The 144,179-nt window shown below is 42.0% G+C and overlaps 5 protein-coding genes across 8 annotated transcripts; 2 read left to right on the top strand and 3 right to left on the bottom strand.

Moving 5' to 3' along the window:
- Nucleotides 1–28,036: 28,036 nt before the first annotated feature.
- zdhhc3a (zDHHC palmitoyltransferase 3a) lies at nt 28,037–45,827 on the top strand. Of its 3 annotated transcripts, none has more exons than XM_085422085.1 (7): nt 28,037–28,122; nt 30,015–30,438; nt 30,633–30,757; nt 35,010–35,106; nt 35,308–35,389; nt 36,751–36,881; nt 44,249–45,827. In XM_085422085.1, exons 2-7 carry the CDS (start codon nt 30,097–30,099, stop codon nt 44,453–44,455), a joined length of 984 nt encoding a protein of 327 aa, XP_085278211.1. In that variant the 5' UTR covers nt 28,037–28,122; nt 30,015–30,096; the 3' UTR covers nt 44,456–45,827. The 3 variants fall into 3 exon arrangements, with proteins under 3 accessions (XP_085278211.1, XP_085278214.1, XP_085278213.1); XM_085422088.1 differs by lacking the exon at nt 44,249–45,827 and adding an exon at nt 38,203–38,683; XM_085422087.1 differs by having other exon boundaries at nt 28,058–28,122; nt 29,977–30,438.
- Nucleotides 45,828–46,196: 369 nt separating this feature from the next.
- LOC146658470 (transmembrane protein 42-like) lies at nt 46,197–48,006 on the bottom strand. Its single transcript, XM_085422090.1, has 3 exons — nt 47,769–48,006; nt 46,832–46,978; nt 46,197–46,698 (listed from the first exon to the last, which is right to left on the bottom strand). The coding sequence occupies exons 1-3, from the start codon at nt 47,961–47,963 to the stop codon at nt 46,555–46,557; spliced, it is 486 nt and encodes a 161-aa protein (XP_085278216.1). The 5' UTR covers nt 47,964–48,006; the 3' UTR covers nt 46,197–46,554.
- A 252-nt stretch (nt 48,007–48,258) lies between these two features.
- On the bottom strand, nt 48,259–52,611 carry LOC146658469 (uncharacterized). Of its 2 annotated transcripts, XM_085422083.1 has the most exons (10): nt 52,270–52,611; nt 51,954–52,138; nt 51,172–51,282; nt 50,860–51,000; nt 50,546–50,782; nt 50,079–50,454; nt 49,722–49,957; nt 49,448–49,623; nt 48,935–49,374; nt 48,259–48,809 (listed from the first exon to the last, which is right to left on the bottom strand). In XM_085422083.1, the coding sequence occupies exons 1-10, from the start codon at nt 52,379–52,381 to the stop codon at nt 48,556–48,558; spliced, it is 2,268 nt and encodes a 755-aa protein (XP_085278209.1). In that variant the 5' UTR covers nt 52,382–52,611; the 3' UTR covers nt 48,259–48,555. The 2 variants fall into 2 exon arrangements, with proteins under 2 accessions (XP_085278209.1, XP_085278210.1); XM_085422084.1 differs by lacking the exon at nt 51,954–52,138 and having other exon boundaries at nt 52,270–52,610.
- A 55-nt stretch (nt 52,612–52,666) lies between these two features.
- On the top strand, nt 52,667–55,789 carry kiaa1143 (KIAA1143 ortholog). Its single transcript, XM_085422089.1, has 3 exons — nt 52,667–52,867; nt 53,420–53,570; nt 53,706–55,789. The coding sequence occupies exons 1-3, from the start codon at nt 52,754–52,756 to the stop codon at nt 53,927–53,929; spliced, it is 489 nt and encodes a 162-aa protein (XP_085278215.1). The 5' UTR covers nt 52,667–52,753; the 3' UTR covers nt 53,930–55,789.
- Nucleotides 55,790–62,374: 6,585 nt separating this feature from the next.
- Nucleotides 62,375–138,248, bottom strand: LOC146658467 (dolichyl-diphosphooligosaccharide--protein glycosyltransferase subunit STT3B-like). Its single transcript, XM_085422082.1, has 16 exons — nt 137,652–138,248; nt 95,921–96,029; nt 94,731–95,018; nt 92,210–92,275; nt 90,139–90,238; nt 84,565–84,663; nt 83,994–84,140; nt 80,860–80,908; nt 79,883–80,037; nt 71,130–71,341; nt 69,664–69,851; nt 68,349–68,520; nt 65,727–65,900; nt 65,512–65,625; nt 65,219–65,428; nt 62,375–65,113 (listed from the first exon to the last, which is right to left on the bottom strand). The coding sequence occupies exons 1-16, from the start codon at nt 137,921–137,923 to the stop codon at nt 65,033–65,035; spliced, it is 2,436 nt and encodes an 811-aa protein (XP_085278208.1). The 5' UTR covers nt 137,924–138,248; the 3' UTR covers nt 62,375–65,032.
- Nucleotides 138,249–144,179: the final 5,931 nt, after the last annotated feature.

Here is a 144,179-nt window from a genome sequence, read left to right as displayed (position 1 = left end):
CCGCTTCACTCTGCACGCAAGCCTTGTGCTTTACGCTGGGCAGAGGGGGGAGGGGCGGTAGTTACACTCAGTAGCACACGAACAGAGCCAGAAGGGGAGAGAGAGAAAGAGAGCCAGGGACAACAACGTCACATTAGAACGGTATAGTAATCATCCACAACTATTTTCAGTTGCAGATGATAAAGGATTCAGAAAGTTTATTCACGCAGGCCCATATGACAGAGAATATGCATGTTCTTTTTGTTTTCATATTATAATTTATATTTAATTGTATTGTGGATTGCAGTGTTTTGTGTTGTTTTCACTTTAAATTTGTAAAAGGAAAAAGCTGAAAATTTAAATAGTTAAAAGTTGAAATGTGAATAGTTGATTTTTGTATTATATGATTTATTTATTTATTACATTTTATGTGGAGTGAATAAATAAAAGTATATTTACGGTGGCCCCTAGAGACAAAGCACATACAAACTCCAAAACACGTAAAAACTCCAAAACACGTAAAAACACGTACAAACTCCGAAGCACGTAAAAACTCAGAAGCACATAAAAACTCAAAACGTCCAAAAGACAACAGAAGTGCTCCAGGATGCTGGGCGCAGTGTTGAGCTTTTGTTATCTTGTGGCTACACAAGCCACAAGATAACAGTGGTAGTAACAGGTAAATGAACTTTTTTTTTTTTAATGATTTGAATATATATGAGTGCCTGTGTATAAATACACAAACAATACACACATGCTTTCAATTGTGTAATTTAAGTGATCTAGTAGCTCTGCTTTGGAAGTTCAGTTCATGCTAGAAATGTGTTTTGGAATTTGTACGTGTTTTGTCTCTAGGGCCCACCACATATATTTATATATAAACATATACAAATAAAACCACTTTTTTTTTTTTACGTTAGTAATTCCTTTTGTGCATAATTTTATATTATTGTTATTAATAAATTAATTAAAGCAACAAAACAACCTGAAGAGCCGGTTCGGAGCCGAAAGAGCCGGCTCTTTTTAGTGAGCCGAACCGAAAGAGCCGGATCTCTAAAAAGAGCCGGAAATCCCATCACTATCAACAACAGCATGACGAGTGACTTTCCGAATGCTGTTTGACAAATAAGAACTACAACATAGAATCATTTATATATCTGCCATGGTTACAGAATACAGTAAGAACAGTAAATACCTGTGACCTGTGGTGTGTGTGTGTGTGTGTGTGTGTGTGTGTGTGTGTGTGTGTGTGTGTGTGTGTGTGTGTGTGTGTGAGCTGACTGGGGATGAAAATATGGCTCAACTCCATCAAGTTTTTACTACTTTTACGCCTTCAGTTAACATTAATCTGGTTCCTGGACTATACATGAGATCACAATAAATTCACTGGGCAACAGGCAGGGAGCAAAAATACACTCTAAGGTTACATTTTCTCTCATTTATCGTTATATATGCTTTCTATTAGTGAAGCAACGGATCAAAAGTCTCACGGTTCGGATCGGATCAAGTTTTTTTCGTCTCGGATCGGATCAATTTTCGAAACAGCAGAAAAAAAAGAAGACAAAAATTTAACTCGCCATTTACTTATTTAAGTATTTTTTGCCTATTAAAAAACATTCAACTCAAGACTCATTCCACGCAATTATATAAAAACAAATTAAGATGCAATATAGGGCAGTACAGCGCTTTCTATCTACCACTCCGCTGTGATATAATGAGCGGTCACGGTCACGTAGCTTTCCGTTGCCCTGGAGGTCCACCCATGTGTAGTTAGGGCAACAGAAGATGCCTGGGACAGTTCAGCCATAACTTTGAACTTCTCCTGCTCATACATGCTTGGAACGATCTTGTCACTGAAGTGGACGCGCGACGGGATATCATAGCGTGGCTCTAGCATGTTCATCATAGTTTAAACTAGTGCTGCCAGCGTAACTCTTGTTAAAATGACGTTAATGCCATAAATGGCCTGTATTTATATAGCGCTTTACTAGTCCCTAAGGACCCCAAAGCGCTTTACATATCCAGTCATCCACCCATTCACACACACATTCACACACTGGTGATGGCAAGCTACATTGTAGCCACAGCCACCCTGGGGCGCACTGACAGAGGCGAGGCTGCCGGACACTGGCGCCACCGGGCCCTCTGACCACCACCAGTAGGCAACGGGTGAAGTGTCTTGCCCAAGGACACAACGACCGAGACTGTCCAAGCCGGGGCTCGAACCGGCAACCTTCCGATTACAAGGCGAACTCCCAACTCTTGAGCCACAATCGCCCCGTTTGCATTAACGCGGCAAATGTCCGTTAACTAGTTACCGCGGATCGCCCCGTGCATGGGGCTGCACGGCGTCAATGCGTCAACTAACGCGTTGACTGGTTTAAACCCCTTGTTTTGCACAACGGAATACGGCCTCCTGTCTGTAGCTAAACTCCCCAGTAGCTTCTGTAATAGCTTTAGCCCGGTCGGATTGGGCAGCAAAGGGCTGCTTAAATACTGCAAACTCCTCTGCTCCTCCACTTGGACCGCTAGCGCTGACCATAGCTATCGCTTGACAGACTGACCACGTGCATCATACAGATACTTTTTTCTTCTTTTTCAAATCTTCGGATCACGTGCGTACCGAACCATGGAGTGAGATCGGTTCGGATTACGGATCAACCGTGATCCGTTGCACCACTACTTTGTATTAAAACAGTTTTTTGCCTTCTCCTTGGGTTCTAAGGTTATTCCCAATGTAATGGCATGCTGTCTAACCTTACAGGCTGTTATGGCCTCCCTGTACACCGTACTGTTATTGTCATCCCACTTATGATGTTGTCTACAAATGTCTTGCGTAGGATATTTACCTTGACTTGAACTGAACTGGTCAACTATAAATAAACTCACCGTTTTCACCTAGTGAACTATAAACAGATGATCAATAAATTATAACAATGTTATTTCATCAGTATTTTTAAGTTGGTCCAGCATTTACGTAGCATGGAGATTTCATTCTCAACCGCAATGATGATTCAGATGAAAAGTCAACATTTTTTCAATGTAGACTTGCTATCTGGGATTAGTGCCAAGTAACAGAAAATACTATAATGTCACTCACCAAAACTGGAGCAGAGTTTCTCGTGTAAGCTGTACCTTAAGAGGCCATTTTACTCGTCAGTTAAGTACAAGTACAATGACAGTAGAGCGGTCTAGGTAAGTGACTGAAGTTAGCAAAGGTGAGACGTAACAGACAGTCAAACTATTTTGACAGTTCCATGAAATATTTCACCCTGAAATTGTTTACATAAGTGGGTAAAATATTAAACAGTTTTATGAAAGTGAAAATTGATCACAAGAAGTACAACGAAATTTCACTCCTAATGTGAAATGAGTGAGATTATTGGAGGGAACCTGCCAGGATCTGCAGGCAGCAGATCATGTGGAGTCGATAATGAGGACCCAAATGCAGACAAAGTAGGCAAGAACAAATTTTAACAAAAGGAGAGCCGTTGTCAAAACAGAACGGATAAGAAAACCAAAACAACCAAGGAACTAATCATGAAAACCAAAACCTGGACCACTAGGAACATGGAAACACAAGGGTAGGCAAACAGACACTTAAACAAAGCGCAGAGGAAAACAGAGAAAATATATGCACATGAGATCAGGGACTGTCAAAATAAAACAGGAAGTGGGACACACGCCGAGACTCAAACAAAGACACATGAGTTTGACACTAAGATGGGGATAAACAAGCATGGGAAACAGACACAGGAGGCATGACTAAGACACAGAGAGGGAGAGCGAGAGACACTAAGGGAGAGGGAGCAAGACAGCGAGGGGGAGAGACAAGACGGGCTTGGGAGAATAAGAGGACACTGAAGGCAGGACAGAAAAGAAGACTATAGGGGTGTCCAAATTCATAGGCTGCATCCTCCTGAGGACCCATCCTTCGCGGTCTACATGGGCCGGGTCCTCAGAAGGTCAGGTAGTAAACAGCTGTGAAATTGGACGGTCTAGCCTTCAAACTTGCATCTCCGCTGTCTCGGTGGAGTTTAATAAACCCGGCCGTCTGGTCCTTGCAATCTAAAATATAACAGGACACTGGTGTAAATTCTCGAAGATCTCACAATTCTGTTTAATCAGTTTGTCTGTGTGACATTTATTCAGTTGTGTGAAAACCAAGGAGGAACCCACCCGAGGGATTAATAAAGTTTGATTTTATCTAATCTAATCTAATAACTTTAATCTCAGCCAAACTGATTTACTCACGAACAAATAAAACACTGAAAAAAGCCAAACAATAACATTTTTAGGTTATTTAAGTGACTTTTATATCACGTTTAACCTGAGTAGAGAAAGACCGCGGTGATCTGAAAATGATGCGCCGGGAGTTTGACGTTCTCGCCGGCTCTAGTGACCCTCGAGCTCCCAGCTCCCAGGTGGGTGTGACCCACCATCAAGCTGGTGGGTCACAGACGTCTCCAAAAACTTCAGAGCACTTTTGCAAATATGTGATGTCTTAATAAACCGAGCAGATATTTGAAGTTTACGCAGCTACATTCTAACCTGAAAATATCTTAAAAGTTTATTTTCTGACCCAGAAAGAATAATAAGAGTAATATTAAAACTTAATAGCGGCAGCCATTGTTGGAAACTGGAACTGGCTGGGGTGCACTATGAATTCTGGGATATGGTGGGCCACAAAGGATACACCCGACCCATCCTTCAAATTCGGGTAAAGGAGGAGGCATTTGTCGGCTGCATTCGGAGGAGTCTACGAATTTGGACAGCCTTTGTTGCGTCGCTGTGACGTAAGGAGGATGCAGCCCATGATTTTTGACACCCCCTATGACAGATGGGACATGACAGCAAGACTGACATACAAGAGACACTGAGGATCAAACACGGGGAAAAGGAAACACTAAAGGGAACTAAACCAGAACCAGAAGAGATCATCACAATAATCCGAAAACTCACAAGTGCAAGAAAATAAACTAGGAAACATAAGTCATTCTAAGAACACAACAATACTAATTAACCAAGATTCAAAAGTCCACAAACACAAAACACTGGGTCAAAGACCCAGAATCATGGCAGGAACCGCTTAGATATACAGTGGAAGAAAAATGTGTAAATTTTGTAAATCTGTTTGTAAGTTTGCTCACTTACAAAGAAATTGCCTTTTTTTCAAGGTTGTTTCATTTTAATGGAAATAAATCGATTTGCACGTCACTGAGTGAAATAACCACTTCACTTATATAAACAGGACTTAGTACTTGGTGGAAATCCTTATTGGCAAACACAGCAATAAGACTTTCTTGTAGCTGCTCAACACATTTGCACACATCTCTGGAGGAGTTTTGTCCCACTTCTCTTTACAGAAACTCTTTAAATCATTTAGGTTTCTTGGCTGCAACTTGGCAACTCAAAGCTTTAGCTCCCTCCACAGATTTCCTACAGGACTGGGAATTGGAGACTGGATTGGACACCCCATGATGCTAATATGCTTCTTCTTTAACCATTTGTTTGTTACCCTGATGGTATGTTTTGGGTCATTTTCATGCTGGAGGATCAAACCAAAACCAGCTTTTGGTGTTTTGGCTGAAAGAAGGTGGCTTTGTGGTGATGGTGATCTTTGGGTTCTGCTCAGCAGCGGGTCAAGTTAATGCCAAAGAGCTTGATTTTAGTTTAATGTAACCACAGCACTTTCTCCCAAGCAGTCTCTGAATCATTTGTTTATTAGCAAAACTAAAAGGGCCCTGAATGTAGCTTTTTTAGAAGGAAGACCTAAAAGGTGCCACCAGGTGTCAATCCATTATAATAGAATGTTACCAATATTGAAAATTCAAGGTTTTAGCCCCCATAAGCAGGAAATTCTGGCTTCGCTTTTGCACAGTGAGAGGAAATGAAACCCATCTTTTGAACAGTCATTGGTATTTAAAATAGAAATGTTAGGAATCCTAAACAATCCTTACTGTGTATTGATATTAAAAATAGATAATATACCCAGTAAAGTAATATTGTCCGCATTCCTTATCCAACCACCTAATCCTTCAGACATCCCAATGCCTGCTTAAGTGACATTTTTCAAGGTGGGTTTTAGCATTCAGCTGCTGGCTGTCAATTGTCAGTTTTTCATCTTACCTACACATGACAATGAAGGGGTCATCTCTCAGAGGACCTTGTACTGACCTGTGGACTCTCTTCAGTTTTCAAGGAATGGCAATGCCCTCAGCTTTCAATAATCATGGACCTTCCCTGAAGAGTCAGTATGAATACAGATAAACTTCCCCTGGTAATCAAATGAGCCTTGTACTAGTACTGAGTGAGAGGACTTTCTGCTGAAAGAGTCCTCTCCCCTTGAATGGAGGGGGGGCTTTGAATCTTAATGTGGCAACCACTAATGTCTATAATGATGCCATCAATGGCACATACTCTGTTGAATACTGCTGCATGAGTCCAGTTATCACAGTCTTATAGGCATCTGATAAATGAGAAAATATTCAGACAGGTTTGATCCAGATCTTGGCTCAGACATTTCCATCATGCTACCATTATTGTTCCAAGTCAGCACTTTCCACTTCAAAACAATGAAATTAATGAAAAGGCCTGCTCTAAAATTTACTGTTTGTATCTTGTCTGTCATAAGTGCCTGTTAATATTTTAAACTTTAATAACTGAAGTGTGCTTTGAATTGTGTCATACCTTATCTGATTAGTTCCTTTGTTCTTTCTTGTCTATCAAAATGTATCAAAACAGCTTTGAAATCTAAGCATTAAAATATGAGTCCTCATCTTCCTGGGATCCATGTTGTTTCTACACGAAAGGAAAAAAAAAGCTTACAGACAAAGCACCCTCTCTTGAGCATTAGAATTAAGCTATAATTTATGGGTTGAGTGTAACGTATTATAATTCCCAGCAATAAAGTCTATGTCTGGTGTTATATCTGATTTTCAGGCATTTTATGTGATTTAGGTCTCATTTCAGATAAAATAATTAGAGTGGGTAATGCTGAAAATGACAGCCTTAACACTGCATTTAGTCTGTTACCAGACTCAATTTGCTTCTCTCCAAATGTAAAAGAGCCCACCCACCACATTAATCACACTCTGGATCTTGTTCTAACATATGGCAGAGAAACTGAACATTTAACAGTATTTCCTGAAAACCCTCTTTTGTCAGATTATTTCTTAATCACATTTAATTCACAACAGATTAAACAGCAGTGAGAAATAATTTTCATTATAGCAGATGTCTCCTCCACTGTTATCTAGAGCAGCTACCTAAACTCTACTCACATGGACATTGATTACTCCATTAACAGTGTTACGTCCTCACTGTCTGCGATCTTGTTATTGTGACAAAAAGAGGGCTTCAAAATCAGAAGTGCGTGACTCTCTGGTATAATTCACAAATGCATGTCGTAAAGCAGATAACCCGGATAAGTCGGAGAGGAAAAGCATCTTACTAATCTAGAAAATGACCATTTAGCCTGGAAAAATATTTTTTTGCTCTATAAAAAGGCTTCTACAAAGTTATGTTCAAGGTGGTGGTAATTAAACCATTACTTAAAAAGTGAAGGTTACAAATAATCTTTTTAATGCCTCTGACAGTGGACTCATCCCTGTGCTAGAAATGAGATATTCTTCAATGGCTAAGTCAGCCCCAGAAGAGCATGCTTTTAATCATTTTTATCTGCCTTCAGATAAAACTGAAAGATATTCATGCAGGATCTGAAGTCAGATGCAGTAAAGGCCTGGCAGACCATCTCAAGGGAGGAAACACACGATTTGGCAACACTTATTGCAATGCTTTTGTTAAAAGCAAAATCAGAACTTTAGTCAAAAATATATTTTCTGATGCATTTTAGTGACTTGATTTGAATAAAGAATGGTTTACAGAGACAACACAACATAATAATGAAGTTGCTCATTAAAACTAGTGCAAGAATTAAATAACAACATACTCTATAAATGCAGATTTACTCCATACATTTCACCAAAACCTAAACAGGTATCAGTGATGTGTGTTTAGCTGATTTTTTTAAAGTGTTTCAAGGCGCATACTGTGGATGGACAGTAAATGTATGGCTGGTTGAGCCAGTGAAGGGACATCAGTAATGAGACCATCTGTTTGACCTTGTAAACAGCAGCATTGGCGCTCTGAACAGTCTGCTCAAGTGAGGAGAAAAGTGTATTGCAGTACTTGACTTAAAAAGAAATATGATAAATCTGAGAAGGTGCATCTAGCAGAATGGCAGTGTTTGATTGCCTGGGATCAGAGTGCATCGACTGTCCAGCACACGAAATGACTTTTCGCTTGCTAAACATCTTTTACCAGTTAATAGAGAGTGGATCACTCCATCTAGACAGTCATAGACCTTCATAGACCATCCATCTGCACCACAACCAATCTGTGATGAAAAGAGATTTGTTTTGTATGCTTTTTTTTTTAACCCTGTAACATCAGGTGTATCATAAATGACATGTGAGTTTTTGAGACCTCTAATAACATTTAGAGGTGATTTTAATTGTTCCCGACAACAGCTGACCAAATTGGGGTTAACTCGCTGATTAGTTTAATTTCTACTGGTGTTTTTAACTTTCACTCTAGAATTAGAAACAAAAAAAACTACTTGATTTGCTTTAGGAATAGATTGTAAATCATACTTAAATTTGTCCCTTTACAGTATTACACCACACACTGAGATGTTCTGCTAACCCAGTGCACTTAAAGGTCATCACAAGGAATCCACTTGTTGGTGGTGACTCATCTGTTAAAGCTTCTCAATGCATAATTCAAACAGAGTCAGAACTTTAGGAAGTCCATCTTGCAGTTTAACTGCTGCTGTAACCTGCGTCTACTATCAGCACAGATTGTGAAATGGAATTGCATCAGACAGGATGGAGTACCAAAGCGGCACAACGTGGCTTACAATAATATTTTATATTTGCAAAGATCTCACAGTCTGTAGCCCATTTAGGCTCTAACCAGGTGATGTCTAATTATTTTTAATATCAGCTAGATTATGTTTTCAGTTGTTTTGTAGAGAGGCTCCCTCTTTTTTACTCCTTTTTAAATTTTGGGTTCCTGCTCTGCTGTTGTTAGGGCTTTTGAAATGTAATAAGTCAGTTATTCCAATTATTATTGCTTTAGTTATTTTTGCCAATGCATAATAAGTTATTTAATTATTTCAATTTCTTTATTAAATTGTTGTTGGGTCATTTAAAAGATGTCATGAAAAAGATATCCTTTTATAACCTACACTGGGCTGAAGAGTGGCAGGAAACTTTTAGATTAGTATTTTGAAGTCTTTTAACAAATCTAATCAAAGGAAAAATCATTCAGTGGGTAAATGTGAATTGGTGAGTGGTTAAAAATAGGCTGAATTCAAGTCTATGTAATAGCTACCTTTCACTTTTCAGCCAAAATTGGATGTCAAAGAACTGGTGGTTGATCCAAGAAAACATCATCAATGGACATCGGGTACTTTGAACATCTTGGATTTGAGTAGTTTTATCACATATGTTTTCTTTTATCTAAACAATATCACAGAATGTTCCACTACAGGCTGTCGATGTTTCACTCTGTTTGACATCAAACATTGTGATAATGTCAGCATTTTTAATGGCTGGTAAACAAGCTTCACTGCAGTTATTTCTATGTCCTTTTCTGAAGTTTTAACAGCCTCTCTGCAGTCCTGTGAAAAACTAAGTGTGTCCTTACTGTTTCCATCAGGACTAAGAAGGTAAGTAGCAGCCAAGTGTTACTACTCAAATACAAGTGATAAACTAATCATGAGTAAATGTATCCAATTTTATGTTTTGGCAGTTTGCTATTCTGAAGCATTCAGGTGCATCAACACAATGCCACAATCTTACCAGGAGTTAGTGACACAGCAAATTCACCCCTAGGTCAGACTGTTTAATGCTCAGAGAAAGGACAGAAAATACAAGGACTACATCTCAGACTCCACAGGTTTCAATTAGCATGTTAAATATTTAAGTTAGAAAAAGACTTCACAAGTATGACTTGTTGTATCTGAGACAACCACAAGACTCATCCAAGAAGAGGAATGTCCTTATGATAGGTGAGAGCAAAGTGGAGATATTTGGTTTTAATGCACAACACGATGTTTGGTGGAAAAGCAAAGAGAACATGTCAGTACAATCATCTCATATGACCTACCAAGGATGGTGGTGGAGAGGTGCTGATTTGGGCTCGTTTTATAGTCAAAGGACCTCGGGGCCTTGCAGTCATTGAATTGACCACGAACTCTATGTATCAAAGTAGAGTCAAATGTTTGGTCATTTATCTGACAGCTAAAGCTTGGCTGAAATAAAGTCATGACAAAGCGCAGCAGCAAATCTACAGCAGAATGACTGATAAAGAAATTAATTTATGCTGTTCAATTCCACCATCAGGCCGGGGTCTTTCTGTGTGGAGTTTGCATGTTCTCCCCGTGTTTGCGTGGGTTCTCTCCGGGTACTCCGGCTTCCTCCCACCGTCCAAAGACATGCAGCTTGTGGGGATAGGTTAATTGGAAAATCCAAATTGCCACTAGGTGTGAATGTGTGAGTGAATGTGAGTGCGAATGGTTGTCTGTCCCTATGTGTTAGCCCTGCGACAGACTAGCGACCTGTCCAGGGTGTACCCCGCCTTTCGCCCTATGACAGCTGGGATAGGCTCCAGCGCCCCCCGCGACCCTGAAAAGGATAAGCAGAAGCGAATGGATGGATGGATGGATGGATAAATGAATGCCTGCAAACCTCAATGACCTGAAGCAATGTTGTAAAGAAGCCAAATTATAAATTTTAAATGTAAAGGCCAAAATATCTCCATAACTATGTGAGAGACCAATATACCGAAAAGTGGCCTGAGCTAATTAGAGTCCATTGAAAACTCTCTTTTTCAATGGCTGTAGGAATACCTCCTTGTAAGGAATTGTACAGCAGATGATATTCCAATTATATTTGTCCAAAAAGCACAAAAAACTATAAAACTAAACTTGAAAACTAGGAAAAGAACACTGAGAAACTAGAAAGATGGAACTAACACTGAAATCAGGACCACAGGGAGACTTATGAGGAGGTACAACATGACAAAGGGCAATGGAAAAACACAGAGCTTAAATATATAAAGGAGTAACAAGGGAATAGGAAACAAGAGAGAAACACAGCTGGGACTAATTAGACATAATGAGACAAGGGAAAGCAAAACTCACAGCAAAAATCACAAAGACACAGACAAGACACTGAGACATAAGACACGACTGGCAGGGGAGATAGAGGGAACACGGAGACGAGAACACGGGGAAGGCAAAGTAACAGAAACCTAAATTCTAGAAACTAAGAATATAAGATAAGCAGAAAACAATGAAAATCCAAAACCATGAATAACAATAATCAAGGACTATAAATTCACCAATAAACACCCAAAACGCATGTTCTACATGTAGACTTTTTGGGGATGGTTATATTCAGGTGGAACCCCTTTGTGATTGCCAACAAATTCTAAACTGAAATTTCAGATTTCTTTTGTAATTTAATTACACAAATCTTACATTTAACAAGTTGTTTCCTAGTAATTTGAATGCATATGTTACACTTTTAAGTGCAATAGTTTAGTGACTAACAGGCCATTTGTGCCACAAAATGAAAAACTTATAAAAACCTATTAGGCCTTAGTGACACATTAAAGTCTCTACTGAAACATTCAGAAGTAATATCTTTTTGTGATTGCTTTGCATGGCTGCTGGGCAGACCCCATTTGAGAGGTCATTGAGTTGCACTACAGACAATCTGTAGTGCCTCCTAGAGAATACTGATTAGTGAAAGAACAACTCCATTAATCTGTACTCTGCTCTTAACGGGGTCAGCAGTAATTCTCAGAAGGAAACTATTTTGACAGAAGGAAATAAGCAGAGGAGAAGCAGCCAGTGCTGGAAAACAAAAAGATGCTTACAGCCATCCAGTAGAATTTAAAGGATTTCACTTTAGGCACCAGGCTTTTTCATTTCCTGCTGCAAAGTACATCCTTTGTTTTTTCAAACAAAGTTACAGTCAGTCCAACTCACTGCAGAAATAATACAGTTGTCCATCCATCGAGCTAGCTTCCACTTATCCTTTTCAGGGTTGCGGGGGGCGCTGGAGCCTATCCCAGCTGTCATAGGGCGAGGGGCAGGGTACACCCTGGAACGGTTACCAATCTGTCGCAGGGCTAACATATAGAGACAGACAACCATTCGTGCTCACATTCACACCTATGGGAAATTTGGATTAATCAATTAACCTATCCCCACAAACTACATGTCTTTGGAGGGTGGGAGGAAAGACCCCGGCCTGATGGTGGAATTGAACTCAGGACCTTCTTACTGTGCGGCAGCTGTGCTAACCACTGTTCCACCTTGCTGCCGCGTGATATAATACAGTTGTATTAGTTGTGAATTTACGGACTTTTACCATGTTATAAAATGAAACAAATTCACAAAGAAACTCTCTAAGATCCTGCTCCTCTGTTTAACTTATGTAACACAAAGCTGTTGTGGCTGCTGTTTGAAAATTCCCTCGTGGGGCTGGCATCAGAACACTGTGACAAAAAAGCTTCTTTTTTTTAATGGAAGCTGACTATTAGATTCCTCGTTTTGATGAGGGAGAGTTGTGCTCCCAAACATCATTAGTGACCAATGCTGAGAGAGAAAACACCTACCTGTAGCTCTTTTTGTCTGTGTGAGTCTCGATAAATCAGAATGTTTTTGACTTGGACCCCGGAGTGCTGGTGCATCAAAAGCATCTTATTTTCTGTGAAACCTCGGAACAGCCATTGTTCTTCCTTCACACAAACACCAGCTCGACCTAACATTTCATTTGCAAATACGACATTGGCTCGCATACACAGGACGGATGATGTTATTTGATGTCTCTATGGTATAGGAGCCTGTCTATATATGGCTTAGGTTCTTTCTCTGTGGCTGACACTATCCATATGAATAAGTGAACATTTGTTTTAAAGTTTTACAGTAACACGTCAGCACTGTGCTCACAGGCACCACCGGATGACTGATGTGAAAGTAGGCGAAAGTTTACTCCACAAATGCTCCACTCAATGCGCATCAAAGCATCCAAATATCCCCTTCTCTGCTCGGCAGCTCATAGTATTGTGACGCCCGCTCCAGCGTGTTCGGCCATTTTGTTAGTAACCTTTGACCTCCCGCGTAAAAATGATAATTATAGTTTCTCCCCGAGCGGTCGATTGAAAAAAAAATAAAACATTTGTATTAAAATGAATGTGTGTGCGTTCATAATCTAAATACCGTAAAGTCTAATTTAATTAAACAATACAAATATTCACGTCACGTGAGGGGCGGAGACTGCGTGTCTGCGAAGAAGGACGGTCTAGCCTTCAGATTTGCGTCACCGCTGTGTAGGTGGAGTTTAATAAACTCGGCCGTCTGCTCCTTGCTATCTAAAATATAACAGGACACTGGCGAAAATTCTCACCGTCTCACACTTTTGTTTAATCAGTTTTCTGTTTAACGTTTATTCAGCTGTGTGAAAATCCCGGAGGAACCCACCCACAGTTTATGGGTTTGTTTTGGAAGTTCAGTTAATGCTAGAAATGTGTTTTGGAGTTTGTACGTGTTTTGTCTTTAGGGGCCACCGCATATATTTGTATAAATGTGTGTGTGAATGGGTGGATGACTGGATATGTAAAGCGCTATATAAATACACACACACACACACACATATATATATATATGTATATATATATGTGTGTGTGTATATATATATATTAGGGGTGCAACGATATTCGTATCGATATTGAACCGTTCGATACAGTGCTTTCGGTTCGGTATGCATATGTATCGAACAATACAACATTTGTAATTTATTTTATCAACTTTCCTTCTGACGATGCTGTCTGTGTTGAGCGCTCAGTGAATCTGTGTTCGACTACTCCGCCTAGGCTGCACTGTCCAGCGCAGATCCACTGAGCGCTCAACACAGACAGCATAGTCAGAAGGAAGAGCGCAGGGCAAGCTAGCGAGACAGAAGTTAAGCTCTCCTTGCAACATGGACCTCCCCCACCCTCATTCAGATCTGGCGTTTGGAATTATTTTGGTTTTCATGTGACATATGACCCTGAAGGCAAGCGAGTCATGGACTAAAGTAAAACAGTATGTTGGATGTGCCATGCAATGCTCAATTACATGGGTGGGAACTAGTGTGTTAGCGCAGTTAGCTCGTTAACGTGTTGGCCGTCTAGCCCCATGCACGGGGCGATCGGCGGTAGCTCGTTAACGGAGATTTGCCGTGTTGTGGCGTTAAGGTCATTTCAACGAGATTAACCTGAAAGCACTAGTGGGAACACAACGAATATGACTGCACATTTACGCCGACATCATCCTAGTGCAAAGACAAGTGGAAGCAGACAAAAAAAAGCAAGCATGCTACTAACTTTAGCCGAGTCATTTAGACAGCTGTTAGCACATGATTCTCCTTATATGTTTAATATGCTGCTGAGAATATAGCCCAGAAGAAGCGGATAGTATAGCTTTTATTTTGGAAAGAGACATTTCTCTGTAATAAACTCTCTTTTCCAAAGATGAGTGATTCCTCAATCAGATACAGGGCTCGCAATATCGCTAGCCCGACGTCCCGGTGCTAGCGATTTTTCCAGTCGGGCTACCAAAATCTATCTCTGCCCTGCCCGTCGGGCTATTGTAGGAAGGAAAAATATATGTCAATGCTTTTGCATTCTTTCGGAAATGTAGCTGGGTAATTATGTCATTGGCATCGGTGAGCCACTGTCAATATGTGACATATTGAAATCGCGTTTGAATTTGCTTTCACTTTGCAATCGTGTGAACTGTGTATAGAGAGCGACAGCACTGATCTGAGAGTGATGATAATTTGTGCACCAATTCCTCTGACATCGTCTTATTAATCGTTAGCTTACTACGCAAACATGACAAGTGAAATCTCCCGCAGCAAGCTTAAACGTGTGAGAGGTTGATCGCGCAGAGAATCACTGAGCTTATGTGAGTGCCTGTGTAAAAGCAGCCGGATATATATTTTAGTTCTGCTGAGCCAAATAAGACAGGTCAGGGTGAAGAAGTGACAGCCAAAGAAAAGCTTACCACAAAACGGAAAAGTTATGACAAATCAGACTATAAGGCAAAAAGAAAGTGCAGCTTTATGGTTTCATGGACAAAAGAATTTCTGTGGCTGCAATATGACGAGCTAAATAACCAGGGCTGCACATAAGTGGTCCGCAGGTGCGCATTCGCTGTCAAAATAAAAAACACGCACAAGGGTTAGGGTTAAATTTAAAAACTGTACTTTTGAGTTAAAATATATATTTATAATCTTAATAAATGACAAATTAAAAAGGCATGAACATTTTTTTTGTATCGAAAAAATATCGAACCGTGACACCAAAGTATCGAACCGAACCGTGAATTTTGTGTATCGTTGCACCCCTAATAGCAAACACTTCACCTTGTACAAAAGTCAAGACAGCTTAACATAAATTGTATTGCACCATCAGTATTATGAAAATACATCTTCTGTAGAAATTTACAAACCTTGTTGGGAGGAATAAAATCAAAATGTTCCCACACAGGGGAGGACATCCTCCTCTTCTTAGCTGGCTCCATTCTCTCCTGACTTTCTCTCCTCACTCTCATAAACCTCCAAACACTCACTAACTGCAGCTCTCCATCAAACACCCACATTTTGAATGAAGTCTGAGGGCTTTATATCGCTGTCATAGCTCGCGGCAAAGTTTGAACCACTTAATGAACCAGTCACGTGGTACAGCCGGGCAGCGAGGCTTCGGACGTCACCATTTTCAGCTCCTCCCATAAATGAAGCAAGCCTCGATACGCGCATCGCGGAAACGCCCCCTCAATTACTCGACACAAGCTTCGAAGCCTCGATACAGAACGTCACATCACTAATTAAAACATTGCTGTTGGCCACATGCCGGCAAAGTTATGTGACATTAGTGATGTTTGTACTTTCAGCATTTACTTTGTTTTAAACCCTTTACTTTATACGCCGTTAGATAGTCGACCTTAATCTTACAGAGAATGTGATGATTTTGTGGATAATTAAAGTCAGTCATATATCCACAAACACAACAGGCTGAAAGTCAGTGATGCTGCTCGGTTTGCAGTCCTGAACATCACGGCACAAGTAGGATTCACTGCACTGTTAATGTTAGCTATGTTATATTGCTGCCTCTGTTCGGTGGTGTCGAGCCAAACGGACTTTAACGTGTGTTTGAACGAGCTGACGGTTCACTCGTTAAGCTGAAAGAAAGATGCTTTAATCAAGGGGGTCACACATGTGTCCACTGTACCATCTGGAACTCTTCTTGTTTACACCCGTAATAACACAAACACTAAATCCTCCTGTTTGTAGCAGTGTGTACACCTGAGACTGTCACCTGTCTGTCCTGCTCTCTCTCTCTGTTTCTTTCTCTCTGATTGTGGAATAAAAGTATGAACATGTGTTTATAAGTTACACTTGTGTTTGAATCCTGCAGCTTATCACACATTTGATTTCCATGTGTGACGACTGCAAGTGTCCAGAGTGAGGACAGACTGAGGGACCCACTGCTGCACATCATCTGTGAGGCTTTGCACCCCTGATGATCCACCAGGACAAACTCAGCGGTGTGTGAGGAAGAGGAGGAGGAAGAGCCAACAGCAGCTGACAGATGGAGAGAATAGACAGACTGTTCCCTGTTTGTGAAGGACTGCTAGGAAAGTTTAACATAACTGTCTGTGCTGAATCAGTCTTATTAGGTAATGTTCAAATAATGTTATCATCCCAGTGTTTTCAGTGTGGGAGAAAGTACTCAGGGCCTTCAAGCTACACACTATGAAAGGCAGCAACAAATTTAATGTTCAGAAACCTAAAGTCTGTATCAGCAGCAGAATGGAGCTAAAAATGTATTTTTAGCTGATCCAAAATACTCAAAGCTTCATAGAACTGAAACCAATGTTGGTTTCAGTTCTATGAAGCTTTGAGTATTTTGGATCAGTAGCTGCTGTGTTTGTTGCATCATATTGCTGTAACTGTTTATATGCTTTATATATTCTGAGCTAAGTTGATCTATAGTGTTACATCATATTCTAGGATGTTATGTGTTTGTAGACTTTCTGCCCAGTTTGACCCATTTAGCAGAAGTCAGCCTGTTTAAGGCTCTGATATCTATTCTGTGTGACTTACAGCAGTTATGACATGGTCTGATTTTCTCACCCAATAAAGGAATATTTCATATATCATTCTACTCTTCATTCTATCAGACACAGTTTTCACAGCTCGTACGTTTTCCTTTTTACACATGTATGTAAACATTGAGCCAAATGTAATAATGCCAACGTATTAAACAAACAATATTTGTCTCTTATATATAATACATCTGTATATACACTGTCAAAGATACTCGACTTTGAGTGAAGATGTAAGGTGACAGGAAATAGCTGCAACTTTTGCAACTCTTTACTAAAGCTCAGAGTTCAAGTTCACTGCTGTAATAACTAATAACGATTAATATGGTAAATAACTTTGGTATTGGCCATATTATATTTACATTACCACAGAGAGATGATTTTAGTCTCATGAACAACATTAGCTAATTGTTATTTACTAACTAATCTTAAATGACTGTTCAGCACAGAAATGAGGCCCAACAATCATGTTTACAGTCCCGTGGTCTCAGCCTCAGATACTCAGCTAATCAAAGTGATGTCATGACAAAAATGAATGACCAACAAAACATTTTTCTCCTTCATTTCTGTCACACAAAGCTGTATGTAACGTGTCTCGCGGTTAGTATCATGGTTGCTAGGCAACCTGAACAGCGCGACAAAGGCCCATTTCACGAGCCTCTCACGTCCGCACTTCTCGTACTTGCAGTACTCACCGTACTATAAGTACCGTGCTCGTACTCCGAAGCATGCGGTCGCTGGATTGGGACACAGCCTGAGAGCTCCTCGATCCCGGATCGTGAGACTGCCCTTCAGTTCTCCAGCTTGCTACAGTGAAGTTAATTGTACCAACGGCTGCCTCTGTTATTTCCCGGCAGGAGTACGGAAGAAGACACGGCACGGGAGTCAGGGGCGCGCACGGAGATTTATTGCATAATATTTACATCACTGTAAATAAACGCAACTGCATTCATCGCACACAGTCCTGCGTTTTGGGCCCTATTTTCCCCACATCGCCACGGTCTGCCAGCGCAACCGTGACAGATAACTTCAAAGTCCTGCAAATGTAAAACTTGAAAAAGATCACAGCAGCTGAGGACACGTCGCTGTTGTATCGGGATTGTTTAACATTATTTAAAAGTAGGAATTTAAAAAATATCAACAAAGGGAAATTTTCAAACGTACACAGATGTGGACTGCCAGTCAAGCAGTTTATCTTCCTAACCAGAGACCTTCTTAAGCTCTTAACCGCTGCTCCGGATCAAAGCATTACGCTCTGTTGCGTCACTCGGTGACATCACAGTGAGCGAACGCTGCCATTGATCCAAAAGGTATAAATAGCCTGCTACACCCGCCTACTGACAGAACCTGCCAGCTTCATATTGCGGTCACATTGTTTTGCCCAGGTGTAAAACTTTAGACATATTTGTGAAAAAATGGTTTCGGATTCGTCTTCGTCGTTTTATGACAGTGATGAGGGTTTACAAACGAACGCCCTCATTCAAAGTAAAACATGTAAATACATGGTATATAAGCTCCTCGGACAAGGAAGCTTTGGGAGAGTGGTGGAATGTGTAAAATTAGACACTTTTGAAAGGGTAGCAGTCAAGGCAGCTAAAAGGGAATACAACAAGTTTGCTTGGAAAGAGGCCGCTGCTGTAAAAGAACTGAGTGTTCTGGATAGGGATCGGTGCAATTTGGTAAAGTACTACGAAGTTTTCGAGTACAAACATCGCACCTTCATTTCAATGGAAATGCTAGACATTAGTCTGCATGATTTCGTGATTAAAAGGTCTCGCGGTCCACTGGCTCTCTGTGATATTCGGGTCATTTTAAAGCAGATGTTTGTGGCTCTTACCGCTCTGAAGAGCAGAGGTATGATGCATGCAGACATCAAACCTGATAATATCATGCTTGTAAATCAGTCTCAACAGCCATATAAAGTTAAACTTATTGATTTTGGTTTTGCCACAAGTCCTGCAAAAATTCCACCTGGCACTATTATTCAGGCCCTTAGTTACAGGGCCCCTGAGGTCATGTTGGGCATACCGGTGACTGAAGCGGCAGACATGTGGACTCTCGGTTGTGTCGCAGCTTTTCTATACTTGGGCCACCACCTGTTTTTCAGCAGGTGTGAATATCAAATGATGCAAACTTTTGTTCACATGCTTGGTCAGCCTAATAAACGCATGTTACAGGAAGGGAAGTACAGTACGAAATATTTCTGGATGAGGAAAGGGATAATAGAACGCACATGGGTACTGAAGACACCAGCTCAGTATTCAGCATCTACAGGCACTGTGATCAAACAAAGTAATACAATCACAGAAAAATATGCATGCATAGATGATTTAGCCAAACACCACCCACAGCCAAACACAGAATCCGAAGTGGAAGACACAGCGGCATTTTTAAGCCTGCTCAAATGGATGCTGTGTGTGGATCCTGTAAAAAGAATCACACCTGTTGAGGGTCTGGGACATCGTTTCATTACAATGAAACATCTTCCTGAGGACCCTGCAGTAGATTGCTACACGAAGTCATCCTGCACGAGCATGGAAGTGTGCCCACTCCTCAGTCTAGAAAATGAAATCGACAGCTTTGTTACCACCAGTGAAATCAAAAGGAACAGCGAACAGAGCGGTGGGAGATCTAGACGGGCTTCCACTTTTAACAACTGTGTGAATACAGCTAAAATCCAAAGAAACCGACAGAGAAGAGCAGCTGCACGCAAAAAGAATCAGCCTGCATTTCGCAGGTGGGCATGGCAAGAAGAAGATGACATGTCTTGTAGGCTGGGTGTCAAACAAAAGCTTGTTATCCAAATACCGCTGGTAGGATCTTACTCTGAATCCAGTGATTTAGATTCTAGCACAGAAAATACAGACAGCAGAGAAGGAATAATCACACCAAAGCCTCCGAAAGCTCAGCTTTCATTAGGGAAAAGGATCAAAAACTTTTTCGTAAAGTCCAGTGAAATCAAAAGGAACAGCGAACAGAGCGGTGGGAGATCTAGACCGTGTTCCACTTTTAACAACTGTGTGAATGCAGCTAAAATCCAAAGAAACCGACAGAGACCAGCAGCTGCATGCAAAAAGAATCAGCCTGCATTTCGCAGGTTGGCATGGCAAGAAGAAGATGACATGTCTTGTAGGCTGGGTGTCAAACAAAAGCCTGGTACCCAAATACCGCTGGTAGGATCTTCTGAATCCAGTGATTTAGATTCTAGCACAGAAAGTACAGACAGCAGTGAAGGAATAATCACACCAAAGCCTCCGAAAGGTCGGCTTTCATTAGGGAAAAGGATCAAAAACTTTTTCTTAAGGCTGTTTTGCTTTTCTTCATATGATGAAGAATCTTAAGATCAACCCTCCCCAACCGGTCGTGGCAGATGGCCGCCCCTCCCTGAGCCTGGTTCTGTCACAGGTTTCTTCCTGTTAAAAGGGAGTTTTTCCTGTCCACCGTTGCCAAAGTGCTTGCTCACAGGGGGTCATATGATTGTTGGGGTTTCTTTCTTATATTGTAGGGTCTTTACTCTACAGTATAAAATGCCTTGAGGCAACTTTTTTTTGTTAATGTTTTTAATGTACAAAATAAAATGTAATCAACTTGAATCAACTCTTACTCTCAAGTGTTTTTGTTTTGTCGCTGGTGTCACTGCCTCTCGGTCCGCCACTTTTTGATAAGTGTTAACCTGATCTGCTTCAGATTGAATTGATCGGGGCCCTGGTTGCTCCACAGTTCAACTTGAGGTGACTGGATGAGGGCTGGTCTCAGCACTGCGGTTCTTTGTTGTGTGGTGTGAAAATAAATGGCCAGCTCTTGTTCCCACTGATGCAAATTACGATTTCATGCAGTGAAGTCATAACAACAACCGGTTTAAACTGGTTTGTTGTCTGGATTTTGAATGTCTACCTTTTTCTGTTTATTTAGGTTAACAGTCTGATCATATTCTGATTCTTGACAATAATCTGCTTTTCTTGTCACATAATAAAAAGGCATATAACTCTGTATTTACACAACGTTAGACAGTTCAAATGAAGGTGTAATACACTGATTACAAATCATTTTGCTCATTAGTGACTGTAGCTTTTGTATGTTCCTCATCTTCTCCTAGACAAGTGGATATAGTATATATGTTATATGTAGTTTATATGGTTTTGGTTTTATATATGTATTTTTAGAAAATGAATTAGTTCACTTACAGGCTGCCACGGCTTACGCTGAAGGCTCTTTGAAATTACCTCTCATATGTTGTTGACTTATTCATTGTGACTTGTATTATACTGTGCCCATTTTTCATAATGGTTTTCAGTGTCAGTGCTGCCATAAAAGACATCTACAGGAAGCGGTGTCTGAAAAGGGCTGGGAAAATCATCAAAGACCCCAGTCACCCATCACATGGACTCTTCACCCTCCTGCCCTCTGGGAGGCGCCACAGGAGCCTCCGGACTAAGACCACCAGGTACCGGAACAGCTTCTTCCCCACAGCTGTCAGACTCCTGAACTCTGCCTCCTGACATCTGACCCACGTTAAACTCATGGACTGAACATACACACACCCACAATGGACAACTGTACCCTCAAACACACAATAATAACATGGACTGAACCACCACTCACAACCACAAGCACTTTATATAGCCTCTGTAGAAACTATCTACACCCTCACTTATCTTAACTGCACTACTGTATAGCTCTGTGTAAATAATCATTCTGTACATTCAATAATCTTTAATCCTACAACTGTTTACAACTTGCATAGTTCCCATTTCTGTATAGCTGTATATCTCAGATTCTGTAAAGTTATTTATTTCATATTCTGTATAGTTTTTTATATTTATATCCTGTCCATATCCTGTACATAGCTTGTACTCACTACAGCCTGTACATACTTATAGTTATAGAATATTTACAACATACTTCATACCGTGTACATTACAACATACCATAATAGACCCATTTCTGTAATATACTTACATATCTATACTATTGCTAATATATATTGTAATATACCTATATCACTAAAGCACTTCTGGATGGATGCAAACTGCATTTCGTTGCCCTGTACCTGTGCATGTGCAATGACAATAAAGTTGAATTCTATTCTATTCTAACTGTCATTCATCAGTCCAAGAAAGAAAGAAATGAATTAATTGACAAATTGGTTAATGAGTCAGTCATAAGCTACACTTCATGTTATTTAGAAAGAATTATATCGAGGGGTGGGCAAGCGTTGGCGCTCCAACACTCCACCCTCCACCACCAACACCATTGGATGAGAGTGTGGTTAGTGCAGTGGAACTGATATTTACTGAAGCACATTGATGAAGACAGTTTTCATTTACTTTAGTTATCTCTATGTTATGCCCCTTTCTATCTATACTCTGGTGTTCCTTAGTGTTCTTTTGGCTATGTCTTATTTTGCATATATACTATTTCTAAAATCTTCTTTTTCTTTTAGCTGCTCCCTTTAAGGGTCACTACAGCGGACTGTCTGCTTCCATCTCACCCTATCCATAGCTTTTTTTTTCAGTCACACCAACCCTCTGCATGTCATCCTTCACTAAATCCATGACTCTTCTCTGAGGTCTTTCTCTTTTCCTAGTGTTTGCCCATCTCAACCTTGCCTTTCTGCATCTCCAAACCAATCAACCTGAGCTTTCACTCTCATGTACTCAAAGCTAATACTGTCCAAATCCCAACAAAAATCTTGCCATCTTCAGCGCTGCCACTCTGCCACTCCCCCTCCTGTCTTTTTTCAGTGCCTCTTTATGCTTTATGCCATATTATAGTTACCTGGCAGTATATAGTACCCACAGTGTTTTTTACTCCAAATTTATTTGCTGTGTTGCTTCTGATCAAGTAGCCTGATTTCCTGTGTCCTGCTGCCTTGTTCTTGGTTTTTTATGTTTCACTCCATTTGATGAAATTGTGGAAACAAGCCCTATAACAGCACAGCAACAGCAAAGACTCAAAGCAACAGAAGCCTTAAGACACACTGGCTGCAAACCATACTGCATTTGGCCAAAAGACAAGACCAATGAGCCACATACAGCAAGCGTTGTCTGTACAGTGCTGCCCTCAAGTGATGGCAGTGATGTATAAATCATTGCCATCACATAGCTGTTCAAGTACAGAGCCATGGCATGTCTGCTCAGAGCTATGTAAGCTTCTATTACAACAATAAACAAGTAAAACTAAAGATCTTTGATGGTTTAAGATAAATGCAAACATATGTTATGTCTTATTTTGTCACCTGACTCAATGGAGCCTGTAAAAATTTTTTATATCAACCTCGGTGAGGTCTATTTGTGTGATATCACAGACCTGTTTCAAAAAGTTTGAGTCAATAAAAAGCTAATCAGAACTGGCTCTGAGTATGTTCACCCTGAGTGTGTGTTTGGATAGTTTCAGTAAACAGAAGAATATGAGCAGAAGACGCTATATAAATGCAATCCATTAAGACAACAGAGTCATTTTAATCACTTCCATCAACCCACTCTTGACATTTCAGAATAGATAAAGCTGAGACCAAATTCAGGTTACAAAGATCAAAGAAAAAGACCGGATTCTTGTAGTATTGCCTCTTTACAATACCACAGTGACTTTAATTAGATGATTGGCTGACAAACAATTTCAAAGGGCAGCTAAAGGTTGATGAGTAACAAAAAAAATGAGCAAAGAAGATACAGTGGATGATCACAGAATTCTTTCCTTGTTTAAGGAAAATAAAATGGATGGATGTGAGTTCCATCCACTCAAATGAAAAAATGGTGTCCTGAACTTTTCCATGAAATGAAATATTGATGAAGCTGTTTTGTTAAACATCAGGGTATCCCGTAGGTGCAGATTTTTAGGTAATAATAGTAATGATAATGGATTGCATTTATATAGCGCTTTTCGGGGCCCTCAAAGCGCTTTACAATTCCACTTTTCATTCACTCTCACATTCACACACTGGTGGAGGCAAACTACAGTTGTAGCCACAGCTGCCCTGGGGCAGACTGACAGAAGCCAGGCTGCCATATCGCACCATCGGCCCCTCTGGCCAACACCAGTAGGTGATAGGGTAAAGTGTCTTGCCGGCCAGCAGAGAGAGAACAGGGGGATCAAACCAGCAACCTTCCGGTTACAGATGAGCTTCCCAGTCCCCTGAGCCACGGTCGCCCCCCAGGTGGATGGATATTTCCTCCCAGACAACAGAACAGCTCTATTGTCTTCACCAGTGGGTGTCATTTACTCCTAAAATATGAATATAATTCATCCATGAGTTCACAGAATCACTAGATACTTTGTGATGAATATACAGTGTTGGGGAGTAACGGAATACATGTACCGCTGTTACATATTTAAAATACAAAATATGAGTAACTGTATTTAGTTACAGTTACCATTTAAAAAGGTGGTATTTAGAATACAGTTACTTTGTTGAAATAAATGGATTACATGGCGGTATTTTCCTGTTTCATATTGTCGCGGGTCAGGACTGTTTGGGTTTTGTTTGACAGCTACGTTCTGTTGTTCCAGGCGGCAGCATTACGGTTACCATGGTTACAGGGTGACTGTGTGTTTCCTGGGTGAGAGAGCGCCTTTTTGTTGTTGTTGTTGTGCTAAGCTAATAGGCAGAATGCTACAGGCATAGCCCTAAAGAATGTAGCCTAACAGCATGATAATATATTAGGTAATCCAAAGTATTCAGAATACGTTACTCTCATTGAGTAACGTAACGGAATACATTACAAAATACATTTTGGGGCATGTATTCTGTAATCTGTAGTGGAATACATTTTAAAAGTAATCTTCCCAACACTGTGAATATAATACAGGGTGGGCCATTTATATGGATACACCGTAATAACATGGGAATGGTTGGTGAAATTAAAGTCCTGTTTGTGGCACATTGTTTTTCTTGTGACATTACCAATAAGTTTGATGTGTCACATGGCCCTCTTCCTATTGAAAAAAACAAAAGTTGTATTCAAGATGGCCGACTTCTAAATGGCCACCATGGTCACCACCCATCTTGAGGAGTTTGCCCCCTCACATATACTAATGCGCCACAAACAGGACTTTAATATCACCAACCATTCCCATTTTATTGCGGTGTATCCATATAAATGGCCCACCCTGTACATGCAGGTGTTCTTTATGCTCATCCAACCTACCTCCCCTTCTCACTCAAGCAGGTTTGCTAGTTTCTAGCTAATCTCAGGATGACATTTTTAATAGGCCCTTTTACAGTTTATAAACAGTGATGACGTAGTCGGTAAAAGGGACTATTACTTTATGAGTAGGCAACACATGCACATTTGCTTCACCTCAATAAAAACAGAAAAGCTCTCGGATAACAGACAGAATCAAGAACTCATTGCACTCTGACTGTCAGTCTGAACCCAAGCAAACACAGAAGAGGACGAATAAGTCTTACATCACTCATACATCAGGGTACTTTTTGTTGATTACAGCTCCGCATTCAATACTGTCATCCCACACAAACTCACTCACAAGCTGGTAACACTCGGCCTGCACCTAACCCTATGTGACTGGCTACAGGACTTTTTGACTGGCAGGCCCCAGTCCGTCAGGATCGGCAACAGGACTTCAGCCAGCATTATTACAAACACTGGCGTTCCACAAGGTTGCGTCCTCAGTCCCATCCTCTACACCTTGTACACCCACGACTGTGTCACCTCCAACAAAGATAACATCATTTTGAAGTTGTGGACGACACTGCAGTGATCGGTCACATCACTGGAGGGGACGAAGCGGCTTACAGGAGGGAGTTGGCAGGTCTGGTGTCATGGTGTGAGGACAACAACCTCACCCTCAACACTGACAAGACAAAGGAGATGATAGTGGACACGAGGAAGAAGAGGACGCCTCACCAGCCGCTGTTTATCTGGGGCCTAGAAGTGGAGAGGGTGAGCAGCTTTAGGTACTTGGGCGTCTACATCTCTGAGGACCTCACCTGGACACTGAACACCACACAGCTGGTGTATTTCCTGAGGAGGCTGAGGAAGGTTCTACAGCTGCACACTGAGCAGCTGCATTACTTCATGGTACAGCAGCACTACTGGCATGGACCACAAACGCCTGCAGAGAGTGATAACAACTGCAGAGAAGATCATCCAGACTCTGCTGCCCTCTCTGCAGAGCATCTACCATCGCAGAGTCCAGAGGAGAGCTGCCTCCATCCTCAAATACCCCACACACCCCCAACACGGACTGTTCACGCTTCTGCCCTCAGGACGGAGGTTCAGAAGTGTGAAATCCAGAAAATCCAGACTCAACAACTCCTTCTTCCACACTGCAAACAGACTCTTGATCAGCTGACCTGTTTTTGAACAGTAATAATAATAATTTTTTTTGCACATCAGGTCATTCTGCATATTAAGCCAGCATATTAAGCTATAGCTCTTTTGCATACATCTCTGTTTCACATCTCCATATTTTGTCTCCTTTTCTGTCTTTGTTTATTTATTTATTTGTACTATTGTATTTATATGTTCTATTTCTATTGTATATATTAATCGGCGTCTGTGGGTGGACAGCAAAGAAAGAATTTCATTGCACAGAGAAATGCCTTTTTCTCTTATGACATATGACAATACACACTTTGAATCTTGAATCAAAATCAATTAGATAGAAAAGTTAATAAAAAAATTAGAATAAGAATGTATTTAAAAGTTATGCAGGATGTTCAACAACCTTATTGCCAAACATTGTGCTTGAGTGAAACTTGCACCCATAGAGCCACCAAACTACAGGTGGTGAGAGCAATTACAAAGACGTGTTCTCATATCTTACCTACATGGAATAGTTTTTCTTTTCTTTTATTAACTGTAATTTGTAATGGAGCATGAAAAACTTTAAGCAGGATTTCTCTGACTCACAGTCACCTTTGGCAAACCCATTATTCCTGGCCGGTGTAAAACGTGTTACTAGCAGCCACAACAGCAGATTTAAAACTTTGGTGGACTGCAAAATTCCAGGAGATTTGTCTTCTTCTGATGAGCTTAATCAGCATTATGTGAACTTGCTGTTTTATAACTTGATTGTAACACATGTTCATATGTAGTCCAGCTTTAACAGAAGTGTGTTGCTTAGTCATAACCTTACCATTACCTTAAATGTTTTTTTTAAAAAGGTAAGTGATAGGATTTCTGGCTTTATTTTTACAGCCTTGAGACCATCAGTTTTTATGTGTTTGCACTGCCATAAATCAAATGACTCTATTCACTACTGGATATTCAATATGTTCTCCCATATTAGCTTGTCTTCATTGACACACTGTTAAACTCAGAATTAAGTTTAAAATCCAAGAACTACAAAGTTATGAATGATCAGACCTCATAGTATAATTATCCTATTGGAGCATTTCACTCTCAAAGTAAAGGCTTCCTTGTGATTCCTTAAGTTTCTAAAAGTAAAATGCCAGCCAGATTCCTCTGTTATCAAGCTCCTCTTCTGTTGAAACAGCTCTAAGTTTGGGTTTAGGAGAGAGACACTCTCTCCACTTTTAAGACTATGCTTAAACCTTCATTTTGTCTGGATCCAGCACATAGTTGGAACTGAATCAGATAAACCTGCAACGTCCCTCAATTAACATTCCTTCGTGCATTTAAATGCCACTACAGAATGTCATTAGCCTTTGTGTGCTGTTTCCTGTAGACTGTGTTTCGTCCTTCTTGTTGTGCTACACTCTCCGCTTTTCTTATCTAAAACTGATTTAATAAATACTCGGCCTTGGTACTGAGGCAGATACCAGAAATAGGTGCGTCTTGGACGCGTCCTCTGACGCGTAAAACTTAATCGTGGTTCCATTCGCTGCCTTCTACGCCACGACGTCATCATGAAGGGGCGGGAGCACGGCGTCGAGTGGGTAACCAAACAGCAGCAGGGGAGAAAGCCACCGGCGGATGCGCATCGTTCAGGTGAGATTCAGTGGAATATAATGATAATTACAATGAGGTGAAGGCATTGACGCGCTCTTTGATTCCTCCTGGTTTGCAGGTAAACGGAAGGATTGTTTTATAAATATGAGAAAACTTAGACGCTTACGCTGATATGGTAGCTACGTAGCTAGTATTAGCTAGCAGTGGGCTGACGGTAATGTGTCGCTCGCTGTTAAACCCGCTTTCCATGTTTCACCACCTTATTGATTTGAATTAGAACAGGCAGTAGAGTAGTCTTCAATAGATTTTAATAATGTTACATTATTAGCCCGGTATTATTGCTCTTACGTGGCTGAAGGTAAAGCTGCTACACACATGGCAACGAAATCGTAACTCCTTCGCCCATGAAAACAGGATAATCAGGGAACCATCGAGCCACATTTTTAAGGCGACTGCTCGATATGTACTTTGACAGCTATACTACTGTCTTTCACTCAGGTCATATACATCATCCCGTTATCCAGCTGTAACTTACACGAGGATTGGGTCTTGAATAGAGAAGTGTTGCATTAGGTCACGATAACAGTTTACTACCTTTCAGTGACCTCTCACTGACCAGACATTTCGTGTGTTTGGTGGAGCTCCAGGTTGTGTAAAGCTGAGTGCAGAGACAAAGCTCGGTCATGCAGCTGGCCAGCTTTCACTTCTGAGGAGACGGCTGAAGAATCCTGTGGTGTCCGTAGAAAAAGATCCACCATGTAGAGGATTCCTGAGTGCCGTCTGAATGTTTGATTAAAAACTCTTATGCCTCTTTTCCTCTAGTAATGTTGCAAACACGCTCAAAAGAACTGCGTTGATAGTTTTTGTGACAATTTATTTGCCCACATACCCAGTCACAGCAAACAAGAAAGTTCGGTTCAACCGACATTTCTTGTAACACAAGGGTTTGTCAAAAATCTGCAGTGTCATTCCAGGTGTAACACTGCACATGTGCAAAGCTCACATTTCATTGTTCAGTGATTAGTTGATAACACCAAATTGCGCATACACTAGGTTTTAATGGTTAGAAATGTAAAGGAAAATATCAAGGCTCCGGTAGTGATCTGATTTTTGGAGAAATAGAATTTTTAGTATATGTGTAATATTTTCTAATTGTTAGAGCTCAAAAAAGTTAATAACAAGCTGACATTGGCTATTTGCTGAGTTATCACTATTGGCATTTATGTAAGCTGATACATCAAATTTCATAAAGTAAAGAAGAGGAGATAGATACTAGGGTTCTCACAATATTAGAATTTGAAACTTGATACTGATATCCAGGAAAATACTCAATATCAGTTTTGTAATGCATCCTGCAGCAGTAGAAGTCATGGTGAAGAAATCATAGTTTGAAAAAGTTAACTTGTAATTTTCCCAAATACAAGTTAATTTAACAAAATACGTATTTAAGATGATGTTTAGAGGTTCTGTTCATTCCACAAATTGTTTAGATCATGTCATGACGGATTGTGGGGGGAAAAAAGTATTTCAGAGCTAAACAAAAGGGTAGAACCACCACAGTGCCTAGACATCTGAGATCATTTAATCATTGTAGCATTTTGGAAAACTTACAAATTAACTTTAAATAAGATGTGGTGTTAGTTTTATATCGTTAGCTTCATAGCATAAGTGCCTAAGTCATTTGACTAAGTCAATGACTTAGGCACTTATGCTATGAAGCTAACGATATAATAGCGAAATAAAAAAAACGAAGAAGATAAAAAAAACAAAAACAGTCACTGTGAAAGACTGAACCAGTCACTGCCTGCACTATAAAACTGACCTGACAGCTGGCGGCTAAATTTTTTGAGTTTTTGTTCTTTTTGTGTTTGTTTGTTTTTTTTAAACCTTCAGCTCGTGTACCTAATCTTTGAACCATCCTCACTTCTTAGCATGCGGTGACTAAGGCGGAGGCCTGAAGGCGCTGTGGGTCCATTGGTGGCAGTGGGAGCAGGAATCCAGCTTAGATGAAGGATGAAGAGCCCGGTGCACAGATGTAGGGATGTGGAGCATAACCGTGGACAGTCTGGGGCTGGGGGAGGAACCAGCTGCCTACAGGAGGAACAGCGCATCCCCATCTCCAAAGACGTCATCACTTCCTCCTCTGCCTCGGCCATGTGGTTCATCAGGGATGCCTGCGGCATTGTGTGTGCCATCATCACCTGGCTGCTGGTCTTGTACGCTGAGTTTGTGGTGTTGTTTGTGATGCTGTTGCCCTCCAAGAACCTGATGTACAGTATTGTGAACGGGACTCTGTTCAACACTCTGGCCTTCCTTGCCCTCGCCTCTCACCTCAGGGCCATGTGCACTGACCCTGTAAGTCAGGTTGCATTGGATTATTCATGCATACGAATTGTTTTAATTCTCAATGTCATGCTGACACTTAATGCTCTTTAGCTTTATGAAGTTCTGATTAATGTAGCAGACATTTAATAAAATGACCATTATGGTGATTAATGAGCTGCACATATAACTGAGGTCATCTACTTTATGTACATGTTTCCTGCTAGGGGGCCGTGCCAAAAGGAAACGCCACCAAGGAATACATAGAAAGCCTTCAACTGAAACCAGGACAGGTGGTCTACAAATGTCCCAAGTGCTGCAGCATCAAGCCTGACCGAGCACACCACTGCAGGTAGGGCAAAAAGGATGCGAAATTCCCACTGCCGCATTTGACATTCACAAACTTAGTCCTATGCATCGCTTTAGTGCAGTAACGTCCCCAATTGTAACCTTTCATAAATCCTGAAACTGGTGCAATTCCCATTCTCGGAGGGAGTGACCGAGGTTACTTATTTCTAGCTGCAGCTTACAGATAGAGCCCAACCGATACAGGATTTTTGAGACAAATACCATTATTTGTTCATTTAAACATCTGATATCGGGTGATATTTTTTTCTTTCTTACCTATTAAGTATAAACAGATTTCCAGAACATTTGTTGTGTGTAGCTACTTATGATTCCTTACTAAGATAATATGACAGCGGATTCTAAAAATAGGTTTTATTGTCACATCAAGTTGGGGATTACTTGTTTACACTGTGCCACACTCTCCTCGGATCAGAGTCCCTCTGGTGGTCAAAGTATGCAACATCAGCCCTCTAACACAGATGAAGGGTGTTTTCCCTTCTATTGCTTACTTCTCATTTACTGGCTGCTATAAACACATACAAATGCAGACACTAAAATATTTGCCTATAATAAAAGTAGTGATATATTGGTCAGGCTCTATTTACATTTACCCTACATTTGGCCTGCAGGCCACATGCAGGCAAGTTTGAAAAGAGAACTAGTTGTAGAATACACTGTTGAATGTGTTTGGGTGTGATTGCTTTTAAAAAGCAGATGTTGTGGTTTGTTTGTTTTTTAGAACCAATCCATAAAGCAACATGAGTGACTAAATAAAGTGACAGACAGTTACAATAAAAGCATATAAAAAACAGGGTGCTACCTTTGTGAGATTCTGTTGTAGTTTCAGAATGATGACATTTTCAGCCTGTTTGAAGGTTAAGAGTTTGTTTTTGGATTAAATTTAGAATTAGGTTTAGGTTCAGACGAAGGTTTGGCTTAACCTGAAGGTTACAGTTAGGGAGCAGAGGTTACATTGTGAATGAATACGCTCACAAAGATAGCCAAATAAACATTTGTGTGTGTGTGTCCCTACCAGTCAAAAGTTTGCACACACCTTCTCATTTAATGGTTTTTCCTTATTTTTACTACTTTCTACATTGTAGATACAAACTGAAGATATCGACTTTAAGAAGCAAGATATCGCAGTTATGTAGCAAATAAAAATAATGTCTTATATTTTAGATTACTCAAAAGTAGCCACCTTTAGCTTTGTTGAGAGCGCTGCAAACCCCTGGCCTTCTCTCAGTGAGCTTCATGATGTAGTCACCTGAAATGGTTTTCACGTCACAGGTGTGCCTTAGCAGGCGTCATCTGTGGCGTTTCTTTCCTTCTTAATGGGGTTGGGACCATCAGTTTTGTTGTGCAGAAGTCAGGTTTGTACACAGCTGACAGCCCCATTTGACAGCTGTTAGAATTCATATTATGGCAAGAACCAATCGGCTAAGTAAAGAGAAGTAAGAATCTAACATTACTTTAAGAACTGAAGGTCAGTCAGTCCAGAAAACTGCTAAATCTTTGAATGTGTACCCAAAAACCATCAAGCGCCCCAGGAAGAGTGAGCTCTGCTGCTAAGTATAAATTCATCCGAGTCACCAGCCTCAGAAACCGCAAGTTAACAGCACCTCAGATTAGAGCCCAGATACATGCCACTCCGTTCTGGTTTGTGTTTAGTTGGACCATCATTTCTTTTTCAACAGTACAATGACCCCAAACACACATGGCCTGGCCTCCACAGTCACCTGACCTAAACCCAATCAAGATGGTTTGGGATGAGATGGACTGTAGAGTGAAGGCAAAAAAGACAAGTGCTCAATAACTCTGGGAACTCCTTCAAGACTGTTGGAAAACCATTTCAGGTGACTGCCTCATGAAACTCATCAAGAGAATGGCAAGAGTGTGCAAAGCAGTAATCAAAGCATAGGGTAGCTATTTTGAAAAATATAAAACATATTTTGAGTTATTTCACACTTTTTGTTTATTACATACTTCCATATGTGTTCATTTATAGTTTTGATGCCTTCAGTGAGAATCTACAATGTAAATAGTCATGAAAACAAAGAAAAACAATTAAAACAATTATTTAAAAAATAAAAAACACTTTATCACATACCTAAAACAAAATCGTATTGAATGAAATATGACTTTGTATAAAGTACTTTTGCTATTGTGTTTGTAGTTGAATTCCCCTGCAATTTCAATTCTTCTTGTTCAATGAGAGAAATATAGGCTGTTTTGTGCTTGAACAAGTCTGTTGAAGTCAGGTTCAGTGTTTGGAAATGTGAAGGATAGTGGACAGGTGATGATCACTGAGAGAAGCTCTGTATTTGCATTTGTTAAACCTCTTCACTGAGTTTGTTCACATATCAAAGTAGATCCAAAGAGAACCAACATCTTCTCTGTTTGCATATGAGCAAGAATGTTGCTCTCCAGTTGGCTTGAAAGAAACTGCAACTTTCAAATGAAGGCCTTTACCAGGCTTTATATTTTATGTGCATGTAGGCCCTTGCTTTTCGATTTGGTGTTTAGATCATGCATTAGTGTAGTGTAGTTCAGGATTTCTCTTCTATCTGCATCTCAGACCTCTAAAATATCTTTACCTTTCTTTCTCCAAAACTCTTAAATTTCTGCTCCCATGCTCTTTGTGGCGGAGGTGTGGTCCCTGGCTCAGCTGCAGGGGAGGGGTGGTGCAGTGAGATCACGGGGCAATGCCGTGGTGGTTTGTGACATAGGTGTGTGACGTTTTTAGTTAACGATCTCTCTCTCTCTCTCGGTGTGTGAATTTTAGTGAAACCGGGGCAGAGAGTGGAGAGGTCAGAATGCGGCTGAAAGCTGCACCTGTGGGTGCCGAGCCGAGGAAACAGACAGAGAGACTGTCAGTAGTGCGTGTCAGCAATAAAAGAGGAAATAAACCCAAACAGTGTGTCTACGTGTGGTCATTCTTCACACTCTTCATCACTTTGCCCTGTATGAGTCACTTGACAGCTCTGTGGTAGCCTATGTCACCATTTTCAATCAAACAGTGTGCAACTAATTGTGATTCAGTGTTCTCTCCCTGATTACATCATTAACAGGGTTAATTTTTAGCCCTGACTTTCACAGTATCTTCTGGTATATAATACACTGCAAAAATAACAATTTCAGTCACTTTGTCTTACATCTGCTTAAAAGCGCCCACATTTTTTTCTCTGTCAGATTTGGATAGTAATCACTTGTAACACCTGTTAGTTGGTAACATTTTAGTCCAGGCTTGATCAGGCTTGGCATGTCTTGAGCCACCCTCACATCTCTCCATCTTCTGATTTCCTCATACGGTTCCACAGTTCCTCTCTTGGCACCCTATCTTCTGCTTTCTCTAGTTTCACAAAGACACAGTGGAGGTCCTTCTGACTCTTTCTATACTTCTCCATCAGCACTCTCAAAGCAAACGTCACATCTGTAGTGCTCTTTTTCTTCATGAAGCCACACTGCCCCTCACTGATCCTCACCTCTCTTTTATCCTAGTTTCAACAACTGCTTTCACATAAGTTAATGGTTTGGTTCATTGTTGTACATGCATTTAAAATAAAAACAGCATTTCCCTTCAAAATAAAACCAATAAATTTATATTGTGTTTTCCCACAAAACTGCTAAAACCTAAGTCATTCTCAAATGGGAATCTTACCCGACAGCATTTGGTTGCTAGAATGCATCAAACTGCATGATATATACTTATTTAGGTTTGCATCCTAATTTCCCATTTACCTCATGTGAGCTGCATGTAGCCTTGGGGGTGTATATAGAAGGAATATACTAGTAAGAGAGAACAACCTTAGCTCAACTTCAAATTCAGTACTGCTCTTACTCAGTTTCCTGTCAGTACCAACTACTGAAGTGGATTCAGTGAATTCTTGTTGCGATAGGTGATGAACAAACACACATAGAATAGTATAGCTTATCGGGCCTTTATATTGTAATTGTGTTCATAGGCATGATTGTAGTCACAAAGCAGTAAAGCAACATATTAAATCTTCTCAGGAAATCCAGTAATGATTTCCAAACACTCGCTGTTTGCACAGAACACCCAGCTTTAGCACTAGCCTTACCACCAGCTTCCTGTTTGCTCAAATGCAGAGAATGTAAATCCTTAAACTTTAGTATTTGCATTAAAAACCTTCATTTTTTTCAGTTTATCCCATATTTCATGTTGTCTTTTAGTTTCTTTGTATATTGACAAAACGTTTTGATCCTGGTTTTCAGTTGAATTTCTTCTCTTACAGTGTTTGCAAACGCTGCATACGGAAGATGGACCACCACTGTCCCTGGGTCAACAACTGTGTTGGAGAGAACAACCAAAAGTACTTTGTGCTTTTCACAGTAAGTCCACTGTTAGTCTGTAAATTGACGAAAAAACACCCTGAAGGTTACACCTGTCACATGATTTTCAATCATAAAGTCACCAGTTGTTGCTATAGAAATGGAGCCGTTTCTTGGTAAATGCCACTCTGTTTGTGGTTAGCCTGTGTTGTCAGTTCCTGCTCATTGTATCCACTTTCTCATTTTTCTTTTTTAACCCAGATGTACATTGCACTCACTTCTCTCCACGCTTTGGTCATGGTGGTCTTCCATTTCCTCTACTGCTTTGAAGATGATTGGACGAGTAAGTGCTTTTTCCTTTTTTTACAGTTCTCTTTAGCCTGCAAACACATAAAGAACAGAGCTCTAGATGTAAATAGACATCTTCCCTCAAACATGACAGTAAAGTAATTTGCTTGATTTTATATTTTGTATTTACATACATAACCATCTTACAATATTCTTCACATTAGTTTCCATTTCTTAAAGGACCATATATCTGTTCTTGTGTTTATCCCATCCTGTTTACATAAATGGGGGACAAACAAACAGAAACGCCTTCTACAGCCACGAAAATCATTGCAATTCAATTAAGGGGGGCACAGGCTGGCTCGTGTGGTCAGTAGATGAGCTACGCCAAATTCCCCTGATCTCAAACCAATCGAGCATCTGTGGGATGTGCTTGAGAAACAAGTCTGATTCATGGAGGCCCCACCTCACATCTTGCAGAACAGATACCACAGCACATCTGTCGAGGGAACCTACACAATATTAGGCAGATGCTCATAATGTTGTGCCTGATCGGTATACATATATGATCTTCATCCACTTTCTATCGGTTATTCTATTCAGCGGTGCTGGGAGTCTGTAGCCTATCCTAGCCCACTGCATCTACATACAACACAAAATCAAAGTTGCACATTCTCCCTCTGGTCTATAGTGGTGTTTGTCCAGCTACATTTTTTTCCATGTGAATTGCCCAGTTTTGAAAATGTTGGCTTTTTTTAGTTTCCAAAGTTATGACCCAGGCACTGCAAAAAAAAAAAATCCACAACTTCTTATCCATAATCAAGGATTCTTATCTATAAACAAGGTTTATGGAATAACCGCGTCATGAGGAAAGAGGTCTTGTTGCTGAGCTTTCAAATGATTTTTTTGGTGGGCTTTTAGTTTGTCAATGCAATTGCTATTTAGGTCCATAATATTAAAGAGAATGCAGGCATTTCTATTGGTGATAAAACCAAGCAACTGAAACCTAAACAATCTGGACATACATCAGACCACAGGCTAGAGGAAAGGATCATTTTGGGCCATCAGACAGATATTTATGTCCTGCCACTATAAGTGTCATTATATGGCAATGCTTGCAACTCCTTAGGACAAATGAAAATATGAAATATTGTTGACATGAGTACATCTTGTCTCTACTTCTTTGTTGTGACATTTATTTTCCTTCCAGTTACTGATGCCGTAACTTCCTGATCCCGTACAATAGTCTTTAAGAAGTTGACCTAAGCTCATACTCGCTGGCTTCAAAGCTTTGCATCGTCACTGTAGAGCTGCAGTTGGATGCAGTAGTTTTTTGATAGAAGTGCAGCAGTTCCTCTATGAATCTCTTCTTTGCCCTTTCACTTCCCTGTGTCCACCTCCCTCCCATTCCCCCAGAGTGCAGTACCTTCTCTCCTCCAGCAACAGTCATCCTCCTCATACTCCTGTGCTTTGAGGGCCTCCTCTTCCTCATCTTCACCTCTGTGATGTTCGGCACCCAAGTCCACTCCATCTGTACCGACGAGACCGTAAGTGACCCAGTTTACCATCCTGTTAACCACCTCCTTTTAACTCCTCTGTGCTTCAGGACTTCTCCCTGCTGCTGCAACTCTCAACTTCTTTTAACATGAATATCTTTAACATCTCAAAACATCAGCTGACGTCTCTTACTCTGCAGCAGAACTTCAACCTTAAGTGCCTTAAAAGCAAATAATTTGAGTTACACCTACCATCATATCAGAAATTGCAGAGGTGGATCATAGACTTCTGTAGAGCCTGATTTGTTTTTGCAACCAAAGGAAGTCACCTTCTACTGGCTGTTTTTCCATCTTTTTTATGGCAGAGTGACAATAACAATGCCTCAACTCCAACCTGCCAATGTTTAATTCATACTGTCTTTTAAAGTATGAGGCAACTGTGGCTGTGACTGTTGCAGTATCAATCTGTAAATAGGACCTTTCCTCACACGAGACATTTAGACTCAGCAGGAAAAGTGCAGGTGTAACTCATAACAGCAATAATAGTAACATCTCAGTCCTTTCCAGACTTTTGGATTAATGTGATACAAAATCAAGCAATTCTGTACTCCTGTGCTTCTTTCTGTTGTGGAGATGTCTCATGTAACAAAAGGTTCATTAGCCTGATTTATCTATACATCCATCCTCATCCTTCTCCCAGTGTTACTACCCCAACTATATATAAGCTCTCTCTCTCTCACTCACTTTGTCTTTGGTGAGCTAGTTAAACTGAATAAAGTCACAACTTTTCACAGGCAAATAGTGCACGCAGCTTTGTGTGCATTGGCTAGCTTTAATAAAGGAGACTAAAACACAAAGTTTACCAGTTAAACTGCTGAGCAGAGTCCAGATTTTACACCTGCTCATTACCAGTAGTCTGCCCCCTGGTGGTGAGTCTAATGTGCTGTTCATGAAGGGCAGGCCTGTATGCAATTTTATAATAAAGGTCCGTTTGTCAGTGTATCAGCGAAAGAAGGAATCTCTGTCTTCTCAAATTTGGAGCTGAAATAATCAAGCACACGGCGCCTGTGTGCATGGGAAGCATAGCTCACCAAACCAAACTCTCCCTGTTTTCAACTTCTTTTTGTCTGCAACTCCAGACCTTATTTATTATGAAGAGAGGGCTTTAGCATACACAGGGCTGTGCAACACACAAGGGAAGGGCACAACATCGGCTCTCCACTGTCCTAATTCAGCAGCGCCTGACGTGCAGCCCCCGATGATCTTATTTTTATCTTTCTAATACAGAAATGGGTATTTGGAGTTTGTGATTACTGTGATCGCTGGGCCGCAAAAGCACACCAACTGAAGTTTGGTTGTCTCTCGTTTTCAGGGCATAGAGCAATTGAAAAAGGAAGAGAGAAGATGGGCTAAAAAAACTAAGTGGATGAACATGAGGGCGGTATTCGGACACCCTTTCTCCATATTGTGGTTTAGCCCTTTCTCCACCCCCGACCACGGGAAGGCTGAGACCTACCAATATGTGGTGTGAAGGCTCAGCACAGGGAGTGATCAAAACCAAAGTGGGAAGGCCTGCACCCCCCCCCCCCCCCCCCCACCCCCCCCCACACACACACACACACACACACACACAGCTCAACGCGATTTACACTGTATATCCCACATTAGCAATGGACAGCTTTTCATGTGCTTTTTTTGTGTTGCCAACTAAGTGCTCTATACGTTTTATTTTTGTGTTGCCTTGAGTGAGTCGAGTTGCAGAGAAAAAGAAACACTTTACAGTCGTGTTTGCAAACACTGTGATGGATCTGTTTGTTTCTGACCTGCTTTCTTTCTCCTCTATCAGAAGCCCCTCTCTCTTCTTACTGTTTCCTTTTTGCTTCTCCCTAAAGGGTTAGTTCAGCTAAATTATAAAGAAAAAGCAGGTATTATGTATTTCCTGTAATTGCCAGCTAATTTCATTACAGTGAAAATAGGAAATGATGTATAAGGTAAACAAAAATGCTTCATAAACTGGCGAAGCACCGAGTTTTAGGACATTTTAAGGACTATTTTAGGGTAAAACTGGCTGGAAACTGCAGGTCTCCAGATTATATTAAAATCACACATCAGGGTTAGAGTTACTGTAATTCCACATTAGCTATTCTGATGCCAGTAGAGAGCTTGGTGGATTTTTTTAGATGAACTGACCCTTTAAATATTACTCAATGTCAGTGTGTTCCAGACATGGACTGGATAAAGCTTTTAAATGGGTCTACTCAGGAATGGATTGTCTGAACCATTCAGTAATCAGACCCACGCTCAGGCCGACCCTCTGTTATAGTGCTGTACATAGCACATCAACATCTTGCCTTTGTTACAGTGGGATTTTTCATAGTTACTGAAAAAAATCTCTCAAGAATCAAATGCAAAGAAAGTGAAAGCAAAACACAACAATTCTAAAAAAGAATTTACATTAGAATTGCATAGAGTGCTCCATTTGGTTATGATAATCTTCACCTTTGTTTCTGGGTTCAGACTTTTCCTCTTTGGTCTTTTTTTCAGCCCCAGTTCTGACACAAAGCTCTCGTGTGGGCTAGTTACACTTAGATGAACATGTCAGTGGACTGAAAGTAAAACTCCATTAATTAGAGAATGGGCTATCCCTCAGTCTGTCCTAACTGAGATGTTATTATGACTGCTGTTGACATTAGAAGGTATTACCGCTTGTTGAATCTGTGCATCACTGACTGTTGTCTAAAAGTAGCTGACCAATGGGGACGCAGCACTGTAAGGCCAGCCATGAGAACTTCACAACGGTGGCGCTCTTGTAGTTTCTATGTATGTTCTACCTTTGAGTGTTTTTGCTCTTCTTTGATTCACTTTTTTCATTCTTGGGAGATTTTTTTAAAATTTCATTAATAGGACAAAAGTTAATCCAAAGACTTTTGGTCTGTTATGTTTGTGATGAGAGTTCTAATTTTCCAAATGGATCCCTTTTCTTCCCTATTAGCAGTGACTTTCAGATTGTCTCATTCTTACATTCAGGGTGGAGTTGAAAGCAGTTTTGAAAACAGAGCTCTGTTATCTCATCATGTAAAAACCTGCACATTACACTGCATTTAACCGTTTGAGTTCTCATTAATGTAAGACTACACGAGGCAAGGGATCGCAGTGGTACCAAAAAGCAGAGCTGATAGCCTGCTGTGACTAAAGGATAGCAGATGTACTGAATATTTAAAGTGGGCTTGTTATGCTCATTCCCAGCTCCACAGTTCCATTCTTGGTCTCTGTTTTCTTTAAACTGTGAATCATGCAAAGCTAAGCTAGTAATCTTTATTTATCCTGTGAGGGACCTTTGTGCTCATCTGAAACGAGGTGGTGTAGTTCCCTACCTTTGAGGCAGCCCTTTATCAAAACCAACTATATTCTGATTGGCTGCCTCTTGTAAAAAGAATGTTTGAGTTGGATGGAGCTTCTGTGTCCACAGTCAGAGCCAGAGAGCCATGTTAGAGAGATCCTCTGTCTTTGACATCAAACAGAGGAAAGAGTAGAACAAACTGTTTGAAACTGAGTTTAGAGCAGTCTGAAGTCTCACCTCATTATTTGAAACTTATTTAATATAAGCACCCAGCATAATAACACAAAGTATGGCTCAAAATAAGGAAAAGCAAAACAAATTAGGTCTGATTTAGTAGCTGACCCTTGATCAGCTATTGAAAGTCCATTTTGGAGGATCTCTGTGATTAAACAAAAAAGACCAAAAAGTCACGCTGCAGCCTAATCATGTTTTCAGTGATTTTTAGCACCTACAACATTGTCCCTGTTTCCTCTCTGATACATGCTCAAGAAAAACAAAGCCTCTTGGAAGACAGAAATGCATCTTATTTTTGGCTAAAACAAACCAGGAGGTTTCTGTTTGTTCCAGCAAACAGATCCAGATTCTCAGTGTTTAAGCTGGCAGTCTGAGTTCTGCTAAAGGAAGGAAAGGGAAAGCCTTTCAAAGGTGACTGATGTCGACCTCAGCCTGTCTTTAAGCAGGAAAAACATGTGGGTTAGAATGATGCTGACAGTCTGTCAACATATGTTCATTCTGGATTTTGTTTTTTATGTTGTTGGGGGTTTTTTTTGTGTTATTTTTTTTTTATAAGAAAGGTTTAGCCTCCTACAGTAGCCTCCCACTAACACTCTGTTTGCATGAATACGTGCCAGTGAATCACAGCTCTAAGCCCATGTGGTGTTTTGATGTTGTGAGCGTGTGCCAAATTCAATAAAACCCACAATTCTGCGATTATTTGGGAACCCTTTGATATGAATTTGCTCTGAAGGGACACTGGCTTCAGTTTAAAATCCTCTTCGCTGCCGGAAATGTATAAAATCGTGTTCGGAGTTAAAGAGAAGACGTGGATTTAGAATATTCATTTCTGCACCATGCCAGCCTACAAAGCATTTAACCGAGGTATTAACATTCACTATCCAATTTAAAGTTGTTAAAAAAGAAGATTTAATTTCACTTTGTATTTCTTTGTATTTATCATTTGAGATTTTCTCCTGGGTGAACTGCTTTGTTCCAAAGTGTGCGGTTTTATTCTTCTATTCTTTGTTTACATGATATTGTGTGTATCCTTTGTTTTTGAATGCATGGTACAGCTGAAGGCTAGTTTAATTGTGTATGTGAAACACTGCTGGTATGATGAAGCAGCTGAGTGACGGCAGAGATTATTATTATTATTATTGTTTTGTTTTGTTATTTTTACAGAAATTTTAATTCTTTCTAAATATTCTGAAGAGATTTCAGCACGTGCACAGAGAATAAAATCTTCTCAGATGCAATGCAACAACTGTGTTTGCTTCCTTTGTGGAGGTGCATTTATTTACTTTTGCCTGTCCCTTTATTTTATATTCAAATAGTAATACCGGAGCAGATGTGGGTTTTTTGTTGGGTTTTTTTCCTCCTTCTCCCCGTGCACACAGTTCTTATATGGCCCTCACATCCTGCATTTTCCCTCCGTCCTTGTCTTCCATTCTGCTCCCACGTCTGGGATCCTCCTCCCCCCGATACTGTGTCCTCTCCTCACTCATGCATTTTTGCTTTGGTTGATAACTCACTCTGCCGAAAGCTTTCCGAAGCAGACAGCCCTTTGTAATCTTGACTGAGGTAAGCTTGCGAACAGCAGTCACATTGGCCGTCCCCATCAAGCTTGACATGTCACATGTATGCACGCTTCAATCAGAAGGCCGACGTGTGCTTTCAGTTCCTCCTTTGCTGTTTTACTTCAACCAAACGGTTTGAATGAATGAGTGAGTTCTGTCTGTGATGCATGTGCCATCTGTTTATTTTTGAAGTGCATGCCAGTCTTTTTGGACAGCAGCATGAAATGTTGGGCATGTTTCTTTAAAAACAAATTGAATAACATGGAACCTAAAGCATTTAGAGGACACTGTTAAAACTCATCAGAAGTCAAGTCATCTAACTTCTCAGTTAGTGTTAACTGTAACTTGTGGCCATGAAGCAACCTTTACACCAGTACACTAGAAGATGGCTGTAAAATCCACTGTTTGCACTGCATAAATATAAGTCCCAAAGTTGAAACTAATATTAGATTCAGCCGTCTGAGTTACCCAAATGGATCTTTGACTGTCACTAAAAATACTCTGTCAAGACTCAGGTTGTTTTTTTTTTACATTTACATTTAAAACACAAAATTCCCGAAAACTACCTTCAGTGGCATGTACTTGAGTTTCTTAACTAAGCATAAAGACTATAAACAGGGCACCTGCTAGCCTAACCCCGTAAGCACTCTAAAGCTCACAGAACTACATGTTGCCCCAAAAAGTTGATTCTGTTCATTTGGACGGAGCGTTTTCAGTGGGAGAAACGCTTTGTCACTCATCCAAGTGACTTCTTTAATGTCAGCTGATTGCAGGTTTACTTCACCTTATAAAACAGTACCTTTGCACAATGACTGAAACCTCCACCGGCAGGAGTCAAGGAGGCAATTTACGACCATCTATGAATCGAGGAGGGGGCTTAACGGTACCTCCTGCCATGTTACAATGCTGTGATTGCAGCCATTCCCCAACTCTCTGTGAATGGTACTCATGACCATTGATCAATGGTTTTTGATCAGTGCTGATAACAAATTTGCATATTAATGATCAAAAAACTCAACTGCCCATTGTTCGCCATTCAGTCATTATGCACATGTACTAGGATGAAGCGTTTTCAGTGGGAGAAACGTTTCGTCCAGATGAACAGAAGCAACTTTTAAGGATTTCCTAACCTGGATGATTGAGCATGCATCCAGATGAGTACATGTTGCTTTAGGTTAATATCTTGGAACACAGTCCTTCTAAAATAACTTCTTACATTAGTTCTAGAAGTATCTGTCAGCGTTACTTTTTGCCATTATACATTAGAAATCAGAACTGTTGGCCATCTTGAAATGAACCCCAAAACTAACAAACTGGAGGGAAAAACAATCCTATCCCACCTTCTCAAAGTTCAGGGTGACCTCTTCAAGTGCCTTCTGTTTGGACAGCAGTCGTGAACCCCAAATATTGAGTCTACTTTAATGAATGGCAAACATTTTTGAAGCTGGAGCGTGCCTACTATCAGTCAACACCCACACATTGGACATCAAAGCCAGAATCGCATCCAAAAACTCAGACATTGCGTATTTATCAAGCAGGGCTTTAAAGACTCCTTAAAAATGACTGATTTAGCACTTCTAGAGAGGCTGACATGTTTTGAGTGGGAGCCAGGTGAAAGCATCATTACTGTTACTGGTGTTGTATTATAAGCTGCTTCCTGCATTAGCCTAAGCCTCAAGTTTGTGGTAGCTGGCACTTGGTTTGGATTAGGAAGTAACATTCAAAGGTCTGAGGATAAAAATAAACGGACAAATTATTACCAAGAGGGCATCCACTGAAGCCTCATTTACTTCAGCTGGACTTAAATGTGCTTTGAGACAGTCAGCCAGTCCAAATATGTCTCTGGTGCTTTGTTGTAGGAACAAAGACCTGTAAAAGTAATCACATTCCCATCAGCCTCAGCTGCAGTTCAGTTTAGGTGTTAATTAGCAACCATTAGAGCAGCTGGCTCCACTGCCAGTCCCGTTCTCTTTGCTTCCTGGCCAGTACACACAGGATAAATGGCAGCAATGACAAGTAAATGATTAAACCCTCAACCTGAAGACTTTTTATTTTATTTTTTTAAATAAGCTGGACATGTTTAAGTGTCTGAGGGACTAGCACAAAAAAGCAAAACCATCACATAGTAACATACTATCACCAGTTTTGTGTTGTGGATGTCATTGATGGTGCATGCAGGTGATCCCATGCAGTGCTTCTTTTTTTTTTTTTTTTTTTTTTTTTTTTTGCGCTTTGTTTGTCTCTCTGCCCCTTCACCTCAGAACCTCACTGTTTTTTGTCTCCAGGGGATCGAGCGGCTGAAGGGGGAGACGGGGAAGTGGGGGAAAGTTCCGTGTTGGGAGGCCATGCAGATTGCATTCGGAGGCCCCTTCTCACTGTCCTGGTGCAGCCCTTTTTCAGGCTTGAGCTGCAAGAAGAGCCCTGAGCACCACGTCGCCATCCCCCAGGGAGAGATCATCGAGGAGGATGTCATCGAGATACCACTCAACTAGCGCCACCTGCTGGGGAAAGCATAAATTGCAGACAGGCAGGATTTCTTGACAAGCACAAAGATATTTTTGAAACTGGACTTTCTAAATGTTGAAAAACTGCCCAGAATTTATTTTAATTATGTATGCATTTCTTTATGTACAGGACTTTTTTCTGGATATATTTTACAGTTTCTGTTCCTACCTTCAGTGTAGCCATTTGATAGGTGTGCAGAGCACCCATTATCAAACTTTTGTATCTTAGCTTAATACTTGCACACATAACTGAAGGTCTAATGTGCATTTTAAGGATCTCATATTTCTCTACTAAATCTGCCAAACCTGCAGCATTTTCCTGAATTTGTCTCTAGGAAAACGCTGTGAGGACTCAAAGCTCAGTCAGCTCAGTGTTTGGAGAAGAGAATACTGTAAAGTGCCTCCCTGAGCTGCCTCAGAACACCACTAACAGCAGCTCTGCTCCAGCACTGTAGCACAAATGGTTCCTTTCAACCTTCTTGCCTTCCCCCCCAGATTTGAACAGCCAGTTTCACAGATAACGGTTAAGCCTAGAAATACAAACTCTCCATTTGGAAAAGGTTTTTAGTCTAAGATTAGGCTTGACCCATGTCTGAGAAACTAGTTCGAGCTCACCTCGTGCCTTATCTATCTTTACTGAGCAAATGTTTGAAACACTACATTGTTTTATTACTCATCTTGATTCCAGACTGTCTCAAGTTGCCATTTTCATATTTCTCGCTCCATTGCACATGTGGGAAAAGGGCAGTAGATGACTTCATATAGAGGATTTTTATTGTGTGTGTATGTAAGCTGGAGGATAAGGGCTTCTAACTGCTAAATGGCTGCTGGACATTATGGGATCACTTATGTTTAATCATGTTTACATTGCTTTAATAATCTACTCATTGTGTGGGTTCCTTCCTTATATGAATGGTCATTCTTTTTTGTTTGTTTGTTTTAAATCTAGTGACAGATTATTTGTTTGTTTTTAGCAAATACATCTGCAGTGTTTGAATTGTACACCAAAAGCTACTGACAGTCCAGTTCAAAACTTAATAGGAACATTTTTTCATACAGCCTTATCATCTCATCTAATCGACTGCGAGAAAGGAAAAAAACATATTTATCAACGTGTCAGAGCACTCCTTACGTTGTGGTACATCTTATCTCCTGTTGTGTTTTTCTGCACTGATTCCATTCTGTTCCACTGTGACCACTTTCAGCTCTTCTGCTTCGATGCCTTTGATGATAGCCAACCACAGAAGACAAATACAGCTGTTGTGGTAGAAGTGTGTATCATAATTGGAGAAAACATTACACCTCATTTGCAGCTGAGGCACAGCTAAGTGGTCTGGAATAAATGGGTGTTCAGACAGAACAGCAGGCATGTTGTTTGTATCGTCCTGGGGGAAACACGGTGCCCTCCAAATTTTCATTCAATTTAATTTGAACAAAACACATCTGCACACCGGAGCTTGGCTTTATCGTTCAGTAGTTGTCACTGACCCATGTGGAGAGGGTTTATTTTAAATGTTTACCTCCAGCCTTTAATCATTACGCTTCTGCCGACTACTGCAGCTGGTCATTTGCATATCTTTGTGTGAGCTTTCTAGCTTTTGTGGGCATTGTAAGGTAACATATTCAACTGCAACTAGTTTGAACTAGTCGACAAAAAACGCTTCCTCAATTTTCTGGGCGTGCAGATGGCTGTTCTTCTGCACAAAATATGTGGTATTTAAGTGCCCTCATTTGTTCGACTTCCATTTTATTTATAAAAATATTCATTTCCACTCAGTATTCCAATGCAGAGCAAGTCACAGTGTGGTTTGTAATACATGCATCACACATTAAAAAAATCAACTTCCACACAGGTACAAAAAAAATAATAATATGAGGGTTTTTTGATTTTGTGCAAGTCCCAGGGAACCCCTCATAAAGAATCAGAATTCAGGTGAAAGTCCATAAAAAGGCAGTTGTTGTTCGTCTTATAGGAAGAACTCTTAAAAAGTATACATCAGTCAATTCTGCAGGCGGAGAACCTGACAGAACTGCTCTTTGCAGTCAACAGTTTTGAGGCTGCGCACTTGGAACAACTCCAACATGCATTACTTGTCCTTCTTGTCTGCTTCCTGTGGGTGTGTCTGAGGTGCTGAACCATGAAGCATCAGCAGTCCACACAGAGTGAGAGCGATGCCTGCCCACCACAGAGTTGCATGGCTCTCTCCAAAGAAGAGCCTCCCTAGCAGTCCCTGGACAGAAGAACACATTCACTATAAATATAAAACAGTAATCTGAATGTTGAATGCAAAGTCAAAATGTTTCCCTTTTGTTGTTATAGTGTTGTGAAAAATCAAATTAGTTCAGCATATGTAGAGAGCTTACAGAGGAAATGAAGTTGGATGCAGTGGTCGTGACAGTGGCCCTGGCTGTAGAGGTGGAATGGCGGAGTGCCTTGGAGAAGGTGGTCCACATGACTGCATTACAGGCGAATAGCAGGCCGCCGCACAGCAGCCGCAGGGGGATGTGGAGCTGTAGGCCAAGGTATAGCAAGACACACACGAAAACATAACTTTACCCTCTGCAGCAAAAATGTCACGGCTTGGCTAAATACCAGAACTGAGTGCAGATCCTTAGTTCAGATTCCTAAACAGTGTTTCTCCATTTCCAATTAAGCATGCCCAGGAAGAACATATACTTTTTACCTCACAGCCTAAACTTTGACAAACGTGCCTGGTTAATGACCAAAAACCTTAAACCACCACCACAGTTAGATACAGAAAAACAATCATACAGCTGTTACTAATCACATTAATTTTGACTATGTACCGGCACACGCCCTAATTAATGACAATACTAACACCTGTTTGGCTTATGTTTTACAGCTAGATGCTGTACATGTTACTGAGAACAAAACTATCAGCTTGCATCATTAATGAATTAATTTATTATTCATATTAATCGGCAACAGTTTGTGCTCGTCTCACATTCATTTAAGTCAGAGCTAACCTTTAAGTACACAGTAATTAAATGTTTTAAGGTATTTTATGGAGGCTTTAAGAGGCTTCTGATCACTTGCATGAATATTACTCCTCCAAGTTGTTACTGTTTTCTACCGGTGTCACACCGGCTGGCTGCCATCTTTGTTGTAGCAGTAGTCGGAAACGAGAAAACTCTTTAATAAATTCAGTGGAAGAGGCATTATGATCAAGGGTGTGTGTGTGTGTGTGTGTGTGTGTGTGTGTGAGTGTGAGAGACCATGCCAAGGAAATTAGGTATTTGTAGAAATACAAAAACAAAGATGTCAGAGAGTCAGTGTCACCCAGTCACAGGCTGCGCTTCCACCAGGTGTTTGATTCCAGTCGCTCAGCCGCGTCTCACACATCTCTCTCAGGTAGCTCGCACCGAGCGACAGCTTAGCTGACAGAGAGGCAGTAGCTGCCAAAAAGCCCGCTAATAACGCATAAAAGGACGCTGAAAACATTCCCGAACTCGGCTGGTTGTTAGAGGGCTCCATGTTAATCCTTTCAGACCGCAGTCAAGCCTGAGTTAAAGGATGCGAACAGGCAGACGAAAATTTTCACAATAAAAGCTTGTATGGCAGCTTCCTCCATTCGTCACTACACAACAGGACACACAATACAAAGGCCTGGTTTTTCACTAATTTATTTATACAGTAAAGTACACTCTGTCGCTGTCATCCGAAAATCTTACATTTCTTGCAGGTATAGATTACGCATTAACATCATAATGGCTCCTCATATAAATGCTTGTCAGTTGTTACTTTGCTCAGTGGTGACCAAACAGCTTCAGTGGTGATGTCATCGGACTCCGCTAGGATTTATTTTAAATAGGTAAAGAAACTACTCTTCATGGATAATGTCATTATTCATGGAGACACAATTTTTGATTAAAACTACTTTGGTTTTATTGTGAAGCTTAAGTGCTTTTTCCATATCATGCCTTCGCCCTCTTGACTGTAGCTGCTTTGTTGTAATTGGTTGTTTCCTTTCCGGGAATCTGATGACGTAGTTAGCGTTCGAAAAAAATCGCGCGGCTCCGGGAGGGTTCTGATGATTTCGAGGCCAGCCACTTTGTGGGTTCCACCCTCAGTCTGTGCAGCTGGAAACTCGGACCCGCTTTGCTTCCAGATGAAGCATACCATCCTCACTGCCAAACGCAGGTGTGAGCCCCTTCACCAGCCTGCCTAACGTCTCAGAAAGTTCCTGAAGTGTGTCTTGGCTTTCAGTGGTACATATTCTGTCCATGAGTTGTTTGGTGAGGTTGACACATTTCTTCCTCAGATATGACTTGCTCACTCGCTTGCGTGGTGGACTGTCACAGTCAGAGGTCACTTGTGTGTCTGCAAAGAAAGTTACACTAAGACAAATTTGCACTCCCTAAAATTTGAGGTAACAGGTTAATGATTGTGCGGGTAAGACAGTAACTTTTATGAAGTTCTTCTCTCATGTTGCAGATAAACCTTACCCTTGCAGGTTACTGGCTCACTGACTACCTCCGTGCCCCACTCGTCCACTGAGTCTGGGGTCATGGAGCAACACGTGGCATCCAGGTTAAGAAGCGGGTGTTCCCTGTATTTCAGGGATAACTGCTGCCACGTCCAGCCAGGGACCTTCTGGAAGACTGCACAGAAATGTTTGCATGGCAACTTGTACCGCCTCCAGTCATCGCACTGACAGGAGGGCAAGCTGTCGTCTGACCCAAATGCCAGTTCATAAGACTGGTCCTCCTGTGTCTCGCTCTTCACTCTGAACACACCGTCGCCCAGCTTGACCACGTGTCCCTCAGAGAGAGAGCTGTCCATGCAGCTCGTGATGTGTTGAATGACGTCTGCGGGTCTGTCCCACAGGAAAGGAGGGACACTGGAGTCACACTGTCCGTATGACCTCACATTAGCTTCAATGTACCTGAAAGAGAAACATTATTTTTGCTGACATGACGTGCACACTGAAGACAAGCTTGTGCAAATGGAAAACTTACGTCCTCCGCAGTTCAGGGATGTACACATGTGTCACGATGTCCAGCATTTCAGATAAAGTCCGGTCCCTGTAGTCCTCCAGGTATTTGTGCTTGAACAATTTATTCTGGTGTTCAGTCTCATGGTTTGTGATGATAGCTATATTCAGTGTCTCTTCTTTGAAGGCAGACACCCATCTCTTAAACAAAGCAAGATATAGCGAGGGTTTGTTGTGGCGATAGAATTTCAGCTTTCAAATGTCTCTGTGCAGGAGCTGCTTTTTTCTCAGATGCTTACCTTTGCTTTGGACAACCACGTGTCTGAAAACCAGCTCTGAAACGCAGGATTTTGTTCCCAGGTGTGGCTGGCCATCAGGGCCTTCACTGCCTCCTCGTACTGCTCTGTAGTGAGTGAGCTGGCTATCGCTTTCAGCTTTGTAAGAGCATCTCCTTTGTCAGCCACTCGATGCTCCTTCTGTATCCATTCGTCCCATGCCTTCTCCCTGTGAAAGTCACTGAGCAGCGCTTTGGTGCCTGCACAGAGGTAGAAAGAGACTGAATAGAGAGCACACTGATATATAATCATAACACCAACATGTATAAAAAGAGTAAAGATCCACAGTGATCACTTTGTTTTCATTTTAGCTCACCGTACCTTCAAACACAGACTCAACAGCTTGGATTTCGGCAGCGTTGCAATCGACCATAAAGCTTGCTGGCCTCCAGTCTGCGTTCCAACACTTGAACACTTCCAGACCCTCTTTGATGGCTTCTGTTGTTTCTTCTTGGAGTACCATCACTCCCACAACGGAGTAGCACATGTTAGTGCGGACACACAAGAAGCACAGGGGCAGAGGGTAGCGGATTGTTCTGTAGGCGGCATCGAACACGCAGACATCTGCCCCATACAGGCGCAGCAGCCTCATCTGCCACAACGTTTGATGGCAGAAGAGGAAGGAGGCGTCCTCTGTACGGAGGCGCAGATGGAACTTGTCCTCAGGTGTAGCAGCACACCATTCTTCAAACAAGCCCTGCAACAAATACAATCTTTTTTTCTTTTTTATACGGACTAGTCACATGCTGGTGTTTTACCCAAACAGGAATGATAAAGGCGCCGCTCACCTCCAGGTTCACCTGATCGATTCTGTGCCGAGCCTGGTCCTTCACCTTAGCCATTATATTTCGGAGGTCCTTCTCTGAGGGGTAGTACCGGCGCCTGGACGCAGGGGGTGGGCTAGCTCCCTTAAAAAGCTCGGCTGTTACAAACTGAGCAAGATGACGCTTCAGCTCGCTGACCTTCCTCACGCCCTGCTTTCTGAGCTCCACCACCTGCTGCTCCACTCTTGCGTCCACGGGCTCCTTTAAATATAGCACACTTGTAGTTTCACATGGAAACACAGATTTTTGTCCTTTGTGAGGAGACTGTTGTTCGTTACCATTTCTCCCATTGCGTGCCCAGCATGCGCACTTGGCTGTGTAACAACATAGCATGTTCCCCACACAACTGGATCTCTCTCCAAAGCCTCTTTCAGCATCTTGGAGGCTGCCTTCTTACTCCTCTCCCTGTCTTCTTCCAACTAACATGCATGCAGATAGAAATCAGAGTGGTGATCATGGAGAGAAACATGTGCCGAAACAAAATGATTTAGTCTGAGTCCTAAACTCGTACTCCATGCCTTTCTCCTTTAAATTCAGCTGTCTTTGCTTAAAGGTCACATTCCTGTAGGAGAGCCAACATTTCCACTTACCTTGAATTTAGGGAATGTTGCGATCTTGCTGATTGATATGGCTGCTGGGCATCCCACCTTTTTACTAGACTGCGAGTTTGATTTGTTCCTAACTAAAGTGTGGTCAATCATCTGTGGATTATGGGAAAGAAATCAGTTAAATAATGCATTCAATAATTCATGTCAAGATTAGCTAACTTGAGCAGAACATCTAAGCATACTCAAATCAAACACTGAGAAACAGGTGGAGTCGTGCGCCTTTCTTAGTAGCTGTGGTTCACTGCTGTCCATTAGAAGTGAGCAGATTGATCCTAATATTGATAATATCCATGCCATCCAAGCCTATAGCACCTTAAAATGACAGTAGTTGATCCAAAGTGCTTTAGAGACAGGCACATCCAAGGTCTCCAGAAAGCCCCAATTTCAAAATAAATGAAAAACTAAAAGGTGTGTTTTGTTGTGGAAAAGTAAAAACCACACTGACTTATAGGCCATTAAATCGTGTTCAGAAATTGGACATTAATGATGATTCGTCTGATAAATCATGACGCAATGCTCTCCACTACATAAGCTGCCTTTTCTAGGTTTAAAGTGTTGTCACTATTGGTCCTGTATTTACTTAATATTGCATTGATACACAAATTTCAGTATCCCACAGCACTACTCCCAACTCGTCTACTCTGCGCGCTTTTTTCTCCAAGGCTGCAGCGTCATCGGTTGCCTAGCAGCGAAACAACCAATCCCTCGGCTCCTCGCATCACCAGCCAGCCTCTGTGTGTGTGTTGAACGCGCAGTGAAATCACCGTCTTTTTTGCCCTTTCCTCGGCATATCTCTGCTTCTGAGCTACGGCGAGGTCCTTGCCCTGATGGCAGACGAGCCTTTTAGAGCCCACAAACATAAATGGGACTCCGGTGAATTCAATGGCTGGCATCCCAGAGCCCCCAGCCCACTGCCAGTAGACGCGGTTTCCGGGCAAAGGATGCCAATCTGTGTGACAAATACAAGCACACGACCTGATAAGACCCCGGCGTTAACCGACACACTCACTACTGGACCATAGCAGGGAGCAGTGTTTACAGCTCTGCTGTCCAGCTAGCAGTCACTCTCCATTTCGTTACCTTTGTCATTATAATGGCGGCCCACGGAAAAGGTGATAAACTTAGTCTGAGACTCTTCCTCCAGTTCTTTAATAAAAGAGTCCAGATCGGCAGAGTTCTCAAACTGTCTCATGCTAATGCTTAACTTTTCATGCTCATACGGCTAACGGCGCTACGAGCAGTCACAGCGGAGAGTTTCCTTCTTCAAGTTAAATAGGGCGAGTTGCTGCTTTATGTGGAGGACATTCATCGGCTTAGTTTTTCTGCGATGTTTCGCTTTGAATCATCATTTAGCTTATCGTCCCTTGTGCAGATCCAATGTAGCACCAAGCAGCGCTATGGCATCAACGTTCCCAAATCCATCAATGACAGTAGCTCCTGAAGTCACGTGACGCGGCGCGTTTTAGTGACGGTTTCTCTGTTTTGACGAGTCCGTGCTAGCCGGAAGTTGCTCGGATCTGCAGTCTGCATTCGTTGGCTGCTTGTCTTGTTTTGCTTCTTTGCCATGAATAAAAATAAGGGCCGCGGAGTAGCATGGGTGAAGCCGGCGGAGCCGTCGTTTCTCAAGAAGTTTAAGAACGATGTGGGGTACAAAGAGGGACCGAATGTCGACACTAAGGTAACTACGCGGTTGGGTTAGCCGTGCCAGTTAGCTGCACCGGGCCTACCAAACCATTATCTCTTTCAGTTGTGTGACAGCTACACTTTGCGACGTTTGTTTCTGAGCGCAGGCGCATGGTGTTCATATAAGGAAGAATAAATGCTCTGAATCATAATTCAACGGAGGGTCCCATTCACTGAATTGAGCAGTGAGGCCGCACGAGCTACAGCTGTTCCTCCGGACCATCAGAGCAGTCTCGAACTGCGCTGCAGCGTTCAGCTGTGACTGCGCAGGCGTTCTACAACTGAATTTATGTACTCTACAACAGAAAGCCATGGCTTTTCATGAATGGGTTTGTTTTTTGTTTTATGAAGTTGTATTTTAAAAAAAAAAAACCCACCACGACTTGAATCATGACTCTGAAGTACAGGTTCCTGATTTTAGTTTGAGTGTCGGGCTGCTGATGAAATGATTATCACTGAAATAAGAAACCTCGGTATCGTCATTCACAGTGAATGCAGGATTTCAAAACACTTCTCACACAGGCTAACGGTCTGTTTGCTATCCTAGCGTCAGGTGATGCCAACACTGGATGACGACAGCGGCAGCGATCGAGAGGACGAGTTGCCCCAGGTCGTGGTCCTTAAAAGTGGAGACCTGACTGCAGAGGAGGTGAAGAAGATGAAGGATGAAATACAGGCTGGAGGCAGCTCAGAGAAAGGTGAGAGTCCAGTTCAATGATTTAATTACACCAGGAGTAAGAAAATATTTACATATGCATGCACTGTATACAGCATGTTAACATAAAACCCTGTGTTTGCAACCCTGCACATACATACCTCCGTCTGCTCCGCAGATGGTCAGCCTCCTGACGGTAAAATCCTTTTCAAGAAACCAGCCAAGCGCTCTTCCTCAGATAAATTCCAGGGCATCGGTGCTAGCTCCAGCAAAAAGAAGAAGAGCAGTGGAGGGGACAAGGAAAAGGAGGAAGAGGAGGAGGAGAAAAAGGAGGCATCTGGAAAGAAAGTTAAAAATAACAGCCTCCTGTCATTTGGAGGGGATGAGGAGGAGGAGGACTGAATGGAAGTGGTGAGAGTAGGCTGTCAGGAAACAGGAACATTGTACTGAGTATAAGACATGGTTCAACCTGTCCATTCTTTTTAAAGGACAGTGCTACTGTTTTTGCATGTCATTCATGACATATAGATTCATACATTTTTAGTAAAGCATAAAAATCAGCTGGCACAAACTGAATTTATTCCGAGTCGTCTCCGTCTGACTACAGGGATGATTCCGATTCATTTAACAGTCTGAGCAGAAACAGTGAAGCTGAGGGGGAAAATGAACATGCATCAAAGACGATGAGGTTATACTTCTGTTAGTGTAACTTTATCCTGCATCCATGTCAGGGTCACAAACTACACAAGGACATTTATACAGTACTGTGTTACTGATAAGAGGGGAGTTGGTTCAGCTGCTGTGTGAAAGCCCACTCTGACATGTTAGCAGGACGTTTCCCTGGTTACAGCTACCAGACTGTGTTGACTCGTGTCACTTTGTAGAACTTGGGGTTTGCTCTTTTCCAGCCCCGTGACTTTGTTTTAACATTTTAGTTTGCATGTTCTCGTGTGTGTTCTGTGAGGACAAATATGAACTGTTAAGGTGGTTTAGTTCTCAGGGGACTAAAGTCATGGCTGTGGGACAAGAATTCATATTTTCACACCTCAAAGTTTATAAATGTCTCAAACACAAGCAGAGAGATGTAAACCAGCTTCTGCTTGATTCTGGAGTTGATGAGTGAAGACACACATCACCGTATGGCTTTACCTCAGTGTAGCTCTTTCACACACCACAGGCAGGTAGTTGAAGCAGTGTCTCTGAACTGCACGGATTCTGAAACCAGCTCATCTACATGTTTTCAGGTGTAAATTTCTCCCGCGTTTGCGTCCATAAATAACCTGAACTGTGTGCTGTGCTATAGATCCAATCACTATTGTATAGCTGTGGTCATAGGACCAGGACTAATTAGTGGAAAATCAGTTGTACAGTGTGCCCCGCACCCCACCCTTCAAGCCCAGTGTAAATAATTGAAGCAGCAGCACGCAGAGAGCTTTTCTGTATCAAAGAATCAGTGCTAATGAATTCCAGCAGATTCGGTTTTCCTGAAATTTATTTGATGCAGCTTTCCTTAATTATTTTTTGTTATACTTCTAATCAAAGTCACAGCGGGAGCTGCTTGTGAATTTTAATTTAGAAAAACCAATTAATTCAGCTGCAGGAGCCGCTCGGCAGTGCTCTCCACAAAGCAAATCCCAAAGAAAAATTTAAGATCATCGGAAGCGGGTCTGCTCTCGCATTTAAAACACTGAGAGCTGCAGGAAGCTAAATTTGTCCAGCTTCAGTTTAGTGTACTGGAAGCAGTGGGGGTCTTTTTGTTTTTAAAGTATTACATGTAATGCGTCCCTTCATCAGACACAAACGAACATCAGCAGCTGATAAATGGATGTCATTAAATTCCAGGAGCAGCTAGTTTAATGGAAATTAAATTAACTTTGTGTGATTACAAATTAAATTGTCCCCATATGACAGCATTGTGAGTTCTTTCTTCAGGTTCCAAAGTGCTGCGGATCACTGTGTCACACTCTGAATCAGCCTGGATCTTTGTTGCTGTGTTTGAATCTTGTGTTGTGTGTGTGCGTGTCTGGCAGCCGTACGCAGGGGCTCATTGTAGAATCTTAAATACAGTCAGTCAAGCACTGAATGTATGAATATTTTCTAGCTTCGACTGCGGAGCTGAACAGTTCATGTAGAAACGATGCATTTGTGTCAATGCAGTTGTGATGTATCCTTTTTTTTTTGGTGTGTGCATCAGTTTTCATTGTGTATTTTTTGACAGTGCTACAACTCCTGTGAACTTTTGATATAAAAATATTAAGAAATCTTTGTTGGTTGTTTTTACTGTCATGCGTTGCCTCATCAGTGCCACCTGTGTTCATGTCATGAATGAACAGATCTACACCTTCACTATTCTTCAGATGCCGATTGCCTAATTCTTCTTCCTCTCACGCCACCTGTCAAGCTCTGCACATGCATAGTTTCACTCCAGGACTGTCTAAGAGCAGCTTTGCACGATTACAGTTCAAAATATTTTTTAAAGTTTCCATTGTGTCTTAAAGCAGATTTGGTTCTTCCCCCCCGATTGGCTGCTTCTTGCAAAGAGGTTTTAACTGGTGGGTTAAAGTTTCGAGTTTCTGGAGAGAGCTCCATAAGACATGTCCCTTCATTGGTCTCCAGCAGAGCCAAGAGAATCTAAAAAACAAACAGTCAAGTCTAAACTGGACATAAATGCAGCTAATAAAATCGATGCTTACAACCTGTGAATTTTATACCTGCAAAAAAATTCTAAAGATTAACATTTTTGTTCATTTAAAGAAAAAAAGTAAAGATGAGTTATTTCAACCTCTTTATTCAAAAAGGCATGTTTCATTCTCACACCTGCATCCAGATCATTACAATTGATGGAAGAACCTTTGACTTGGAAAAAAAATCAAATAAAATCATTGCATCACATGATAGGACGCTGCGCTCGTGTGAGGCAGCAGCCTCCATCGTCCATGTAATAAATACACCCGCTGACATGCAGCTTTGGAAACACCTTTTTTTTTATTAAACTTTAAGGCCTGTGCTGTCCCTCTCCACACGGACTCTTGGAGCAGTGTTCTAACAAAACCTCATAAAAAAAAAGTCAACTTGTTATATCAACTTTAAAAGTATCAACATCAGCTTTTCTCTAACAGCATGGTGGGAGTTTCTAAAAATAACGGAGTCTTCATTAATCCCATACAAACGTACACCTATCTGGAATAACCCTGACATATTACAAAACAATAATATGATTAATTTCCCAGAATGGAGTTGTAAAGGAATTAAATACTTAGAACATATATTAGAGGGAACAGAATTTATTCCATTTGACAGACTAGTTGAACAATATGGGATCAACAAGACAAGGTTTTTAGAATATCAACAAATTAAATCCATAGTAAAAAAGAAATTTAACCTCAGTCAAGTTGAATTACAAACACCACTAAGTGCGGCACATTTTCTTACTCTTAAATCCCCCAAATTATTATCTAAAATATACAGAACACTTTCTAATTTAGATGAATCAATATCCCTTCCTACTGCAAAGTGGGAAGCAGATTTATCAGTCAACCTAGACCAAAACTTCTGGTTTCAGATTTGCTTAAAAACTTTTAAATTAATTAAAAATCCCAGTCTGCAATTAATACAATACAAAATACTTCATAGAGTGCACTATACAGGTCATCGGATGTTCAAGATGGGCTTTACATCTTCCAACAACTGCTCACACTGTCAAGGCAATACACCAGACAATTACATCCACGCTCTTTGGTTCTGTCCACCAGTGCAAAAGTTTTGGCGCGAGATATGTGAAGACTTATCAAAATGTCTGAAATGTAACATTCCAACTTCCCCCTTAGTGTGTTTGTTGGGCAGCTTAGATAATGTCACTTCAGAAAAGAATATAGCCCATATGATCTTCACTGCCCTATGCATAGCCAAGAAAACAGTCCTCATGAACTGGAAAAATAAAAATAATCTTAATTCTAACCAATATAGAAATTATCTATTAGATTACATTAGTCTTGACACAGCCTCTGCCACCACATTAGATCAATTGCTCTGGGCTCCTTTTATCAGCTCCATCACCTAGTGGGGGTGGGGGGTCATAGTTTGGTCCCGCCTTCACTGTTGTGATTGGTGAGGGGGTAGGGACAGGCTTAGGGCGTCGGGGGGTTCCCCGGAGGCATCTTCCTTGGGGGGCTCAACCCGGGGTAGCGGTCACGTCCGGTTGGGGGCTCTGTTGGCTCTCAGGTGACTGTTTCCTCGCGGCTGCGTGCAGCGGGGCTAGGGGAGGGTCTGTGCTGACGGACGTGGGTTACTGACCTGGCAACCTGGCTGCCCCTGGGTGGGTCCGGGATGGGCGTGAGGTTCTGGGGGCGCTCCGTCTCTGGGCTGGGGCCCGGGCCGGGCCTCGGGGGCTTGGGTCCTGGTTGGTGTGTTGCCGGGGTTGTGGGCGGGTGGGTGCATGGGGGCCCGGCCCTGGAACAGGGTGCCGCCGGTGCGTCGAGCCGCCTGGGGGGCTCTTCAACTGGTGGGGGGGATGGTCACATCTTGCAGGAGCTTTCTTCTCTTCAGGAACTCTCTGCAGGAGGGGGAGATACAGGAGAGGTGGAGGAAGATCTCAGCCTGGGCGTTTACCGTCTTATGTAGTCTGGAAGATGTGTGGATGGTGGGGTGGGTGCAGTTTTCTCTGTGGTGGGGTTGGGTGGACTGTCCAGGGCTCTGTGGAGCCGGAGGGCGCTACTGCACTGGGCCCCGGTCTGATGGGCCTGGGCCCCCCTTCCCTGGCGGGTCGCGAAGGGTGGGAGTGCCTACTGGGGTCAGCGGGGGAGCTGGCCCCAGGGAGGGGTTACCTGCCCCTCCCTTCCTTCCCTCCCCATCTCCAGCTGCCTCCCTCTTCCCGCTCCTCCACAACCACCCACACATGCAGGGCCTTGGAGTGGGGGTATGTCACCAGGGTGCAGAGGAGGCTACCCCCCCCGTCCCCTTCTGGCTGCCTCTGCCTCAATTTTATCCCACAACTTAGACATTCACATTATTCACACTCTCATTACACATACATATAGGATCTTGGGGGTGGGCACAATCACGGAGTCCAAATTACCATCAGGGTGTATACCTCACCCCTGACGTCGTTGCCCACCTCTCAATTTTAAATACACTTAGTCATTGAGGGCTAGCAGGAGGGACTATGCGCTTACCTGCTGCTCCTTGGCAGGTAGCTCCATGCCCTCCTGGGTTTTAATTGCACCTTAGAACACATATGCATCAACACTACAATGAGCAGGTGGAGGGAGGTTTGGAGTCTTCTCCCACCCCCATTCTCTGCGGCCTGCTGGAGCGGGAGGGCTAGTAGGAGGAGTTGGCCGTCCGACTGCGGTCTGGGGTGTGGGGCCTCCCTGCTGCTGCGGAGTCGGGGTGGTCTGCCTCTCCCCACCGCAGGGAAAAGGGTAACACCACCTGGGTCTGGGTGCAATTCCCCCCTCCAGGGGCAAGGGTACCTAGACCCGGTTTGTAGAGTACGCTTGGGGAGTGTGATTGTGTGTACAGCGTCTCTTTATGTCTGTCTCCACGTTGGTTGAGTGTGGAGTGAGTGCATATGAGAGCATGAGGGTGGGAATGGATGTTTGTGTCTGTGTGTGCCTGTATGTCTGTGTCTATATGTCAGGTTGGGTATCAGACGCCACCTCTCTGGGGACACCTCAGGCCCTCCAAGGTTTGGAGGCCTATCTCCACCCACCACCACTTCCCCTGCCGGTGGCGGACTCCCTCAGGTGTCGGTGTGTTGGTGGTTCTTTGTGTCTGGGGGTGGGCGTCCGGGTACACACCGGCTCACTCCTTGGCGGCCGCTTGTCGGGGCCTGGGGCCTGGGGCTCGCTCCGGCCACTTCGGAGGTGGGGTGCCCCCGGCCTCTCGGCCTGGGGCTCGGTCACTCAGGCACAGCTGGGGGCCGGCGGAGCTCACGGGCGCGTCACTGCAACTCCCCCTGACTTCTGCTCCGCGGCTGCTGGGCGAGCCCTCATCTGGGACTCTCCTCAGCTCTTACTGGAACAGTGGCGCGGCTGCCCCTCTGTTGGTCTTCCATGGTCTCTTGTGTTCTGGGGGCCTCTGGATGTCTGGAGTTTTGATCTCCTCCATACCCGCTTCACACCCTGGAGGACGGGGCTGTGGCCCCCCCACACTCCCTAGCAGATCATTACATGGAGAAACCTTTGGAATGCAAGCATGCTGATCCACACAGGTATGCACACATGGGTATTCACAGACGCGGACTAAAGCTTTCTTGGCTGCTACCTCAAAGCACACTGTGCGCTGTCTATCTTGCGTGCTGCACAATATCGTTTATTATTTAGTAAATATTGATATCTATGACTAGCTAGTTTATTGTGATGGTGCTTTGTTTTCTCCATTATTATGTTGCTCTTTGTTGTTTGCTGTCTCCTCTGTTTGTTTTTTTTTGTTTGTTTTTTTTTTTTTCTCCATACAGGTGACCCAGGAGTTCTTTTTTTTTTTTCTCTCTCTTCCCCCCCCTTCTCACCGTCTCTTCTCCCCTTTGGTTTTCTTTCTTTCTCTCCCCCTCTTTCTCTCATTCATTCCCCCTGTCCTATTTATTAAAAAAAAAAAAAAAAAAAAAATGACAAAGGATGAACTGAAGCTCTGCCATCACGTAATGTCGCATACTGCTGTTTCTGATGTCATTTAGAAAAAGAAAAAAAAAAAAATGCAGTTGTGATGTATCCTTTTTTTTTTGGTGTGTGCATCAGTTTTCATTGTGTATTTTTTGACAGTGCTACAACTCCTGTGAACTTTTGATATAAAAATATTAAGAAATCTTTGTTGGTTGTTTTTACTGTCATGCGTTGCCTCATCAGTGCCACCTGTGTTCATGTCATGAATGAACAGATCTACACCTTCACTATTCTTCAGATGCCGATTGCCTAATTCTTCTTCCTCTCACGCCACCTGTCAAGCTCTGCACATGCATAGTTTCACTCCAGGACTGTCTAAGAGCAGCTTTGCACGATTACAGTTCAAAATATTTTTTAAAGTTTCCATTGTGTCTTAAAGCAGATTTGGTTCTTCCCCCCCGATTGGCTGCTTCTTGCAAAGAGGTTTTAACTGGTGGGTTAAAGTTTCGAGTTTCTGGAGAGAGCTCCATAAGACATGTCCCTTCATTGGTCTCCAGCAGAGCCAAGAGAATCTAAAAAACAAACAGTCAAGTCTAAACAGGGGCCCGTTCTTCGTACGTCGCTTACTACATCCAAGATCAAATGACACATCCAAGATCAAATCATCGCGCTAACCGTGAGCTCGCTAATCCGGTTCCCCGAACACACCTGCTGTTGACGATTAGTACAGCTGGACGCAGTAATGTGACATCACTGGGTGTCATAAAAGGGGCTACGCATCGATAGTAGAAACATTGATCGGCAACCCTCTGATTGGTCGGCGAAAATGTCGACGGAGCGCGCTCGGTATTTTTCGGCTGCAGAGCAAGAACTCTTGAGTGAGGGATTTCAGGAGTTTCAGAGTTTAATCAGAACGCAAGGGAACACTGCAAAGGCTGCAAAAGCAAGGAGAGAGGGCTGGCAGAAAGTTGCTGACAAATTAAACTCGTAAGTAATTTAATAATAATAATAATAATATATTGGATTGATATAGCGCTTTTCAAGGCACCCAAAGCGCTTTACAATGCCACTATTCATTCACTCTCACATTCACACACTGGTGGAGGCAGCTACGGTTGTAGCCACAGCTGCCCTGGGGCAGACTGACAGAAGCGAGGCTGCCATATTGCGCCATCGGCCCCTCTGGCCAACACCAGTAGGCGGTAGGGTAGATTTATTATATTACACTATATTATCCAATATTATATTACATTATATTATATTGTTATATTATATCCTCTTTCACATTAGAGCCACAACAGGACCCACTAGAACATGGGAACAAGTAAAAGTGAAATATAAGAATATTCTACAGAATGGTAATATTTATCACTTATATTGCTTTTCGTCTCTTGGAAAGAGAGCCTGAAATAATCTGTTTGTTTGTTTATAACAGCAACCAAGAAAAGGGCAGAGCAAAAAAAGACAGGTGGTGGTCCTGCACCCCCTCGTCAACAAGTTGGTTAAGTAAATAATATCCTCACGGGAAAATCGATATCTCTCAATGAGCACACTGTCGCGCTGAGCTAAAGGATCCTGTCTGTCCCGCAATATACGCTGAATTCTGAGGACTCTCCTTATCAATCTTGCACCTTCCGCAATGGGTTGCTCGCGTAAACGGACAGGACATGGCTGCGACAGGCTTCCCAAATCCACCTTGGCTTTTATAGCCGTGGTCTCTCATCTTGATTACACGAAGTAATTTACAATTACTACTCTGAAATATGAATTACATCTGTAATAATCACATACATGTAATAGAATGTTAATAGTACATTTCCCTTTTTTAGGAAATGACCTGTATGTATCTGTGTGACATCAATAAAAGGATCAAGTGCTGCATTATCTTCAGTTACATTGATGTTATTTATTTATCGCTGTTGCTTTCGTATAAATGAAGCGGACATACCTGCGTGGCCGCGATCTAATCCTGTTTACATAAAGTAAGCCTGCTCCCGAGCAGGTTTACGCTTACGGCTCTGTTGCTATGACAGCAAGTCCCGGATGAGCTTCGGGGAACCGACTGATCCAGGATCACGCGAAATCGTCAACAATCTAATCCGGCTAACCTACTTAGCGAGGTACGAAGAATGGGCCCCTGGACATAAATGCAGCTAATAAAATCGATGCTTACAACCTGTGAATTTTATACCTGCAAAAAAATTCTAAAGATTAAAATTTTTGTTCATTTAAAGAAAAAAAGTAAAGATGAGTTATTTCAACCTCTTTATTCAAAAAGGCATGTTTCATTCTCACACCTGCATCCAGATCATTACAATTGATGGAAGAACCTTTGACTTGGAAAAAAAATCAAATAAAATCATTGCATCACATGATAGGACGCTGCGCTCGTGTGAGGCAGCAGCCTCCATCGTCCATGTAATAAATACACCCGCTGACATGCAGCTTTGGAAACACCTTTTTTTTTATTAAACTTTAAGGCCTGTGCTGTCCCTCTCCACACGGACTCTTGGAGCAGTGTTCTAACAAAACCTCATAAAAAAAAAAGTCAACTTGTTATATTTGTAAGAAAATGAACATGGCAGATTTGAATCTAGGGAAAGTTTGGTTTACAGAAAGAAGTGCGCCAATTTAAAAGGAACATTCAGAGTGTAGAGCGGCTGTAACCCGCAGAGCCTCCTGCTGCTCCTGCCAGCTCAGATGATGGTTTTCTAAATTCAGGAGAGGACGAGCAGCGAACGCGTTTGATCCCGGTACCTGCGGAGGGAGACTCAGCCTGATATCTACAGAGTGCGGTGGGATACGTGACGGGGGATCAAAGGGAACGAGGCCTCGGGGACACCTTTTGACATGCAGACAGCAGGTACTGCAGACGAACAGCTGGGTGCATTACTGCTGCTGCTGATTTCTCTTCATTGTTTTCACTGAGAGCAGAGGAGACTTTCAAATGGCTACTTAACAACAACACTGGCACCAGCAGCAAAGCAAGCACATTTCTACTGACCTGAAGGTGGGACGGACCGCTCTGCGTTCTGCAGCGCTGATCCCTCCCACATTCGTTCATTTACTAATTACAGTCAGCTGATTAAAAACTGAAGGGTACAGATATGTTCGTGTCCACCTGCTGGGCTGCAGCTCAGCATTACCATTTCAGATAATGTAAACAGCCAGCTGATCACACAGATTGTAAACAAATTACTTTAAAGCAGAGCAGGTGCATCGTGGGAAATGTAGGTTCCAGTACCTCTGGAGACTGAACAGGACTAGAGATTCGGGGTCAGATTTATCACAGGGCAAATTAGTCATCACAAAAAATGTGCCAGCGGGAGAACAATTGTGCATGTGATCCAACACTGAGCTAACTCGTGAGCACAGATGCCAGCATCTTACTGAGCAGAGCACACGAGATAATATCCACTAACCTGAATAACATAATCACAGGGTAACATGTTGATTTCACATCAGTGAGAAGCAGCTGAAGGAGAAACATTAAACTCTGATAATGAGGACGACCTCCTCTGGTAGAAACTGATGACGACTGTGGAGCAAGATCCAGAGAACCTCATAAACCTGACATCTGTGTGTGATGGCGGGCCTTTAGGATACACACAACAGCACAACGCAATTATTTACCAGGCTGCATGTTAGTGAAGAGTTACTGTGCCACCCTGTTTCCGTGTATGGACAGCCAGAACGATGACGACTGTCAGCCGCCTGCAAAACTCCATATTTACATTCAGTGACACGAGGAACAGGAACACGCTTCAGAGCTGACCGAATCACATTAATAAGTTTTGATGTGATACTACAGAGAAGTAAAAAGAAACAACAGAAGAGTCAGTAAAGTTAACCTTTGGCACCACACTCGCAGCTTTAAGCCATCCACCTGTGCCTTTAACTAAATTCTGCTTATGTGATTCGTTGAATTGCTCACGGCGCTAATTTTGTACTCTGAAGTAGAAAATCTTACACAAATGTGGGGAAAGGGGGGAAAACATGTCTTTGTGCCTCATGAAACACACGGAGCGACCTGCAGACATGGCAGAAAAAGTTGGTAGGTGAGGGGGAAACTTTCCTCGAATTTTGAAATAAGTGATTGACGCGAACAGCGGTGAGAGCAGAGGACGCCGATGTTTGACATGTGACAGTATATTAGAGAGTTGCCTTGAAAGCCTGAAATGTGGCCGTAAGCCTGTGGTGCTCAAATTGTGACTTTGCTTGCTTTTAAAAGTAATTTAACCCTCTGCACCATCTTTGTTTACAACTGTGTTGATCTGGCATGCTGATAAAAATTTTAATGCACTGTAGCAAGTGAGAATTAACCTAAAAATGAAGGCGTGCTGTCGGCGCAGCAGGATGATGTTAGATGAAAGCGTACTGTACGGTCAGTCTGGGTTTCAGTGCTGACAGAGTTTCTGTATGTGTGTAAATGATGCGATGCATAGAGCAGCCCCAAGCAGAGTCCCCTGATGAGGGACGGCTAATCTCTCTTGCTCGGTCCGTCCTCACTCCCCAGCACGTTCAAGTACAAAAAGAAAAGTGAGTCAAAGGTCACAGTTCGTCAGGTTAAATCCAGCGTGGAGGAGGCTCTCAAACTCAAACCCACTCTCTCTCTCTCTCTTCCTCCTCGACCCCAGCATCAAGTCAAAGGTCGGCTCGGGTTCAGCGGGATCCTGGGCGATGCTTTCCCAGCCTGGGCTTCCAGGTGAGGATGCTCAAGATGATGGCGGGGGCGGGGCAGAGAACCTCTGCTGTTCCTTATTCAATCTCGATTGGTGGATTTTTTTCTCCTTTTCTTTCTTTTCTTTTTTTTCTTCTTTTTTTTACTGCTTGATATTGTTGAGCTGTGTGTCAGATTCGTTTTCCTCCCTCCTTCCACAGTCTGCCTCTGTAGGTGGTGGACCTTCTATAAAGATCTCTTGGTGAGTTTCTTGCCCTTCTTCAGGGACAGCTTGTTCTTGACATATCCCCGCTTCCTCTTGGCCGTCTGTAAACAGAAGAAAATGACAGGTTCAAGTAGAAATGTATGATTTTGTGTGCAAGTTTGGCTAAAATGTCCAAAACAGCGGTGAGCTGGAATGGATGTGGGGACCTTTTTAGAGGTGTACTTCTGCCTGTTGGTGTCAGTGCTGCGCAGCTTGTGCTCCACCCGGTCTCTGTTCTCCAGCTTCTTGACCTTATAAATCCTGACCAGCCAGTGCTCTGAAGTGAACGCCTCCTCCAGGTGCTTCAGCTTGATGTCCTTGTTGCCGATCTCGGCGTTGCGTGTCCGGTCGAAGCCCGGGGGCGTCCTGAAGTCCAACTGAACAAGAAACAAAAGCATAACTTAAATGAAACACTGACTAGTTTCTGCTTAGTAGAAAAAGCTCCTTGACGATGGCATACCTGCATCTCTCCAAAGCGGTAGTAAGACATTTTGTACATAAGGCAGTTGAGCAGGGTGGGGGAGCCTGCCTTGTCCACTCTGAACTCTCCTTGGGGGGTAAAATAATCACTTTCCTGGGGTGAGCCGTAACAAAAGGTGGAGAAAGAAAATAAATTAAAGAAAAGAACGAACACGTGTTCATATGTAACCAGAGAGTGCGAGATGGTTCCCTCACCCTGATGTCCCTGGGGTGCTCCCCCTCTGCGATGCGCACCATCCACAGGAACTTGTTGATGTCATCACCTGAGTAGCCAATCACCCCTCCGAAGATGATCAGGACATAGTCGACATCCAGCGACCTCATGATTTCATAGGCTGCAGTCTCATTGGACGACATGGCTTTGCCCACCTGTTAAGGCACAAACACACCGCAGGTTAGAAATATCACACTTAAGCTGCCTCACAGACCATTTACACTCATTAATCTAACACGTCTTTGGACTGTGGGAGCAAGCTGGACTCCATATGCAACACAGAGAGCAGCCATGCTTAAGTTTAGGTAAGGAAGATAGATAGAAGCTGCACAGATACAACCCCTGAGAGCAAACTATTCATTTTTCTCAGAATGTCACAGCTTTGAGATTAATGTCAGAATTCTCTGAGAAAAGTCGGAAAAACTCCAAAAGACGCCCGACCTATAGAAACCATTTGTTGGCAAGTACAGCAGTAAAATGGTTCTTGTAGTTGGTCAGTGGGTTTGCACATATCTCAGGAGGGATTTTGTTCCACTCCTTCATTTTAGGTTTCTTGGTTGCTGCTTGGAAACTCGAAGCTTCAGCCTCCTCCACAAATTTCTATAAGACTAAGGTTTAAAGACCGGCTAGGCCACTAAATGTGCTGCTTCTTTAACCACTCCTTTGCTGCCTTGACGCCATATTTTGGGTCATTGTCATGCTTGAAGACTCGACTATGTTCTGGCTGAGGAAAGGAGGAACTGGAAAGGAACTGGGTTTTTTTGAGGTTCTCAAAAAACAAAAAAACAAAACAGTTCCAAAGCATAATGTTTCCACCTCCACCTCCTGTGGAGATGGTGCTTTTTGGGACATACTCAGCATTTCCATTCCTCCAAACACGATGGGTCGAGTTGATGTTTCATGTTCCCACAGCACGCCCTGCGAGCGCTGCAGGGTTTCATTCCATTATGTTGTAGTGCGTTACCAGTGGTGTTCTTACTGCCTTCATGTCATTAACAAGCTCCTCCTGTGTAGTTTTGATCTGATTCACCGCATTTCTCATGATCATCCTCACCCCACGAGGCAAGATCTTGAACAAAGCTCCAGACTGAGGACGATTGATGCTCATGTAATATTTCTGAACAACTGCACCAACAGTCACCTGCTCATAAAGCTTCTTGTTGGTGGTATTGTAGCTCATTCTAGACTCCTGCAGGTCTACAATCTTATTCCTGACCTCCTTTGATAGCTCTTTGCTCTTACGACAGTGGAGGAGAGGTTGGAATGGAAGAAACAGACTCCTGATTTCAGCATGATACACATATCACGTGTTGTAGAGAATCAAAACCCAGATTTCACTCGATGAGATGCAAATCAATTTATAACATTTATTTCATGTTTTTCTTTTCAAGATTTCTGGCTAATATTCTGTCTCTCTCCATAAAAATCTAAACTACCATCATTTATTTGTGAGCAAACCTGCAAATTCACCAGGGGGTCAAATCATCAGTTCCCCCACTGTAACTTAATGTTTGCAGCTTATGTAAAATACAAAAGGGAAACAAACCAAACATTTTAAACCTAAAATAATTGGTCTTTTCTTCTGGTGGTTGGTTTAGGCGCTTGAATTATTCAGCAACAACCCAGCAGCTGTGTGGAAATGATAGCAGAGTTCACAACCCAGAGTGACCTCGAGTGGAAATACTCTGGATTTTGGTCAGTAGACAGCAGGGCTGTGAAACCTCAACTGCTCTTACTGAATAATGAATAAGCAAGTGATAAAAGCTTCATGCACTACAGGTCCCTCATGGGCTGTTGTTGAGGAAAAGATGTTGTTGTTCCTTGTTTTTCACAGCAGAGCTCGCTCTGGGCATCAAACGCCCATGCTGTATAGCTTCATACTCGTACTTGTTCATCTTGTAATACAGATCATTTAAGGTCTGCTTTTATTATTAAAAAAATAATAGTTGTGTGTCTGTGCTCTGGAACACATGGATGCAATCCACACAGTCAGCTATTTAAATGGTTTGAACTTATTGATAAGAAACAACTTATAACTAACCCATTTCCAGTTAGAGAAACTGTTAGGTGACTTAGGTTTTAGGTAACTGACTCGAGGAGTAAGTCGGGTTTTGCTGCTTTGATTTAAATCTCCGTTCTCAGCGCGTCTTTGTAGCGGTGCAGCACTGAATCTATGGAGTGCCTCTTTCACATGTACAGTATTAAGCTCTCTTAGGGTTTTGCAGTGCAGTGAAATGATGCAGTTGTGTCCACTTGGTGGTGTCATACACCAAGACAACACATCAATACTCAGGGCGCTACACGAGGGCTGACAAACATCGACCAGAAGTTGTGTAACTAAGCAACCATCAGCAAAAGAAGGGTAAGAGAAAAGCAGTCGGAAATACACGAGTAAAACAAGACAAGGCAGTGAACGCATTTCTGACAACACTCCTCTACAAACACACGACCAAGCAGAAGTGTAAACTCTGGGAATGACCCTTCAACCCGGATTAGAATTTCCTGGCAATCATTTCATGGCTCAGACTTAAAAGGGTAAACTCAAACCAGCTTTTCCAAACCTGGGACAGGAGATAAAGGGGAACGGGCAGATCAGCTCTCACCAGTGCTATATGACTGTTGTTCCATGTGTTGTTGTCAACCAGCGTGGTCCTGTTGGCCATGCCTGCTATCTGGTAGCCGTAGTCCCACCACGACATCACTCTGGCGTGCTCGTCCGTGTTCTGCCTCAGCCAATAGTAGGCCTCCCTGAAATCGTCCAGGATGTTGCGAGAGCTGTTGGGGACAGTTGCAGATGTGTTAATACTCCTGTGACGTTGGGCCTAAGCATACGCGTTTCCAGCTGATTACATTTATTTTATAACTTAATTAAATGAGCTTTGCCTGATCCGTAATTGAGAATAATGCTTATTGATCGTATGCAGGGCTTGTTGTGGCCCATTAATCCTGTCTGATACTAGTGCTTTTAGCTTCTTTCCCTTTAAGAACTCTTCTGATTGGCTGCCCCTTGAAAACAGCAGGTACATGCTCACACTCAGAGCCATGGACTCAAGATAAACATGTGGTCCTGCATCATGTCCCTAACATGTAGAAAACAAACTCAGTGGTTATTAGCCTGAGCTTTCAGCTCACAGGGGTTACTGGTATATACACCAGCTATAATTATTTGAAACCTTGGCCATGTTTAATATGAATTCAATTAAATTTTATTGACAACAGTTGCCTCAAGGCACTTTATATTTTAAGGTAAGAACTCTAAAATAATAATGAGCGTCCATCACTGTAACAGCATCTACTCTGACAGGAAATAAGTACACGCTGGATGGGTCCCTCTTTAAAATCTTTGCCTCAGGAACCAGAATGTGCCTGACAGTTTGTTTGACGGCAGTCTGTTGTGCAGCACTCTGCCACAGCGTTTTCTGATATCTGCAGAGAGGAGTGGCAGCATGGAGCCGCTGAGCAAGGAGCTTTGGTGCGGATTAAGACCGCCTCTATTCATTTAAAGCATGAAGTGAACAGTTTCAGCAAACAGAACTTTAAAAAAAACACAGCACATCTGGTAGGTAGCATCATGTGGAGCCAAATGTTGTAATCCACTTAAGCCCACAAAATAGAGAGTAACCTCACTGAAACTATGATGACAGCGTGGTCTGTGTAGAGAAGCTGCTGTTGGATTTTTAAATGTCACTGCTGTAAGAGGTGCAAACCGTGCTCGTACATTAGAGTGAGGGTAGAAATGTCAGGGGCAGATCTCTAAATGCACAGTTACAGCATGGAGGGGAAAAATATGTAATTTCAGTGGACTGACCCTTTATAGAGGGGCCAACTGTACAAGGATACTCTCAGCTCTGTTGTAAACAGCTCAAACACAGAATAGTTCCTCCAATCACAGAGGTCCTGCTAAACCAGAGTCCTTACCCATCGTGGTTGTACGATGCCAGCACCACACTGGGGCTGGAGTAGGCGTTGCTGGTGACCCAGGTGCAGTGGACGGCAAACATCATGAGCAGCATCAGCATCAGCATGGTGACTATGGACTTGATGTTGGGGCCGAGGCCCTCCTCCGCCTTCTCTTGCTCCGACACGTGTTTGCGTACCTTCCCAGCCTGCCAGGGAGAAGCCGAGGTAAAGGTTACTGAAACTCCATCAGGACATGTCCGCTGTCCAAACAAGCTGCTAATGTACTAGAGGGTTATTTAATAGTCCTCGCAGAGAATTCTCAGGCAGACAATTAACTGTTGTTGCGCTTTTATAGTGTGACATTTAACAGCACCCTTCAGCAGACCTGTGATGCATTATTCCCCACGTATCGATTTGGAGGAAAAGCAGCAGAAGGATGAGGAAAACATTGGACGTGAGTTCTCTTTGTTTCTCCTGAAAGGTTAAAGGGGGAGGAGGAGCGTAACAGCTACAAACTGCAGTGTTGTCACTTCAAACTTTTTATGATAAATGTTTCCTGTAAACTTTTACCCTCTGATCCATCCAGCAAGTGGTGCACACACAGGGACTAGGACAGAACTTGTTTTGGGGTTTTTTAAACGGTGATTTATTCTGCTCCTATTTTCATGCCTCGTATCCGACTCAAGCTTTGAACTCTAAAACGAGCAAGGTCACACGACAATTAAAAGAGACTCATGATCATTTCCAGCTCTTTAGTTTGATTCTCTGCATGATACACAATCCAAAATAATCCTTATTTCTACTACACCACTGTTCATCCCACTCTGAAGCATTTAGTTCACGTTTAAAAAATATATTTAATCTTAGCACAATGACTCCAACAGAGGTTAAAAATCAAGCTGTGCATTTGATTAGAAACTTGAACCACTACTTTTAGCCACTTCAGAGTGTAGCGCAGCTCATGGTAGCCTTGGATTTTAGCGGCTCATTTCCACACCCAGCTAGAATGAATACGCGTTAGCATTCATTTTCCTTTTCACTAGTTTGATTTGAACAAATTCCTGAAAAAAAAAAAAAAATGTATTTCTTTAAAAGCTTTCACTATGTGCAACATCTAGTTAGTAGCCAGATGTGTTGTCTACTATTAAATATAGAGTTTACAGAACCGCTTCCACCCGACAAAACTTACAGCTTCACAGCTTCATCGCCTGTAAGTGTTAAAGTTTCTCTGCATAATTTTTAAGACTTGTTATAAATGACTCCAGATGTTGCAGTGAACTGCAGTCATGATCACATTGACACAGATGCTGCATGGTGGATTATAATATATTTGACTCTGTGGTGCTGGCTGACATGTGACACTACAGTCATGTCCACCCATTGATGGAATGCCATTTCATTCCTGCGTAGTACATTTAAACAAAACAATGACTGCAAAGTCTGTAAAAAATATTTTGTGCAGGGAACACACGATGACCCCTGACCTTGTCATAGAGGTTGCCGGCATTCTTCCTGTCGTCCTCGTCGCTGCTGTCCTCTGCAGGTGGGCTCTGCCTTTTCATGTCATCGCCCAGGTAGTGTTCAAAGACGCTGGAGAAGGCAATGGCTGACAGCATGCACACCACCGGAGTCAGAGTCAGCATCAAGCGCACCATCACGCCGGCAAAATATACGGCACTGATAGCATACAAGGCCACTGTGACGAGAAGCAGAGAGACACAAGGAGGTCAGAGGTGACCGCAACGCAACAATCCAAACTTGATGAGTTTCATTAAGTTTTGCATTCAACTATGTTTAGTCACTTTAATGGGACCAAGTCACTTTACATCTGCAATGCATTTGCTGTTTGATAGCCACTTAAATGGCTGCACTTCTTTTCTGTGTTTATTACAGGGTAAACCTCACTAATAGGTGGAAAGGAGGTCAAAAGAGGGGGGTGGGAGGATGAACAGCAAGATGAGAAGAAACAGAACAGCAGAAAGACCAGTACAGCACAAAATCAAACACAAAGCCAAATGTGCATGTGTGGCTTTATTCATGGAGTGAAAGATCAAAGCCTATCTGTGGAGTGATTAGGAGGGAACAGGTAGAGAGCAACAAAAAAAAACTGCCAAGGGAGAGAGGAGCAGCGAAACAAGTAAACAACAAAGTGGTGCAAGGAAGAAAGTGCAATAACCAGCCGGAGGAGAAAGACGGACTTCAAACTGGTAGGTAGGTCTCTAACCCGATGTTTTATGTTTCCATATCAGCAACAGAGATTTCATTCTTCTCAACCAGGAACAAAAACTATGATATAAGCAAGCAAGAGGCTGGTGTTGTGAGTTTCAGTGCTAAAACAGTTAAATTAGCACCTCTGAGAGAGTCCATCACAAATAATGCACTTTGTACGGTCAATGAAAAAATTATTTGAACCTCAGCTGATTTTGTCTATAATTTCAATGGTCGGTTTATTTGAGCAGTGAGAGACAGAACAAAAATTTAAAAAAAAAACCCAGAAAAATGCATTTCAAAAAATGTATAAATTTGCATTTTCAGGAATGAAATAAGTATTTGATCCCCATCAATCAGCAAGATTTCTGGCTCCCAGGTATATATTTTATCCAGGTAACGAGCTGACATTGGGAGCCTTCTCAAGAAGCAATCAATCCATCAGATTCCAAACTCTGCACCATAGCCAGGACCAAAGAGCTTTCAAAGGATGTCAGGGACAAGACTGTGGACCTACACAAGGCTGGAATGGGCTACAAGACCATCGCCAAGCAGCTGGGGGACAAGGTGACGACCGTTGGTGCGATTATTCGCAAATGGAAGAACCATAAAATAACTGCCAATCTCCCTCGGTCCAGAGCTCCACGCAAGATCTCACCTTATCGATAATGAGAACTGTGTGGAACCAACCCAGAACTACTCGGGAGGAACTTGTCAATGGTCTCAAGGCAGCTAAGACCACAGTCACCATGAAAACAGTTGTAACACAGTAAACCACGAAGGACTGAAATCCTGCAGTCCCTCTGCTCAAGAAAGCACATGTACGTTTGAAGCTTGCCACTGAACACCTCAATGGTTCAGAGGAGGACTGGGTGAAGTGTTGTGGTCAGATGAGACCAAATCGAGCTATTTGGCATCAACTCAACTCGCCGTGTTTGGAGGAAGAAAAATACTGCCCATGACTCCAAGGACAGCATCCCCACCAACAATAGATCCACCAACCATTCGATTGGTAGATGACCTGCACTACCACCTGAGTCACAGCTGCCCCCTCAGTCAGGCAGATTTTTGCTTTAGTGGATTGAATTGTCTGTGCTTCTCATGCAATGTTCCTTCTCTTCCTAATGAACTTCACTGTCATTCCCTTACCTGCCAAACAAACCAATCAGCATTGGACTCATAGATATCCTCCTGGGAAGCAGACTATTCATTTATGTCCTCTGTAATAGTCTGTGATGTACTAAATAGAGGACAACTTCATTGATATCTGGTGTGTTTGGGTGGCCTCTGTTATCTCCAGAGAGGCAGGAAATCACAAAAAGAGTTCAATGGGAAGATTCTTTTTTCATCTGTTCTCAGGAGGATACGATTGCTGTTAAGGCAAGTGCTGAATTCCCAGCGTCTTTGTGCAGTCACAGAGCTGTGTGAGCAGATGCCAACACAAGACCACAGTCTGCATGAACTCAAGACCTTTTGTACAAACGAGTTACCGCTGGTCAATGGCACTGATTCTCTCCTAGTGTGACAGCTAACCTTGAAATACTGCAGAATCATATCTCTATCTATACACACACACACACACACACACACACACACACACACACACACACACGGTGGGCCATTTATATGGATACACCGTAATAACATGGGAATGGTTGGTGATATTAAAGTCCTGTTTGTGCCACATTAGTATATGTGACCCGGTTACTGCGTTCACCAGATATCAACACAATTTCGATCCGCTCCTCACGTGTTAACCTCTTCGACATGTCGGTGGCTGTGAACAAAGAGAAACTTGTAAATAACTCATGAAAGAATAAAGGTACGTTGAAACCAAGCACACCATTGTTTTTCTTGTGACATTACCAATAAGTCTGATGTGTCACATGGCCCTCTTCCTATTGAAAAAACAAAAGTTGTATCCAAGATGGCCGACTTCTAAATGCCCACCATGGTCACCACCCATCTTGAGGAGTTTGCCCCCTCACATATACTAATGTGCCACAAACAGGACTTTAATATCACCAACCATTCCCATGTTATTACGGTGTATCCATATAAATGGCCCACCCTGTATATCTATCTCTCTATACATCTATAGATACATATATATATCTATATGTATCTATCTCTGCATAAATACTTCAGGTTCCTGGATGGATTGTCAGACTTTGGGACCCCGCTGGATTCTGAAAGGTGTTTGTTGACACGATGAACAAACAAGAAGAATAAATTAATCCAAAGAGATAAATTAGTTCTCTGCCAAGTCGAGAGCTCAGGCAGAGGGCTAATTAATGTGTTCAGTGTCTTTTGTTTTTCTGTCTGCAAGATTACACAAAAACTAACAAGGCTGGATCTCCTTGATGGAGGGGTGGAACGTGGGCAAAACAAGAAGCCATTAAATCCTTGGTGCAAATGCAGTTTACACATTAAAACTGCAAGAAAGGAGAATGGCCTTGGCAGAGGGTTGTGCTTTCACAGTGTCCCTTCTAGCTTCATTAAAAGGATTTCCTACATCTGCACCATTTTACACACTACTTTTGTGCAAATGTTCTTACCTCGACCACAAACTATGCTCTGTATTCATGCTGATACAGGAGACACGATCAGTTTCCAGTGTTAACTGTTTAATCATTAATGTATCCAGTGCTCACGGTTGTGTAGACTGTACTTTGAAATGAGAAAGTTCTAATTAAATAACCACAGCACACAGATTCATTAGAACCAGGTCGGCATCCAAATTAGCAGAAGTGACCGAGGTGCTAAACTCCAAAATAATGTCAGGAGAAGATAATGATGCAGAATGAGAAAGCGAAAAGGAGACAAGGGAGAAGGGATGCAGTCTAAAGAAATGAACATGAAGAGGGCAACAACACACACACACACACACACACACACACACACACACACACACACACACACACACACACACACACACACACACACACACAATAGGAAGTAGTCTATTAATAAAAAAAAAATTTAAAAAAAAGGAATTAATCTTAGCCGCTCTTCTCTTCCAGATGTTCTCGGGCATGTGTGGACAGCTTTGAGTGCTGCTGCTATTTGGCGATCACTGAGTGGAAGCACTGTTCAGTCCCTTTGTACTTGTGGCTCTGTTAATGCACTGGATCCTCCTCCAGGCTGTCAAACCTGTGAATGTTTTCATTTTGAGGAATTCTCCTGGCTCCATTACTGACCTCATGTGCCGCCTTATGGGCTTGGACACCAAACTGACTGGAAACTGCCACAGCTGCAGAGCAAGCTCTCATCACCAGCAGATGCCTAACACATGAGGTGGTCAGTCTGAAGCAGGAGTTAAAGTTTCCTCTTTGAGCTTTAAATGCTGCCGATGAAACTGCAAAGTGCAGAGGTTCAGCTGGGAAGGGAACCAGTTAGAAATCTAAAAATAGCAGATTCACTGAACAAAGAGGCCCTGAACAGGACATCGCCACTTTTAAACCAGGTATCATTTTGCTTTTTCAACTCACTGCACTCATTCACATGACCAGTACCTATGAAATGATGATACTGTGCTAGTTATAAACACATCAGCACGATTTCATGCTGATAAATAATGCTAAAAACAAAACAAAACATGAAACTCCTAAATACAGACTGACAGCGGCTGGAGTGCAGAGAACATGGTTACTGTGTTTTCATCACCTGACAGAGGAAGATCAGGCTGTTCTGTTACTCTGAAAGCTAAGAATGTCTGATATACACAGGCCAAAAAAAAAAAACAGGATTACTTACGATTCCCTTGTTGCTGTAACTGCAAACTGATTTTGTTTCTCCAATGTTTGAGTAAATCCAAAAACAGTTTACAATCCAATCAATCTCACCTCAGGGTCTGCTTACTCAAAGCCCAACTCTGAGCAAATGCTGGCACTAAAAGCAGTTTTCTAGTCATAGGGACTACTCAAAGCGCCACACACTACAAGCTATATTCACCCTTTAACCCACATTCATACAACCCATTATTTTACACCCTTAGGCGCTTCATCCATGTTGCATCCACACCTGGACAGTGGGAGAAAGACTGAGTTCTTGGAGAAAATGTAGACATGCACGAGACCTAGAACAACATGAGAGCAAATCAAAAGGCTCTGTGCCAGAATTGTGGTAGAATTAGATCTGATAATAGATTATGTCTCACTGATGTTTTGTACTATACAACTCCACATGTGCAGACAGAGACCAGAGACTTCACTTACATTCTAGCTTAGCAACATGGCACAAAAAGAAGCTTTGTAGCAAAGGTTTTTTTACATTTATTTACTTATTGTTTGCGCCAGGCTTTTCCACCCTGGCTCTCTGGAATGGGTCACTATATGAGCCACAGCAGTCATCATTCTGAGTTGTTACGACTCAATAAGCTCTGACTGATCCATCGGATGTCATCAGACTTGGGAACAAAGCAGACGTCTCCCATCCCCTCCACAGCAGGGCAGGCTGATAACCGAAGGGTCTCAAAACTAAGTAAGCTGTGAGCTAGTACTACTGAAAGAAAAAGATTAATAAGAAGGCAGAATGTGTATTTTTATAGATCCAGCAAGGATCTGCATAATAAATGATTTAATTAACATAATACCTGTGCATGGTGGTGCCTTTCTTTCTAATAACGAAGGCATTTCATTAGAAACTGATGGGGAACAACATACAAAATGCAGAAGGCAGAACAACTGGGGGAAGAATGATCTCAACTCCAGCTGAGAGCAGAGGGTGTGACTGAAAGCTCCATCAAGCCCGGTGCAGTTTAATCTGTGCTTTTATTGCTCAGCTAGCAGCTTGATGCTCACCAGTGTAATGCACTCTATATTACCAAAGTGAGAGTTCCTGCATTAGAGTGACAGGTTTTATTGAGCTTTTAATTGTAAAATAACAATGAGTAAACCTGGGACAGATTGGGGTGATATTCATTTATCCAGAGCCCAAATTCCACCTGACTGACAGTTACATGAAAGCCTTCAGAGTGCAACGGTGAAAGCTTTCTTCTTTGTCAACAACATCTCAGGAAGGGGCACTCGAGCATTTGACTGGATCTCAACAGAGGTGGGAAGCAATGAAGTACAAAGACTTCATGACTGTACTTAAGTACATTTTTCAGGTATCTGTACTTTACGTTAGTATTTACTTTTCTTTTTACTTTCTACTCCTTACATTTTATGTGAGTTGCTAACTAAAGTTCCAGCTGCTGTATTTCACAGCACAGCTAACTTCTGTATAACAATTTCTTTTATTTATGTATTAATCACATTATTGTATTGTGTGATGCCTTGGTGCCACTGAATTTTAGCACTTCTCACACTCATGCAGGTAGACAGATGGTGGGGGTCTGGTAAGGAAGTTGGGGGAAGCAGACAACTCCACCGGAAGAATCTTTTGTCTCTTCCACATCTTTGGGAGGTAGCAAGGGAGTGTGAACCTTAAGGTGTGAACAGCTGTGTACTGCCTTTTGTTCCTGGAGAAGGTATTTAACTGAGAGCCATGCTGGGCTCAGGGGAGACTCTGCTGACCGTCTGCCCCACGATCATGCAGGCTCTTCACCAAGCTTGGTTTTCTGTTCTTTGTTTGTGATTAAAGATTGTTAGCTACCGCTCACCGCTTCTCTGCAGGATTTATTATAATGGAAAACTTCCACAACACTTCAGACCAACTGTGTTATTTAATAGTTGCATAACAATCCTCTGCAGGTTAGTGAAGGATAACCAGGTTAGTTTGCGGTACTGTGATGGATTTAAAATAAAGAACAGTGTGTGGCTGGTGCACAGTGACTGTGGTTATGGTCAGAGTTAGGTTACATTAAGTGTAGCAGAGATTCATATGGATTTTTAGCTGATGATGCTTAGATGAATTCACTGAATTCCACCTTTATACCATCTAGAAAACAGAGAGCATAAACAGCGTACTGTCAGTGTAGAGCAGGGGTAGGCAACTCCAGGACTTAGGTGCCGGTGTCCTGCAGGTTTTAGACGTGTCCTTGATCCAACACAAAGAGGATGTGTAGATACGTAGAGGATGGACTTCAGCCAGGAAAAGTCATGAAACATCTGCTGACATCTGGTTGAATTGAGTTGTGTACATCCACAAAGAGCAGCAGGTCAGCTGATCACAGCCTGTACACTAAGAAAATCTACTGAAGCTCTCAATAGTAATTATTGAGAGTGTGATTCTTTTCCCCACACTGAGCCAATACAACTGATTTTAGGATTCCACCTCTGCTGAATCAACTTTAACTCCTGACTGTACTCAAGTTCCCGTTTAGAGGCCTGTACTTTTTTACTTTTACTTGAGTACAAAAGTTGGATAAGTACTTCAACTTTTACTGGAGTATTTTTAACAGTAGTATTCGTACTTTTATTCAAGTACAGAATGTCTGCACTTTTGCCAGCTCTGGATCTCAGTGTGTGAATAGTAAAGAACAGTGTTTGCTCCTCACTGAGAACTTTGCTGCTGAAGCCACAGAAGTAAAAAAACACATTCACTGGACTTTGTGAGCCTGCAGATATCGACTGAGTAAATAGCAGGAGGCAAACTGTGGTGCACTCGGGTCAGGAATATTGTGCAACTGTGTTGTTAGGGTGAGCGCTCATCCTCAAGTCAAAAGACGGCTCCTATTTAAAGGTGATGGACATTAAATGAGCCTATTAAAAGGGACAACGTTTACTTGAGCTACATAAATGATATTAATATATTAAGTACTTTGTCATGAGTCATCTTCTCTAAATGACTTTGATGAAATGCCTCCACATTTGAAATACTTAAATCAGCCTTGTTAAGAGTTGCATCACTCTGCTAGCATGTATTTGTCAGATTAGCATTTCTTATTGTTTGCAGTGTCAGAAAGACTCAAAGAGAAACAGATTAAAAAGCTTCCAGAAGGGATTTGATGGTTATTTTACCAACCAGCCATCAAAACTCATCTGTTACAGCACTGCACACATTGATGGCTCTCCAGTGCATAATGGAACCTTATTATAGTTATTCTTTATCGCTTTGGCACAGTCCTTGTAATGTTTCTGAAGTTCATCTTCAACAAAACAGCTCACGCATGAAGACAAAATTAGAGATAATCTGAAAAAAGATGGGACTCACCTCAAACTTTTCATTTATGCGTAATGTGTAAAGTGTGTGTGTGCTGATGAAAGAATGCGTCTCTGAGGATAACTGACTGCTGCTCTGCATACTACATCACAATCACACTTTTACATTCTCTGCAGAGAAAAGGGTGCATTTACCTTTACGTGTATTGTGAGGGGAAAATATTTTTCCTCCAGTGGTCACACAACACTGTAAACAGCAGGTACAGTAACCGGAAAGTGAACGCATACACAGCACTGTACAAATTCTGTAGCTCAACACCATCAAAAACCCATGTGCAGCAATATGCAACAGTACATCACCGTAAGACAACAGAACTTGGAGGACATCCTGTAGCTTCCTTTGGAGCTTACCGGTCATGCTTTTACTCAGTTTACCGAGCACATCCACCTTCTGTATACTCTGCTGTCTTCTTCCTGCACCTCTCCGCATATCCTTTTAACAATCCTAACAATAACTGCACAGCTTACAATTACACAGCTGGTGGCCAGGCTAGCTAGCTAGGTAGCGGGAGGAGCTCTGAACAGACTCAAGAACAGTAACGACGGACAGAGGATGAAAAATAAAGAGCAGAGATCCACCAATATTTCTTTTCTGGTTGGTGCTTCAATGCTGGACTTTTACACCAGCTCAGACAGCTCCTACCCTCACCATTACCAGGTGAGATCAAGATTAGCTGTTACTCAGGGCTAACAGGTGGTTTTAGCATCAACACAATCACCTGTGCCACCAAGTTTGCAAGAATAAGTGAAAAAGGAGTCTGTTCTAAGTGCTTCTGTGGAAAGATTAATGCTAATGAGCCACATGTCTCCTTTAAAAGTGGCAACAAAAATAGAGGATCGACACACAGAAGCATTTCACTAAGAGCAAGCGATGAGGAGTGCTCCACGTTTTAGGGGAAAAAAATTATTTATTCTGTTCTTACCAAAGACACGTTCATCGTTGATGTTCTTTATGCAGAACCAGAGGCCTGCTGGGAAGGTGCAGACGAGGATGTGAAGATCAAAGAAGAAGGACACCCAGGTGGTGGGTTGGTGCTCTGATACCGAAGCGATGATTGGAATGTGGATCTTAGCATAGCTGTGAAGAGCGCAGGAAATAAAACAGTTAATAAAAGGAAGTGAAAAAAGGGGGTCTCTATAAACTCTATATGAACTGTTGTCAATCAGAACAGTTAACATCCACCCGACTCACACCAATAAAGCAACGGTGTTGATGGTGAACATGTGAGAGCTCATGCAGACAGCAGAGAATCAGGTTTGGCTGATGTCAGTTATCTTGGGTCCGAGCGTGACCCAATTAGTTTTACTGCACTGCAGCAGAAAACTTAACACCCTTCAAAAAAAATAAAAAATAAAAAATAAAAAAACTGAAAAAAAATTACTGAGGCATGTACGTACACACGCACATATACACACACCCATGTGCACATTCACTCAGTGAGAGTTTTGCAGTTTACAGCTGATGCTGCAGTCTGGCAGTTCTCTGTAAGCCCTGATCTGGGAGCAGAGAAGGGGAGCATTATCTGGTTGGGATTTTATGATGGGGCAGGATGACGTGCTGACTTGATTCGCCAATGGCAAAAAAATAAATAAATAAATAAATTCTGGGAGCTAGAATGAGGGGGGAGGCAAGGCTACGGCATTTGCTTTGCTGTAATGCATTTAATTTGGCTTAAAGGTGAGGACGCTACTTGAAAAATGCAGTGATTTCTACAACTGAGTGACAACTTTTGTCTCTCTGCATGAGAGGGAAAAAAAACACAAAAACACACATGCCGTGAGATGGAGTAAAGCTGAATAAATGAGATTTTCATGGTAAATCAGTGTGGAATAAATCTGCTGTGAAACTGACTGACTGTACCTGCATGAGTAACTGTGCTACTACAGAGTTTTGGCTTACCCGGTATCCCAGAGGGAGTAGAAACGCCCACTCCATGGAGCAATGTAACCTGAGAAAGGAACACACAACATCCATATGAACTTGAACCCTGCTCACAATGTATTCACATTCACATCCACACATGGCTGTGGACGGTCAGTGATCTGTGTATTCTGTCACACACCGGTGGAACAATTAATTGGTCCGCTACGCTCCTCCTGCATGTATCGATCATGAAATTACTCTCTGATGTGGGCGGTGCGATGATAAATGAGAGCAGGGAAACTAATCACCGCCGTTAGAGAGCCAGCAGGTGGTCCTTTTCTATGCGGATAATAGATCAGTGCTTCTATTGTCTTACTGATTCCAGTCAGAGAGCGCTATTGTTTTACACGAAGCATCTCAATGACCTTAGATGAGGGCTATAATTACCTGGCCTGCACTCAGTATCCAAAGAAGACCTAATGGCACTAAAGGTTCAGGTGATTTCGGGTACAAAGTAATAAAGCACATTTGTCAAAGACTTGCAAAACTCACAGGTCAAATCAATCCTTATGTATTGTACATTCATCCCATTTTTTAAACCCTGGCTTCTGATTGGCTGTCATCTGCAAGAAGAAGGTTTGAACAGCAAGTTGGTGGGTCTCTGCACATCCATCAAACTTACAGTATGTGTAACATAATAGGACGTGCGTAAGCCCACTATAAAGAAGCTGCACAGTGTCTTATTACATAAGACCCCAGAATAAATACTTATAATTTACAATTCAATTATAAATTATATTTCTGTGACATTTTAATAAGGAAAGCTGCTGCTTCCTCTGTAGTGGGGGTCAGAGGGCAGCGCCGCATGTGTGATTTGACAGATTTTTAAACCAGATGCCGCTCCTGAAACTTTCACTTGTTAGGCGAACGTGTAAACCACTACACTCCAGAGTCATGTCCACATCTTTTAAATATTTCATCTAAGGATCCTACGATCTTTTCTGGGATCACAATTCATGCAAAAGTAAAGTATCATCTGTTTTCTTAAAAAAAAGTTCAGACTTTTTTGTTAAGCAGACAAACATGATGCTGGCTTTGGCAGATGTTACATTTGAAGAACATGTATTTGTCTTGTTTAGGCTCCCGAAAGATTTAAGATCTGTACTGTTCAAACTCTAAGGTCAAAGTACTTTGAAAAACTGAGGCATACATTTAAATTTAAAGTTATACACAGATGTTCACTCACTAGACTGATAGAGAAATAACATCCAAAGTTTATAAAGCTAAATGTGTGGAACTAAGATTTGGAAAACGACATCTCTGCAGAGGATTGGAAACCATCTGATGTGGTGAAGCCATGTGAAGCAACTAAAAGTACCTTCAGGGGAACTGCATAAAGCCAAGTCAATCACACTACAATGCAGTTTTTGGTCCATTACATCTTTCTTAGTGAATCCATCCTAGCGGTCAGGTTCTCCTTTCAACAAGATTACAATGCTCTGAGAGGACTGATTTCAACTGTGTGATCATTTGAGGTTGTTTTTAATGGTTCTTCTGAACTGACAAGCGTTCCTACTTTTTTGTCCATCCCATTCACACCAACTGAGATCCATGAAGTAAGAGAGCCACTTCCCCGTGTAATGCCACGCGCTTCAACAGCACTCTGCGGCACAGAGGAGAGTGACAGCCTAATGATATAGTGAGAGATTTCTTAGCCCTGATGTGTCAGAACAGAGTGATTTAGAAAAGCTCACCTGTGCACCGCAGTGCATTTCAGCTGAATGACCTGCCCATTCGCTTTCATTCTAGTGCTGATTACAGTTCATCCGTAGAAAGCAGAACTATTATCTCTGACAGAGTAAAGGCTCCATCATGGAAATTGCCATCACAATCACGTTTGCTCAGTCGTTCTTGTGTCGTTCCTCTCACAGCATCATTTTTCCCCTAATAGCGATGGACTGTGTAACAGGACATTACTTCCTTATACCGCTCATGAAAAATCCCAGACTAACGCCATGCTGTTCTGACTTATCATTACCCTTTGGAGATATGTTAAATGCTGCACACACGTGGAACTGAGTGACTAGCCAACTCAAGAATAGCTTCTGTCAAGTCTTAATAACCATGTCTTACCATGAAAACAGAAATATTATGTAATTATAGGATTGTATGTGTAAAAATCCATCCCTTTGTATACAGTCTGCAGTCATAAGGAATACACAACAAGACTGTATTAGGCTGTCACTATGTATTTAAGCGCCTTGAGGCGACTGTTGTTGTGATTTGGCGCTATATAAATAAAATTGAATTGAAAAACTGAATTATGGGAAAATGTGCCAAAGACTGCAGCTGCATGACACATTCTGCCCCTACTCCCAGCACGAACTGCAAAATGTTGTAAAACTGCACAGCATATAAGCATGAGCTTGGGAAAAGCTAGTTAAATCACTTTTGAGCAAAAACCCCAAAGCTTTAAAAGAATTTTACACTGATGAGTCTCTATGTCCAGTTTGTGTCCCAGTGCCCACTGAGACCACCGTCACAGCTCTCTCCAGGCAAAGAGCAAAAATCTGCACATCCAAGTAAAAACCTGCAAGTGCAAGACCAAAAAGAACCAGAAGATTTGGAAATAAAGTGAAACTATTAGTGTTTTGATACTTTACTAAGCAGGAGCCAAATATCGTGCAGATTTTCCGAGATTTTTTGGCCTCTGCATGATCATTTACACAGGAACGTGTATATCCTGACAGCAGAAGGTCCATGTTCACAGACTGCATTGACACCTGTGAGGACAAACGGTTGAATGGACCATCAGGAATGGGCACCGTTTGGATTTAGACTGTTGTAAAAGTGAACACGTGTCATTAAAGTGGATAGGGCTCTGCCTTCAGACACACATGGTGTTAGTGGAACCTCCATGATCAGTGACACCAGGGCAGCGTTCCCATAGGAAGATACAGTATTTAGACCAGGGTCATCAATGTTATCAAATCTTTCTGGAGTGACTGCATTTCCAAATTGTTAACATAACATAGGATGTTCTCAGCACTAAAAAAAACAAACTTAGATTAAACTTTACTGCATGTCATTTCTCTGCTTCTCGCCACATATTTATCTATCTTTACTACACATTGTCAAATAAACAACCAGCCTTCTAATAGATAACCAACCTGTGTATGTCAGATAGATGACAGAGAGAAAAACAACTCCAGCAGCCAGAGAGACTCCCAAGAAGAAGAGAGTCTGGAACTCCTGCCTGGTCAGTCTGTCCTTTAGGTACTGCAGGAAGGCGTAGACCTGTAGCAGCACAAACACACCTGCAGAGACAGTGCAAACAAGACTGGGTTTAAGATCTGAAATAAACACAACCAGAAAATATATGCAGAACTGTTTAAAGTCACCAGAAGAGAAGCAAACCGAGAAGTTGTATCTGACAAAGTAAAAATGAAGCTGCAGATAATTACATCTTTTTTTAGAGCACGCAAAGCAAATGCTTCCATGGAAATGAGCAAACATCATAGGCAAGACGTGCATTCAATCTACACTTCAGCCTTCACAGTAGAAATCTAGCTTTTAGCATACTGTGCAGTGTTTGACAAAGCATGAGAGTAGTGCAGATTTTTTTTGCAAGTATAAAAATGATTCTGCTGAATGTTAGAAAACCTGACTTGCTCCATAGCTTTGCAGTAAACAACTTCCAACAATACTTTCCACCCTTACCCCAGGTGACTGGTTACTGACCTGCTGCAGCCATGTGTTCACTGGTCCTGATTGGCTGAAAGCCCACAAATGGGATCTGCATGGACAGGATGAGGCCGATGATGTAGAAAGTGCTGTAGGCTGCAGGAAGACAACAACCAGTTAAGACCAGATGAGCACAGTCAACTGTGTTACATGTGTTTACTTTCACTCATCAGTCTGAATCTAATCCAGTCAGCACACTGGCCAACTGATGAATAGATTCTATTAACAAGCGCAGCGTGTACATGCAAGTCTATCCGGTTCCTCTGAGCCCCACATTTGCTGACAGAATCCTTCACTGTACTGATCATACAATAATTTTAGTTTATTTTAACTCAGTTCCACAAATTCCATGCAGCTGCACAAAACACTCATTACAGCACTGCAAACCACCACAGCTGAAAACAAACCGCTATTAATCAAACCGCATCCCCTTTTTTATTTTTCCTCTGAAACTAAACTTGGTATTTGCGACGTCTTTTTATGTGTCATTAAGAATCAGTGCGCTCCGGGCAACTTCCAGTGTAAGAAGTGGGTAAGCAGAGGCTTTCATTTGAGCCGTTCACAATGACAGAATGACCTTTCACTGCAGAAACAACACTGTACAGATCTCACAGATGTAAGTACTTCATCACATGAGGCAGCACACAATTTACATCATACAGAAAACCTGAACTGGACAGAAGGACCTACAACTGGCACATTAATCTTAATTTAAAAAAACGTGTTCCTGTTTAACATGCACAAATGCATCTGTGGCAGCTACTGTGTTTCTAATTACCAGAGACTTGGGGAATGTGTTGGTAATGTGAATAAATGAAACAGAATGTCTGCGATTCAAAGAAAGATGGAGCCTGAGAAGAAATGGCGTTTGTGATTTTAGAAGAGCTGCAAACAAACCCAGAAAGGTCCTTGACGCTGAACACAACAAAAAGAAAGAAACAAAGAAGGCCTTTTGAGCCTAAATTATGAATGACAGTGTAAGAGCGACTTAAGAGTTCAAATGATTTACACACTTGGGAGTCAGCGGCACAACCAGACAACAGGCTGTAAAATATGTCGACTAAACCTGAAAACCATTTCAAATGAGCGCTCAGGGATCAGACACACTTAAACAGAGCTTCAGGAATAAAAGCCTCCAAACAAGTCCTGCTAGTTAATAAAAAAAATAAAAAATTGCACTACACAGCTAATGAAACAACAGGCTAACACGCAAGCTGAGAATGTGCACTTGCTAGAGCCATCTGACTCATGTTTCTATACTTGTTTCTATATTCTATTTGTACAGCTCCAGATCACAACATCAGTTATTTGGAGGAGCTTAATATTTTAAGGCAGGGGTGTCAAACATAAGGCCCGTGGGCCAGAATCGACTGGTCAAATACTGGCCCACTGAACAGCTTTGACAAATGTTTAGTAGGACAGACCTCCCAACGACCATCCACACCATCTTATATTATGATATCTCAGGAAATAAATGTGCAGTTGAACTTCTTTACACTGGCAGAAAGGAGAGTTTCCCTGGTCGGGCCCATTTAAGATCAAGGTGTGCCCACAATGTAAAAATCCTCACTAACACTGGAGAACAACAAGACGATGGGGGTTTGCCTCGTTCTCCTCCAAGCTCGTTTGGTGGCCTGCCATCACAGACTACTGCCTCATGTCACGATATTGTAGGCTCTGCAGCTGCACATAATCACCTACAGCCTACTGTGTGGGTGTGTCTTGCTTTCTCTACTGCAGCTTAGGTACACCCCTCGACTGCATTTAATAATTAGGCCAGGGAACACTTGGGGACAGGAGCGCTTCAGAGTGGCTTTGTGGCTGTTAATGCTGCTCTATGGAGCAAAATCTTCATGTTCCTGCTCCAGACACTGTTTGATATTTTTAGAGCCAAATAACCTCAAGTTTGACCTAATCTGCAAAGAAGAGGACAGATCATCCAGGCCTTTATATCTTTGAGGCATACATATTTTAAACCATGTTTACCGTGGCTACACTTGCAGTGAATCCATAAAGGAGATTTCTTGTACCAAACTGACTGAATGGACAGGAAACAAGAATCAATGATGAAAACAGTGATGTCCTGCACAATGTTAGTTTAAGCAGTCGATGTATTTAAATAGAACATTAAGTGAATTGTTGCTGTATGCCAGGAGAAAACATAATGTGGTTGTCACTCTGTAACAATAGTAAGGATTCCAATTTCCACTTGAGCCTCAAAAAAGCACATCTAAGGGATGTGCGGGGTAGGGGTGTGTGGAGGGAGGTGGTTGGGTTCTACACCAATTTGTTCATGAGAAAGGAATCAAACATCAGCCCCCCACTGCTGTCTTCACAAGCTGACATGATTATTATTGCTATTGCACCGAGAGATGTCTCACTCCGACATACATACACTCAGTTTTCTTTTTAATATTCAAGCTGCCTTGACCCAACTGAAGGGAACAAAGAGGAACAGGAAGTTCAAATGTTCAACTATCCAATCAGATATGTACATTTCCTCTCCTCCTCTGGCAGTGCTCTAGAGATCCCCCACGTGTGGGCCCACAAAGCAGACTTTATATTTCCATGTAAAAGCAGTGCAGCTTGTTTGGTCGCTGACTCGATCAATCTCCCACCGTGACTGTCTTTTGATGACTGTAACATTATCATGGACGAGGAAAATGGAAACAAAGACTGCTGATGCCGGCCTGATCTGATTCACCAACTGCTGTGGTAAATTAATGTAAGGAAACACCTTGCTCTAGCCGCGCTGATGCACTGAGCTGAAACATTGATGCGCGTACAGTCTACTGTGATCAAACAGAATTAGACTTGAAATAAATCCTTTGTAAAAATGATATTTTGACATAAATTAGATTCAACACGACGGTGTGTTTTTCAAAGCTGTAGCTGCTGGGAGTGTATTGCATCACACTGAGAAGGGCTTTTATGATTCTGATGCTGATTAAAAGCGAACAGATTAAGTTTAGCAGAGACAGACTTGGAGCAGGGCTCCGTGTTTGATAATAGCTGTACCTAATGACCTTATAAGTCACATAAAGTGGAAATACAGAACTACACTAATATGTATATAAAGCACATGCTTTCTGTTCTGATAGGTGGAGCTGCTTTCACTGATAAACTGTTGGGAACCTTACATAAGAAAATATTCAGGCACACATCCATCTCAAAGACATTACTATCACACCACTGTGTATTACTGTAGAGTCTTTACCTTACAGCAGCTTAAGGTGGCTGTTTTGGTGCTTGGTGCAATATAGAGTGTGCTTCCCAGGTAATATTAATGGCTGTCACTTTTTATTCTATATTTGCCTGAGTCTTGACTCGTTTATTAGTGAACTACTTAAAGTGTTATTTTGCTCTTATTTTGGAAATTTAGTGGCTGTGTACCAGCGAGCCCCAGCCTTCACGTTGCTGTTGTGTCAGTTCTTCATATCATTTAACCACTTCTCCAGAAAGTCTGTTGTTTTGAAGTTGGGCAAAACTTTCCATAGCCGGGGGAACTGGGGCCGATATGTGTGATATGATCACAATCATATCAGCCGGGCGCTGTGTACCTGGAGTCGAGTTTTTATGACCCATGCATGAACCCATACATTTTTAGACATAAGTTGTAATGGCCGCCATTTTCTTTGTGAGTCTTTATTGCATGGCGTGGCGCGATGTAATGTTTGCGTGTAAGGTTTAGTTTGAGTACCTGACGGCTCTTTTTTGCTTCTCATCCGCAAACTCTCTCCTTACTCTTTCACGTGACTCTTGCGTTGGTGGTAGAAGAGGTTTGTCATGTTTGAGTCTGTGGTGGCGGCCGGTTTGCGGCATAATTTGCATAGTTTTCTGGTCCGTGTCAGACTTCTCATAACCAAACCATGTCCATGCTACAGAGGTAGCCTCTTGCTCCTTCTGTTTGGAGCTACCTGATTCTGCCTCATCTTCAGTGGCCATGCTAGTATTCTCTGTGCCTGCATCCACACGGTGACCATCCAAACAATAAAAAAATATTACCATAAACAGTGTATTTTGCGTCACCATGAAACAAACGATAGCGTATAATGTGAAACGACGGATGTTTTAATTTCGTCATCCGATATATTTCGTCATATTGCACAGCCCTAGGTGGAACTGTATTTCTCCAGCTGGAAGGACGCTATAACCAGACCCTGCATCACATGGAGAAGTGGTCTATCCTACCAAATTCAAGCCCATGCACTCTCTACAGAGGCAGCTGCTTATGTCACAGAGTATATACTCTATTATTTAATTAGATTTTTGACTTTGCGTAAACAAGTTTCTTATTGGTAAAAGTGTATGCCACCACTGTGGCATCTACTTAAATCGCTCTGCATTATTTAACATCAAGCAAAAATAAAGAAATAAAAGATCAATATATGTGATCTATTTCTGACACTTTACCCTTCTCTGATAAAGACGCACACAGTGCGTGCTCTCTAGATGCTGAGCAATATGCCGACTCAAGACGAGCACTGAGTGAGAAGCTGAGTCCGATAGAGAAAAAGAGGAATCTGAGTGGGTTTCTATTCAGCTACAGAGGACGCACTGCTCATAACGAAATTTCAGCTGGATTTCATTACGGCTTTTCTGCTTTGGAAGACAGGAAAGATGAAGCGAGCGGGGTTTGGGGTGTGACAGTGGGCCACAGACTGGACTGCAAATCACTGTACAAGGTATGCATCACAGAACACAGCGAGCTATTACAGCTTTGAACTAACTCAATTACTGTGTTGCTGCAAGCAGAATGTACGGTGCTGGTCTTCAGAGAGAGACAGACGCAGGAGGTGAGGGGAGGAGGATGAAGGAGGTGAGAGACCAAGGGAGGAAAGTGCCATGTTAAATTATTCATTCTGCCAATAATCCTATTGGAGGATGCAAAACCCAACAGTCGCCCCGTCTCATCTCTACTTTTAGCCTTCTCTTTCTATACTTGTCCTGAGTTCAGCCACTAGTCAGTATGGCTTCTCTGATTCCACACTTCACAGCTTTCCCACCAAGTTCCCCTCACCAGTTTGTCTGTGCATATCCACATGTCACTTCCAAACGATCATGAGCTCAGCTACCGAGTTCAATCTGAAACAATGGCACGGTGATGTGGCATCAGAGTCAGAGCACGGCGAGCTCAGGAGTGTGTGACGACGCAAGCTCTTTGAAAGGAAGACCACTTTAATCTTTCCTTTGCCTGCCTGCATTTCCACTTTCAGTCCCGCACTTTTATCCCAGATCCTTTCTGCCCTTCTCTGGGGGATTTGTGTAAACTGAACATCAGTTGCTAGTGGATGGTGTTAATTATTAGTAACTGTGTTTATGCAGCGCAGATATGAAAAAGAAGCACATGGTCTTCTGTGTGGCATCCCCACATGTGCTGGGCCTGAAAGTCTTTTCAAGGAGAGAAAGCAGAGCCTGTGTGTGCATAGCTGCTGAATGCACCCCTACATCTTCTCTTGATTCTGCATAAAGTCAACATCAAATGAGCACAACTGCAAACCCTCAAGTCGTCGCTTCCCACTCTCGAATGAATGTAAATGAGTTTGTGTGTGTGTTTTTGCTGCATCTCACCTATGTAGACTCTCCGACTGAAGCGCTGCATGAGCAGCAGGACGAACACATGAAGAGGAATCAAGTTGATTATGAACACATAACCACCCCAAGCAGAAACCTGTCAAAAAACACATTTAATGAGCCCACTTTAATTAATTCAAAGCTTTCATTAATGGCGGGGCGGAATCATTTGGATTATGCATGCAGAAAGGCCTACCTCCACACATACACAGACTGCTACATGGCTAGCTTATCCCCGCTGAATGTGTACAATGCTTTCGACTGTAGCAGATAATCAGTAGAAGTATAACTGGCCCACGAATCCCTAAAGAGTGACTGTGTTTTCTCTTTTATTCACTTCAATAATGAGACGCTTTGCAATAAGGAGCAGGGTGCAAAGCTGCACAGCCCACCTGTGAGCTGTGAAATCATTATGAGCTTCAGCATTACGACTGGCATTCACATTATGCTGCTGGTACAAACCCCTCAGAAGCACAAACACACAGACACACGTGCACAGAACAGAGATGCACACACACGCAACCCTTTTCAAGCTTTGTTCTGATTCGTCTCAAAGTGTCATGTAGCTGCCAGGCAGCGAGCGGCTGCCAGTGAAGCGGCGTCACAGTTTACGGCACGAGGTGATTCTTCACATTCTGACGTGAATGATGGGCAGGTTAAGGGAACGGTTCTCCCGAGGACATTTTTCATGTCTTCGTCTGATGAAAATGGCTCCCAGTGGTTCGAGTGCAACAAAGTTTGATGGACATCATAACTGCTGCAACAGTTCTGTGAAGGGCACGGCGATGTGCACTGACTCTGCGATCCACAAGTTGCTCTCCTTTTCAGTTTAAGGTTCAGGGCCCGTCCTTATCAAGTGTCAGAATCACTCTCTCTAAGGAACTGTGCTCAAACTGAGCCTTGGACTACAAATGCTGAAGTTGGGCTAGAGGCTATTTGCTGAACCCCTTCCAATTATTTTCAGCCAGGGGCAGAACATAACAATGACACCGCTAACTAAAAAAAGATCATTTTATGCGTGTGTGTATTAATAACTATTGTAGGTTACCGCTAAAATTAATAAGCAGCTTAAATCAACTACAAACCAACCATATAACAAACTCGAATACTGCGGAAGACGTCTGGAGAAATTCAGGGCGTGCTAAGGCACCGACTGCCATTCGATGAAACTAGCTAACCAGGTAGGTAACAGGAGCCAATGAAAGCTAAAAGAGTTAACCAGTGGCACCTGCGTTTAACAGAAGTTAAAAGAAGCCATCATAATCTAAGAGTTATCGCCTGCTACCTTTTATAGTCATATTTTAAAGGAGAACCAAAGTGTTTGGCTTACAGCTGGATCATGTGACCCTGAATCATCCCTTAGTTAAGCTGCCGAGGCTGCTGGGGGCTTCCCATGATGCACAGCGGTTTTTCTTCACTCTGCGTTTATACACCACTCTGCATTTAATCATTAGTTGTTATTAATCTGATTCTCTTCCACAGTGCGTCTTTCGTCCCGTCTCCCTCCCTTCACCCCCAACCGGTCGTGGCAGATGGCTGCCCCTCTTTGAGCCTGGTTCTGCCAGGAGCATCTTCAGAGTTTTTTCTTCCCAATGTCGCCAAGTCCTTGCTCATAGGGCATCTTCTATTATTGTCGGGTCTTTATCTTATAATATAAAGTGCCTGCTGCTGTTGTGATTTAGTGCTATATAAATACAATTAAATTTGTAATATCTACGATATTTTCTTTTGCACGGTGAGAAGGCTTCAAGACATCCTGTTTATATACGTCAGAAATGGAAGCACTAAGGCAGCCATGGGACCAGGCCTTTGGTTTAAATTTCCAAACTACTGCACAACAATAAAAGAAAATATTCCTGATTATGCCAAACATTCTCATAAAGCACACACACGGAGGTACGAGGAATAGTAAACAATGACCTTTAACACTTCTGCATTTGCACATTTAGTCCTAACAACATTCATGAATGATTTCCATCCTCCTGCCATATTAGAACACAAGTGTTACCAGCAAAGTGTCACAATTATAACAAAGGATCTGTGTGTGTTTGTGCGTGTGAGTTCTCACCATATAGAAGTAGGAGAGGCAGCATCCGATGGCCCAAAAAACTGATCCAGTCTTCACAGACTTCACCTGCGGTGTACACCAGAGAGCATTAACCACACAAACACACACACACACACACACACACACAAATGTAAATCAGAGCCTTCCATTAACTAAGCTGTGCTGCTCGCTGTTTCTTTCCTCGATGATTTTGCTCTACTGCTGCTTGCCCAACATGATAGTCTGAATTATTCATCATGTTTGCCTCTTTAATGACCCACACACAAAGCAGACCACCGTGTCCTACAGATCTTTACCTTGCCCACAGCAGGACACAGCAGCTGCTAACGAGGGCCTAACGAGGCTAACGAGCCCTGACTTAACGAAGGCTCAGGTGGGAGCTGTTGCAATTGGCTGCACGGATGATGGAGCCGAACCAATGAGATGTGGTGGATGGAGGAAGAGCAGATACTGAATGAAAGTTGAGGACAAGTGAACAAGTGGGGAAACAAGATGATAAAGGAGAATGAGGAGCATTCACTGGAGACTATTAAGCTATTCTGTATTTCACTTAGAGCAGATCTACTAAGCCCTCAAAAGCCTGTATGTGTACTTAAGTATGTGTGTGATTTATTCATGGTGCAATTATTTCAGACTTGCCTGAATCCAGGAAACAGAAATCAGTTCTTGTTCTAGTATTCCCCATCTTTCCATTCCACCACTTAACAGTGACTTCAGGGCTCTTTAACAGGGATAAAGGGGTCCTCTGAATCTCAATGGTATGCTTGAAATGTCATGGTGATGGTCTTTAGTAAGAATAACATTAGCCCATTTGCCCATGTGGACAAATCGCTGAGGACCAGTGTGAGGAATTTTAGTTTTCTGTTAACTCACACATTGAATTCTTAAATAGCGACCCTGAGTGACAGCTCCCCTGTCCGAAGTCAACACACTGCCACTGGCAATTTAACAACTCCACAAGTCACTGTGGATGAATCCTGCTGCTGCATCACACTGCAGGGGTTTAATAAACTTTAAGTAGCTTGACCTGCCTCTGCCAATAAATAACTTTTATTGACCAACATTGGTGGTGAAAAGCTGAAAAATGAGATCCTCAGACTTTGTCCTGTTTAACATGTCTGTTTTTTTTCATGAGCAGCTTTGAGGCTTCCTCTTACTTGGCGTGAGATAAAATCCTGGCAGCGTGAGACTGAAAGCAACCATCTCAGGCCAAAATGTTAACACTTGGCAAGCTCATTTGCTTTTTTCCTATTTTCATTGTTATTTAAGGCTTTCTCCAAAACAATCATGTCTTTCAGTGAGCTGAGCGAGTCGCAGAAACCCAAGAGAGACGTCCAGGTTTATCTTGCATGCATTTTTAGACTTGTGAGTTTTGAAAGTGATACCATACGTCCATCAGCAGGTGTTGCAACTTGGCAGCCACTGAGATGTTTGAGCAACTATTAAAGTCTAAATGGATGGGCATGGTCACTGAGAAATAAAAACTATATTTACAGAGTCCCCAGAGGAACATAAAAAAAAAGCCCCAAAATAAGGTTTGAAACATGCACAGTTTCAAAGTATTACCGCTTCATTTTCAGATAACTCCATAGCGGCTAAAGAGGTGGAAAGTCTCCACTGAAAGAAAAGCACTTGTTCTATCAATGAGTGAAGGACCTTCAGTGTAAAAGTACACTGGAACCTGTCTATTAAAAGGGAAACAAGCTAAAAGCACATGACTTCTTGACGTTACCTGGGTGACTGTGTTTGCAGTCTGTTAACCTACATCCACACCAAGCAGACACAGGGCAGCGTTTTTGTGCACCAAATGTTCCCTTGTGTTCACCAGCTAGTTGTTTGTTGGTATAAGGCAGTTAGCATTAGGTTTATCAGAGCTTTATGAAGTGAAAGGTGGAAAAAAAAAAAAACCGATATCTTTCCTCTCAGGCTGAATGACCCTGCTGGGCCTTTGAATCTCCGTGTCACCTCTCAACCTTACTGTTCCAGCCCATCAACAGCTGCCCCGCACTTGGAAAAACCATGCCATTCACAGCTGTTGTTGGGAGGGCAAAAAAACGAGGCTTATGATGTTCTTGCGCACATGCCAGAGAAAATATGGTGAACACAGTAACCAGTGTGAATGAGATGAGTGCAGTAACATAGAAACAACATAGAAATGGTTGTCACTCAGCCAGCAGCAATAACAGCTCGAAAACTGGCCCATCTCTTAGTCACCTGCTCCTAGCAACCAGTAGCAACCAACGGATCAGATTTATCACAGAGCAAATACAGCCCCTGCTATGGCATATTTTAATGAGGCATGAATAAAATGGACTTCAGTCAGATCATGAGGCTAGGTCAGTGCTGTGCTGGCTGTTAATTAGTAATCTGGGCACGTCCTTTGGTTCACTGTTAATCTAAGAATAGTGATTAATGCAGCTTTAAATAAAAGACATGAGTTGTGCTTCAAAGCCTCACATTCTAATTATTCCCTGTATGAGTGATAAGACTATGGCAAGGCTGAAGAAGTATTCAGGCATACCCAGAGGTAGTAGGTGAACTGCAGGGCGAAGATGGCGATCCCTTCATTGTCAAAGGATCCAGCCACGGAGCGGGAGATGTAGCCAGGAACGATGGCAATGAAGCAGGCTGCCAGCAGTCCTGCCCCCTGGTTCCACAGCTCCCTCGTGAGCAGAAAGGTGGAGATGGAGGTCAGGCCGCTGAACACCGGGGCCAGGAACACGCAGACGTCCCGTATGTGGACAGTGATGTGCAGCAGGTTGAGCACATAATGGATCAGGCCTGCTGTGACCATTAGGCCTGGGTACACCTAGAAGGAAGAGGGTTGAAATTTATTCAGAATATCATAAATCTTTATTTCCATTTCACTCAATGTGTTAAAGCCTTATCTAAAAAAACAGCAATATTTATTAAATAATTCATTCAAGCAATGTGGGTGTGCACATAACTCCTCCTGGGACATACAGTGTATAGATTTCATTAATTAATGGGTGCACTGGAACCCTCCGCCTCCCCCTCTCGCCCAGCTGTGATTGTATCGCCTTCTAAAGATCTCACAAGGAAACGACTGCCCAGCCCTAACGCATTGTTTCTACAGACTGCGCACACACACACACACACACACACACACACACCACTATAATTGTATAGCTTCAGTAGAACATTTTCTCTTCCCAGTGTCACATTATGCAAAAACACATTCAAGCTGTTGTTTTCTCTGATAATGTGAACGCACTGAAGTGCACTCTGGGGAACAGATTAGCCCATAACCCATACAGAGAGATCACACGTAAGTTATAAATATAGAGAAGAGGAGGAGTCAGGCGCTCAGAGATGAGCTGTAATGTAATGACGAGTTAAAAGTGACTCGAGCCAGTCTGTCCTTTAGCGGTTATGAAGACAGATCCACTCTGTGTTGTACAAGCTCTTACCTCCCCGCTTCCCCTCGGAGCCGTTTAGCCATCCAGCAACGCTTTAGTTTGTGTGTGTGTGTGTGTGTGTGTGTGTGTGTGTGTGTGTGTGCGCGCTGTTTAAAGTGAGCTGATGATGGAAGATTCATCATGATAAGGTGACTCTTGAGAAATAAGGACAAAGAAAGAGGTGCAGTACAGGCAGAAAGTGCACACAGTGCCTCATAACCTTGAGTCAGGCATCTCTGACTCGCACCACGCACACAAACACACACATGCACAGAAGACACAAAATACTTACCGTGCCCCCAACTATCCTACCCAGAGGATACCAGGCTCTTTCATCAAACCAGTTGAGAAACTCATAGAAGCCATTTGTGGTGAGGTGGTGAGTCGACCTGTAGTTGAACCTGAAACAATCAACCAGAGACAAGATAGTTAGACACAGTCCAGGACCTACGAGAGACAGCAACCGAACAGCTGCTTCTTATAAAAAGCTTTTCTACTCTGCTCAAGTACTTAAAGCTCTTTATACAACATGCGGCATTCACACAAGCACTTTTTTGGACATTTAAGTGCCTTTAACGTTCACACTCTGATGAACGAATTGGAGAGCAAGTTGGATTTCATCATTTCGCCCAAAAGTATTTGACTGGAACAACCAGGGTTTAAACCACCAACCTTATAAATATAACATTTATTTATTGTAAATGCAATTTTAAAAAAACGTAATGAATTGATTTAGAGTTGAACTACCATTTAACTACCAAGTCCAAGTGGGGAGTAAACAAATCAACCTACTGACCATCAGCTAGCAAGAATAAGAATGAATACAGACAAAACTACAATTATTGATTCTGCTTATATGTCTAAGGGGGTGAAAGTTTTATGAACTTTAAATATGAATACTGTGTAAAAATAGAAATGCTGCCAACATGACTTTAATGACATTGTTTTACAGGGAAACTGCTGAGCTTGGAAGAATGATTTTGATAACCTGGATGCCTCTCAGTTTCTATCCCTTGCATTTTAACATAACTACCTCCCACTCACTCTCCATGTCATTTTACAATACAAAGCACCTCTTTATCTTTGCCAATTTCTAAACATTTCTCATTATTCCTGACATGAGGTTCAGTTCCAGTCACAACTAGCAGATCACATAATCATCATTACCTTTGGAGCTCTTTGCAACGACTGACAAGATAAACAAGCACAGCACGGCTTCCCGTTAGTCTCCTAAATATATAAACCCTCCCCTGCAGGTCCACGTAGCACTCACTGTGGATGACACTCGCCAGGGGTTCAGTTCAGTCACCTCTGGTTTCATATGACTCCCAATCTGCGTTGATTGGTTTATTTGTAATGATGTAAACAAGTAATTGACCACAGCCAAGAGACACCAGTCTAGACATGTATTCAGTACACACGTGTGGACACGTCGAACCCCTGTGACATGTTTTTTTTTTTTTTTCTGGGGTATCTAAAAAGAAATATAGCAATCTATAAATGGGACCTGTGTTTCTGTTTCATCAGGGAGTTAAATGTTTTATGAGCCACTGGCTTAAAGTATTTACACTGTGCATGTCCTCACTGCGTCTCTGAAAATATCTTCCATGTTTTTGTAACGCAAATGGAGACCACAACTTTAACCTGAACATGTTTCCAAACCTTATGCAAGTGATTTAAAAACATCATTCGCCACAAGGCAGGTGAAGGCTTAAGGTAAGTAGAGGCTTGGAGAGTGGGCGATATTTAATGCACAGAGTGGATTATTTTTTTTAAATCTACTAAAGAAAAACCTACATTGTTCCTTAGAGGGCACAACTTAGATGTAGGGTTCAGTCTTTTCCTACCATTTCTCAGCATTTCAGGTCTGAGAACGTCCCGACTTGCTCCTACTGCCCAAAACTTTGCAGTATGCTATAACAGACGTCTATGTGTAGGAAAAACTGGCCTTTATTTCAGCATTTAAACAGAGCCAGAACTCAAGAAGTGAGGTCAACAGCTTATTCAGTAATTTTAGCAAAAGTATGGTTGTGTGGCAAAATGCAATGGTCTTTTTCTTCGCCTTTGTGCCATCTCTTCATCAACTTTCTTGATATTCAGCTAGGCAGCTTTTGCGCAGTCTTGCTAACAGGCAGATGCTTTTTTCATTTCCACAAGCAACAGTAGCTGTAGCTCTGTATTCGACCTATTAACAGTGTGTTGCTGAGAAACCATCGGCACAGGACATCATTACATGGAGCTGAGCACTGCATTTTTATCAAAGTCAGGTCAGATCCGTGCCTAGTTTTCCTGCAAACTGCCGGGTGTGACCGTATTTGTATCGGTCCCCAATGGTTTGGCTGCACCGTTAACACTCGTATGCAAAACCAATTACTGCTAATTGAAAGGGTTGTTGGGTAAACTGGCAGAAACTTGCCTCATCCACACCTTCACATACTACTGTGATCTCAGCTGACACCCGTAACAGATGCACAGCTTCATTGCAGTTTTTTCCCTCTCCACTCATGCTCATTTGCTAACATTTTCACTTTTACCTTCTTTTTCTTCCCCAGCCTTCTGCCTGCCTGTTGTTTACAGACAGTGAGACTTTAGAGCAATTCAACTACAGCCCGGTCTATAATTAGATGGTTCAGGTAGACAGAGTGCTGCTATTGTACAAATCCTGCACGCAGCTCTTAGTTTTCCAAGCTGAGACTACTCAGCAGTTAGTCTGCTTGTCCCCTGAGCCTCTCCAAAGTATTAGAGTGCTCAATACAAACTGTCCCTCCACGAAAAACAGAACTTGATGGCGGGATTGCAGCATATGGCTTGCTCAGCCCCCTTAGGAATGAGTTCTAGATTGAGGGTACGTGCGCAGGTTTTTATGCTCACTCTTGCAGGCTGATTGGAGAGAAGAAAAAAAGCAATGAGAGAAAAGGAGCCTGTACATACAACAGAAGTCATCCATCGTGTGTCTGCTGCCCTGGTTCCTCCCTGGTCTGAGAAAATTCCTCTAACTTTCCTCTTACCATTACAGTCTGGGAAAGCCAGCAGTATCCTAAAGCTTTTCAGACAGCCAGTGGATGGGCTAAACACTCACCTCCCACACTCAACACTCTGGATGATGGGCTCTCAAAACCATTTCCAGCCAGGATGTCAGATGAAGCAGAATTCTGTCTCACCCGTGGGATATGGGCTCATTAAAACACAGAAAAACTTTTTTTTTTTACTCCCCAGAAAAGGCACACTAGCCTTTCTAAATTCAGTCAAGGACATGAAACTAACTCCAGCTACTGTACCAAACAAAAGCTGGTGAATGAGTACCTTCTTTATTTTTGAAATCTTTCTATGCTAAAACTCCAGCTTGGTCCCATCCTATTCCAAATAATAACACCAACTAAAACTGGTATCAGAGACTTAAGAGCTCAACACAGATAAGAAAATCTGATCCCAGCCACACAGCACTACAGGCAGTGTGGGCTCTTGAACCCCAGAAGTTCACACTAAATGAGTCAACGGGGACTTTTAAAGTTCTACGGGGAAATGTGTTTTTACACAATTGGGTTTTTTCCCCTGTATATCAAGGTTTTACATATTCAGAGTGTCATTCAGTAAATTATAGAGTGAGTTGTTGGGACTTCAATTTCTTGCTCCATGGCACTGATCAAGGTTTGCACCTTCAAAACTTAAACACTTCAGGGCTCTAAATTAAAGCAAGCAACCACACCGCAGTCTTAAAGGTCAGCCAAGCTGTTTGCATTTATGGGAACTAGACAACATTCTCAATTTTGAACAGGAGTGTAAAAGTAAAGGGGCGATAGGATGATCGAGTGAGCAGCATAAACCCAGCAGTAATTGATTGAGTTTTCTCATTTCCACATATTTCTTCTGTTTTCTTTTATCACCTGAGGTTTTGGGATGTCTGAACAGGCTGATCCTTGCTTAAAACATGCCTCCGTAAAATCTGTACTTCACAAAGTGAACCACAATACTGCAGATAAAGTCCTACTTATGTCAGGCCCTTCCCCATGCCTGGAAGATAAAGTAAAAAAGCAAATCTAAGATATATGACAGCACTATTGGCTGACCAAACTCTGCACATTATTCACTCTTTGCTAATAGCTTTGGGGTGGGGTATACAGAGAATATATTCAGATGCCCATTTGTTCAAATCCACTGACAAAAACCAATGAGCTGTTTACTTCGCTGTTTTTCCACTTAAAGATATTACTCAAGTGGTATATGTATGAGAGATCCAGTACAACATCGAGCCTCAAATCCAGCACTACGCTTCCATTAGCAGCAGCCTTCTGGGTTAAATACGAACATCTCTTTTCCAGAGTAGAACAAACACTAATCACTCTCAGCCATTCATCATCAGATAATTAAGAGTTGGCTAGAAAAATTATAGTCTGGAAATAATTCAGAGCCAGCAGAAAGCTTTACTGCACTGAGATAAATCTACTTTACCACAGACAACATGTGGTCTCGCTCGGCCCCCGGGGAGCAAAAACTCAAGCAATGAATGAAAAACTATCGTTGGGACAGATTACCATGACAACACCTTCTGCAGGTCGTCTGGAAATTGCAGCAAAACGCTGTCTGCTTGTAATTTCACAGGAGTACCAAATGCATGGTCTGTACATGTATCCATTTATTAGTACAGTGTCTTAGAGTCCCCATTTGGACATTTTCTTGTCTTTTATAGGGATCCACTGATTGTGAGAGACCTGCCACTCAGTGCTCTGAAACAGTATCGTGGTGGTAGAAGTAAAACTTCCAGGAAGAAATGCCTTTTAAATCCTGCGAAGGGCACTCAGGTCTGATCTGAGAGATGGCTAATAGCTTGTGTTGTAGGCCGCCACCACCTGCTCAACGATCACCTCTGTTCATGTTCACAGTGGACACAAATGGCGTCTAACTGAACATGCACTTCTTGGGAAATTCACCCCCCGTCACTCTCTCAGGACCAACTCCAAGCTGAAAACTCCACGAGGGGTTCAATACCCGTTTTGAGAACTTAAGCAGCCTCTTAGATGAGAGGTGAGATGTAATCAGAAACAAAATAAGTAAGTCCAGCTCTCTTCATCTGAAGCACATGAGACTGACATGACAGATCATCTCCGGTGTGCTCATTGGCGAATGACTTCTGTTTGACAAGCTATTCAAAACAGGCCTTCATAAACCAGTGAGTGATGTCACAGCAGCTACTTCCAAGAGTGGATGCTGATCATTTTTAGCTTCCTTTTCTTTTTGTTCTTGTTTATTTCTCCTTCTGTCGCAGGGAAACGAAGCTCTTCAAGCCTACATTTTTCAGAATATAGGCAGCACAAATGTGATGTGACAATAGATAAATATTGGCACCGACATCAGTAAATGTCATTTCACTGTCAATATAACAGTATCGGTCAGAGCTGATTTCTGCAGCTGAATCAGAGCCATCATTTTAGGGCAGAGTGAAGTCAAATATAGAACTCTGCTTTATTATCTCAAAGAACAAGGCCTTTCTCCTCGTTGTGTGCGCTGAAAATTGGCCTGCTGCATCTTTAAACGCGGCAGGCAGCCAAAGTGCAGCCAAAGCGAGGGCAACGTCCCCTTCTAATGACCCACGCCGCGAGGTTTTCCAAGGACAGGCGGCGCAGCGGCAGCCTCCACAGGCTGATCCTGCTTCCCGCTGCTTTCAGATGGTGTGTGGGGGAGCTCGACACAGGAGGACTGAAAAACACACAGCTCTGAGGAGATGACAGGAAGTGACATCAAAGAGATGAATGCGCAGCTGTACACTTCAATCTCACACACACACACACACACACACAGCAGATGATATACACACATAATAAAAAAAGGCATGCATGCAAAAATATTTACACAAAAAGGTCCCAGAAGGAATAGTGTTGTGGTGTTGACATGCCAAGTTAAGAATCTGTACAAGGTGCATGAAGGAAACAAAGGCACCAATGTGTGTGTCCTCCATAAAAACATACAATAAACACTCCAAATACTGCATGCTGCCTTGTGTTGCTCTGAACTTGTTATAGTTCAGTTAAACCTTGTTTTGTTTTAACCAACAGCAAAGCAGCACTTAAAAGAGCAGCCTTGTTGTCATGTAAGCCAGCCTGAGTCTAGTTTTCCCGTTGTTTCACTGCTTCTGAATCAACTCGTTTTCAGCAGATGTGACCTGAGTATGTGTTTAAAATTAAGGTTCTGGTGGGACACTCAGCGAATGACACTTTCCAAACCATCTCTGGTTTCTCCAACCTGCACACTTCAGTCCCAGAAAAATGTTCAAATCGGCCAAACTAAAGCAAATCCATTTGAGAGCGACAGCAGTACACCCCAAAATCTTATATGTATTCCCAAACCCTCGAGATTTAAATTGACAACAGAAATGAAATGGCTTCTGAAGTGCTGTCATGCATAAAATGCTCGCGGTACAGAGAGGCAGGCAGAGAGGTTTCTCCAGAAGTAACACAGCAGTTTCTACTGGGACTCTCTAATCCTTCACTTTGACTCTGCTTTAATCCAAATAAAGACACCATGCTTTCCTCTTTCCACCAAGTCTTAAAAATCAGCTTACTACACAGAGCAGGAAGTGACTGGTCTAGTTAGAGACGGGGAAATTTACTGAAAAACAACTTCTAAAGTTCAAAACACAGGAAATGAGTATTCATGTCTGTAACTGCAATCGTTCAAATGATTCCATATTACAGTGACTGATGTTATTACAGTGTTACGGCTCCAAGACCATCATGTGTGCGTTGCAGGAGTTGTTTGGCTGCACACTCAAGAGATGACCGGAGATTCAGAACACCTGGCGAGTGTTCTGCCAGGTTATTTAAGACCCCGTCTCTTTAAGCCTTCACAGTGACGGTGTTTGTGCCATGCCAGCATCACTATTTCGGTAGTCTTAGTTTGATTCATTTTGCACCCAGATCATGTCTTGTACGGCTGCCAGCAGATCCACACAGCACGTTACTGATGTAACGGGTTGGAATTTTCTCCATGACCCAGGTCAGATTGACTCCTTTTTGTTTTCAAATATTTATCTATTGCTATTACACGCTGGGGTGTCTTACAGCATGACTATTATGTCATTTCTTCCTCGTTTTCTTCTCTTTTACTGGCAGTTGGCAACCCATTTAATTGTAGCAGGTAGTTGTACTGCCCTCTAGTATAGGAGAATGTAATTGTTCTGCCCGTTATTCACACCAGTCGCTTAGAGTACTAGTCAGGTGGCACCAGATAATCTTCCACGGCACACCTGAGTGGTTGGGGAACACTGAGCTATGCCAACTTTTGTGTACAGCCTGTATGAAACACTTGACCTACACTAGTCTGCTAATGTTACTCTAACTGCTGGTAGAGTCGACTCATGCTGCAAAGTAAAGTGCGATTTCATTTTCCACTTTTTCCCAAAAAGATATTTTAAAAGATTCGAGCAGTCAATGAAAACTGAGTAATACCCATCACCAGGTTATCTGCACAGAGCTTCATATCAACCCAAAATATTGACACTTTTCCAAGAGCAAGTCTGGACTCCTGCAAGTTAACTACCAGAACGTGGACACAGGTTGTGAGAATGATCCCTGAAAGGGAGAGGCAGCCACAGTTTCAAAAAAGCTGAAGTGGAGGCTCAGGTCAGAAGGGCAGCGGGAGAAACCATATCAAGCTCCGTACCGTGCTGATGGGTACTCGGCACATGCACTGACATGAGTGGGCAGAGGGTCAGAGGCCCCTGCAGTAAAAAGTATAAGAGCGCATTCTCTCCACCTATCAAGCCCGTGCTTGTGTTTGTGTATGAGGTCAGACTTCTGTGAATGCTTGATGAGATGGGCGCAGCCAACATGAAAGAAATGGAGCTCTGTTCCCTTGCCTCTCCTTATGTTCATAAACTGCAAACAATCCTTTAAATCACTCATCCTCACCAAACTCCACTGGCCCCATTTTAAGTAAAACCTAATTTCACAGTCCATGAAGACAAGACAGAGGAGTGAGTGTGTGTGTGTGTGTGTGTGTGTGTGTGTGTGTGTGTTTTGGGGGTTTCTTATTCTCTTTTTAAACTGTTGCATTGTTCCGAGTCTTGGCTGAGAAGTGATCTACCAGGGGAGAGGGAGAGGAGGAGAAGAGGAGCAGAAACAGGAAACAGGAGGATGGGACATTAGTTCAAATGAATGTAGAGAGGAGCAGGAGGAGTGCGGAGGAAAGATCCGAGCCAGGCAAGAGGGGACGACGAGGATAGGAGTATGAACAGGCTAACTTTTTTTTTTCCCCATCAAATTTTAAATATGCTCCAAATGAAGTTGATAATTCATTCATTACTGATTAATGTGGCAATTATTTTTTCATTTATTTTTGTGAGGAAAATAACAAAAAGAGGCCATCAAGATTACCCACAGCTCAGCATTATAATGAATGTAAATTAATGACCAAAAATGCTGGTAATTAGTTTTCTATTAGCCAAGTCATTCATCAGCACGTTTAAGCCTTAAGAGAGTTTGCATCGTGCAACAGTATTCCAGCCCCTGGAAAAACAGACTTTGAGGCGTTACACTGGCAGGGAGGGATTTATGGTCCCACATGTGCCTGTCCACATACACGATTCCAGTCAGAAGTGAGAGAGGGGTTTTCACCCACCCCAGATGCACTCCAGTGGAGTCCTTCATGATCCTGAATGATGCATGAAAAGCACAGACAGAGGTGGACACTTCACTTCAGCTCTTTGCATGTTAGAACTTCACTCTCTTCTGCGGCTGGCTAACAGACCAAAAACGGCACAAGCAAGGAATGGCCCACACACCAGTTGTAGTACATACTTTGTACACTGCCTCCATCTGACAACAGATCTCACTGCAGGCAGACGGGCAGTTCCTGGAGTGGACAGCGAACGCCACTTCTGCTCAGAATAAACCCCATATTACAGAGGCTTCCACTTTAAGTGGCCTGTGTGTGTGAGTGAAAGCGAAAGAGACATAGGTCCCCTGTTAAAGTTAGCAATCACTGTGTGAGAGGGTGTGTGTGTAGTGTGTGCATATATGCATGTTTGTCAGAGAGAGAAAAAGAGTGTCTGCAGCTGGTTCTCTCTCTCTTATACACAGTGTAAGCGCGTACCAACATCAGTGATCAGTAAAGGTTAGCCAGACTAAAAAAACAAAAAAAACAAAAAAAACAAAAAAACAGCATTTTTGAACTTCTTAGGATCTGTTAAACCTCTGCAAAAAACTCTTTAGGCACAACAAAGCATACCAAACTAACTGAAATAAGCAGGTTGAGAGAGACTTCACCTTTTTGTTTATAAAGACAAAAAACAAACTTTACTTTAAATGATGGTTTTTAAGTTAAGCTAATAAAGGTGGACTTGAGCAGAAACGCATATGGTGCTTGACTCTTTATTTCAACGGTTGTACATGGGAGGAACTAATTTTATACCATCACTGTAGTGAACCATTGGATATCCATGTTGCACAGGAAGAACAGCCGCCATCCTGATAAAACTGATAATTGTCCTTTATTGTCTCCTTTAATGTGTTTTGTGATGCCTGGCAGCAGCGCACTCTGATTGGGTGTTTGGTCCAAAACAATGTTCAGGTGGGTGGTTACACCCTCAGAGTTTCTGAGTACTGGAAGAAAATCAGTGCTACCAGCTTCACCCATCACCAGTTTCAATAAACCAGTGTGTGCTGAAAGAAACACTGGAAAGCTGAAAACACATAGAGCTCTACCAGTCTGTGTGGATAGTACAGTATGGACTTTTGATTTTCACCTTTTCTTCTGAATCCACCTGTAATGTGGACTACAATAACTAAAAGCCCCTCCAAAAAAAAAAAAACAAACAAACCCACTAGCAAGTAAGAAAACTGGGAAACTGAAGAAGAAGAAAAAAGGATCATTGATCTCTTAATGTTTGGTTGGTTGAGCAGGCATGGAGTGTGGAAGTCAGAGGCTAAGAGGAAAAACAAATATGGTGGTTTGAACGCCAAGAGAGGAGAGGGACCTTGCACAAAAGCATAATCAGATAATAATAATAAATTTTATTTATGAGCGCCTTTCAAGTCACCCAAGGACACTTTACAATAGGATAAAACACTTAGTAAAACAATGGCAGAATAAGAACAATAAAACAAAAGCACAAGATAAAATTAACAAACAGTGGATTCACAGTGAATATGCAGATTTGAACAGATGAGTTTTGAGTTGCGATTTAAACTATGGGAGAGAACCAGTGTTTCTTATTTCTGGGAGCAGAGCAGCTGAAAGCTCTGCTTCCCATGGTGGTGAGGCGGAAGGAAGCAAGCTGGATAGAAGAAGAAGATCGAAGTGAACGGGCAGAACAAGTGGTGGTTAACAGATCAGAAAGGTAAGGAGGAGCGAGGTTATGAATGGCCTTGAAGGTGAGCAGAAGAAGTTTGAATATTATCGGGAATTTCACAGGGAGCCAGTGAAGTTCCTGAAGAACAGGGGTGATGTGCTGGTAGGAGGGGGTTCTGGTGATAATGCAAGCAGCAGAGTTCTGAACCAGTTGAAGCTTATGGAGGGATATTTGGGGGAGACCATGCAGAAGAGAATTGCAGTAGTCAATACGGGAGGTAACAAGACTATGTACAAGAATGGACGTAGACTGGGTGGAAAGAGAAGGAAGCAATCTGTTAATGTTACGTAGATGGAAGTAGGCAGAACGGGTGAGATTACTGATGTGAGATTTATAGGAAAGTGAACTGTCTAGGATGACACCAAGGCTCTTAACCCGAGGAGAAGGGAAAACTGTGGAGTTATCGATGGTGAGTGAGAAATGGTTTGCCTTCAAAAGGTTGGATTTGGTGCCAATAAGGAGGATCTCGGTTTTATCCTCATTGAGATCACATCTCATCAGGTTCCTGAAAATCCTATATTATGGTAAGCAGTGGACAAGCAAGAAGACACAATGAGGATATGAGAATAACTCCACCTGAGCATTATTGGCCAATTAAAAAAACAAAAACCACCACAAAAGGTCAGCACAGGTACGAATCAGAGATTACCAAAATCACCCACAACTTTTCCCTTAATTTAAATAAATCAAGTAAATGAAATGAAACAAATTCCAAACTAAAGCAACCAGTGACCCGATGCTGAGCATGCAGCGAGGATGCTGCAGACAAGATAAGAAATCATCAGAGTGCAAATTACCGTAGGAAATGGTGACCCTCATTCATTGTCTAAATCACCTTCAACAGGCGTGGGGAGGCGGCAGCTGGGGCCGGAGATGGCTCTTTATCATATGGCCAGAAACAGAAGCAAATTCGATGCATGATATTTTACCCCCGGGCCAGCTCTAATAAAAACTTGCTTTAGTAATCAGCCAGGAAAGTACGATCATCGGTTATCTGATAGCTCGAGCCAAATACTACAGCTTCAAGCTGAGGAGGTGCTTTAGGGCTACAGCCACACTAATGAGTTTTCATAATAATAACAATAATAATAGCTTATTTTCAAGGCTAACAGCAGAAATCAAGAGCCCATAGCTCACCAAATTTTTCCACCACTGGAAGCACATTAGCTTGTGGCCACCTGAGGCTGGGTTTATGAATCCTCCTGGTGTCAAAACAATGATCTTTCACATGTAAGGCAAATACATTGACCCCTAAACCAGAGAGACATTGTGTATGCTGATGCAACTGCATTTATTTCAAAACTGCATATATCATGAGAATTGGCACCGTTACTGAGGCCTTCAAACAGACTCGAGCCAATCGCGTGAGACGAGACGTTGTGCTTTTTGTTTTATTGTGAATCCCACACCATGGCCTCTTATTCTATTATGCTGCTTTTTTCTCCTCCTTTCTTCTTTTTGTTTGTGATGTTTATTTACTTATTTGTAAAAATAAATAAATAAATAAAATAAAATTACATGTACGATGTCATAAATTTAATATAAATATCTGGGGGTATCCGAGAATACACAGCAAACAAATGTGTTAGGGCTACAAGCTGTGCTAAGGATGGAGGATGTTGCCAACACTAATTATGAAGCAGTGACGGAAGAAATCACCGACTCCACAGACAGATGGGGGTCTCCACCTGTTTCAGTAATTGGTAGAATCAAAGCTACTTTAACTTGTTGAAACAGCCTCTGCCACCTACAACAGATTTGTTCTTGGAAATCATGAAACTGTGTGGGAGTCATATGAAAAATATTTTAAAAAGTCAGCCTTTTGTCTCTGTTATACTTGCCTTTTGTCTTTTGACTTGGCACTCATGGAATCATGTGGGAAAATTAAATTTTCTAATGTCTTCATACCCACACAGAGTGGGGAAAAATGAAAAAGCAGAGTGGCAATTCTTGTACACAAGCCAAATATATCCTTTGTGAAACTTTGTGTTAACGCTGCTCTGGAATTGTCCAAGTGCCATGAAGGAGATTTTTGGGAAAGCTGCTCACCAGGTTTCATTTTTAAGAGATGACGTTTTAGCCTGTATATGCATTAATATCATTTCTGGAAGTGGAGACGAGGCGCACATGTCTGCTCACTGACTCTGTTATCACTCTTTACATGAACCCATTCTTGGTAGATGGCTACCACTGGTTTATTCATCTTTGCTAACTAATTACAGGTGTTTTACCTCATCACTGGTATTTCCTGTCTAATAGCATTTACTAAACTATGCCATCAAACTTGTGCTTCCTGTACATGTAAATGGCTAAGTCAAAAGTGTTTTCAGCCATTCTTATGTTCAGATACTATATATAATAATGAAAATATATTTGAATGCCGAAACCCCTCAACACTAGCAGAGAGGCAGAGTTTGTTACTGCAGGTTAACTTTAGCTGCAACCGTTTTAATTTAAATGACTTGTGTTATTGCCACTGTGTTCATATTCTCCATTTTGTGACTGAAATCAAGCACACACACACAAAAAAAAATCTGACTCAGAAAAGCCATTTGAGTCAGTAGCCTATTTCATGGTCTAATTCTCTGCACTTGGAGTCCATTTCAGAAAGTGATGAGAGAAAAAAGAAAGCTTTTTAAAAAGGACTGCGATCACTGTTCCCTTCATCTCATCATGTAGTCCGATTCCTTACATCAATCTCTACTGATCGTCTGCGTCACAGCTGTCACTTCCTGGAGAAAAGCACAAAATCTAGTTGAATGTGGATCTTCCACCTTATTTAAGAGACGTCGGTCTGCATCCGTCCAGTAAACCAGAGGAGCTGCACTATGAACACGCTCAGGATATTGTTTGCACTTAACCAATTGTTAGCATTACGATACGCGGTCACAGGTGGTTATTAGATAAGTAGGTAATCCAGGGTTTCCAAATTTACCCACAAGTGCATTTACATGAAGTTTGTGTTACACTACATAACCGTCCCAGAACAAATGAGAGCATGCAGAAAGCTCTGGAGATTATCTAGTAGCCCCAGCTAGATTATTTATCCAGATATTATCCATTAACAAAACTTTTTTTTTTTAATATATTTATCATTTTTGGAGATTCTGAAAACTAAAAATCTAAAAGCAAGAAAACAACAAATGTTAAAACATATTTCAACCAGGAAGTTGGCTTACTTTCAACTTTTACGCTGCGTAAGGATTCAGAAAGGCTGTTTTAGGAACACTTGGATATCGCTATGCTAGGGCTTAAACGAGGGCATTTCCTGCAGCCAACCAGGAAAAAGCCAGAAATAAAGCTGCTCATAATGATCTTGATCTTTTGATGCTCATCAGGGAAAGAAAGTCTTTAGATGTCCTCTTAAAAACTACATGATCTTATTGTCTGCACACCTTGCTTCAGAGGATATTACTGTTACTATTTTCCAGAGAAATGATTGATGACTTGATCAGTAGACAGTGATTGAATATACCATGAAGTTCCCTCACTCAGCCACTAATCCTGCTTCCTAGTCCGAGTTTAGGGTCACGAACGAGTGATGACAAAGCAGCTTCCTTTAACTTGGACTGCAATTGTCAGTTTTTGCCCTTTAAAAATAAGCTACAAGTCACAGCTCTGACGTGCATAAGAAGATTAAATAAAAAAATAATCCCCAGTTCATTCATTTAGCATTTCACAGCCACCGGTTCAACCTGGTCTAAAAATTCTTAAAACAGAACAGCAATGAAACAAATGCTCAACACATCTTCAACATAGGCCTCCTCTACAACACAACCTACAGATACATCATGATGCAGTTACTTTCAGGTTTAAATGGGTCATTCTTTCAGTCTCATTAATTGGTCTTTTCTATTTTTCCTTTATCTTCATCGTTATGAATCATGTGCAAAATCAGGCTATTGTTAATGTATGATTTGGGGTGGAGGACGATTCATCACCAGTTCACTTTAATTATTATGTGTTCATCTTTAACTCGTATGACATGAAAGAAAACAGCCGGGATAACTAATGCATCGTCGGTAACACCGATGAAAACAAAGGAGGACTTGCTGTACACCGAAGAGTGGATTAGTAAAACTGACCGCTCTCTCAGTACTACCATTATCACTTAAATACAAACAGTCTAAAAGCTAAAATAAATAAATAAAAGCTTAATCCAGCGCTTTATAAATGTTGCAGCGTTTTCACCAGTGGATTACAGCCTGGCAGCCTGCCCAGTTTAAATTAACACCTCCCCGTGTCCAACCATCAGGAGACTGATTCTGATTCAAAATTACATTTAAGCTACAGCTATTTAGTTAGCTAACGTACCTTATTGACCAAGCTTTTTGTTTTTTTAATCAAAAAGAAAGAACCACTTATGTACACTGATTACAGTGAGCGTCGATCTCTCAACGCCAGGCAGAAAAATGAAGCTAAAGGTTATTCAGGGTCCTTTGCCACCGTTTTGTCAAATAAACACAGAGGTTTCAACGAAACTGGTCTGTGAGCATAAATCCAGTGGGAGTTTTTCATGTGAGGGAAAATAACATTTCTATAGAAAAGTTTGAGAAGGAGGCCCAATGTGTAAAGGTTTAGGACCCAGATTGCTTTTGGTGCACAGTGAAGCTGAACTAGTCTCCATTTCCAGAACAGAAAAGCATCCAAATCCTATGAAAGAGGACGGCACAATGTGTGATCTGATAAGCAGACTAACAAAGCTGTGGCTTCCTTTCCATGTCTTTACTCTCCTCAATGTGCAGTTGCTCATCTTCAAGGACTTCAGCATGTGCAGCTGACTATAACTTTAAAGAGCCGAGGAGAAAACATTTTTCATAGGAATCAGTAAGACTGGGAGAAAACAGCCGAGTAATACTTCTTCAAAAACAGGTGATATGACACAAAATGACACCAAGTTTAAGTTAACAGGCCCTTGAAGAAAGTAAGTTGGCGAGAGCAACATATTAGCCTCCCAGAAGAGCATTCTTTGCAGATTGCTTTGACTTTGAGACCCAACAACACCCTGAAAGCATCTCTCTCCTGGACAAGGAGTCTATCAAATATGTATAAAGTGAATGTGCATTTCTGGAGTTTTGGAGCAGGCTGTAGAGCCCGCTGCAGTAGCAGCTAGGAGGTGGGTGCTCAAACTGACCTGTGCAACTTGTACTGTGTTTGAAACATGAATTCAGTACATATGAGCACAAATGCAAATCCACTATGGCAAAATTTCTATAATTATGATGAAAGCCGAGTTCACGGGTTGGTTGGAGCTCTTGTTTTCAGCGGTGCTGGTTGGTCAGCGTGAAGCACAAACAGCCCAATGCCATCGTTCAGCCCATTGCAGTCCTGATGATTATTTAATGAGGAGTTGCTTTGCCTTTCCAACCAGCTGCTCAGCACTTCAGGAACAGATCGGAGGAGACGAAACAGAGCAGCGCACTCTCTTCACTGCACGCAGGGAGCAGTTATTCACACCGTCATAAGACGATCAGCCACACCCTGCAAATCAGGCAGTGCACATCTACCAGCTCACCTCAGCTTGTCTTTTCTCAGAGTCTATAAACCAATGATTCCAGGACTCGCTGCTAGCACAGGTTGGGGCTTTGACACATTCACTGCAGCTCAGACGTTTTCAGGAAATCACTGGTCAGAGGTGCATATGGGAATGCAAATTCCTGTACTTGTCAGCTCCCTGGTAAAAATTCAGCTGTGCAAATAATACAGCTAATATTCTTTACGTTTACTACTGGAAAGTAAAGCGGGTAGTTCCCTCATGTGCAAAAGGATCTGGCTTGTGGCTCGATCGTGGCTCAAGAGTTGGGAGTTAGTCTTGTAATCGGAAGGTTGCCGATTCGAGCCCCGACTCGGACAGTCTCGGTCGTTGTGTCCTTGGGCAAGACACTTCACCCGTTGCCTACTGGTGGTGGTCAGAGGGCCCGGTGGCGCCAGTGTCCGGCAGCCTCGCCTCTGTCAGTGCGCCCCAGGGTGGCTGTGGCTACAATGTAACTTGCCATCACCAGTGTGTGGATGGGTGGATGACTGAACGTGTAAAGCGCTTTGGGGTCCTTAGGGACTAGTAAAGCGCTATACAAATATAGGCCATTTACCATGATGTGGCCATTTCATCTTGTGGGCCGTGTACAGAAAATATCCCCTCTAGACTGTCCAAAGTTCTTATGTGAATATAGCTTTAGAAAAGGTAATGGTCATCCCCTCAGGAGCCTGTGAAATTATTCATGAAATTATCCACTTCTGAAATGCAAGTCAGGGACTATGAAGAGACTGAGGGCATAAAGCCGAAAGTAGTACTACTGCTAATTTACAATACTATATCAGTGTAATGGTGCTTAAGGCATATGGAGTTATTCTGAGAGCCAGGGTTTGAACATGCTCACGGGCTAGAGTCCAGCTACAACATCACGAGTTGCTTTTTAAAGCATTTCAAGCTCGTTATTAGCACTGACTAAAGTAGCTTTATGTGATTCCCAGTTCAAAATAATCATTAAGCATTTCATACTGAACCTATGAACGAACTCAAAGGTTTCACAGAATCTGAAACAAGACTAAAAGCAAACAGCAGCTATCGGGGACAAATACCATTATCTCTTGCTTGTCATATCCAGTTTTAAAACATTCATGACATCATAAAATTAGGTAAAAATGTATTCATTAAGATTTTTTATGTTTGTCTAATTTGTCGTTCATGTATCTTGATTGATAAGGAAAAATGTATGCAATCTTTCACTCCAATAAGCCAACACTGCTTCCAGTCCAGAGGACACACTAATTACTCATTGGCTAAGCTACACACACTGATCGAGCACATAGTGTAGCTCAGGGACATCAAACTCAAGGAGGTTTTGAAAGGACCGATTCTGGCCCCTTGTGGTTTGACACTCCTGGCATATATGGGTACAATCACACCAGTAGTTTCCTTATCAATACCTTAAAGAAACAAGCATCTAATAATTCCAGTCTAAACTGATAAAATGAACATTAACCTACCGCCAGCATAAAGCTTAATCAATCATATTCAGTAGTCCATTCGTCCTCTAGAGCACAGAGATGTCTGTGAGTACTGCCCACACTGCCAAGTTCTGCAAAGTTCACCAGCTTTATTCACTTCATTAAAGAGTCAAAACAGAGTGCTGCTGCTGACTAAAGTCTCCAGCTGGTATAGTACACGCGACCACGGCTGGCAGGAGACAAACTGACCAGCCACTGTGAAAATTGACCTCCATTTAGCTGGTGGCTCGGTGCCATTACTCACGTTGCATGTCAGGGAAAGTTATTAAGTGTTTAGTACCCAGTGTGGATGCACAAGCTGCATGGGGAGAGGATGGCGAGGCAAGAGCTGACATTTCACGAACATCAATTTAAGATTCCCTGGTGTAAATATGTATTGGTTTTACATACAAAGCTTCAAGTTTACTCCAAGGAAATTTGGCTGTAAGGCCACTTTCTGAGCAGTCATTCCCCAACTTATACACAGCCACATTTCCCTACAAATGTTAGGCATTAGCTTTACAAATCCAAGTTGGATACCAAAATCATGCTGGCTATTTTGCGACGCATAAAACGTGATGCATGTCAAGATCGTTCCTGTCAAATCTGCTCCTCTGGCAGCAAACGGGCTTTGAAGTGTTTGAAGTGTCTGCTGTGGTCTTTCATATTCTGCACTGTGTGATGAATTCATTTCCTTTCATATCAGTGCAGCCTTGGCCTGAGGCCTGCACTTTTGTGACTGCTGCACGTCAGCCTCTCTGAAATACCTCCATAAAAATCACGAAGCGCATTAAGAACACGGAGAAGACGGTACAGCAGGTCGTCGTGTGTGCTAACGCATCCTATAAAACCAGCGGTTGCGGCTGTGCTTGTACTTGACTGCATTCGCCCAAAGGATCCAAACCAGCATGAACCTGTATGAGAAAACATATTTGAACTGATGCACGGGACGGCTGGCTAGTCTTGGTCTGTTGTGTACTATATTACTGATGCAGGGAACTCCCACTGAGACCAGAAGTCTCTCAAGCCAGACTCGAGACTTTCATTGGTCGCTGTGTGTGTCGTATCATTTTCTTCCCCATCTACATTCTGCATTTCACCAATCCTCTACAGGGGTTGGCATTCCTGTTGTTGCAGTGTATTGTTTGTCTCATTTGATATTCTAGTCAATCACAGGGCTGCTTCATTATGGGAAAAACGAATCCCATGATTATGTTGCTCAATAAATAGTTTATTACCTTACATAATTATTCACTAAAGTGCATTCAATATTTAAAAAAAAACATTTAAAAAAAATAGAGTAATATTTATAAGGGATTTCAGCAAGGGAGTGAGTACTATGTGTTTTTGACCGTAAGCCTGTCGATCTGCAGCGGTTTCTAAGGTCAGTAGGGCATTGAGGCCGCTGAAACATACTGGTTTGACTTGAATAGTGTGTTTAAAGATTAAAAAGTTCGGCACATCAGTGAAAGTCTGGTGGAAAAATCACCATTTTTTATAAATAATATGCCTTTTGTTTAAGGTTTGCTGAGCCCATAGAAATCCCAGAGCATAAGCACACTGCTCACCCACTCATTCCCTTGGCCTAAATTCTGACTCTGCTACACTGTCTTCATTCAGACTGAGGTCAAATTCCTAATAATAAATGGCACAGAGCTGCAGCAGTGGAAGCGGCTGCTGTGTGAATACTCATTTTAATAGCAGCCGGTGATAATAATACAAGGTTGCTATGTGACAGGCTTGCCATCACAGTAATCAAAGTGCAAGCAAAGCATAATGATTCCCATTATGGATCACAATAGAACATTCAGCCCAGTGTGGCCCCACAGGTCTGACCGAGGAGAAGTGATGCAAATACATTTAAAGTAACTGAAGCAATTGCAGTTTGTCATTGTGAGGCCTGGAGCGTTGTTTCCTAAATTAGAGGTCACAGGTCTATCTATGGTGGGTGGCTGCCCACATGATGAAGGAGGCAATATGTTTCCCTGAGTCTGGTTTCTGGGGCAAGGCTGTCCTATTTGTCATTTGGCTCTCAGGCTCAAAAAGAAATTCGCAGCCAGCTCCTGACAAAGCTTCTCCCTCGACATGGGCTCGCTTTTTACAAGAGTTAAAAAGCTGCTAAATTGCTGGAGGAAAGATAGGAGCTCAGAATTTTTTTCTAGACTACAGTCAAGTAAGTGTTGCCAAAAACCGAGCTAAAGTCATTCAAATATGAATTTCTGCATTTCTTTATACGCACCATCAATGCAATCATGCTGTGAAGTCAGCATGCGGTAGGATCACCTCTGGGGCACATGTGAGCCAACATGTTATGGAATTTGTTTACACCATTTCCCCTGATTAGGGCTGGGCAATTAATAGAAAATTAATAAAAACTGATAGATCCTCCAATCAAAATAATCTACCTGTGGCTTTAGTAAAAGGCAACACTGAACAAAAAGATGTCAAGCAAGGAGAAACTGCTTCCAATGCTACTTACAGTTTTGGTAAAATGAAGTATCCCAGCTATAAAAGCTGCGCTTATTTACAGAACAACCCGACATTGAGCTGAGCTCAGAGGAAAAGAACTAGTCTAGACCTAGTCTAGCTTTATAAGATACACAGTTCAAAATAATCCTCGTTTTACAGTGAGCTTTGGTGCAGCCCCGCAGTTCAACTTCTGAAATGAAAAGAACCATTTTAGCTGCCGTCTCAGGCCCCACGAGTACACTTTCGTCTGATCGGTTGCCCTTTGGTAGCCTTCTGCAAACAGAAATCCAAATCCACGTATTTGAATATGCAGATAGCATGAACATGTCCAGCAACACAGACTGCTACAAGAGGGAAACAATTCCGTCATTAGGTACTTATTGTGGGACACTGGAGTTAGCATTTCAAAAAGCCGTTTGGCTTTCAGGTTATTACTTGCACGAATACTGATCTCATTATTGAAAACTTGTGTGTGTGTGTGTGTGTGTGTGTGTGTGTGTGTGTGTGTGTGTGTGTGTGTGTGTGTGTGTGTGTGTGTGTGTGTGTGAGTGAGAGAGTGAGACAGAGTGGGGGGAGTGGGGGGGGGGCATTGGAGGTTCCCTTTAAAAGATTGTATGATATTAAGGTTTGTACAGAGCTGATCTCTGTGGGTTTAAAGGTCTGTTTATGATTGCTGGATGTCTGAACTCTGAACATCACAGCTGTGGGTGTTTTCTATCAGGACATCACTATCATGCTTCTACATCAAAGAAAACATAAGACAGGCTGTATTCAAATATCGTTGCTATGGTTACCAGCAGTCCTTTTGCACTTTCTGAAAACAGTGGTCAAAGTGTTGATTTGGTTATTCGAGTTTAGCAGCCACAGACAAGCAGTCAATAACTGACTTTGAGTGAAAAAATCTTGCAGGGAATCTGCCACACTGTACTTTCCAACTAAAACGCCTAATGGAAAAACTATGTCCCTAACACTGCTTTAAGATTGCATGAGGTGAATTTGCTGCACCCATCCTGGCATATTGCAGGTCACTCTCCCATAGTCACACAGCAACATCCAATCAGCAGTACAGACTGGATGCTGCACATCCTTTATATGGAAACTAGAGCTGGGCGATATGAGATTTTTTCATATCACGATATGTTTTTTTCATTTCAGGCGATAACGATATCTATCACGATATAAGCCAAATAACTATATTTGTAAGATTTAAATGTGCCGTTGCTCACAAGTAAAATGTGAAATAATCAGCAGCTTGTTTTTAAATATTTATTTCCCATAATAAGTTCAACAGGGTAGATGTACTTAAGGAACATGAGACTTTTTCAGATAAATAAAGGCAAATATTGCAAACTACACAAAAGGCAGCCGCTAAAGCGTTTAAGTTTCAAAATAGAACAAATGAAACAGACTAAATTGTCAATTCCACTTAGAAACAAAATATTAATTCTAAAAATAAATCTTAGTTTGTTTTACAGAAGAACAGACAAAACTGACTAACTTTTGTCAGTATCAAATAAACTGAGAACTAAAAGGAAATTCTCAATCTCTCCTTGTTGTATAGCTGAGCTTTTCAAACACTTTTAACAGTTACTTTAGTCTGACAAAAGCCGAATGACGAATTAGCGCTTCCAGTCAGAGACTGAGGCTACGTCCACACGTACACGGGTATTTTTGAAAACTGAGATTTTCCGTTTTCGTTTTAAAAAATAATCCCGTCCACACGTAAAGGCAGAAATGAAGGAAAACGCTGCTATGAACATGCCAAAGCAGCAGGTGGCGCTAGATTCCTAACCGTGCAGAAATGTTGGCCAATCAGAAGTCTAGAAGCCTCGGTGGGAAAAAGTAAACAAAGCTGCGGCATAGAAGCAGAACCGAGCCGTATGTGTGGAGGGACAGTAACTGTGTGTATATGTAAGCATTTAAACACTGCAGAGAGTAGAATTAACAGTAACAGTATTGTAGAAATTCATTTCACCGAAACAATAACGTGGCGCACAGTGTGACGCATGCACCAGTTTATTGTATTTCCAGACTTGCTTTCGGCACAATTTACAGTGCACGCTACTCTGTTTTTTGTCAGACTTGAAATAGCCGAAATACCTTCACACTACGGAACTTCTATGGCTCTTCCGTTCGACAATCTCTCCGGCATTGGAACCATCATCTGTTTTCTCTTCGGTCACGCTCGGTTGATTTTTCTAGTCGGCACACTCATTTCCTCCATTACCCGCTGGCTGCTTCCCAAACAAACACACGGCTTGGCACTTGTGCTGTACGTAACAAGTCACGCGACGTGACGCTGCGGCTGTGATTGGTTCGGCTCTGCGCTACTTAATTTGGATTGGCTGACCTTTTTTTTTTTTTTTTTTTTTTTTTGAGGACAAGAGCGGCGAAGTCTATCGCGATAGCTTAATTTCTCTATCGAGTAAAAGTTATATCGCGATACATATCGTTATCGTTCTATCGCCCAGCTCTAGCCCAAACTATAGGGAGGAGAATATTTAAACAAAGTGTGCAAACTGATGCACTAACATTTGCTACGTGCAGTTTACTGCTAATTGTGCTGATATTTGATGCACTGTTGAACAGCATATCTGAATTTCACTGACTGCTCCTGTGTTTAGAAAACACAACTTTTGAAACCACCTGGAAACTAATCGCACTAATCACACCTATGAGTGTGTTTGGCGATTGTGCTATTATATTTTGCCACATTCAGGATATCTGGCCCTTGGATTACAGTAGGAGTGACAGTATGTCTTTGGAGTCCGTGGACCCAGCATGGACTCCAAAGTGTGTGCCTGCAGGCAATGATGTTTCATACCTTAGGCTCTGAAGCCTGGATTATACTTTGTTGTGAACAAAGACAACTGGAGACCCGACAGTAGTCGGGCAGTAGTCATTCCTCTTATACAACTTGAAAGTCTTTTTGAAGACTGTTGCCAGGGCGCATGCATGATTGATCCACTGTAATGTAACTTCTGTGTGGGCGAATCATCAAAAAACAGGCAGGGATAAGAACCTCTATGTTGACACCCATCCTCATTGTCCAATGATAAAATCTGCGTGAATTCTGCATGGCTCTTTTTGTTGCACCTGAAATGCCCCACAAATTGCAAATTCACATGTATTGCGCTATACAAATACGGGCCATTTACCATTGTAAGATGGGCTTGACAGTCAAACTGCCTATTGGACAATCCTCTGTCCCACTCCATGTCTACCTGTTTTTCATTTAAATTATATTTAACGTTGAGGGAAATTTCCTGCAAAAAGACATCTTTTAAAAGTCCAATAACTATATAATTAATTTGATAAATCAGTGCAGTAAATAACAGCAGTTACAGTTGATGATTACAGTTGACAAACATAATTGTTATCATGTGGAAAGCTAGCAGGATTCCAGCTATTCTAATGTGCAAAAATGTAATGATTAGTTTAGGGTTAGCTAAGGATGCTAGGTACTCGTGCTGTAGCTGATTTGGGTAATGCTCCATAATAATAAATCTATTATTATTATGGAGCATTATTATACCATTATTATTATAGGTACCATTATTATTATGGTACCTATTTGCTGTAGTTCTGTATTTAATTGTTAAAGCATTGCACACATATTTTTCTCATAACAACTAATTTTCACAGCATGACCTAAAAGCAGAAGTTTGAAAGGTGCAATGGCTTGCAGTACAGGGAAAGGTGAAAAAGCTGCGGTCAGGCCTGCAGAGGAGAAGTGCGCATGAGTTCCTCTGCTGTGCTTCTTTGATATTCCGCCCCATCGTTCCTCATCTTAGATCCACATGAGCGGCATATTAAAGGGAGTTTCTACAGTGCTAACTTTGCATCAGAGAAATGTTGTTACCCAAATTAAACGTAACAACAAAGCTAAAATGATCAGAATGGTGTCGCCTTCTTTTCACAGCTGATTAATCTTTTAATGTGACAACAAACAGTCTCTGTGGCTGTCACTGATAAATATTTATCAGTATTACAAATTCGTTGTCCTGGTTTTATAGCTGACAAGAAACACAAAGGAGCTTGTGCAACATGTTAGATAGCTTTACAGTTCACTACAAAAGACAACAGTAAACCTGAATAATTTTTCCTGCTTCCATTCCTGTCTTCTCTCTCTCCTTAATAGCCCGAGCTAGCCTTGCTTCTTCATTGTGGTGCTATGCCTTCACCAGGTCAAAGATATTCTAGCCGGGCATGTCTGTTTAATGCAGCCAGCCCTGTCCCTGTGCTGTCTGCTTCACTCTCGCACTTTCTCTCCATCTCTCGTCACGGCATTTCTCTTTGACTCCCAGCAGAGCGACGGGTTCTTACATGTAAGCCTGGCAGTGATGTGAATAGCACAGTGATAATAGGGGATCTTGGTGATGAAGATAGCAGTGGTTTTCTCATTTTGCTCATATTTTCTTGGGAACAGATTAAAGGGTTTCCATTAGAGCTGGGCGATAGAACGATAACGATATGTATCGCGATATAACTTTTACTCGATAGAGAAATTAAGCTATCGCGATAGACCTCGCCGCTCTTGTTCTCTTAAAAAAAAAAAAAAAAAAAAAAAGGTCAGCCGATCCAAATTCAGTAGCGCAGAGCCGAACCAATCACAGCCGCAGCGTCACGTCGCGTGACTTGTTACGTACAGCACAAGTGCCAAGCCGCACGTGTGTTTGTTTGGGAAGCAGCCAGCGGGTAATGGAGCCAGCGCGTAATGGAGGAAATGAGTGTGCCGACTAGAAAAATCAACCGAGCGTGACCGAAGAGAAAACAGATGATGGTTCCAACGCCGGAGAGATTGTCGAACGGAAGAGCCATAGAAGTTCCGTAGTGTGAAGGTATTTCGGCTATTTCAAGTCTGACAAAAAACAGAGTAGCATGCACTGTAAATTGTGCCGAAAGCAAGTCTGGAAATACAATAAACTGGTGCATGCGTCACACTGCGCCACGTTATTGTTTCGGTGAAATGAATTTCTACAATACTGTTACTGTTAATTCTACTCTCTGCAGTGTTTAAATGCTTACATATACACACAGTTACTGTCCCTCCACACATACGGCTCGGTTCTGCTTCTATGCCGCAGCTTTGTTTACTTTTTCCCACCGAGGCTTCTAGACTTCTGATTGGCCAACATTTCTGCACGGTTAGGAATCTAGCGCCACCTGCTGCTTTGGCATGTTCATAGCAGCGTTTTCCTTCATTTCTGCCTTTACGTGTGGACGGGATTATTTTTTAAAACGAAAACAGAAAATCTCAGTTTTCAAAAACACCCGTGTACGTGTGGACGTAGCCTCAGTCTCTGACTGGAAGCGCTAATTCGTCATTCGGCTTTTGTCAGACTAAAGTAACTGTTAAAAGTGTTTGAAAAGCTAAGCTATACAACAAGGAGAGATTGAGAATTTCCTTTTAGTTCACAGTTTATTTGATACTGACAAAAGTTAGTCAGTTTTGTCTGTTCTTCTGTAAAACAAACTAAGATTTATTTTTAGAATTAATATTTTGTTTCTAAGTGGAATTGACAATTTAGTCTGTTTCATTTGTTCTATTTTGAAACTTAAACGCTTTAGCGGCTGCCTTTTGTGTAGTTTGCAATATTTGCCTTTATTTATCTGAAAAAGTCTCATGTTCCTTAAGTACATCTACCCTGTTGAACTTATTATGGGAAATAAATATTTAAAAACAAGCTGCTGATTATTTCACATTTTACTTGTGAGCAACGGCACATTTAAATCTTACAAATATAGTTATTTGGCTTATATCGTGATAGATATCGTTATCGCCTGAAATGAAAAAAACATATCGTGATATGAAAAAATCTCATATCGCCCAGCTCTAGTTTGGGCCTTGAGAAAGTAAATCGCAAAAACACACATGCAACACCATTAAAACTCTCACAGTTCCCACCTCTGAAACACAATCTTGTCACTGTGCTCTCTTTGTAAATACAGACGGTACTTTCTTTTGGCCAAAGCCCAGTTTGCACTGTTGGAGCATGTTAGTAAATGTGGCCCCAAGTCCACTGTGCTGAGTTAGCTCAAGGATTCATGTGTAGTTGGTGTGTTGCAGTGCGGTTATTAGCAGGCACAGACTGAGGTGCAGAGGAAGATGTTCACTAGCCGATACTGAAATTTACAGTCGGACCCAAGCAGAGACTCCCAGAAACAGAAACTACAGCACCAGCTGAAGCAACCAGTGCCTCGGACAGGTGAAACAGCCTCCAGCCGCTGCAGGCACAGGCTCACCTGTGGAAACCTTTAACAAATGTAGCTCTTTCTAAACAGATTTCATTGTCCAAAGGGTTTTTTTTTCTGTCACCTTTGCTGCAGCTGCACTAAACAGTGAATGAATCTGAGCTTGTTCAGAGGGCTGAAAGCTTGTCGTAAAGAAAAGCTGTGCATTTCATTTATAACACAGGACAAGTCTTATCCCGATTATCCTGTTTAAAAAAAAAAAAATCCTTGAAAGGCAAAAATTGGCACTGAATTACAATGCAATTAATCGCCCAGCTCTAGCGTTACTTATTACTTTATGCAAGTGTGAGACTAGAACAAGTTAAGTATTTCTCTGACAGCATGCCATTTAATTCAAAGCGCCTCTAAATCAGAAGCTGACAGCAGGTCTAAATAAGTGGGGTTCCACTGCTGAACCTTTGACAAAAGCCACTATGTCAAAGGCTTACTCGTACACCACACACACACACGTTTATCCGAGTCAGTGGATTTTTCTTTTCATGCTCTGAATCGAATGGATAGGACTCTTTGTGTAATTTACACAAAATATCAAATACAAAGAAAACCATTTTAGTTGATTCCGTTATAATCCAACAGCCTACAGAAAGAAAGAGCTCCCGTCTTTGTTTGTGTTGCCTACACACTCTAAAGATAAGAGAAATCCTAAAGTCATCAACGGTATGCATGACTGGAATGAGCTCTTAATGACCATATGTGAACATAAAAACACGTACAGCAGCTGCATTAAAAAGAAGAGCTGGCAATTGAGATTCAGATAAAGTTCACAACCTAAATTACTGAAAGAGAAGTAAAAGTTTAACTAGGAGTTTGCATCATGCTAGTCTCCACAGATGCAATGTGCCAGATAGCAGGCCCGTCCGTCAGCTAGATGTGAAACACAGACACACATTTCTCTCGTGATGGGGCGTTGGCGCTCTTTGGCAGGATACAGACAGACTGTGTCGAGTACGTCGGTCTGCCTTCAAGTTATTCGTGGGATTAAAATTAATTAGCAACAGCTGATATGAGCTGCCGCCAGTCACGTTCGTCATTTTAACAAGGGAAAGTGTTGGACAGCGCCGCTGGGAAAGAAGAAAGCTGCTCGCTGACTAGTGACAAAGCAAATCCTCTTTTTGCTGAGAGTCGAGACGCCAAATACTATTTTTTCACATTTCATCTGCATTCATATGTAAAGAGTTTCAGTGTAATGCCAACTGTGCAGCGAGTTACAACATTTTCAGGCCTGAAGTGCACAAAACAAACAAAAGCTCAGGCAAAGATTTGATTTTATCAGAAACTACCAAACTCAGGACGTGTCAACTGTGATGTACTAATGACGAAAGCTCAACTGATCCGTGTCATATTCAAACATCGAGTATAGACAAAGCAGGGACTCCTTCAGAGGCACAGAGGAAGAAATCATCAGGAGGAAAGTCCTCCAGCCAGACTGCATCTATTTACTCATCAAATGAAGCATGGCAAATCTCACTACTTATGCACACAAGATCCAACAGCAGTCATTTGGTCCCCGACAGATAGTGAAAGGGCTCAGATGGTTACAGATGACTTTCCTCAATGTAATGGGACAATCTGCAAGCGCAGCACATTCACTCCAAACCGATGCTGCTGGAAATACTTGGAGCTAAATCAGTCAGAGTGTGATTCAGTGGCTGCCTGTGTGGAGCCGGCACTGAGCTCGTCAGCTTCTCTTCACTGATTGAACAAGAGGCAGAAGGAAGCTGATACACGAAAGGATGTTTGAGCAAATGGTAAAGGACGACTGGCTAAGAGAGAGACGAGGAGACAGCTGCATGTCAGAAAGAGTGATGCTTCTTATATCCTTTAAATAAAATAAACCTGGTTTAAAGGTATCCAAAGTGAGACATCTGACTAAACAAAGGAGGAAGCAGCTGCTGAGTTAAGAGCTAATGCCAAAAGGATTCTGACTGGCTGAGATGCTGGCGATTGGCCTGTGACTCACTAACTGTACCAACTGCTAATAACAAATGGGCACAGAGACACTAAAGAAAGTTGTATCCAAAGGTTTCCAGATGCAAACTAACCAGAAATGTGTTCAGTTCGAAAAATGTCTGCACATCACTACAGTAAGTTTCCTAAAATTGAAAGTTTGCACCTGAAAGGGGCAACCACTGATAAATATTCCCAAAACTGCAAATTTTCTTAATATGTACTAATAAACTTGTGCCACCATGCATATTGCTGACACAAATGAGTAAAAACACTCTTTTTGTAGGAGCTGTAGTTTACCCACTGCAGGGGAATGGAAATTTAAAAGCAAACATGGGTCTACGGGGTAACCCTTTACACAACATTAGTGTCACGACACCAGTAAATGCTGCAGGAAAAGTTTGCAATATTCTTCTTCAGTATCTCTGACAAACATTTAAGCAATGAGCAATCACAGCAAAGAAACAATATAAAATGTCAGATTGAATATTTTTCAGTGCCCTCTATTCTGATGGTGTGTGGTGCTGCTCTCTGTGTGCACTACCTCTTTAAGGATCCTTAACCTTTACTGTGCTTTGATGTTTTGGTAGATATAAAAGTAATTGAGAACACGGTGTGGAGGAAGCTTAAACACTGATTGAGTCCGACATGAGCCGCTTCTAGAAAGTTATAAAATGACCATCGTGATGACCTGCTGACCTTGACCTTTTGAATTATCACTTTGTCTTTAATCTTTAATACACTCAAGTGAAATCACGTCGTGCTTGGTGCAGGAATGGTATTGACAAAATCTTTGTTTTGTTTTTTTTTATTTTGTTTTGTTTTTTGTTTTTTGTTTTTGGGGGGGGGGGGGGGGGGGGGGTAGGTAGGTCAAAGTGACCTTTCTAATCGGTTGAGCATCAAGTTCAAGTTTACATTTACGGAGGACAAAATGAAATATCCTGAAGACATAACCAAGATATCACATCCCAAACAAAGCTCTCCCACACTGCCTGTAGACCTGTCACACAGTTGCACTCAAAGCAAAGACACAACACATGTGAGGGTGGTGGAAGTGGGTGATATCACAGACGGATGGTAGCATGCTAGAGAGTTTAGCTGCAAACAACTAAAATGTTTAACTTAAATGAAATCTGGTTTGGAATAAAAATGCACTCATTAAGGCAGAACGCTTGTGTCAGAGCACCCACAAGTAGCAACAACACACTCAACAGTTTTTCCTTCAACACAAATCCCTCCAAAACACTGCAGAGGGCAAGTGAAAATTAAGCATCTGCCAGTCATTTGAATAATTTACAAAGAGATCTGTGCATCTAGTCAGTGTCTCCATAATAGGATTTCAAAAGACTGCAGATACTAGTGTGTTAGCAGTGTGGAGGCACACCGCCAGATACAGCAGTTTAAAGGATTGTGTTCACAGCAAAAAAAAAAAAAAAAAAAAATCTTCTTACTCAAAATAAACAGCAGGGCCCTTCAGTTTAATTCATAGCAATTATTAAAAACCAAACAGAAGAAAGCAGTTTGTAACACTGGGTGCCATTTTTAATTATAGATGCTTCTCCAGTATCCATCACCTTCTGGTGAACTGACAGATCACACACTCTTAACTTCATATTCTCATCTTCACCACAAGACAGTAGTGCCAATGTGGAGACATCAAAACAAATTTACCAGAACAAAATGCAACCATGTGCCGCCTCAGACAGAATCAGAGAAACGTCTCTGTAGAATGGCTCTCTGATGAACTGCTGCTTACTCACGTCCATAAACCATCCACATGGAAAACTGCAGGAATCCTACAGATTCAATTATTAAACTTTCAATATTAATAATAGTAATAGCAGCAGCTAACTCCAACTAAATATCTATATGCTTCACTATATGGAACAATCTGAGATGTAGGGTACTGATGTAAGATTGGTCTGACAAATCACATATGCAGTACATAGCCAAAAAGGCAGCTAAAACAGGCTTCTTTAAAGTTTAGTGAGAAATTCAAAGCAACCCAGTTCACCCAGTAACAGTCTGTGAACCCATAAGACTGCTGCTGGACTGTTGTTAGTGTGTGGGGGCATGGAGGTGTACTAGGCAATCAGGAAGGCACTGTTACAGAGACCATAATACATCGTGTGACATTAGCTGTGCTCGTTGACAGTGACCAAGAGGCTAAATAAATAAATCAGTGTGACTGCATCAGCTATGAGCCAAATTACCCCCTTACACACACTTTCACAATCAGTGCACACCTATCAGACGTTTAGCAGTCCTAAATATTAACTGTAAAGTTTGAAGCCTCACAAGGGAAAATGTAAAATGCCAAAATGAAAACACATCAAAGACCAACATAACCAATGTGGGTCAAACGTTCTGCACCCTTCCCATAATCGAACTCAAGAAGCCTGCACCACAACTCTAATTAGCAATGCAGACTTTGTGCACTCTTTCAAGTGTCGAGGATAAAGCTGATAACACTGACTACATGATGAGTGCCATTTTTTTCCTGCAGGCTTTAGAAAGCTGCCTTCAAGCCATGGAGCACAGCTGTTTTCACAGCCTGAGAAGGAGGTCATCATTAATGAACTTGTGTTGGTGCACACAAAAGGAGGCTCACCCACACATTTTGAAAATAATACCATCTACAAATACAAGTGAACCCACTGTGACAAATGAGTAACAGATAAAGGTTCCACTCCAGGGACAGTGGAGTTGGGAGTCCATCCCAGCACTGGAAGCCACGAGAGCAATGGACTGATTCTTATATAGCGCATTTCTACTCTCCCGGAGTAATAAAAGCGCTCTATACAACATGCCACATTGACCCATTCACACACACTTTCTTCTATACTTAGTGCTTCTAACTACATTCAGACACATTTATTTGACATGCAGACTGGAGGAGCCAGGGATCGAACCACTAACCTGCTCTACCTCCTGAGCTACAGCCACCCCAACTGGTGGCCCCAACTGAGAGCAACTAAGTCAGCGTTGCAGTGGGTTAATATGAGTAGAGTCCATATGTCTGTACATATAGAAGGTCAGTGAAGTAGCCCTCCACGGGAGAGATCAAAGGATCCATGGCTGTTTTGTGTGGAAAAAGGATAGTGTGCAACACCATCACTCAGAAGACAGGACCACTTTCTCGAGCGAACACGTCAGTTACACCAGGAGGGAACCTTTTATAAACACTGAAGCGTCACAGGCACTGTCACACACATGCTTTAATATACAACCTAAAACAAAGACTCACATTTGGTGTCTTTCTGCATTCCACAAGTCACATGACTTCGTGTCCTGCAGTGACCCCTTCACTTTAAAATCCAGAATTTTTAATGCACAGCGTGGCAAACAGTTTGTCTGTGCCATTACTTGTTCTACTTTTCAAACTCATGAGGCTGAGAACTGAGCAACCCCACTGGTTAGGGTAGCACACTTTAAGCTGTAGACAGATCTGAGCTCAAGCTCACAAAACCAAATCATGGTGACATTACACAAACATACAACCAGAAAGACAACAAGCAGTCAAAAATCCAAAACATTGTGATGGGGACACGTGTGCCAAAAACACGAGGGTTTATTGCGCAGCCGTTTCATCACTGCTGTCTGTCACTCTGCTTACACAGAACTGGTATTATGGGACAAAGAAATCTAGCTCTCGGGTGCATATTATATCCCCCACTGAAGTGCCACAGCACATCACAGTGCTACTTGTAAATGTTCGCATGCCCCCATACACAGACACACACACAGATTTCACAGAGAAAAAAAAAAGTAGAGCACACAATCATAGATCAAAAAGCACTGGTGGAAGAGAAGCTGTCAGCCTATGTTAATACATCGGTTTCACAGCTCCAGCAGCAGCCAGAGCTCACTGCAGTCACTCCAATGTTCACACACGCAGATACTGGGCCTGATAATCTGTGCTACCACCATCAACTTCCTCTGACTGCAATCTCCCAGTAAAACACTCTGTCAACTTTAATGCATTTTCACACTAACTGCTCTTTCACATTAACGGCTCCATGCAACAGCCTAAAAATCAGGGGCCAGCAACAAAAGCATTCCCTGTCATCTTATTAAATAAATACATGAACATTTGTAAAGTGGGGGTGGCCATAAAGTCAAGTTCACACTAGTGCTCGACCTTTTCCCCCCTCTCCTTTGAACGATAGCTTAAAATGACTCATCCCCACTCTGACTGTTACGTAATGAAACGGCAGAATTAGTATTATGTAAGCTGAATAAAGGAAATCTTTCATGTGTACGCAGTGGTCAGGATTTCCGGGTGGAAAACAAATTACTGGCACATCAAAAGGTCCAAAATGTTATTAATGACACTCGTTCGGTGTTCGTCCCCTCCTGATGCCGTTTGCCAGCTCATCTGTGCAGCTGTGTGAAGCTGTGACACTGCAGCTGAATCAGGGCACAGTGGCAGCTGGTGATGTTGAAAGAAATTCTCATGTCTTGAAGAGACTGTTCTCAAGGAGTTCACTTTATTAGCACAAAAGTGCTAACAAAGAACCGCTGACATGTCACTGTTCCCGGTCATCTTGCTACGCTGTTCCACAGCAGCACCCAGTCCTTGCCCTGAGACCTCTAGTCGTGGGTAATACCTTACAGTGAGGAGAACTACTCCGTCAATATTTACAACAGAAAAAATAAGGTATGATATAGATATATATAGAGACTGACACTGTAATGTTGATTAAACATACGCTAATCAACAGGAAAGGGCCAGCGTGAGGGAGGAAAAAATGAGCAGCCAACAGGTCTGCACTTTGACAGAACCACATTATATCTTTACATGAGCTGTGGGTTTGATCCACAGTCAGTGCGCTGCAGCAGAGGTGTCACTTAGTATTATTATGTAATCCAATCCAACTTTATTTATATAGCACTTTAAAAACAACAAAGTTGGCCAAAGTGCTTTCCAATAATAAAACAGAGATAGCAGTTAAAAACATACATTAAGCAGACAAAGAAATAAATATATATAACAATAAAATAAATACATAAATGAAAAAGATAAAAGACAGTATATATATTAAATATTAAAACATGAGTAAAATAGACAATAAGTGAATAAAATTAGCAAAATAAAAAGATTAAGAGTGACCTACAGCTGACTACAAGCTGACTCTGGTACAACTAAAAAGCCTTTGAAAAAAAGTGTGTTTTTAAAAGAGATTTAAACATTTCAAGTGTTGGAGCCAGCCTAATATTGATGGGCAGTTTATTCCATAATTTGGGGGCCACAACAGCGAAAGCTCGGTCCCCCCAGTGTTTCAGTCTCGACATGGGGACAGCAAGGAGTGACTGGTCAGTTGATCTGAGAGACCTTTGTGGAGTGTATCGTAGAGGTGGGAATCACCATACATCCCACGATACGATATTATTGCAATTTTTAAAAATATTTTGCAATATTCAGATTCTGTACATAAAGGTAAACTTTATCAATATTCATTTTATCTAATATCAAAGTCTCACACTCAGTCTTTCTCTCATTTCAGTCAGTTTTATTGTTGACAAACTGAACGGTTTGTATTACAGTCTAGTCCAACTTAACTGAATGCAACCATCTGGTACAATTACAGCTATTCTGAACTATGCAATTTATGAAAACTATGCAGCCCATTCAGCAACTGAAGAATTTGAAAGTAAATTAAAACAAAATATAATTTTACATTAAATAAAAAAGTTTTAAACTTAATTAAAATAAAACATGTCTTAAATTAAAATAAGTAAACTATCATGTTTATTGCTGCCATAAAAAAGTTAAACACATTTGGACAGTGAAGGAATGTCAGGATTCTTGCTCAGAAAAAGGATCAACGTGCTCTGAAGTCAGAGCACAAAAACATTTTTTGTAACAAAATATCGATTTCTGCTGTCCCTGTATCGATACATTATTAGCCAACAAAATATCTCGATACTACACAGTATGGATTTTTTCCCCCACCCCTAGTGTATCGGTGTAGAAGGTCTGACAGGTAAGAAGGAGCCAGGCCATTTAAAACTTTAAAAGCAAACAATAAAATGTTAAAATGAATTCTAAAATGGACAGGCAACCAAGGTTAAGTGTAAAGCCAGACACAGGATGAAGAAAAAAAAAAAAGCAGAGCTGCTTGGGACCAAAGCAGGAGCTGTGTCAGCTTGGAAAACAGACTCGTTTAGCTTCATTTCTGGTCATGCTCCTGAGCAGGTGTGCCACAGGCAGCTCCTCCACACACAGCGAAAGGGAACCAGGTGAAGCAAAGATAATGTGTCACTCAAGGTTAACAGGTGTTTTACCTGGAGACAGATGAGCAGTCCAATTGGAGTTTGTAAAAACAGTCATGTTTGTTTAAAAACAGCAGCAACACAAAGTGACGCTAACCTTGTGCCAAATATTTAATTTTTGTTGAACGGGAGGTTTTTGTTCCATTTCTTCTATATATAATTATATTTTATGTACTTTATTTATCCCACAGGGGAAATTCAAAGCATCCATCCATCCATAGATATACAAACTTTGTGAAACTAACAGAATCACACAAAAAATTGAAAAGGTGATGAGATGAAATACTGACTCAGCTTTTTGCCCATGATGGATAAACTACTGGCGTTTATCCACCGGGAAAGAGTCATGTCATCAGGAATCAAGTAAGAAGTGATAAGTGATGACACCAGGGGCCCGTTCTTCGTACGTCGCTCACTACATCCAAGATCAAATGACACATCCAAGACCAAACCATCGCGCTAACCGTGAGCTCGCTAATCCGGTTCCCCGAACACACCTGCTGTTGACGATTAGTACAGCTGGACGCAGTAATGTGACATCACTGGGTGTCGTAAAAGGGGCTACGCATCGATAGTGGAAACATTGATCGGCAACCCTCTGATTGGTCGGCGAAAATGTCGACGGAGCGCGCTCTGTATTTTTCGGCAGCAGAGCAAGAACTCTTGAGTGAGGGATTTCAGGAGTTTCAGAGTTTAATCAGAACGCAAGGGAACACTGCAAAGGCTGCAAAAGCAAGGAGAGAGGGCTGGCAGAAAGTTGCTGACAAATTAAACTCTTAAGTAATTTAATAATAATAATAATAATAATAATAATAATAATAATAATAATAATAATAATGGATTGGATTGATATAGCGCTTTTCAAGGCACCCAAAGCGCTTTACAATACCACTATTCAGTCACTCTCACATTCACACACTGGTGGAGGCAGCTACAGTTGTAGCCACAGCTGCCCTGGGGCAGACTGACAGAAGCCAGGCTGCCATATCGCGCCATCGGCCCCTCTGGCCAACACCAGTAGGCGGTAGGGTAGATTTATTATATTACACTATATTATCCAATATTATATTACATTATATTATATTATAATATGTTATATTATATCCCCTTTCACATTAGAGCCACAACAGGACCCACTAGAACATGGGAACAGGTAAAAGTGAAATATAAGAATATTCTACAGAATGGTAATATTTATCACTTATATTGCTTTTCGTCTCTTGGAAAGAGACCCTGGAATGATCTGTTTGTTTATAACAGCAACCAAGAAAAGGGCAGAGCAAAAAAAAAAGACAGGTGGTGGTCCTGCACCCCCTCGTCAACAAGTTGGTTAAGTAAATTATATCCTCATGGGAAAATCGATATCTCTCTATGAGCACACTGTCGCGCTGAGCTAAAGGATCCTGTCTGTCCCGCAATATACGCTGAATTCTGAGGACTCTCCTTATCAATCTTGCACCTTCCGCAATGGGTGGCTCGCGTATACGGACAGGACATGGCTGCGACAGACTTCCCAAATCCACCTTGGCTTTTATAGCCGTGGTCTCTCATCTTGATTACACAAAGTAATTTGCAATTGCTACTCTGAAATATGAATTACATCTGTAATAATCACATACATGTAATAGAATGTTAATAGTAGATTTCCCTTTTTTAGGAAATGACCTGTATGTATCTGTATGAAATCAATAAAAGGATCAAGTACTGCATTATCTTTAGTTACATTGATGTTATTTATTTATGGTGAAACAGTGGTGGAATATCGCTGTTGCTTTCGTATAAATGAAGCGGACATACCTGCGTGGCCGCGATCTAATCCTGTTTACATAAAGTAAACCTGCTCCCGAGCAGGTTTACGCTTACGGCTCTGTTGCTATGACAGCAAGTCCCGGATGAGCTTCGGGGAACCGAACGATCCAAGATCACGCGAAATCGTCAACAATCAAATCCAGCTAACCTACTTAGCGAGGTACGAAGAACGGGCCCCAGATCAGGAAGCAGACGTGTCTTGCTCATCGCTCTTAAGTGTCAGTGTTTCTACAGATACAGACTAAAATGCAATCCAAGAAGATTCAAATTAAAACTGGCTCAGCAGTATTTCCAAACGCCTTTGTTAGACCTTGTGGATAATACCAGGTGTGTGAACATGAAGGGATTTTTGTCGTGTTGTTTTGAATATATACATTTATTTAAAACATATGAAAATAAAGAGAGAACACCGACTCTTTGCATGGCTCCTCTCAGAGTACTCTGGCTTCCTCCCGCAGTGCAAAGACATGCGTTTTAGCTTAGCTGATCATTCCAAACTGTCCGTAGGTGTGAATGTGGACGGTTGTGCGGCTCTTTGCGTCAGCTCTGTCACAGACCGGTGACCTGTCCAGGATCAACAGCATTACTGGATCCTTTCTAACATGCTATTACAGAAAGAGCAGCTCCTGCTTCCTGAGCAGCGTCTGTGATGACATGGAGTGCTGCTCCATCCTCATTAATGCCATTAAATATGCATTCCCACAATAGATTACCTTTAACAATACAATAAATGTATTCATTTATTTTATTTTTAAATTGCACTCATTGTTGTCCTGTGGTGAATCAGGTCATTATAGTGCACTGATTCAAAGTACAGTAGCAAACCTCTCCCTGACACATTCTGACAGCCATGACTGTGGCTAAATTGATATTTCCTTCATAATGTTGTTTTTCATTACTGCTGTTCCAGTTTCCATCAAAATAGGATTTTAATATTCCATTTCCATCTGCATCATTTCCGTGCAATGCTAAACACTGAGAATGAGAATGACTGGAAGTAGTAGCGTGATGCCTGTAATGAGCTCAACTCTGTGGTAGGCATCATATTACTCTGGTAATGCAGCAACAGGCACAGCCCCAGCATCTACAGCTCATCATTATCAGCTTCATAAAGGTCATATATATTGCATGGCAGCTGCACAGTATTGATTTACATTCAACAATGTGTGTCAGACCCAACTGAAAAAACAAAACAAACACAAAAAAAATAAAATCACAGGTGAAAATTTTGAAATCAGTTCAGCAGTAAATAAAATATGACAATGTGTGTGTGGATTAAAGTCCACACTTCACAACGTCGCTGTCCCCTCGAGGTCCTGTGTGTGAGCCAGATAGCCTGTCCGGGCCTTCATCTCGCTGCCTGCTACCATCAGCCAGTAGGAAAGAACATTTGCTCCCCTGCCCAAAGAAAGCGCTGGCGCTTGGCAGAGTCAGTGCCACTAAGGAATCAGGTGTCAGTTGGATCAACTCAGTCTGGCAACACAGCTGACCAGAGGCACAAACTGTCATGACCTTAGTGACCGAGCTGAATGCACCGCTAAAGGCACCTCACAGGAGACCACAGGGCTGCTCTCGTGAATCATCAGCCAAAGCCCAGACGTAGCTGCAGTGCTTTGCTGACTGGGACACAATTTTTGTTTTACACAGTGACTTTACTGTCACCTAAACTTGGGGAATGAAAACAGGAAAAGGAAATAAACAATTCTAACTGAGTGGCAGTGGGGATGAAATAATTTCATAGAAATTAGTGGAACAAAAAAGCAGCCAGTGTCAATGAAGCCAACCAGGCTAAGTGCAGAATCTGATTTCCGATTCAGTTTCAATGAGGCACTTTTCATTTCGCCTCCCCTGCCTGCCCTGTTTTACATTCTCAATCTTCAAAAGCGCCTCTCCCCCTCAGGAACGTGCAGAAGAGGGGTTAGATCTTTAAAGACAGACATACAGCAGCGCCACAGCCTGGGTCTAATACCTGTTCATTACACAAAACAAAACCTCTTGCTCCCATTCGCAGAGCACCTGGTAATGTGGCCCCAATGATAGCCCACTCTGCAGTTCACACACAGCATCAACTCCGTCCTCCATAAACAGCAAGCCATTTCTTATTATGCCACGTTTGCGGACACGAGGAACAGAACAGCATTTTCACGTTAGACAGAATTCACTGTAATCCCGCTCAGTTTGCTTCTCTTCCTCTATTGATTAACAAGGTCTGCCTCAATTGATTTGCAGAATTCAAACATGGAAATTAATCTTAGAATAATTTAGCCAGTGATGTGAGCACAGCTGGGTATAGAGAATTATTCAATGGCAATGTCTCTACTAAGATATATTTGAATAATGCTGTAAGATTGAAATCAAATAAAATGCTTTTTCCAATCGCCTCTGGGTTGTTTTTTTTCAAGCCATCTGCAATATTATTTCAAATCAAGGCTAGAGGTCCATTCACTCTGTAGCTCATGGGATGATTTCAGCATTACTCATACAGGGCATGTGTTAGGCAACTTTCACCCCTCACCCAGCAGTTACTACTGCAATGACCCCCTCTGCAGATGCAAATCCACGAGCAGCATCCTTGGATTAAAAGTACATCAGTGAGTTTCTTTATAGGCTGTAAAATTGAACTTCTGTTTTACTAAAGCAAGCAAATAATTTTTTTTTGCTTACAGCAGCGTGACCGGATAGCGGCATCACCGAAAGTCTTTCAGAGATGAATGAGTTTCCCTGTTATCTAGGGCAAAAATACAATGACTAACATTAACCACCACCTCCTCCTGCCAGTCGAAGCCACCGAGGTGAAATCCCGATCTCAATTAGCTTCCAACATCTTTTTCCTCAAACTGCACATCCCAGCTAGGGCTGCACGCTTTTGCATAAAATGAGAATCACGATTTTTTTTGGCTTAGAATTGAGATCACGATTCTCTCACGATTAACCGTGCAGCCCTAATCCCAGCATTTAAAAGATCTGTGCAAAAGCTGCAACTTCCCTTGGGTGAGAAGTGAAAAACAGCACAAGTTTGGGTATAAGCATATTCACTGTTCTCAACATGTAGCTTCAACTTGAAAAGCAGATCTTCAGACAAATATATCTGGACATCAAGTACCAGCGAACCACAAGGCCCTGATGAATGAAAACTAAAGCAGAACACTTCTCGAAATCGACTGTGATGCAGTCGGTGAGATCGTTTCTCCAGCGATGACTCTCACTCCTGTTGGCCTTGAACTAAAGCATTCACTTGTAATTTTAGTTATGCATCACATCCTGTCAGTATGCACACAGAGGCTCTCCCACTAAGAGCACATAATGTGTTTTGTAAGTTACTTACAGCATTTGTGTTTGTTACTTGCAGCCGATTTCATCTTCTGTCAGTTAAAATATCAAAAAAAAAACAAAGCATCTGAAACAGTCACAGTTTTCATTTTATTCTGGGATTATCCACTTCAAGGGTTAGGAAACAAGATTAAACATTTGACTAGACATGCTTCGGTGCTTTCAGTACTGAACAATTTCAGTATTCAGTTTCACTACGAACTACAGTCAGTCAAAAATACGATGAGGTTAAACATTAACCCTCAGTTACCCAAAGAGAGGCATTGAAACAGCCATGACAACGACAACATTTCAAAAAATAAAACTGGATGACTTTGATAGGACGACCTATGAATGGTTTTGATGCCTGCACCGATATCAGAGAACCGGACACCAAGTGACACTAATTCCCTTAAATTGCCCACAAGCTTTAATACAGAGAGATGGCGCTTTAGGAAAAAAGATGACAGGTGGATCAGACGCGCTCTCCTTGCCAGACCTTGCTGCTGTGAGGGAGGTCCAGCTCACAAGCAAGCAACTTTTAGTCCATCAGACAAAGACATAAGTACTAATGAAGCTGGTTTTTCTTCTTTCTGATGCTGCACTGTGCATATTAACGCAGTCCAAACTTAAAGCAGAACTAACCACGTACGGGCTGGCTACCTAATGTCAGCCACAGCTCCCTTTCCTGTCAAATCTAATAGCTCGATCTAGAACTTCTGAGGGGAACGCACTATTAGCCAGCCACATCAAAGGGATGCATCAGAGAGAGGGGGCGCGAGCGAGGGAGGTGGAGAACAAACAGGGTTGCGGAGGGTTGATACTCCTCCATTCTTGTTTCAAAGATAAGCTCATGAACAGCAAACAACCTTGCAGTGAGGTCACAGGGCTGTGCAAGACAGAAGTGTCATCAGACAACAATCGCACACGTCTGTAAATCCCGCTCGCTCCTGTTCTCCTGAATGCTGGGCAACCTCAAGGTTTCTTCTATCACACAAGGTGCACATGCAGAGAGGATTCAAACTCTCGCTCTGTTACTTCCTTTATACATTCACGCATGCACACCAGGGATTCCCCTTCAATGCACGCGGTGAGGCAGATTGTGCCACCTGCCTCATTTATTGTAATCACTAATCACATTTTTTAATATAAATAAATTACAAAAAACAAACAAAAAAACAACAGGTGCATGCACACCCCCTCCGCCATCCAAACATGTACTTTACTTAAGGCTGCTGTTCTAATAGCAAAGGGAGAGTGATAGAACAATAAAGCAGTGCATGAATAAATTTCACTCCATGTCACGCCATGTTACACTTTCAGACAGTGACACACAAGAAACTGAGGGATTCTCACCCAGCCAAAGCTTTCAAGCCTCCTCTTTTATTCAGCAGACAGACATGGAGCTGGCAGTTTAATCCACGCTGCTGGTCTCAGAGTAATCATTAAATGCTTTCAGTGATGCAACGCAGGGTTGGACCAGGCAATCGTCCCTCAGAGTACAAATAAAATACATTTGACCCAAAAAAAAAAACCTGGACTATTCCTGGCAGAACCCACGCACACAGTTCAAAATGAAACACAAAAAAGGCATGACAGACGTGTCGCGGCTGGTTAGCAGAGAGCCAGCCTGTGAGGGGCTTCACTATGTCCGAGGAAAGTTTTGCAGAATCTCAGAAAGGCACACAAACACCGGGAAAAGTTCAAAGTTTGGCCAGAAGCCCTTCTTTTTTTAAAAAAAAAAAAAAAACACTCTCTTATATCAAAGTCTTAACTGTGGACTCGGTATCTCAGCCGTCAGCTGCACTAAATGTCTCAGAGTGTAAGGAAGCCCTTTTCGCACCACAGCAGTTTGTACTCAGACCCCACCTGAAAATGAAACTTTAGAAAATGTACTCGTATGGAAAACCAAAGGTGCCCTGCAGAGGCAGGGAGTTTCAGAAGGAGAAACAATGGTTTCCACTGAAAATCGCAACAATATTTTTAAAAGAAAGAAAACTGGGTACATTTTGCTCACTGGAAGCCTTTTACTGTAATATGCATGAGGCACATTGCTGGCACACCAACTATATTAGCCTCCATAACCTGTGCTGGTGCTTATCAGCGGGTAAACAGGACAAATCTGTGTCAGAAGGACCGGAGCCACTACGCTCATTCATGGCCGCTTCTTTCCGTTTTCACCCAGCGTCAGATGAAGCTGTCACTATTGTCCTCGGTCACTCCTCTGACCCCCTTCTCCCCACCGCCTGCTCTGATATTGCACTTTTACTAGGAACTACAGTATCAAAGCAGGCGTCACATGACACTAAAAGCCTAACCAAAGTCATTCAGGCTCACCTTTTTTCCCCCAAACAGGACAGTGAGGGGGGGAAAGCCGTATAATTTTAAAGCACTGCGTCGGCACAATGGAGCTCTGTCCTAAATGACCGTCTAATAACTGAGCACAATAAGAAGCTGCTTTTTATAAACTGTGCAGGCCGTCATTTTATCATTTTTATTTTCACGAAGGATCGTTACGAAATGTGTCACAGTTAACCTGCCATGTTCTCACAGAAACTTCTTGACAGAACAGGCTAATCTCGGCGAACCGCCTAAACCCGCCAGGGCTGCGGAGAAACTAACTTACCAGGGGTCAAACTCGTGGATGATGCTCTCGAAACGAATGACAGCGAAGAGCCTGGAGCTGAACCCAGCCAGCCAAGCCAGGAACAGGATGGTGAACGACAGCAGGGACTGCCACCCGGCCGGCTGCGACAGGCCGCCGGACAGCCCGCCTCCTCCTCCTGCGCTGTTGCCTCTCTCCGCCACCGCCGTGCTGCTGCGCCCGTTCCCAGAGTACGCCACCCCGGAGTTCAGCGAGGATTTGTGTTTTTCAGAAACCGGGTGATGCTCCGCCATATTCTACGTCAGTCCTGTCGTGGCAAGCAAGCGAAGCGAGCTATCAGTTCTCGCACAGGAAAGAACCCCCCTTTCTTCCTTTTCTCTGCCACGCTCCACTTCCAAACCCACTCGCACCACCTTCCCTGCGGGCCCCGGACCCCCCAAAATCACCGGCTGTATCTCCAAACTTTCTAACCTTACTTCCCACCGACCGCTAAACCAGTTCAATAATCCCAGGGAGTTACATAGCAGCGCGGTTTTGCAGCACACTGGAAATGACACACACACGCGGCTCGAGCAGCTCTTCCTTCCTTCCTTGGAGCTGGATGAAAGGGGGCGGGAGCAGCGCGTGGAACAGGAAGCGCTGTCAGCCTCTCACAACGAGACAGGTACAGCTGAGGAGGACGCGGTTCCAGAAGAAACCCAATCCACGACCAAGCGCATTTGACAGACGGCCAATACGACCAATGACAAAAGAGAAACCTGACCGGTGAAGACGCTCCAGCGTGAGAAGCGAAGTGAAAGATGGTGTTGGAGGGGGGCTGACAGACAGCGGGAAAAGCCTATGGCACGCGGCAGGCTTTCTCTCGAGCCAATGAAATAAATGAATCTCACGGAAAATAGTAAAGAAACTGACAGAACAAGGACCGATGTGCCAGAAGAAGGGCTCTGTGCCAACTTTCTGTGTGGTACAAGCCGGTCTACCCATTCACACCGGAAGTAATGAGCTGTTTCTGATGAAGACATCAAGATGAAAGACAGTTGTGTCAGATCAACCAGTACATGCCGCTACCACTATGTGATAAGGTCTCAGTTACAACTACCGGCTATATTAATGATTAAGTGAAGTGACAGAGACCTCCTATCGCCATAAGCTTATGATTTGACTACACAAAGAGAATAAAAGCAATTTTATATTTCAAAACATTGAAAAATATAGACCTTCAACATGAATGTAAAAGTAATTTTAAATTTTACAAGTTCAAAGAATAATCTTGTCCTTTTAATTAAACAAATTCATACTATGTAACACGGATAAATGGGGGGACTTTAGCAAACCTGAGGTTACATAAAAACGCTTGTGTGGGGCAGGGGTGTCAAACTCCAGTCCTCAAGGGCCGGTGTCCTGAAACGTACATGTGTCCCTGCTGCAACACACCTGAATAAAATTAGTAGGTCATTAGCAAGACTTGACAGCATGCTCCGGTGGCAACCCCTAACTTTACTCAAGTAAATTCAAATAAATGTAAGTTTTTGGAAAAATGTACTTCTAAAAGTACTTTTGTTGCACCATGTTCATTCATTCATGAGGTGCTGTAACATGAATCAAATGTCTGAATTGCCACCTCAGCATGCAGTCAAGTTTTATAGCGTCTTAATGACCTATAGGGTCAATAGCTACCTATGGGGTGGGGGGTTGAATGTTGGGAGGTTAATTAAAGCGCACTTAGTTGAAGCTGGGAGACTCACAATAGGCCCATTTAAATTAAAGCATGTGCATGTGTGTCAAGAGCGTGTTTTTCATAAACTAGCTTGGATATTGGTCTCAAAAATACATTTGGATCTGGATGAGGGGGAAAAATGAAGGAGACTGGTGGTGGTGTGGTGTGTGCTCATAAATAAACACATTTTTTAAATGAATAAAAATCAAGGTTAGTGTTTAAAATCAATACTTTGACAGTTTTAGGGTGATACTGAGAAAGTGTAAAACCATACTGCATGGGGCTGAACTTATTTCTCCACATTTATTTGTGGATTCTATTTGCCTTTATTTTGTTTATTCAAATTCTGTTGCCCAAATGAGCAAAAATCCAAGAGAGAGATTAACAATATTTCCTCCTTGTTTTAGGCATAGAGGACTGTGACTGACTGTGCTTAGTATGTTTATAATTCCAATGGTTTTATTAAAATACAGCCCAAAACCACGGCAGAACCTCCACCATGTTTCACAGATGGCTGTAGACACACACTCACTGTCTCTTTGCCATACATATCAACATTGATTTGAACCAAAACAATCCTATTTGGATTCATTACTCCATCAGATCTGTTGCCACTGTTTTTCAGTCCAGTTCTTGTATAATTTGGTGCATCTCAGCCTTTTTTCTTTGTTTCCCAGCCATTGAAGAATGGCTTCATGACAGCCACAGAAACCATTTTTCATTGTGCTACCTGCAAAAACAAACGTTACAAATGAATGAATAAATAACCAGTCACAGTGGTATTATATTATTCTGCGGGAGAGGCTCAATATTCAGTTCTGTTCACATTTCTCCTTCAGTCTTGTCTCCACTCTGAAACAAGTCATGTGTCTTGGTGGAGCAGTGAGCCAACAGATCTACAATAGCTGTTTCTCTACCAGGAAACATCTTCACTGGCCTATAAAACAAAGCTGGATCCCTGCAGCAGTTTGGGGAATCTGAGACCATTAAATCCGTGTGTCTTGGATACAAGTTGACAGATAAAGAGATTGTTTTAAAACCAATCCTTACAAAAAGAAAAGCAGAGCAATAGTCCTGAGATGAAAGAGCTGTGCTGCTTTGAGAAGACCTCAAGCTTGATAATTTATCTACTGAGGCAAAGGGAATCTTCCTGAACAAAAAGGCATCTTCGGACCCTGTAATGAGTTTCACCATCACATTTAACAGAGTCAGCTATCTCAAGAAGAATTATGGAAGAGAGAATAAAGACTTAACCCTGAGAGCAGCATGTCTCCCTGTGACAGTCTAGCCATTGTTTCAAGGTTCCTCCACAAATTAACCCTGAGCAGATCTGAGCATTTGTGTGTTATTGTATCTTTTATATTCAGGTATCTGAAATGTAAATTAGTGATAATTCTGTTAGTTTTTCACAATGTGGGGACTTTATTTCATTTGGAGAACTAAGAAAGGATGGCACAACATTTGAGAGGTGAGGGTTCATTTCAGTTTTATTTAAACGAATCTTACTTTAAGACATCTTTTCATAGTATTTGTGTTGAACAATTATCAACATATTTGCTCAGTCTGGTTCTCAACAGCGTTGCTTTTCTCAAAAGAGAGATTTCCTGTAGATTTTCTGATCCCTGCCTGCTGAGGTCATCCATTAGACCATGAAACATTTCCCCTCTGAGATTGAGAGATACTGGCTAGGTATAGTTGGGCTCACCTCAGTGCATGGCCTGGGCTCCAGAACCAGTACTGGACTTGAAGAAAGCATCTGCAGATGCTTTGTGAGCATGGGCTGTTACGATGCATTTGTCCTCTGCACAACTGCAATGGGAGCTTAGTCTGCATTGACAACAATAAGTCCGGCCCTTTGCCACTGATTGTGTTCATAATTTTTGTGGGCAGAATTTCCAGGTGAAGCCAGTAGGTGGAAGGCCTCCACCTGAGAGTAGAATCGATCTTTTATAATAAAGTCTCTCACAGAAATTACTTCCCTTTTTTTTTTATCAGTTTCACATGCAAATAGTGCACATGCAAATAAGCCGTCGAAGAGATGAGCTAGAAATGTTAATATTGACTTGTACCTTGTATGAGTTCATTCTACTGTAAAGGATTTGTGAGATTAAAATTGTGCTTTGCAGAATTTAAAATGGAGTCTTCTGCAGAATTCAATACAATGCATTAACATGAGTGAAATGTACCAGAGAAATGAGGTAGAAAATTCTAGCCCAGTGATTGTAAAGGCCGTGTGGACTGAGAGTGCAACACAGTGTGTCTTCAATGTGTATAATGCCCTCCATAATGTTTGGGACAAAGACACAAGCTTTGTAGTTTGGCCTCTGAGCACCACCACAGTGGGTTGTAAATCAAACAATCAATATGCGAGTGCAGACTTGCAGCTTTAATTCAAGGGGTTGACAAAAATGTTTTACATGCAATGATTTAAGAATTACAGCCACATTTCTACACCATCTCTCAGTCCCAGAGGTTTAAAATTAGTGACAGTTTCATGGCCAGATGAGCACTGCTCTCTTGTTGTTTAATGACAAATGAAGTGGACATTTTATCTGATGTTGATTTAAAGTGTTACATTTATATTTTATAGCTTTTCACTGTAATTTGATCGTAATTTTAAAGGTGAAACCTAGAAGAGATGTTTGTGTGTAGGAGAGAGGCTGTAATTAGACTGAAAGACTCAAATAAACCTATCAGAGAGAAAACTTTAGAAGTGGCCAAATTCACAATCTGGTACATTCTTTAAAAGAATGAATGCACTGACCAGCTCAGCAGAACCAAAGGGCCCAAAAGACCACAGAAGACAATTAATGTGGATGTTGAATGAATTTCATACCATCTAACCAAGTCAAGAACACTCTTGAGGAAGCAGGTATATAACTGTAATAGTCTATAATCAAGAGGTGTCTTTGTCAATGTTAATACAGAGGGTTTATAACAAGGTGCAAACCCCTGGTTACACCAAGCCTGGGAGGGTCAGTTTAGACTTTGCCAGAAAGAAGAGCTGCACAGGTGTGTAAAAAAAGAAATCTTTGAAGCAAAATTAACCTGTACCAGAATGATGGGAAGAGAAGGAGCTCATGATCCAAAGCATGCACATCATCTGTCTAACCTGGTGGAGGAAGCATTATAGCATGGGCACCTGTGTCTGCATGTGGCTGCTGATAGAAGTGACAGGAGGAATTGTGAAGCATCAGCCAAATGCTGCAAAACTGATCAGACTGGTCTTTACCAGTTTATACCAATTTATATTAGTCTTTACCATTGATGCTGAACTTCTCAAAATTGAGGACTGCAATTTTTCATGCTAAATTTTTTGTAAAACCTATTGAATTAAAGCTGGAAGTCTGCACTTCAATCGCATGCTGATTGTTTGATTAATAGTTCATTGTGGTGGTGAACAGGGGGCAAGACTACAAAACTCGTGTCTTTGTCTGAAACATTATGGAGGGTAGGGAACGTTTTGTGATCTGGAATATAATGCATGTAGAAAAATACCAAAGATACATCAGGTTCATAAACTTATAGGCAAGAGTAGGCTTTAACCCTCAGCATTTGTTCATTAAATTATGTCTTGCTTCCACTATCTTTAAGTTTTGCATTTCACTATAACCATAAGATAGCCAGGTCCTAAAATATGATCTAGCGTATTAGAGCTCGCAGGAACACTGTGAATAGTCTCTCATATGAAACGAGTGATCACATGCTTAAATGAGCATGCCATTATTCATTGTACTAATCCCACATTACATGTTTTAACAGCTATTAGGGTAATTAATGAAGTGATGGAGAGTGACCTTTACAACTAATGAGCCATATTCATTCATTTGCCACATTTGGGCGCTGTGCAGTTGCACTCTGCAGAATCTGTGAAAATCTTACTATCGAAACACAGGAAGCAGTTTGTGGTGAGCTGCTTCCCTCCTTTCTAGTTCAGTTTCAGGCGCTAAAGATGTACAGTTAAGTGAAGGTGTGATCAGGCTTTTATGGTTTCAGTTGCATGATATCACAAACTATTGACAAACTGGCAGAAACTCGACTCAGAATAAACATGAATATAAAACAGAGGAAATACTTTTTGTCTATGGTGACGTCCTGTTTCTTATTAAACTGGGATGCAAGATTAATATGGTGAACATGAATCATTAACCAAATTATTCACCATGTAAAATGGTATTATTTTGTTTTCTTTGAAACACGACATGAACAGGTGGTTTAAAAAGTTAATTTTTATTAATGATCTATCCTAATTTGTTTATTTTGCATTTGGATAAGTCACGTGAACTCAGTAAACTTTACTGAAGTAAATTTGAATTGCACTTTATACACTGCTCCAAAAAATGAATAGAAAACTTTCTAATCAGAGTTCAGCATCAGGTCAGTTAAAACTGTGGGATATTGATGGGGTCAGTGAAGTAGCAGAGGGGGCTGTTAATCAGTTTTAGCTGCTTTGGTGTTAATTAAATTAACAACAGGTCCACTAGAGGGGCAACAACGAGACAACCCTTAAAATAGGAATGCTTTCTGCATTTGGCTAGGGTCAGTGTCACTACTGGCAGCATGAGGCAATACCTGGATCCTACAGAGCTCGCCCAGGCAGTCCAATTCCTGAATAAATAAGTGTCATTGCCAGTGATAGAAGTCATTATGAATGGACTTTATAAATGAAAGTTAGGAGAGCTTGTTTAAGGTATTTAAATTATCAGTTAAGAGACAATGAGCTTAGTTTTTGTTAGATTTGCTGCTGTGGGATCATTGGGCTCATTGTTGTGTTACATGACCCAGTTCTGGGCAAGCTTTATCTGCCAGACAGATGGCCTCACATTTGACTT

Source organism: Rhamphochromis longiceps, linkage group LG11, assembly GCF_057381845.1.
Source record: "Rhamphochromis longiceps isolate RC_006_pf linkage group LG11, R_longiceps_female_GT1.1, whole genome shotgun sequence".
NCBI classification, from domain to species: domain Eukaryota; kingdom Metazoa; phylum Chordata; class Actinopteri; order Cichliformes; family Cichlidae; genus Rhamphochromis; species Rhamphochromis longiceps.
This window is presented reverse-complemented; position numbering and strand designations above follow the sequence as displayed.

Excerpts from the sequence above, each read along its gene's own strand:
- zdhhc3a (XM_085422085.1), top strand. The coding sequence starts at position 30,097 with ATGAAGAGCCCGGTGCACAGATGTAGGGATGTGGAGCATAACCGTGGA. Across the intron at positions 30,758-35,009 it reads GACCGAGCACACCACTGCAG|TGTTTGCAAACGCTGCATAC; the intron begins GTAGGGCAAAAA and ends CTTCTCTTACAG. Across the intron at positions 35,107-35,307 it reads AGTACTTTGTGCTTTTCACA|ATGTACATTGCACTCACTTC; the intron begins GTAAGTCCACTG and ends TTTTTAACCCAG.
- LOC146658470 (XM_085422090.1), bottom strand. The coding sequence starts at position 47,963 with ATGGAGCCCTCTAACAACCAGCCGAGTTCGGGAATGTTTTCAGCGTCC. Across the intron at positions 46,979-47,768 it reads GAAGCGCAGCCTGTGACTGG|CTCCACATCCCCCTGCGGCT; the intron begins GTGACACTGACT and ends CTTGGCCTACAG. Across the intron at positions 46,699-46,831 it reads CATCCAACTTCATTTCCTCT|GGACTGCTAGGGAGGCTCTT; the intron begins GTAAGCTCTCTA and ends TCTTCTGTCCAG.
- LOC146658469 (XM_085422083.1), bottom strand. The coding sequence starts at position 52,381 with ATGAGACAGTTTGAGAACTCTGCCGATCTGGACTCTTTTATTAAAGAA. Across the intron at positions 51,283-51,953 it reads AGGAAAGGGCAAAAAAGACG|ATGATTGACCACACTTTAGT; the intron begins GTGATTTCACTG and ends CATAATCCACAG. Across the intron at positions 50,783-50,859 it reads GGCACGCAATGGGAGAAATG|GAGCCCGTGGACGCAAGAGT; the intron begins GTAACGAACAAC and ends CTATATTTAAAG.
- kiaa1143 (XM_085422089.1), top strand. The coding sequence starts at position 52,754 with ATGAATAAAAATAAGGGCCGCGGAGTAGCATGGGTGAAGCCGGCGGAG. Across the intron at positions 52,868-53,419 it reads GACCGAATGTCGACACTAAG|CGTCAGGTGATGCCAACACT; the intron begins GTAACTACGCGG and ends TTGCTATCCTAG. Across the intron at positions 53,571-53,705 it reads TGGAGGCAGCTCAGAGAAAG|ATGGTCAGCCTCCTGACGGT; the intron begins GTGAGAGTCCAG and ends TCTGCTCCGCAG.
- LOC146658467 (XM_085422082.1), bottom strand. The coding sequence starts at position 137,923 with ATGGCGGAGCATCACCCGGTTTCTGAAAAACACAAATCCTCGCTGAAC. Across the intron at positions 80,909-83,993 it reads CATCTATCTGACATACACAG|GTTACATTGCTCCATGGAGT; the intron begins GTTGGTTATCTA and ends TTCCTTTCTCAG. Across the intron at positions 65,114-65,218 it reads AGAAGTACACCTCTAAAAAG|ACGGCCAAGAGGAAGCGGGG; the intron begins GTCCCCACATCC and ends TTCTGTTTACAG.